At 47.7% G+C, this 113342-nt stretch overlaps 1 protein-coding gene and 1 non-coding gene across 2 annotated transcripts; one reads left to right on the forward strand and one right to left on the reverse strand.

Annotated features, from left to right (window-relative positions):
* The first annotated feature begins 42909 nt into the window (after positions 1-42909).
* Positions 42910-42981, forward strand: trnae-uuc (transfer RNA glutamic acid (anticodon UUC)). Its single transcript has one exon. It is a non-coding gene; the product is annotated as a tRNA-Glu (tRNA).
* A 2537-nt stretch (positions 42982-45518) lies between these two features.
* LOC140395978 (uncharacterized) lies at positions 45519-108900 on the reverse strand. The gene is made up of 11 exons (XM_072484005.1): positions 108838-108900; positions 89174-89290; positions 86175-86210; positions 84398-84682; positions 69484-69789; positions 64795-64896; positions 63182-63209; positions 62977-63029; positions 61918-61955; positions 53173-53298; positions 45519-46010 (listed from the first exon to the last, which is right to left on the reverse strand). The coding sequence occupies exons 2-11, from the start codon at positions 89208-89210 to the stop codon at positions 45906-45908; spliced, it is 1116 nt and encodes a 371-aa protein (XP_072340106.1). The 5' UTR covers positions 89211-89290; positions 108838-108900; the 3' UTR covers positions 45519-45905.
* Between the last annotated feature and the right edge of the window lie 4442 nt (positions 108901-113342).

Genomic DNA, 113342 nt, shown 5'->3' on the forward strand with positions numbered 1-113342 from the left:
ACTCAACATATGACCCACAGTCCAACCACGCACACCACGTCATGCTCGACGCAACAGACCACACCCCGCCCACAGCCAACGTATCCCTACCCTCCCCCAACACGCCCACCACATCCACGGACTCGCCCTCGACTCCACCCCGACCTCTAGACTCCGCCCCGGAACACCCACAGACAGCTGCAGCAGCGACAGCGACTGTGACTCTGACAATAGCCACAGCACGCCTCCCTACTATCCCCATGCAACAGGACCCACACCCAGCGAATCTGACCACAATTCGAGTGATCACTTCCTCATCACGTTTCTCAATGAACCCAACCGAAGACCACCGACCTACGATTGCGACCCCGACTCCATCCCCACAGACCTTGACACCACCTTTTGGCACCGCATCAACTCATACAGACTCGTCCGAAATGACGAGATGGACCCCAAATCGCACCATGCAGCCCTATCCGCCCTTATACATTCGAGAGTTTGGCATCTGGGAGAAGATGACGACTTTGAGTCTGACTCTCAAAGCGAGAACTCCTTTGCGACCCTGTTCGCAACCGATAACTGAGGTGTCCAGATGATGTTTTAAAAAGGAACCACTTGGGAGAAAACGGTGTCCTTTCTGATGGAACCTGCAGCATGTTTAATGTTGTTTGTAGTGTGTTGTTAAATGTTGTTTGTAAGATCGGAAATTTTTTCCACCGCCCCACGCCTTATTTTTCGGCCGAAACCTCTGAGAGTTTGCCAGCCCCCGTTCATAACTGCCCTTCTGGTTCGAAGGAGGAACCTCTACGGCAGCCCCTCACGATGACTACATTTTTGCCCGTTCTTGTCGGTTGCTCAGGCAGTGGAGAAACGGCATTGGGACCCGCACTGGCTGAGGACCCCGCTCTGGTCAGCTACGCTCGGGTAGAGCACACACGGCATTGGTCGCCATGCTACCCGGGGATTCCATCGAACTCGAACCAGTCACGGCCCATACGCACCTCATTTCGGTTCAAAAAGTTTTGTTTTGTTTCAGGCGACCCTTAGGTTGCCATCCCTGTGCTATTTACATCCTCAAACATTTGGATGGTAAATCGCACAGTCTGCGAGACGGCTCGCGCTGTTTCAGTATTTTTAAGTGTGTCTTGTCCGGAATATTCGGTTTAAAAAATGTTTTTTTTTAAATGGGGGTCACACATGGTGACAAATTGTAAAGGGAGAATTGGCACTGAAGGACAGACATACTAACAGACTAGATATTAAACCAAGATTGTAACAGACACGATGCTTGATCCCACAGAACTCCAGAAGCTCCAGCGAAGAGAAGAGAAAGAAGAACCATGAGGACATCCTCCGTGTTGCTCATCACCCTAATGAACATATGGTTGCGCGCGCACGCGAACCCCATGACCCCAATTCCCCCCCCCCCCTCCCCCAGCCGTTAATGATTCACTTCCCCATAGCACCCAGAGGCCAGTCACAAACGACACCACACCATCTTGGTGTGACAGGTTTATAACCTGGTACTCCCTGTCCTACTTAATAGAATCCCTATTAGCATTGGCGATACTCTGCCGCATTGTGCAGACTATTCACCTGAGGAAATGGCGAAGGAGAGCCTACCGCGCTCGCACCCCAGTATATAGGATAAGATCCCCTATTTTCGGTTATGACTAGATCCCTGACCCCCACGATCTATAATAAAGGACATTTGTTTGCGTTCGTTTTGTGAATAAAGAAATGTGTTTCATGAGCGATTGTACAAGCCTGAGCTATGACTGCCAAGCTAGGAAAAATGTGAATAATGCTGCCATGATTTTGTGTGTATTGTTTAGGAAGTTAGTATAATCGAATGTTTGAGTGAGTGTAGTTAAGTGAGGACAGTTAGAGGAACAGTTTTTTTATTTTGTAATGCATATCCCTGTTTTGACATAGCGCCACTTAGCATGTTAGTTTAAACATTTTATTGTTTTTTATGGTCAGTGTAGAGGCCATAGAAGAGTGCTCGCCGGGTCAGGGAATGAAGACAACGCAGTTATGTGATCCTTCACGCTTCGCGTTAGGATCACAAGGAGGGTGTGTAGCCACCTGAGTTGGCCACTTCCCGACTTAAAGTGGAGACCCGCAAAGGCTGAAGGGAAATTCAGCCAACACAGGCAAAGACTAGCAGAGACAGAAATCAAGTGCATTAGACTCTGCAGAAACCCAGACAGCATCGATACAAGTAGCCATCTGCATAGTAATGTAGCAGCCATCTACGTAGTAATGAGCGATCCCCGGAACAATCGAAACATTTTAAGGTAAACAAGGTCAAGCCAGACTCCTCGGCGACAGCAGGAGGCACCACAAAAGAGGTTAACGGACACTTAAAGACCGCCCGACGATCAGGGAACAGCTCCAGAATTGGAGAAATCGAACCAAGTTATTGAAACGAAATCGAATCACTTGAAACCAGGTACGGGGTCCGCCCCGAAGGGCGGGAAGCCCCTGGGGACTATAAAGTAAAGCCCCCAAGTTCAAATCGTCCTTCTTGAGGGTAACTCAGCAACGTGAAGCAACCGCTGAGAGTGACCTGTCTTGTTACCACCAAGCAAGTAAGTCTCAAGTCAACGCTCGCTACGAGATAGGCGCTCCTAGCTACCAGTCGATACCAGCATTTGAAACCTGCAGTTTCAGAACCCGAAGAAAGGCCATTTGTTCCCCTGACCTGGTGGGCCAGTCCGAAGCTAAGTATAGGCCTGTTAATTATAGAAATAGCCTAGAAAGTAGAGTTTATGCATGAGTAGCGACTTACTGTGTATAATAAATGTGTATTGATTTGAATGTTACTAATTGGTGTGTTGAGTTATTGATCATTACTTGAACTTGAACCTCGTGGCGGTATCATAAAGATACCTAGCGACTCCAGAGCAATGGTTATAAAACAGAGCCAATTGAACCAACCAAAAGTAAGCAACACCACACATGGAATACTGTGTCTTCTTCTGGTCTCCCTATTATAAGAGGGATATTGTTAAACTAGAACGAGTGCAGAAGGTATTTACGAGGATGCTACCAGGACTTGATGGCCTGAGTTATAAGGAGAGGCTGGATAGGCTGGGTATTTTTTCTCTGGAGCGGAAGAAGCTTCGGGGTGATCGCATAGCAGTCTATAAAATAAAGCGGAACATAGATAAGGTAGATAGTCGACATCTTTTACCAAACGCAGAGAAGCCGAGACCTAGAGCGCATCGGTTAAAGGTGAGGGGGGATACAAATGAGACCAGAGGGGACACATCTTCACACAGAGGATGGTGAGCATCTAGAACGGGCTGGAGGCGGGGACTATTTTGTCTTTTAGAAAGCAGTTAGACAGTTACATGGGCAGGTGGGTATAGAGGGGTATGGGCCAAATTCGGGCAAGTGGAACTAGCTTAGTGATCGAAACTGGATGGCATGGACAAGCTGGGCCGAAGGGCCTGTTTCTATGCTGTAAACATTTATGACTCTATGACTCTATGATTCTAGTTCTGGGATCCTGATTTAAGGAAGGATGTTGAAGCCCTGGAGAGAGAGCAGAGGGCATTTACTAGAATGAATCCAGGGCTGACACATTTTAGATACATGGAAAGATTAGAGAAATTGAACTTGTTCTCCTTGGAGCAGAGAAGATTAAGACGTGACCTTATTGAGGTGTTCAAAATTCTGAACAGTTTTGACAGGGTAACGAAGTGACTCGGGGTCACAATTTCAAGATGGTCAGCGAGAGAGCTCGAAGTGAGATGAGGAGAAAGTTATTTACTCAGAGAGTTGCTGGGGCTTGGAATGCGCTCCTGGGAGAGTAGTGGAGCGGATTCCACAGGAGGTTTCAAAAGAGAGCTGGAGAATGGGAGTAGCTAGGAGAGTCGGTGCAGACAGGTTTAGCCGAATGGCCTCCAAATGTGCTGCAAATAAAGAAATAAGAAGCGTTAGCTTCCTCTGGGCAATTGTGCTGGACTGGGAACCAGCCGCAGATATAAATCGTGAAATTCGTTTGGTTGTGTCAGCTCTACCGTTAGTAACTCTGAAAACGTTAGAAGGAAAATAATCAGTTCTTAATCCAGAGTTACTATTAATCTGAAACACAGGGTTATACCGCGTGTGACACCCAAGCTACATACACGGTATCCGAGGAGGCCCGGCACTCCACCCCACCCAAAACCGACCGGACTACCCTTCCAGGCCTTACCGCCTCAGCGACATGGCCGTCCGCCACCCTGCCACGATCCACAACCCTGCTCACCCCTGACGACCAATTCCCTGCACCGACCTGGCCAACAGCTCCCAATCCGAAACAACCCGGGTCCCACACGACCTCCCGGACGGCTCCACACCCTCCCGACATGACCCTCCTCCTTCCTGGAACGAAGCACAACCCCTCCCCCCCCCCCCCCCCACATGAACCGATTCCCTGGCCTGGCCTGACATCCCCCTGAGCTGAACCATCAGTGGCCCGTCATAACACGACTCCCATTCGCAAAGTAACATAATCCGATCCCGCCCCCCTCCCCTGCCGCCCCTCCTCCCCCGACCACCGCCTCAGCCCCTGTTACGAAACGGCCTGTACTAACTCCAGCTCGACCTGACCTCGTTTCCGTCACGACAATCCCCCACCATACCCGAATTACCACTGCGACCCCCACCCCCACCCCCCCCCCCCCCCCACCCCCGCTCCGGCTTGACCTGATATTCGCCTCCTGACTCAACACGCGGCCGGTCTGACACCCCCCCCCCCCCATCGACCGTGTACCCTTCAACCCCGGGCCCGACTGGACCACCGACCTGAATGTCCACTCCCGGGATCACCCCCTCCCCCTATGCTAATCTGACTTCAATTCCTCCTTCCATATTCTCGATCTTCCCAAATGAGGTAGGTCTGTTCACTCAATGCGAATTACCATATTACACACCCAGCCCCGGGTTCCATCCATCCAGCACAGAGTCAGCTCTGCCCGTGTGAGCACCGCCACCTGAAAGGGACTTTGGAGGATGAGTTAACATTAGCAAGAACTGTTACCTGGTTCTTTTCCCCACACGGACACTGCATCAGCCGTGGGATCATAACTTCCGCATCAAAATACTGTGTTCCAAATTTGAATTCCGGAGAGATGCGAATGCAGACCCTTGGGTCATAATTAAATGCCTGTCTGCACGGAAAAGGAGTGTGAGACGTTGAATTCTCCATATAGGTGTGTTAAATAGTCCACAAGGTGAAGATTTGAAACGGAATCTTGCTCAACAAATGTCTCATAACTAACATCTTACAGTCGGGTCAAACCGCCCCCTCCCTCGCGATGGTTTCATTTATGCAGATATTTAGCGTCTGATGACCGACCCATTGAGTATGAACTGGAACAGTGAGGTCATTTCAGGGTCAACCACATCGCTATGGGTCGGATCGAGTCTGGAGTCACATGTAGGCCAGACCAGGCCTGGTAATGACAGTAAATTTATTCGTGAACCAGATGCGTCTCCTTTACGCGCATCATCAGATTGCTGATCTAGGTTTATATTGGATTCAAATTTCACCATCTGCCGCGGTGGGTTTGTGTGTGTGTGTGTGTGGGGGGGGGGGGGGGGGGGGAGGAACTGAACATAGTTCCTCAGCGAATTTCTGTATTACAAAACTAGGGTCAGTACTACTACACCACCACTTACCAACTACAATGCACGGATTATTGGAAAGACGTAATAGCTTCTGAGGTCTTCGAAACACGCGATATGTGAGGTGAAGGAGCTTCAGCACTAAATATAACAACAAATTGTATATAATGTTGAATGAGCCAATTAGAGGAACGTGCACCGTTCCGTTTAGTTAGAGTGTATCGGACGTTCTGCTCCTGGCCGATTAGTAACTTACTGTTTATAATTGGGATACTGACAAGAGAAAAACATTTTGTATTGGACAGGCCATAAGAAACGCTGGTGGTGAAGAGAATTTGAGAAAGGGGAGGCGCACACGGTGGAGTATGGTGGACAGATTTGATGCACTTACTTGAGGAAGGATAGTACGAAGTCTTACAACACCAGGTTAAAGTCCAACAGATTTGTTTCGAATCACTAGCTTTCAGAGCGCTGCTCCTTCCTCAGGTGAATGAAGAGGTCTGTTCCAGAAACATATATATAGACAAATTCAAAGATGCCAGACAATGCTTGGAATGCGAGCATTAGCAGGTGATTAAATCTTTACAGATCCAGAGATGGGGCAACCCCAGGTTAAAGAGGTGTGAATTGTGTCAAGCCAGGACAGTTGGTAGGATTTCGCAGGCCAGATGGTGGGGGATGAATGTAATGTGACATGAATCCCAGGTCCCGGTTGAGGCCGCACTCATGTGTGCGGAACTTGGCTATAAGTTTCTGCTCGGCGATTCTGCGTTGTTGCGCGTCCTGAAGGCCGCCTTGGAGAACGCTTACCCAGAGATCAGAGACTGAATGCCCTTGGCTGCTGAAGTGTTCCCCGACTGGAAGGGAACATTCCTGCCTGGTGATTGTTACGCGATGTCCGTTCATTCGTTGTCGCAGCGTCTGCATGGTCTCGCCAATGTACCACGCTTCGGGACATCCTTTCCTGCAGCGTATGAGGTAGACAACGTTGGCCGAGTCGCACGAGTATGTACCGCGTACCTGGTGGGTGGTGTTCTCGCGTGTAATAATGGTATCCATGTCGAGGAAGGATGTCATTGCATTGGAGAGAATTCAGGGACGGTTCACCAGATTGATTCCAAGGATTAGGAGTGTGTCTTATTGGAAAGATCATCTTGTAAATCCTTGTCTGTCCCATTGTTTTTTTTAGTTTTTTTTTTACCTTCTAAACAGTTTGTACCTGGACAACTGCTGGAGTCTTTGCCTTTAAGGTGGACTTCACCTTTAATTTTAAAAATGGGAGACCCCCTACCCGGTACGATATGCTGTTTGATGACTCAATGATGACTCGTATTTATCGATTTGGCTGGCAACCAATCAGCTCCTTTATATTCCCGCGTCTTCACTGACACTCGATGCTGATCGGTGCTGATCGTTCCATAAGACAATAAGACATAGGAGCAGAATTAGACCACTCGGCCCATCGAGTCTGCTCCGACATTCAATCATGGCTGATATTTTCTCATCCCCATTCTCCTGCCTTCTCTCCATAACCCCTGATCCCTTTATTAATCAAGAACCTATCTATCTCTGTCTTAAAGACACTCAGTGATTTGGCCTCCACAGTCTTCTGTGGCGAAGAGTTCAACAGATTCACCACCCTCTGGCTGAAGAAATTCCTCCTCATCTCTGTGTTAATAGATCGCCCCTTTAGTCTGAGATTGTGTCCTCTGGTTCTCGTTTTTCCTACAAGAGGAAACATCCTCTCCACGTCCACTCTATCCAGGCCTCGCAGTATCCTGTAAGTTTCAATAAGATACCCCCTCATCCTTCTAAACTCCGAGTACAGACCCAGAGTCCTCAACCGTTCCTTCTACGACAAGCTATACATTCCAGGGATCATTCTTGTGAATCTCCTCTGGATCCTTTCCAAGGCCAGCACATCCTTCCTTAGATACGGGGCCCAAAACTGCTCAGAATACTCCAAATGGGGTCTGACCAGAACCTTATACAGCCTCAGAAGTACATCCCTGGTCTTGTGTTCTAGCCCTCTCGAATGTCTCTTACGTTGTTGGACTATTTGATTCCAGTTTTGGTTTGATCATGAAGCCAGAGGCCACAGCTCTGATCTCTCCGCCTCTTATTTGATCAATTGTGACTGAAGATCTGAAGAAAATACATTTCTTTCTGCAGAGCATGGGAAATGCTACGTATCCACGAACTTGTTTAATACAATTTATGTATGCTCCACGCATTTATTAATCGGAAACAATTTAAAGCGATAAAACAAGCACCTATAAACTCCTTTACAATGTTGGAAGTTTTCTGAAGAAATCTATCTTATATTGATGCATTTCTCCGTGGAGATAGCAGTTCAATCTGTCATGTTTAAGGCGATCTCAGGGATGTAGTCATCAATCTTTTTAATCCAATTGCACTTGGAGGGATTGGTGTGCAATTCTTGTGGGGAAAATGAGATTTGTACAGAGTGAAACAGATCAATCAGTGATACAACAGACATTCTCTGTGGAATATATTTCCGATGCAAGGTCAGCTAATCTTGAGTAAAGATAAGAAAAAGAGGGCGTTGTATATGACCTTTAACAGATTGTCATTGCTTTTCAGTTTAAAATGGACAATGAATGCTCACATGTGTGGAAATGGCGCGGAGAAAGGTCCCTGCAAATTAGCAGAGCTCGGAGGGGAAGGGAATCGAGGGTAACGGGGTTTCAAATGAAGGATCTCCAAAAATGAAAGAAAAAATATACGTCTTACGTACTCCCCAGGATAATAGTCTGTGGCTACAGGGGACGCACCCAGATAAACAGATGACGTTCAACGTATAAAGTCAACTGAGGCCGCACTAAGTCACGTTTTCAATGTATTCCGTGGTTACAGGATGGAATGTAGTGACGTTCCTGCTCATACAAATGCAGCTCAGATGAATTGCAGGTGTCTCGTCAGGTTACTGCCACGTGACAGGGTTATAGTGAAATCAGTGACGATCAGCGTATCAATATGCCGATTGATTGACCGAAAGTGGGGATATTTAACTTGCAATTATATTTTTCAATGTGTTTCATGGTTTTACAAATATTTTCAGTAACATTTGTCGTGGATAACACACAAGAATAAAAACAACGATGAAAGTCAAACGGTAATCTACAAAATGGGTATAGAAATGGAAATAATGAAGGACAGAGAAGCCTTTCTACATTCACGTAAATGGACCTATGGTCAAGGAATTGGTGGGGCTGCCCCACGGAGGGAGGGCTTCCCCGGGGAGGGGGGCTGCCCCCTGGTACCGGAACGTACGGCGGGAGATGGGTGGGCGGGGGTTATATTTGGCATCGGCCGTTCGTGCTTCAGTTCGCTGCTGTGACCGCTCTGGCTCCCCCATGTGGCCATCGCCCATTGTGCCTGTCGTTTCCCATGGCCTGTTGCCCTCTGACCGCCTTGGCCTCTGCCTCCACCACCCCTGCTCCCTATCCTTCCCTCCTCTCATCTCTCCCTCCCGTGTCTGGTTCGGTCTTCCTTCCCACTCCTCCCCTTTCTTATTGACTGCTGGTCACAAACAGGCTGATGGATAGCCTCCACGTGCTGTGGAACCCTTCCTCTGATTCCTGGATGGCGCAATCATTTTTTTCTAGTTTGAGAAACTCCGTCAGGTCCGATAGCCAGGCTGCGGCCCTGGGTGACGCTGCTACTCTCCAGCCCAGCAGGAGTCTTCAGTGGCGGTAAGAGAGGCAAAGGCCATGGCGTCCGCCCCTCTCCCCATAAAGAACTCGATTTGCTCCAAAACCGTGAAGGAGCCACTAGTGAGCATGGCTCCACCACTCCCCCGAAACCTTGGACATTACCTCGAAGAAGGCTATCCAGTGCCCGACGTGTCTGTGGCAAGACCAGAATATGTGGGTGCAGTTGGTCGGGTTTCTCCTCCACCTCCGGGAGGAACTCACTCCTCGTTGGTGTTCTGGTTAACTGCGCCCTGTCCACCTCAGGTGTACAGCTCCCGGTAGTCGGTCACAAAGGCTCATTGATGACGTGTGGCACTGTGACATAATTTGCCTCGCCTGTGCTTTATCTGAGCGTGTTCCCCCGTGGAAACCTTCTTTCCCAGCTGCGTAACGCTCAGGCGTGCGCGTGAGGAGGTGGAACTCGCCCTGTGCAGAGCTTTGATGCAGAGCGCTGCCCTATCTCTATGCCGAACTCTTCTCCCCACTTATCTTACGTCTCATCCAGTGGTGACCGTACCTGCTCCAGTTGCCATCTGTACTCGCCTGTGCAGGTCCCGTCCCATGGCTCGCCCCTAGTCGCCACATTCCGGCGCCTATCCAGTAGCGAGCGGCCCGGTTGCTGAGCAAAAGTTCCTGTTTCCTTTTGGAGGAGGTTCCTGAATTGTCTGAATTTTAGCTCATTGCCTTTCATAGCTGGAGCTTATCCGTGAGCTCCTAGGGTCACTACTCGACCGTATACCTACTGTCAGCACCGCTTTGTCCTGTCTCCATCTTTTAAAGGAGGCGACACAGTAGCGCTGAGGGGGGAGGGGAGATTATGGTTCTTGCAGATGGAGTCCATGATGGACATTGCGATCAGACCTAAGTGGTGTCTCAGTTGATTTCATGTTCTCAGTGTGGTCACTACCTCTGGGCTTCTTGAGCATCTGGCTGGGGGAGAGAGTGGGGCCGTGGCCAGTGATCAGAGGAATGCCTCCGTTCAAGAGCCCTCTTCTATTTCGACCCATTCCGCCCCCAGCTCCCCGTACTCTTTCTGCTGTGGCTGCCAAGTGGAGTAGTAGGTTCGGGAGAGTCAGGCCTCCCACGTGCCTCCTTCCTGCAGCACATTATTCGTGATCCTTAGGTTCTTCCCTCCCCACCCCCTCCCCCACTCGCAAACACACAGCCTATCACCATGCTTAGTTTGTCTACCTTAGTGAAGAAGGCAATAGGGATCTCGATCGGGAGGGCTCTGAACAGGAAGAGAAAGGGAGGCAGTGCGCTCTTTTTGATCATCTGCTCTACCCCTTCGGGAGTGAATCCCACATCCGGGCATCTCTCTTAACCTCCTGCACCAGACTCCGCAGGATCCACTTGTGGATTTGTGTCTCGTCGTGGACTATTTCAATCCCCGGGTATCGGAAATTGGCTTGTTCCAGCTTGAACAGCAACTTCCCCGACTCTGATCCTCCCTCCGGGTGGTTGCCGTGGAGGATTTCGCTGTTGCTCATGTTAAGCTTGAAACATCAGAGGGCTCCGAACCCCCTTTGGAGTTCCATTCTTCCTTCCAGGTTGGTTAGGGGGTCCGATACATAGAGCAGCAGGTCATAACAGGGAGTGAGACCCTGTGCTCCCTGCTTCTCCTTTGGTTGCCTCTCCACCTCTTGGCTGATCTGAGCGCGATCGCGAGTCTCTCAATCGCCAAGGCAAGGGGCAGTGGGGATATAAGGCAGCCCTGCCTCTCTGTGCAGCTGGTAGCGTTTGTCCGTAATACTCACTATGGGAACGCTGTGCAATAATTACACCCACGACCTGAACCCTGGCCCAAGCCTAAACCGTTCCAGCGTCTCTATGAGGTACCTCCATGTGACTCTGCAGAAGGCCTTATCTGCGTCCAGGAAGATGATCCCTTCCAGTGTCTAATCCCCAGGCGGGGTCATGATCACGTTCTGCAGGAGCCCAATGTCGCCATGAGTTGTTTGCACTTGACAAAGCACCTCTGCTCCTCCGTGACTATCTCTGGCACCCAATCCTCCGGTCACCTTGCCAAGGTTACCTCCAGACATTTGGCATCTGTGTTTCGAAGTGAGTTAGGTATGTATGAGCCGCACTCCGTCGAGTCTTTGTCACTTTTAGTGATCTATCAGAACGAGCCCTGCGCCAGCGTATGCAGCAGTCCCCTCTGGAGAGGGTTTTTTGACATGTCCCACAGGGATGGGGCCAGGACTGTCACGACGTTTTTATAGAAATCCACTGGGAATCCTTCTGGCTCCCGCTGCCTTCCCGGACTGCATGGAGTTGATACTCTCCATGACTTCCCCCAGATCTTGGTTCTGCTTCTCCTCCACAACTTCCATGTCCAGCCCATCGAGTAACTTCCATCTCCGAGCCCCCCTCTGTGGGCTTGCAGGTGTACAGCTCCCGGTAGTCGGTCACAAAGGCTCAGTGATGACGTGTGGCACTGTGACGAAATTTGCCTCTCCTGTGCTTTATCTGAGCTTGTTCCCCCGTGGAAACCTTCTTTCTCAGCTGGTGTGCCTGTAGGCGACCAGCCTTACCCTCATGCTCGGAAATGGTGCCCCGTCTGGCCGAGCTGGTGCACTGCTTCCCCATTTGTAATTCTTTTCCACTTCGCCAGTAGTTCCGCGGTCGGGATCGTGGTGGAGTTTCGCCATTCCGCCTTCAATATGGAATTAACCTGCTACTTCCCAGACACGCTCTCCTTCCAGTCCCTGATTTCACTGTACAGTTACTTTCCCCTTCATCACCACCTTCCCAGAATGTGGCGGGTGTACATGACTGGTCGCGCGTTCAATCTCTACGACAGCACTACTCTCCCAGTGTACCTTTCGGCAGCATCACTCTCCCAGTGTACCTTTCGGCAGCATCACTCTCCCAGTGTACCTTTCGGCAGAATCACTCTCCCAGTGTACCTTTCGGCAGCATCACTCTCCCAGTGTACCTTTCGGCAGCATCACTCTCCCAGTGTACCTTTCGGCAGCATCACTCTCCCAGTGTACCTTTCGGTAGAATCGCTCTCCCAGTGTACCTTTCGGCAGCATCACTCTCCCAGTGTACCTTTCGGTAGAATCGCTCTCCCAGTGTACCTTTCGGCAGCATCACTCTCCCAGTGTACCTTTCGGCAGCATCACTCTCCCAGTGTCCGTTCCGGCAGAATCGCTCTCCCAGTGCACCTCTCGGCAGCATCACTCTCCCAGTGTACCTTTCGGCAGCATCACTCTCCCAGTGTACCTTTCGGCAGCATCACTCTCCCAGTGTACCTTTCGGTAGAATCGCTCTCCCAGTGTACCTTTCGGCAACATCACTCTCCCAGTGTACCTTTCGGCAGCATCACTCTCCCAGTGTACCTTTCGGCAGCATCACTCTCCCAGTGCACCTTTCGACAGCATCATTCCCCCAGTGTACCTTTCGGCAGCATCACTCTCCCAGTGCACCTTTCGACAGCATCATTCCCCCAGTGTACCTTCCGGCAGAATCACTCCCCCAGTGTACCTTTCGGCAGCATCACTCTCCCAGTGTACCTTTCGGCAGAATCGCCCTCCCAGTGTACCGTTCGACAGCATCACTCTCCCAGTGTACCTTTCGGCAGCATCACTCTCCCAGTGTACCTTTCGGCAGAACCGCCCTCCCAGTGTACCTTTCGGCAGCATCACTCTCCCAGTGTACCTTTCGGCAGCATCACACTCCCAGTGTACATTTCGGCAGAATCGCTCTCCCAGTGCACCGTTCGGCAGCATCGCTCTCCCAGTGTGCCTTTCGGTAGCATCACTCTCCCAGTGTCCCTTTCGACGTAATCACTCTCCCAGTGTACCTTTCGGCAGCATCACTCTCCCAGTGTCCCTTCTGACAGATTCACTCCCCCAGTGTCCGTTCCGGCAGAATCACTCTCCCAGTGGACCTTTCGGCAGAATCGCCCTCCCAGTGTACCTTTCGGCAGCATCACTCTCCCAGTGTACCTTTCGGCAGCATCACTCTCCCAGTGCACCTTTCGACAGCATCACTCTCCCAGTGTACCTTTCGGCAGAATCGCCCTCCCAGTGTACCTTTCGGCAGCATCACACTCCCAGTGTACCTTTCGGCAGCATCACTCTCCCAGTGCACCGTTCGGCAGCATCGCTCTCCCAGTGTGCCTTTCGGTAGCATCACTCTCCCAGTGTCCCTTCTGACAGTTTCACTCCCCCAGTGTCCGTTCCGGCAGAATCGCTCTCCCAGTGTACCTTTCGGTAGAATCGCTCTCCCAGTGTACCTTTCGGCAGCATCACTCTCCCAGTGTACCTTTCGGCAGAATCGCTCTCCCAGTGTACCTTTCGGCAGCATCACTCTCCCAGTGTCCCTTCTGATAGATTCACTCCCCCAGTGTCCGTTCCGGCAGAATCGCTCTCCCAGTGTACCTTTCGGTAGAATCGCTCTCCCAGTGTACCTTTCGGCAGCATCACTCTCCCAGTGTACCTTTCGGCAGCATCACTCTCCCAGTGTACCTTTCGACAGCATCACTCTCCCAGTGTACCTTTCGGCAGCATCACTCTCCCAGTGCACCTTTCGACAGCATCATTCCCCCATTGTACCTTTCGGCAGCATCACTCTCCCAGTGCACCTTTCGACAGCATCACTCTCCCAGTGTACCTTTCGGCAGCATCACTCTCCCAGTGTACCTTTCGGCAGCATCACCCTCCCAGTGTACCTTTCGGTAGAATCGCTCTCCCAGTGTACCTTTCGGCAGCATCACTCTCCCAGTGTACCTTTCGGTAGAATCGCTCTCCCAATGTACCTTTCGGCAGCATCACTCTCCCAGTGTACCTTTCGGCAGCATCACTCTCCCAGTGTCCGTTCCGGCAGAATCGCTCTCCCAGTGCACCTTTCGGCAGCATCACTCTCCCAGTGTACCTTTCGGTAGCATCAATCTCCCAGTGTACCTTTCGGCAGCATCACTCTCCCAGTGTACCTTTCGGTAGAATCGCTCTCCCAGTATACCTTTCGGCAGCATCACTCTCCCAGTGTACCTTTCGGCAGCATCACTCTCCCAGTGTACCTTTCGGCAGCATCACTCTCCCAGTGCACCTTTCGACAGCATCATTCCCCCAGTGTACCTTTCGGCAGCATCACTCTCCCAGTGCACCTTTCGACAGCATCATTCCCCCAGTGTACCTTTCGGCAGCATCACTCTACCAGTGCACCTTTCGACAGCATCACTCCCCCAGTGTACCTTCCGGCAGAATCACTCCCCCAGTGTACCTTTCGGCTGAATCGCTCTCCCAGTGTACCTTTCGGTAGCATCACTCTCCCAGTGTTCATTTCGGCAGAATCACTCTCCCAGTGTACATTTCGGCAGAATCACTCTCCCAGTGTACCTTTCGGCAGAATCGCCCTCCCAGTGTACCGTTCGGCAGCATCACTCTCCCAGTGTACCTTTCGGCAGCATCACTCTCCCAGTGTACATTTCGGCAGAATCGCCCTCCCAGTGTACCTTTCGGCAGCATCACTCTCCCAGTGTACCTTTCGGCAGCATCACACTCCCAGTGTACATTTCGGCAGAATCGCTCTCCCAGTGCACCGTTCGGCAGCATCGCTCTCCCAGTGTGCCTTTCGGCAGCATCACTCTCCCAGTGTACCTTTCGGCAGCATCACTCTCCCAGTGTACATTTCGGCAGAATCGCTCTCCCAGTGTACCTTTCGGCAGCATCACTCTCCCAGTGTCCCTTCTGACAGATTCACTCCCCCAGTGTCCGTTCCGGCAGAATCGCTCTCCCAGTGTACCTTTCGGTAGAATCGCTCTCCCAGTGTACCTTTCGGCAGCATCACTCTCCCAGTGTACCTTTCGGCAGTATCACTCTCCCAGTGCACCTTTCGGCAGCATCACTCTCCCAGTGTACCTTCCGGCAGAATCACTCCCCCAGTGTACCTTTCGGCAGAATCGCTCTCCCAGTGTACATTTCGGCAGAATCACTCTCCCAGTGTACATTTCGGCAGCAACACTCTCCCAGTGCACCTTTCGACAGCATCATTCCCCCAGTGTACCTTTCCGCAGCATCACTCTCCCAGTGTACATTCCGGCAGCATCACTTTCCCAGTGTACCTTTCGGCAGCATCACACTCCCAGTGTACATTTCGGCAGCATCGCTCTCCCAGTGTGCCTTTCGGCAGCATCACTCTCCCAGTGTACCTTTCGGCAGCATCACTCTCCCAGTGTACATTTCGGCGGAATCGCTCTCCCAGTGTACATTTCGGCAGAATCACTCTCCCAGTGTACCTTTCGGCAGAATCACTCTCCCAGTATACCTTTCGGCAGCATCACTCTCCCAGTGTACCTTTCGGCAGCATCACTCTCCCAGTGTACCTTTCGGCAGCATCACTCTCCCAGTGTACATTCCGGCAGAATCACTCTCCCAGTGTACCTTCCGGCAGCAACACTCTCCCAGTGTACCTTTCGACAGCATCACTCTCCCAGTGTACCTTTCGGCAGAATCACTCTCCCAGTGTATCTTTCGTCAGCATCACTCTCCCAGTGTACCTTTCGACAGCATCACTCTCCCAGTGTACCTTTCGGCAGAATCAATCCCCCAGTGTACCTTTCGGCAGCATCACTCTCCCAGTGTACATTCCGGCAGAATCACTCTCCCAGTGTACCTTCCGGCAGCAACACTCTCCCAGTGTACCTTTCGACAGCATCACTCTCCCAGTGTACCTTTCGGCAGCATCACTCTCCCAGTGTACCTTTCGGCAGAATCACTCTCCCAGTGTATCTTTCGGCAGCATCACTCTCCCAGTGTACCTTCCGGCAGCATCACTCTCCCAGTGTACCTTTCGGTAGAATCACTCTCCCAGTGTACCTTTCGGCAGAATCGCTCTCCCAGTGTACCTTTCGGCAGAATCGCTCTCCCAGTGCACCTTCCGTCAGCATCACTCTCCCAGTGCACCTTTCGGCAGAATCGCTCTCCCAGTGTACCTTTCGACAGCATCATTCCCCCAGTGTACCTTTCGGCAGAATCACTCCCCCAGTGTCCGTTCCGGCAGAATCACTCTCCCAGTGTACCTTTCGGCAGCATCACTCTCCCAGTGCACCTTTCGACAGCATCATTCCCCCAGTGTACCTTTCGGCAGAATCACACTCCCAGTGTACCTTTCGGCAGCATCACTCTCCCAGTGTACCTTTCGGCAGCATCACTCTCCCAGTGTACCTTGCGGCAGAATCCCTCTCCCAGTGTACCTTCCGGCAGAATCACTCTCCCAGTGTACCTTTCGGCAGCATCACTCTCCCAGTGTACCTTTCGGCAGCATCACTCTCCCAGTGTACCTTTCGGCAGCATCACTCTCCCAGTGTACCTTTCGGCAGCATCACTCTCCCAGTGTACCTTTCGGCAGCATCACTCTCCCAGTGTACCTTCCGGCAGAATCACTCTCCCAGTGTACATTTCGACAGCATCACTCTCCCAGTGTACCTTTCGGCAGCATCACTCTCCCAGTGTACATTTCGGCAGAATCGCTCTCCCAGTGTACATTTCGGCAGAATCACTCTCCCAGTGTACCTTTCGGCAGAATCACTCTCCCAGTGTACCTTTCGGCAGCATCACTCTCCCAGTGTACCTTTCGACAGCATCACTCTCCCAGTGTACCTTTCGGCAGCATCACTCTCCCAGTGTACATTTCGGCAGCAACACTCTCCCAGTGTACCTTTCGACAGCATCACTCTCCCAGTGTACCTTTCGGCAGCATCACTCTCCCAGTGTACATTTCGGCAGAATCACTCTCCCAGTGTACCTTTCGGTAGAATCACTCTCCCAGTGTACCTTTCGGCAGAATCGCTCTCCCAGTGTACCTTCCGTCAGCATCACTCTCCCAGTGCACCTTTCGGCAGAATCGCTCTCCCAGTGTACCTTTCGACAGCATCATTTCCCCAGTGTAGCTTCCGGCAGAATCACTCTCCCAGTGTACCTTTCGGCAGAATCACTCCCCCAGTGTCCGTTCCGGCAGAATCACTCTCCCAGTGTACCTTTCGGCAGCATCACTCTCCCAGTGTACCTTTCGGCAGCATCACTCTCCCAGTGTACATTTCGGCAGCATCACTCTCCCAGTGCACCTTTCGACAGCATCATTCCCCCAGTGTACCTTTCGGCAGCATCACTCTACCAGTGCACCTTTCGACAGCATCATTCCCCCAGTGTACCTTCCGGCAGAATCACTCCCCCAGTGTACCTTTCGGCAGAATCACTCCCCCAGTGTCCGTTCCGGCAGAATCACTCTCCCAGTGTACCTTTCGGCAGCATCACTCTCCCAGTGTACCTTTCGGCAGCATCACTCACCCAGTGTACATTTCGGCAGCATCACTCTCCCAGTGCACCTTTCGACAGCATCATTCCCCCAGTGTACCTTTCGGCAGCATCACTCTCCCAGTGCACCTTTCGACAGCATCACACTCCCAGTGTACCTTTCGGCTGAATCGCTCTCCCAGTGTACCTTTCGGTAGCATCACTCTCCCAGTGTTCATTTCGGCAGAATCACTCTCCCAGTGTACATTTCGGCAGCATCACTCTCCCAGTGCACCTTTCGACAGCATCACTCTACCAGTGCACCTTTCGACAGCATCATTCCCCCAGTGTACCTTTCGGCTGAATCGCTCTCCCAGTGTACCTTTCGGTAGCATCACTCTCCCAGTGTTCATTTCGGCAGAATCACTCTCCCAGTGTACATTTCGGCAGAATCACTCTCCCAGTGTACCTTTCGGCAGAATCGCCCTCCCAGTGTACCGTTCGGCAGCATCACTCTCCCAGTGTACCTTTCGGCAGCATCACTCTCCCAGTGTACATTTCGGCAGAATCGCCCTCCCAGTGTACCTTTCGGCAGCATCACTCTCCCAGTGTACCTTTCGGCAGCATCACACTCCCAGTGTACATTTCGGCAGAATCGCTCTCCCAGTGCACCGTTCGGCAGCATCGCTCTCCCAGTGTGCCTTTCGGCAGCATCACTCTCCCAGTGTCCCTTTCGACGTAATCACTCTCCCAGTGTACCTTTCGGCAGCATCACTCTCCCAGTGTCCCTTCTGACAGATTCACTCCCCCAGTGTCCGTTCCGGCAGAATCGCTCTCCCAGTGTACCTTTCGGTAGAATCGCTCTCCCAGTGTACCTTTCGGCAGCATCACTCTCCCAGTGTACCTTTCGGCAGTATCACTCTCCCAGTGCACCTTTCGGCAGAATCACTCTCCCAGTGTACCTTCCGGCAGAATCACTCCCCCAGTGTACCTTTCGGCAGAATCGCTCTCCCAGTGTACATTTCGGCAGAATCACTCTCCCAGTGTACATTTCGGCAGCAACACTCTCCCAGTGCACCTTTCGACAGCATCATTCCCCCAGTGAACCTTTCCGCAGCATCACTCTCCCAGTGTACATTCCGGCAGCATCACTTTCCCAGTGTACCTTTCGGCAGCATCACACTCCCAGTGTACATTTCGGCAGCATCGCTCTCCCAGTGTGCCTTTCGGCAGCATCACTCTCCCAGTGTACCTTTCGGCAGCATCACTCTCCCAGTGTACATTTCGGCGGAATCGCTCTCCCAGTGTACATTTCGGCAGAATCACTCTCCCAGTGTACCTTTCGGCAGAATCACTCTCCCAGTATACCTTTCGGCAGCATCACTCTCCCAGTGTACCTTTCGGCAGCATCACTCTCCCAGTGTACCTTTCGGCAGCATCACTCTCCCAGTGTACATTCCGGCAGAATCACTCTCCCAGTGTACCTTCCGGCAGCAACACTCTCCCAGTGTACCTTTCGACAGCATCACTCTCCCAGTGTACCTTTCGGCAGCATCACTCTCCCAGTGTACCTTTCGGCAGAATCACTCTCCCAGTGTATCTTTCGTCAGCATCACTCTCCCAGTGTACCTTTCGACAGCATCACTCTCCCAGTGTACCTTTCGGCAGAATCACTCCCCCAGTGTACCTTTCGGCAGCATCACTCACCCAGTGTACATTCCGAGCAGAATCACTCTCCCAGTGTACCTTCCGGCAGCAACACTCTCCCAGTGTACCTTTCGACAGCATCACTCTCCCAGTGTACCTTTCGGCAGCATCACTCTCCCAGTGTACCTTTCGGCAGAATCACTCTCCCAGTGTATCTTTCGGCAGCATCACTCTCCCAGTGTACCTTTCGGCAGCATCACTCTCCCAGTGTACCTTTCGGTAGAATCACTCTCCCAGTGTACCTTTCGGCAGAATCGCTCTCCCAGTGTACCTTTCGGCAGAATCGCTCTCCCAGTGCACCTTCCGTCAGCATCACTCTCCCAGTGCACCTTTCGGCAGAATCGCTCTCCCAGTGTACCTTTCGGCAGCATCACACTCCCAGTGTACCTTTCGACAGCATCATTCCCCCAGTGTACCTTTCGGCAGAATCACTCCCCCAGTGTCCGTTCCGGCAGAATCACTCTCCCAGTGTACCTTTCGGCAGCATCACTCTCCCAGTGCACCTTTCGACAGCATCATTCCCCCAGTGTACCTTTCGGCAGAATCACACTCCCAGTGTACCTTTCGGCAGCATCACTCTCCCAGTGTACCTTTCGGCAGCATCACTCTCCCAGTGTACCTTGCGGCAGAATCCCTCTCCCAGTGTACCTTCCGGCAGAATCACTCTCCCAGTGTACCTTTCGGCAGCATCACTCTCCCAGTGTACCTTTCGGCAGCATCACTCTCCCAGTGTACCTTTCGGCAGCATCACTCTCCCAGTGTACCTTTCGGCAGCATCACTCTCCCAGTGTATCTTTCGGCAGCATCACTCTCCCAGTGTACCTTCCGGCAGAATCACTCTCCCAGTGTACCTTTCGGCAGCATCACTCTCCCAGTGTACCTTCCGGCAGAATCACTCCCCCAGTGTACCTTTCGGCAGCATCACTCTCCCAGTGTACCTTCCGGCAGCATCACACTCCCAGTGTACATTTCGGCAGAATCGCTCTCCCAGTGCACCGTTCGGCAGCATCGCTCTCCCAGTGTGCCTTTCGGTAGCATCACTCTCCCAGTGTGCCTTTCGGCAGCATCACTCTCCCAGTGTACCTTTCGGCAGCATCACTCTCCCAGTGTACCTTTCGGCAGCATCACTCTCCCAGTGCACCTTTCGACAGCATCATTCCCCCAGTGTACCTTTCGGCAGCATCACTCTCCCAGTGTACCTTTCGGCAGCATCACTCTCCCAGTGTACCTTTCGGCAGCATCACTCTCCCAGTGTACCTTTCGGCAGCATCACTCTCCCAGTGTACCTTTCGGCAGCATCCCTCTCCCAGTGTACCTTTCGGCAGAATCGCTCTCCCAGTGTACCTTTCGGCAGCATCGCTCTCCCAGTGTACATTTCGGCAGAATCACTCTCCCAGTGTACATTTCGGCAGCAACACTCTCCCAGTGCACCTTTCGACAGCATCATTCCCCCAGTGTACCTTTCGGCAGCATAACTCTCCCAGTGTACCTTTCGGCAGCATCACACTCCCAGTGTACATTTCGGCAGAATCGCTCTCCCAGTGCACCGTTCGGCAGCATCGCTCTCCCAGTGTGCCTTTCGGCAGCATCACTCTCCCAGTGTACCGTTCGGCAGCATCACTCTCCCAGTGTACCTTTCGGCAGCATCACTCTCCCAGTGTACATTTCGGCAGAATCGCCCTCCCAGTGTACCTTTCGGCAACATCACTCTCCCAGTGTACCTTTCGGTAGCATCACACTCCCAGTGTACATTTCGGCAGAATCGCTCTCCCAGTGCACCGTTCGGCAGCATCGCTCTCCCAGTGTGCCTTTCGGCAGCATCACTCTCCCAGTGTCCCTTTCGACGTAATCACTCTCCCAGTGTACCTTTCGGCAGCATCACTCTCCCAGTGTCCCTTCTGACAGATTCACTCCCCCAGTGTCCGTTCCGGCAGAATCGCTCTCCCAGTGCACCTTTCGGTAGAATCGCTCTCCCAGTGTACCTTTCGGCAGCATCACTCTCCCAGTGTACCTTTCGGCAGTATCACTCTCCCAGTGCACCTTTCGGCAGCATCACTCTCCCAGTGTACCTTCCGGCAGAATCACTCCCCCAGTGTACCTTTCGGCAGAATCGCTCTCCCAGTGTACATTTCGGCAGAATCACTCTCCCAGTGTACATTTCGACAGCATCACTCTCCCAGTGTACCTTTCCGCAGCATCACTCTCCCAGTGTACATTCCGGCAGCATCACTTTCCCAGTGTACCTTTCGGCAGCATCACACTCCCAGTGTACATTTCGGCAGCATCGCTCTCCCAGTGTGCCTTTCGGCAGCATCACTCTCCCAGTGTACCTTTCGGCAGCATCACTCTCCCAGTGTACATTTCGGCGGAATCGCTCTCCCAGTGTACATTTCGGCAGAATCACTCTCCCAGTGTACCTTTCGGCAGAATCACTCTCCCAGTATACCTTTCGGCAGCATCACTCTCCCAGTGTACCTTTCGGCAGCATCACTCTCCCAGTGTACCTTTCGGCAGCATCACTCTCCCAGTGTACATTCCGGCAGAATCACTCTCCCAGTGTACCTTCCGGCAGCAACACACTCCCAGTGTACCTTTCGACAGCATCACTCTCCCAGTGTACCTTTCGGCAGCATCACTCTCCCAGTGTACCTTTCGGCAGAATCACTCTCCCAGTGTATCTTTCGTCAGCATCACTCTCCCAGTGTACCTTTCGACAGCATCACTCTCCCAGTGTACCTTTCGGCAGAATCACTCCCCCAGTGTACCTTTCGGCAGCATCACTCTCCCAGTGTACATTCCGGCAGAATCACTCTCCCAGTGTACCTTCCGGCAGCAACACTCTCCCAGTGTACCTTTCGACAGCATCACTCTCCCCGTGTACCTTTCGGCAGCATCACTCTCCCAGTGTACCTTTCGGCAGAATCACTCTCCCAGTGTATCTTTCGGCAGCATCACTCTCCCAGTGTACCTTTCGGCAGCATCACTCTCCCAGTGTACCTTTCGGTAGAATCACTCTCCCAGTGTACTTTTCGGCAGAATCGCTCTCCCAGTGTACCTTTCGGCAGAATCGCTCTCCCAGTGCACCTTCCGTCAGCATCACTCTCCCAGTGCACCTTTCGGCAGAATCGCTCTCCCAGTGTACCTTTCGGCAGCATCACACTCCCAGTGTACCTTTCGACAGCATCATTCCCCCAGTGTACCTTTCGGCAGAATCACTCCCCCAGTGTCCGTTCCGGCAGAATCACTCTCCCAGTGTACCTTTCGGCAGCATCACTCTCCCAGTGCACCTTTCGACAGCATCATTCCCCCAGTGTACCTTTCGGCAGAATCACACTCCCAGTGTACCTTTCGGCAGCATCACTCTCCCAGTGTACCTTTCGGCAGCATCACTCTCCCAGTGTACCTTGCGGCAGAATCCCTCTCCCAGTGTACCTTCCGGCAGAATCACTCTCCCAGTGTACCTTTCGGCAGCATCACTCTCCCAGTGTACCTTTCGGCAGCATCACTCTCCCAGTGTACCTTTCGGCAGCATCACTCTCCCAGTGTACCTTTCGGCAGCATCACTCTCCCAGTGTACCTTTCGGCAGCATCACTCTCCCAGTGTACCTTCCGGCAGAATCACTCTCCCAGTGTACCTTTCGGCAGCATCACTCTCCCAGTGTACCTTCCGGCAGAATCACTCCCCCAGTGTACCTTTCGGCAGCATCACTCTCCCAGTGTACCTTTCGGCAGCATCACACTCCCAGTGTACATTTCGGCAGAATCGCTCTCCCAGTGCACCGTTCGGCAGCATCGCTCTCCCAGTGTGCCTTTCGGTAGCATCACTCTCCCAGTGTGCCTTTCGGCAGCATCACTCTCCCAGTGTACCTTTCGGCAGCATCACTCTCCCAGTGTACCTTTCGGCAGCATCACTCTCCCAGTGCACCTTTCGACAGCATCATTCCCCCAGTGTACCTTTCGGCAGCATCACTCTCCCAGTGTACCTTTCGGCAGCATCACTCTCCCAGTGTACCTTTCGGCAGCATCACTCTCCCAGTGTACCTTTCGGCAGCATCACTCTCCCAGTGTACCTTTCGGCAGCATCCCTCTCCCAGTGTACCTTCCGGCAGAATCACTCCCCCAGTGTACCTTCCGTCAGCATCATTCCCCCAGTGTACCTTTCGGCAGAATCGCTCTCCCAGTGTACATTTCGGCAGAATCACTCTCCCAGTGTACATTTCGGCAGCAACACTCTCCCAGTGCACCTTTCGACAGCATCATTCCCCCAGTGTACCTTTCGGCAGCATAACTCTCCCAGTGTACCTTTCGGCAGCATCACACTCCCAGTGTACATTTCGGCAGAATCGCTCTCCCAGTGCACCGTTCGGCAGCATCGCTCTCCCAGTGTGCCTTTCGGCAGCATCACTCTCCCAGTGTACCTTTCGGCAGCATCACTCTCCCAGTGTACATTTCGGCAGAATCGCTCTCCCAGTGTACATTTCGGCAGAATCACTCTCCCAGTGTACCTTTCGGCAGAATCACTCTCCCAGTGTACCTTTCGGCAGCATCACTCTCCCAGTGTACCTTTCGGCAGCATCACTCTCCCAGTGTACCTTTCGGTAGAATCACTCTCCCAGTGTACCTTTCGGCAGAATCGCTCTCCCAGTGTACCTTCCGTCAGCATCACTCTCCCAGTGCACCTTTCGGCAGAATCGCTCTCCCAGTGCACCTTTCGACAGCATCACTATCCCAGTGTACCTTTCGACAGCATCATTCCCCAAGTGTAGCTTCCGGCAGAATCACTCTCCCAGTGTACCTTTCGGCAGCATCACTCTCCCAGTGTACCTTTCGGCAGAATCACTCTCCCAGTGTACATTTCGGCAGAATCGCTCTCTCAGTGTACCTTCCGGCAGCAACACTCTCCCAGTGTACCTTTCGGCAGCATCACTCTCCCAGTGTACATTTCGGCAGAATCGCTCTCCCAGTGTACATTTCGGCAGAATCGCTCTCCCAGTGTACCCTCCGGCAGCAACACTCTCCCAGTGTACCTTTCGGCAGCATCACTCTCCCAGTGTACATTTCGGCAGAATCATTCTCCCAGTGTACCTTTCGGCAGAATCGCTCTCCCAGTGCACCTTTCGACAGCATCACTCTCCCAGTGTACCTTTCGGCAGCATCACTCTCCCAGTGTACCTTTCGGCATCATCACTCTCCCAGTGTACCTTTCGGCAGCATCACTCTCCCAGTGTACCTTCCGGCAGAATCACTCTCCCAGTGTACCTTTCGGCAGCATCACTCTCCCAGTGTACCTTTCGGCAGAATCGCTCTCCCAGTGTACCTTTAGGCAGAATCGCTCTCCCAGTGTACCTTTCGGCAGAATCGCTCTCCCAGTGTACCTTTCGGCAGAATCGCTCTCCCAGTGTACCTTTCGGCAGCATCACTCTCCCAGTGTCCCTTCTGACAGAATCACTCCCCCAGTGTCCGTTCCGGCAGAATCGCTCTCCCAGTGTACCTTTCGGCAGAATCGCTCTCCCAGTGTACCTTTCGGCAGCATCGCTCTCCCAGTGTACCTTTCGGCAGAATCGCTCTCCCAGTGTACCTTTAGGCAGAATCGCTCTCCCAGTGTACCTTTCGGCAGAATCGCTCTCCCAGTGTACCTTTCGGCAGAATCGCTCTCCCAGTGTACCTTTCGGCAGCATCACTCTCCCAGTGTCCCTTCTGACAGAATCACTCCCCCAGTGTCCGTTCCGGCAGAATCGCTCTCCCAGTGTACCTTTCGGCAGAATCGCTCTCCCAGTGTACCTTTCGGCAGAATCGCTCTCCCAGTGTACCTTTCGGCAGAATCGCTCTCCCAGTGTACCTTTCGGCAGAATCGCTCTCCCAGTGTACCTTTCGGCAGAATCGCTCTCCCAGTGTACCTTTCGGCAGAATCGCTCTCCCAGTGTACCTTTCGGCAGAATCGCTCTCCCAGTGTACCTTTCGGCAGAATCACTCTCCCAGTGTACCTTTCGGCTCACTAAATCTCCGTAAGGCTGCACATCCTGCAAATCCATTGGCTGGATAAGTGCACCAAGGTCAGTGTTCTTGTTCAGGCCGGTATTCCCAGCAGTGAAGCATTGACCACGCTAAATCCACTCCGCATCGTCCGCATGCCTGACAGAAAGTTCTGGAAACACCAGTCTGTTCGGAGCTTCGACACGACAAGCGAACCCCAGGGGGCCAAAGAAAAGCCTTCAAGAGTGCGGTCCCCTTAAAGGAAACTCAAAATCCCCATGGTCACACTGGAATCCGTAGAATCATAGAATCCCTACAGTACAGTACATTCGGCCCATCGACCCGGCACCGACCCTCTGAAAAAACACCCCACGTCGGCCCAGGTCTCCATCCTATCTCCGTAACACAACCTAACCGTTCGGATAGTAGGAAACCCCCGTGCACACGGGGAGAAAGTGCAAACTCCACACAGACAGTCACACAAGATCGGAATTGAACATGGTCCTTGGCGCTGTGAGACAGCAGTGCTAACCACTTTTCCACCGTGCGGATCCGGGTCCCTGACGCTGTGAGACAGCAGTGCTAACCAATGCGTCACCATGCCGATCCGGGTCTATGGCGCAGTGAGGCAGCAGTGCTAACCACTGTCCCGCCATGCCATAAGAGAGCACGAAAAGGAACGGCTGGAAAGGAACTGAACACCTGTATATTCATCGCCAAGAAAAAGCTGAAGCCCAGGGTCGACAGCAATAGGAACGCGTGGCAGCACGGACAACCCAACCAATCTCAACTAGGGAACCCCACTCACTCGCTCCTCCAACTACCACTTGGCCCACCTGAGATAGAGATAGCCGATCGCGTATTGGACTCCTCCGTCACCTGTGAAAGCATTTTTTGTGTGGCGGTAAGTTATCCTCATCGAAGAGCGACTGCCTAAGTAGGAAAATTGGGCTGGATTAAATGGCCACCTCGTGAGAATCTATGTTGCAATGAACAATGGAACATCAGTTATTCCAGTTGACTGCTTCAGGGGCCCTGGTAATGGGGAATATTGAACACATCCATTGAAAACAGTTGTTCTGTGACTTCTTATTAATAAATACATAATTTATCTATTTCTCTTTACTGCAGTCATTCACATCATCAGCATTATGCCAACGCTGGTGTTTTACTATCACTGATCCGGTTTCAGCCTCACGTCTTCCTGACCAAATCTCTCAAAGAATATGCAGATAGTTATTGGACAGATCCAATGCTACCTGTAGTGCTCTGGCGAAGCAATTCATTGTCCATTTGTTCTATACAACCCCGCCTCCTTTATTATTTAACCAGTTCCTTTGTAATTCCTGCTCTATGCGAGCCTTTTTTTAATCACAGAATTTACAGTGCAGAAGGAGGCCATTCGGCCCATCGAGTCTGCGCCGGCTCTTTGAAAGAGCACCCTACCCAAGGTCAACACCTCCACCCTATCCCCATAAACCAGTTACCCCACCCAACACTGAGGGAAATTTTGGACACTAAGGGCAATTTATCACGGCCAATCCAGCCTATGTAAAATTTTATTTTACATTAATCTATATCGGATTGTTCTGCTTTTCATTTCGACTTTTCTCCTCCAAATCCGATCTCTGGTTCTCCTGGAAGGTATCATTTTGTGGTGTTCTGTACATGATCTCTTTGTTTTGTGGTTTGAACCTGCAGCCTGCGTGACTTGATGAGGCATCAACCTGGAGCTTCTATCGTGGTCCAGAGCTGCATCCTCTCGCTATGTTTGAGGCTCAACAAAAGACTGCGCTCCAAGACTTGTGCAAGTGAATCTCTCACGTGGCGTTTTGTAGATTTTTACATAAATAACCAACCATTGCTAAACTGAATTTCAGGACATTTATTTAGATTTTACAACTTTCTCTTGAGATGCAATGTTCATCTCAATGGGCAGCACGGAAGCACAGTGGTTAGCACAGTTGTTTCACAGCTCCTGGGACCCAGGTTCGATTCCCGGCTTGGGTCACTGTCTGTGCGGAGTCTGCACGTTCTCCCCGTGTATGCGTGGGTTTCCTCCGGGTGCTCCGGTTTCCTCCCACAGTCCAAAGACGTGCAGGTTAGGTGGACTGGCCATGCTAAATTGACGTTAGTGTCCAAAACGGTTAGGTGGCGTTACTGGGTTACGGGGATAGGGTGTAGGTGTGGGCTCGGGTAGGGTCCTCTTTCCAAGAGCAGGGGCAGACTCGATTGTTTGGATGCCCTCCTTCTACACTGTAAATTCCATGATACATCCTTTCCAGGATTGCAGTAATTAGAATCAATTAGTCACAATTTAATGTGGTGCCGGGGTTGTAGTTTCTACAATGTTCAAAATGGTGTGTCTATTATTTCATGGGACGTGTGCGTCACAGGCTCTGCCATTATTTTTATTGGCCACGCAGAAATGCCTTTGAGAAGGAGCTGGCGACACAGCATCTCGAAACTCTGCAGTTTCTGTGGTGTAGTCATTCCCACAGTGATGTTAGGGAGAGTGTTCCATTATTTCGACCGAGCAACACTGGAGAAACGGAGCTTTGCGACGGTGTTGTATGTAGTGGATGGTTTGCCAATCAAATAGATTACTTTGTCCTCATGGGCGTTGAGCTTCTTGAGTCCTGTTCAATTTCATTCATCCAAGCAATTGGAGAGTATATGATTAAACTCCTGATTTGTGCCTTATTGATGTTCGTCAGGCTTTAGGGATCTAAAAGTTGAGGTGTTGTCCGCGTCATTCAGAGCACCTGAGCGGCTGTTGTAGCCAGAGTCTGTATACGACCGGCTGTTCTGTTTCTCGCCAATGATACCTGCCAGGATGTTGACAGTTGACAATTCGATGAATGTAGTGCCATTGAATGTAAATGGGAGATGTTTTGATTCACTCTTGTTGGAGGTGGTTACTTGCCTCGAAGGTTCTGTGCCAGTAAAGAGCATCGGTAAACCAGCTGGGATTTTACCACTATCGATTAAAGTTGTCATGGTTACTTCTTTCTCGTGGAATGCGAATTGTTAACTGGAGTACGCCGTTTTAACCTGAATCTTGAGTGAAATTAGTTTTTTTTACAAAAGAGGTATTGCCATCTGAAATTCGCTCCTTTAAAGATCTGTCTAATCAGATTCAATTTAAGATCAAAGTAGGTGATTGGTTCCACCAAGGAACCGCCAAAGGCATGCTGGGAAAGAAGACCTGTTGTGTTGTATAATTTGAACAAACCTGAAGAAGACATCAGCACTTTGTCGGAAAACAGCAGGAACCATTAAATGCAAAAAGTGCCGGGAGTTACATTTTGGCTCGAATAATGTGGACGAAGTAAGAACGGAATGGTAGAAAGAGAAGCAAAAACGGTGAGACTTAACGGGTTTATCTGCATGTACTTCAAGGTGGCAAGACAGATTACAAAGGCAGTTAATATACCTCATGGCATCTATGAGCTATATGTCTGGAGATTATGTTAAACCTTTGGAAAGATTAGATCAGCAACGGATCGAGCCTTTCTCCGCAGTCCTGGACACTAAACTTCATGGAGGGGTGACGGTTTTGAGAGATGCAGGAAGGTAAATTGAAATAGTTCCATTGATGAGCAGTTTCCATCGTGTTGAGGATCTAGAAATGCTAATAGTGCTCTGCTTAGAAGAAAGAAATGTATGTGGATATTTACAGGCGACGTTAGCATGATGACAGTGTTCGGTTGACTAAATAGAGAGAAACTATTCATCGTAACGGGATTAGTAGAAGATGAGCATTTGGGCTGATCTGGTGGTAAATCAGGGACAACTTGAGGGGAATGCATTTAAATATCAAGAGATTAGGATTAAGCATGCAGAGTGTAACGATCATAGAAACAAAGTTAATATTTGCCTTAAATCTGAATTTGGATCATTACTTATTGTAGTTCATAGCATAAAGAGTGGGGAACGCAAAGAATCGATTTATCATGGAAGTAAACTCGAAGGTCAGGAGAGAAAAATATAATCAAATAAAAGAAAATATGTAATCTACTTATCAATTTTTCATACTTCATATCAAATAACATCAGAAATGAAATGTAATCTTTAGAATTACAGCCCTTGCTTTCATACAGCTGAAGACATAGATGTGCTTCTCCACTGGAAACATGGAAAAGAGATTGTGTTTGTCCTGAAACAGGTCGCTATCGCGAGGCTCTAGCTCCAGCGCTATCATTGCGCCTCGAGGATGTCCGAACAGGAGACGTCCCCACTCTTACCACATGCGTGTTGGGCAGACTTTCAGGCTACTCAACACTGAATTTTTGGGACGCGATGGAGTATCCTTGCTGTGAACTACAGCTGAGGTGGCCGAGTCCTGTTTAATGATTCAATGAGAGGTACATTACCCACCGCAACACAACACCTCCCTATTCAGATAAAGACAGCACGAGTTTCAGCTTGCGCCGACCTGGTTATCCACGTTGATTATGTTTGCAGGGGGGTTAGTAAAGGGGCAAACTAAGTTAGGAAGAAGTTTCCAGCTGTGTTTTCAGCAGCGCCCTATTATCCTTTGTGACCACCTGGACAAATAACGCGGTCCTGTCTGAAATGTGCATTAAAACACACCAGTGTTCATCGTTATGCGATGGATTCTCAACTCCAATGATCAAAGTCAGACATATTTATTCTGCTTCCAGGGAATGTGGGCGTCGCCAGCTAAACCAGCATTTATTCCCCAGACCTCATTGCCGTTGAGAAGCTGATGGAGATCCTCCTTCTCGAAGCGCCGCAGTCCATGTGATGTCTGTTCACTGACAGTATCTTTGGAAGGGAGGTGGAATTTGATGAATTGTGACTAGGTTTGGAATTATATTTTCAGCGGTTGTTCTCTCGTACATGTTGATGTTTTCGTTTCCGACCACGAGGCCTCACCAAGCCCAAATATAATGAAGTGCCCGATTGTCCCAATAGCCTAATCTAGGTTATTCCGTGCTTTACCAGGATCTGCATGCCCAACGCTGTCTGATGACCGGAGTTGGTTCTGCTATCCAATTGGAAGATTACTGTGCATTTATTTAAAATGATTTAATATTTCCACTTGATCTCTTGATCAATCGAGCCATTCTCACTATTTATTTACACAGAGTTGCACCTTGTATGTGACACTGGTTCGAATTAACCACGAGAGCTTTGAAATGACTGTCCTCGGGCCTACCCGACGCAAGTGCAACATTTAGCAGTTCTGCTTCTTTTTGAGAAAGCTGCGGTCACGATGCCTTAACATGATTTAAATTGGCCAAACAATCCCATCGTGCTCAATGGTGGAAATATTACACGGGACAATAACTTGAATTAAAATAAAATCTTAGTACGTTTTTCTGCCGCTGTGAGGTACAATATGAGAAATGAATCTGAGAAACGGCGTTAAAAGACACTTACTGGAAGACCATATACCAAATAAATAGAGAGAGCGAGGCCTCAACAATGAAGCAAATCTTGTTCAATAGAAACGGAGGTTGAAGATGTGCTTGGGGTGGGTCGCGATTTGTTCCGTGCAAACTGTTCCAGTGTTGGTGAACAGAACTCCAATCTGTTACTGGCCAATCGTTACAGTCAACGTGAAGTTGTGCTATTTATCTGGTTGTGTTTGTACATTTTCCGTCGGCAGGGGGAGCACATCCTGTGGAAGGGACGTGAGATAGTTACTCCATCATTCGTAGAGGGAGACTGTCCCTCCTAAAAGATGTGCATTGGATAATTCTATTGGCATTTTAAATAACCACAAGCTAAAACTATGGTGAGGTTTGCAGGGTGACGGGTATGGTAATGTAGATATTAATGAGGGAAGGGAGTAAACGCAAAGATGCCACTGTTCTATACATGATGTGGAGACTTCGTACTTTTCTATACGGATGCATTCGTCCCTCAAGGAAAAATGCAAGAAGAAGTTGGAAACAAAGAAGGTAAACCCATGTGTCAACTTACGCCCTTTGGATTGGGATGCCATACGTAATCTATTAACCCCAGATGTGTTAACAATGGAAATGATTACAGTGACAGACCAATAGCTGCCTGCTTCGTTTCTCACTAATTACGTAAATTGTTGGTGCTACATTTTCGGTCTCCCAATTGGCTTGAATTCTATCAGAATTTCCGGAGGTTAGGGTGGGAAAACACAACTGAATACAATCTGTACCCTCGAAACCATCTCTTTTCCAGACACTAGGATGCAGGCCACCATATCCCGTGAAATTGAATAAATCTCTCCCTCCCCGCCCTCTCTGGATATCTTCCCACCCCTGACTTCCTGAATTCGCCAATTCTTCACGCAGACCCTCGTTTTTCGAATGGAACATATCTTCTTCGACAATTAGGAAATGTTTTTTAATATTGAAATGAATTCACACCTGGAATACTGCGAATAGTGTCGGCCCCTCATCTAAGGGAAGCTATATTCGCATTGGTGGCAGTCCGGACAGGATTCATTAGGTTGATCCCAACTGTGGAGGGGTTTTCGAATGAGGAGAGGTTGAGTGGGTTGGGCCTGCAGTCCTTGGAGTTTAAAATAATGAAAGGCGTTCTTTTTTAGACATTCCGCAGGCCGGGGGGGGGGGGGGGGTGCTGGGTAAATGCTGAGAGGTTGTTTCTTCTTGTGAGAAAGTCTAGTACTAGAGGGCACAATCTCAGAGTAAGCGTCACAAAGACAAGAAGGAATTTCGTCTAACAGATGATGTGCATCTATTGGATTATTTACCGCACAGACGTACAGAGGCTGGGGTATTCACAATGTTCAAAACTCTGATATACAGACTCTTAATCAGTAAGCTAATTGAGAGCTTTCGGGATAACGCGCGGAAATGGAGCTGAGGATTATCAGATCAGTCATGATGTCAGTGAATGGCAGAGCAAGTCGCTGGGATTTAGGGTCTCCTTCTGCTCCTACATCGCATCTCTTTAAGGTCTTATGGTTGTGTCCCAAACGTATTTGTCACCTGACATACCAATCTATGCCCCGTGTGCTGTTTAGCCAATGTTATCCAAATACATTTGTAATTGTGTTTACTACTTATGAATAAATCACGGTTTTCAGACTCAATTTTCTCACCCTCAAAATAAATGTAGAATTTTGTCAATTATAATAAAAAGAACAAACAACAAAGAAAGAATTCTCGAAGAGTCTAATCTCAGGATCAAAAAGATGAATCTGTTCAGTGACAGTAAATATTTATATAGGACCTGATGATTAGGGACCTGAATCGATGCGGTGGAAGTGCAATTTTAACCCAGGAATCATGTCGAAATGTGTTAAAAAGTGTTGTTTTCTTTTGCTGAAAAATCCTAGAACTGTATATTTTTTAAATCAGTCGTCACAGTTTGAAATGTTTAGTCTTTTGTGTTTTTTTTTAAAACAGCGCAGTTCGCTGTAAAGGAGCGGATGGCATAATGTAGCGAACTCACCACGTAGAAATTTGCAGATTAGTCCAGCAATCTCTATCGAACAGCATTAAAGCCGCAATGTTTCCGATTAGGAGTTGAAATGGGACTGCACCTGAGCTCGGGGGTCTATGCAAACTTTGGCATGGTACTATTGTAAAAAAAAAGAGCAGGGAGATGTTCCAGTTTTCCTGGTCAATATTTCTCAACCTGCACTCCCCAGTTGACAAACCATCCAAAGCTACATTTAATGGGATTGAAAGCCCCTTAGCACGATCGTCTAAAAAACAGAGTAATTAAGGAGTGACACTTTTTTCTTTTTAGAAAATACAGCACAGAACAGGCCCTTCGGCCCACGATGTTGTGCCGAACCTTTGTCCTAGATTAATCATAGATTATCATTGAATTTACAGTGCAGAAGGAGGCCATTCGGCCCTTTGAGTCTGCACCAGCTCTTGGAAAGAGCACCCTACCCAAACTCAACACCTCCACCCAACACCAAGGGCAATTTGGACATTAAGGGCAATTTATCATTGGCCAATTCACCTAACCCGCACATCTTTAAATAGTGGATGCATTGGTGGTCATATTCCAAGATTCTATAGACTCTAGAACGGTTTTACAGATTGGAGGGTAGGTAATGTAGACACTATTTTAAAAGGTCGGTCGAGAGATAACAGGGAATTATAGACTGTTCGCCTGACGTTGTAGTGGGGGAAATGTTAGAGTTCGTTCTAAAAGTTATAATGACAGTGCACTTGGAAAACAGTGGCAGGATCAGTCACAGTCAGCACAGATTTACGAACTGGAAATCATGCTTAACACATCTACTTCAATTCTTCGAGGATATAACAGGGAGGGTTGACGAGGGATAAGCAGGAGTTTTATTTGAAATTTAGAAAGGTTTTCGACAATCCACGCAAAATAGATTATCGTGTAAAATCAAAGTGCATGGGTTGGGGTACGATATTGAAATGGGTAGATAGGAAACAAAGAGTTAGAATACGTGGGTCTTATTCTAAGTGACGGGGAGTGACTATTGGGGTACCGCAGCGATCAGTGCTTGACCAGCTCCTGACAATGCACATTAGTGATTTGGACGAGGGATCTAAATGTGCAGATGAGACAAACCTGCTTGTGAGGCTGAGCTGTGATGGTGCAGAGATGCTCCAATGTGATTTTGACAAGTTGAGTAAGTGGACAAAATGCTTGGCAGATGCAGTACAATGTGAAGAATTGTGAGGTGATCCACCTTCCAAAGTGACCTGGGTGTGTTTGTGTACAAGTCGCTGAAAGTAAGCCTGTAGGTGCAGCAGGCGACGAAGAAGGCAAATAATATTCTGGCCTTAAAGCGAGATGATTTGAGAACAGGAGCAGGGCTATCTTGCTTAAATTATATAGGACCTTGGTGAGATCTCATCTGGAATATTTTGGCATTTTTAGTCGCCCTACCCCTCGGAGGATGTTCTTGCTATGGGCGCAGTTTACCAGACAGATTCCTCGGAGGTGGGACTGACGTATGAGGAGAGATTAAACCGGGTGACTTCAATGATGTGAGATGTCAGAGAAACCTTTAGCATTCTAACAGGCCCAGGCAGGTACATTTGGGAAGGATCTCCCTTATGGCGGGGAGTTGAGAATTAGGGGTCACAGTCGAAGGATAAGGGGTAGATTTACGACTCAGATGAGGAGACATGTTTTCAATCGGGGAGTGGTGAGCATGTGGAATTCTATACCACAGAAAGCAGTTCATAGAAATGACAGTGCAGAAGGAGGCCACTCAGCCCATCCAGTGTACCCCGGCCCCTCAAAGTTTTGGACGTAATCCAGGATTTTGACTCTGCCACCGTTAATAAACGGCAATATATACCCAGCTTATCCGCCGTCCAGGCGGATTTACAGCAAGTCCTGTTCCATTGGTGTTTCTTCCCTTGCAGATGTCAGTTTGTGTGCTTCATTCGGTGTTTTGCTGAGTTCCAGCGGTGCAACGTTTTCTGATCGTGCACAGCGTTGCCCCTTTTTGTCGGCCATGGAAGGAGCGACTATTTGTGCAATTGGTGCCAATCAAGTGTGCAGCTTTAATCGAGATATTGTCAATCTTCCTGTGTGTCATTGGAGCTGCACTCATCTGGACAAGGAGGGAGTTGTTATTTGCGGGAGCTTATTGTGTGAAATGATTTGTGTTGTTTCCTACATGACAACATTGGGTGTACTCAGGCCCAGAAGTGCATGATATAAATGCAGGTCTTCATTACATCACATTGCAGCTTGTGGGAGCATGCCATTTGTACATTTCCTGGGTTGGTTGCTTTTTGTCAGTACGATTCTTTCACACGGCCATCGCGTGACTCGACGACACAGCGCAGGGAAAAACACAGGCAATAGTGGAAACATTTGTCGAAGGTGTCGAAGGGAGTTCCTCTGTGACAGTTATAAACAGCTATGATTTGTTGACTTTACAAGACAGGGAAGGCGCCGGGAAATAATCCGGGTGTTCAAACTATTTTAATAAGTTTCAAAACTTCAACAAATCATTTCCACATTAATTGTTGAACAAACACTATTTGAGAGGAGCGTCATCCTAAATTCTGTTCCAATTCTCTAATTTGCAGTGACAACGTTAACTTCCCCTCCCTGAAACTGTCACATGGGGAAGTTCTGTGTGATATGACAGCTGGATATCAGTATTTTCATCCGGTTTCAACATCTTGGAGGACAAAGGGGACATTATAATTCACTGCCGACCAGCTGTATGTTTTGGAGGATCTGGGACGTCCTTCCCTTTACCTCCTTCCACTTTTGTTTCCTCCTTTCTGAAAGTGCGAATCATGAAATGTTAGTTTTGTTCTTTGCCAACTTCAGTGCTTGTGAGATCGCCAGCTTGTTTTCCCATCCCCCAAACAAAGAAAAAGCCTTCCAATCTCAATATTGAATGCACATCCACTGAGAACTCCCAGCAATCGCAATATAAAATTGCAAAGAGTCGGCCCCAATGTGCCTCATGCCAGTCTTAGTGAAAAGATTCCATTATCACGTAACATTTACCGATAGTCCTTGCAACACCAGTCAGTCGAAACCTAACAATGTTGTTGCAATTCAAGGCAAAGATTCTTCCAATGAAATTTGAGTTATTGAGATAATCATTCATTTATTTATAATGCAAGAAATTGTAGGCCCATTTCGCACACTACTTCATTCACAGTACAACTTTTTCACCCCTGAGGTATCGCAGTGAAGCTTCATTGGAGCTCTTTCAGTCAGCTTCAAAGAATAAAGAGCAAAGAACAATACAGCACAGGAACAGCCCCTTCGGCCCTCCAGGTCTGCGTCGACCATGGTACCTGCCTAAACTAAACCCGTCTGCACTTCCGGAGTCCGTATCCTTCCATTCCCACCCTATTCATATATGTGTCTACATGTCCCTTAAATGCCGCTATCGCTCCAGCAGAGGGCAGTAGAGCGGAGCTGGTGATTGGTGTTGCAAGGGAAATTTGCAGACCTCCGTCGCGGTCACCCTAAATTGCAGGTGTACCTGAGCTGAAGACCCTAACTGTTCGAGTGAAGACAAGCATCCAGCAGAGGTCAGTAGAGCGGAGCTGCTGATTGGTGTTACAAGGGAAATTTGCATACCTCCGTCGTGGTCACCCTAATTTGAAGGTAGTTTGTGGAGGAGCTGTTGTCAAGTGACACTTAAACCCGAAACACTTCTTCCCTACCCTCTCCTGTAACCAAAAAAAAACAACCACTGTGAAGATCAAGAGGAAGGCTCGAGGTCAGTGACTGGTAAGTAGTGTTTCTGTTTTCTTTTCATTGGTATATTGATATATTTTTTTCTTCGTTATTTATTTATTTATTTAATTTTGGGGGGTAAATTGTAATTGTTGAAGTTAACCAAAGGTTTAAGACGTGGCAGGAGATCTCAGACCCGTGTCATGCTCCTCGTGTGCGATGTGGGAGCTCAGGGACGCGTCCACTGTCCCTGGCTCCTTCACGTGCAAGAAGTGTGTCCAGTTGCAGCTCCTGTTAGACCGCTTGACGGCTCTGGAGCTGTGGATGGACTCACTTTGGAGCATCCGCGATGCTGAGGACGTCGTGGATAGCACGTTTAGCGAGTTGGTCACACCGCAGGTGAAAGGTACTGAGGGAGATAGAAAATGGGTGACCAAAAGACAGAACAAGAGTAGGAAGGCAGTGCAGGTGTCCTCTGCGGTCATCTCCCTGCAAAACAGATATACCGCTTTGGAGACTGTTGAGGGAGATGGCTCACCAGGGGAAGGCAGCAGCAGCCAGGTTCATGGCACCGTGGCTGGCTCTGCTGCACAGCTGGGCAGGAAGAAGAATGGCAGGGCTATAGTGATAGGGGACGCAATTGTAAGGGGAATGGACAGGCGGTTCTGCGGACGCAATCGAGACTCCAGGATGGTATGTTGCCTCCCTGGTGCAAGGGTCAAGGATGTCTCGGAGCGGCTGCAGGACATTCTGGGGGGGGGGGGGGGGTTGGGCGGGGGGGGGGGGGGTGAACAGCCAGTTGTCGTGATGCACATAGGCACCTACGATATAGGTTAAAAAACGGGACGAGGTCCTACAAGCTGAATTTAGGGAGTTAGGAGTTAAACTAAAAAGTAGGACCTCAAAGGTAGTAATCTCAGGATTGCTACCAGTGCCACGAGCTAGTCAGAGTAGGAATGTCAGGATAGATAGGATGAATGCGTGGCTCGAGAGATGGTGCAAGAGGAAGGGATTCAAATTCCTGGGACATTGGAACCGGTTCTGGGGGAGCTGGGACCAGTACAAACCGGACGTTCTGCACCTGGGCAGGACTGGAACCGATGTCCTAGGGTGGGGGGGGGGGGTATTTGCTAGAGCTGTTGGGGAGAGTTTAAACTAATGTGGCAGGGGGGTGGGAACCGATGCAGGAAGTTGGAAGGTAGTAAAACAGGGACAGAAACAAAAGGCAGTAAGGGGGAAATTGTAAGGCAGAGAAGCCATCGTCAAAAATCAAAAAGGGCAACAGTTCAAGGTACAGTGACTGAGGGGAGCTCAGTGAATAGGACCAGGAATACTAAAAGGAATAAAACGGGAAGTGAAAACATTAATGGTAAGCGACGCGGCAGGTTGTTACATGAAGATATGGGTTCAACGACAAGGAAAATTAGGAGAAAAGTTAAGAGGAAATATAACTTAGGAGAGGTTACTGATCGAGGCGTTAAGATTCAGAACAGAGGTAAAAAAAAAGCCAACATAAGTGTACTTTACCTGAATGCTCGTAGTATTCGGAATAAGGTAAATGAGTTGATGGCACAAATCATCGTGAATGACTATGATGTAGTGGCTATTACTGAAACATGGTTAAAGGATGGTCACGACTGGGAGTTAAATATCCGATGGTATCAAACTATTCGGAAGGACAGAGTGGATGGTAAGGGAGGTGGTGTAGCTCTGTTATTTAAGGATGACATCCGGGCAACAGTAAGGGATGACATTGGTGCTATGGAGGATAAGGTTGAATCCATTTGGGTGGAAATCAGGAATAGTAAGGCGAAAAAGTCACTGATAGGAGTAGTCTATAGGCCACCAAATAGCAACATTATGGTGGGGCGGGCAATAAACAAAGAAATAACTGATGCATGTAGAAATGGTACAGCAGTTATCATGGGGGATTTTAATCTACATGTCGATTGGTTTAACCAGGTTGGTCAAGGCAGCCTTGAGGAGGAGTTGATAGAATGTATCCGCGATAGTTTCCTAGAACAGTATGTAATGGAACCTACGAGGGAACAAGCGGTCCTAGATCTGGTCCTGTGTAATGAGACAGGATTGATTCAGGATCTCATAGTTAGGGATCCTCTCGGAAGGAGCGATCACAATACGGTGGAATTTAAAATACAGATGGAGGGTGAGAAGGTAAAATCAAGCACTAGTGTTTTGTGCTTAAACAAAGGAGATTACAATGGGATGAGAGAAGAACTAGCTAAGGTAGACTGGGAGCAAAGACTTTATGGTGAAACAGTTGAGGAACAGTGGAGAACCTTCCAAGTGATTTTTCACAGTGCTCAGCAAAGGTTTATACCTACAAAAAGGAAGGACGGTAAAAAGAGGGAAAATCGACCGTGGATATCTAAGGAAATAAGGGAGAGTGTCAAATTGAAGGAAAAAACATACAAAGTAGCAAAGATCAGTGGGAGACTAGAGGACTGGGAAATCTTTAGGGTGCAACAGAAAGCTACTAAAAAAGCTATAAAGAAGAGTAAGATAGATTATGAGAGTAAACTTGCTCAGAATATAAAAACGGATAGTAAACGTTTCTACAAATATATAAAACAAAAAAGAGTGGCTAAGGTAAATATTGGTCCTTTAGAGGGTGAGAAGGGAGATTTAATAATGGGAGATGAGGAAATGGTTGAGGAACTGAACAGGTTTTTTGGGTCGGTCGTCACAGTGGAAGACACAAATAACATGCCAGTGACTGATGGAAATGAGGCTATGACAGGTGAGGACCTTGAGAGGATTGTTATCACCAAGGAGGTAGTGATGGGCAAGCTAATGGGGCTAAAGGTAGACCAGTCTCCTGGAACTGATGGAATGCATCCCAGAGTGCTAAAAGAGATGGCTAGGGAAATTGCAAATGCACTGGTGATAATTTACCAAAATTCACTAGACTCTGGGGTGGTCCCGGCGGATTGGAAATTAGCAAACGTGACACCACTGTTTAAAAAAGGAGGTAGGCAGAAAGCGGGTAATTATAGGCCAGTGAGCTTAACTTCGGTAGTAGGGAAGATGCTGGAATCTATCATCAAGGAAGAAATAGCGAGGCATCTGGACGGAAATTGTCCCATTGGGCAGACGCAGCATGGGTTCATAAAGGGCAGATCGTGCCTAACTAATTTAGTGGAATTTTTTGAGGACATTATCAGTGCGGTAGATAACGGGGAGCCAATGGATGTGGTATATCTGTATTTCCATAAAGCCTTTGACAAGGTGCCACACAAAAGGTTACTGCATAAGATAAAGATGCATGGCATGAAGGGGAAAGTAGTAGCATGGATAGAGGATTGGTTAATTAATAGAAAGCAAAGAGTGGGGATTAATGGGTGTTTCTCTGGTTGGCAATCAGTAGCTAGTGGTGTCCCTCAGGGATCAGTGTTGGGCCCACAACTGTTCACAATTTACATAGATGATTTGGAGTTGGGGACCAAGGGCAATGTGTCCAAGTTTGCAGACGACACTAAGATAAGTGGTAAAGCAAAAAGTGCAGAGGATACCGGAAGTCTGCAGAGGGATTTGGATAGGCTAAGTGAATGGGCTCGGGTCTGGCAGATGGAATACAGTGTTGACATATGTGAGATTATCCATTTTGGTAGGAATAACAGCAAAAGGGATTATTATTTAAATGATAAAATATTAAAACATGCTGCTGTGCAGAGAGACCTGGGTGTGCTAGTGCATGAGTCGCAAAAAGTTGGTTTACAGGTGCAACAAGTGATTAAGAAGGCAAATGGAATGTTGTCCTTCATTGCTAGAGGGATGGAGTTTAAGGCTAGGGAGGTTATGCTGCAATTGTATAAGGTGTTAGTGAGGCCACACCTGGAGTATTGTGTTCAGTTTTGGTCTCCTTACTTGAGAAAGGACGTACGGGCACTGGAGGGTGTGCAGAGGAGATTCACTAGGTTAATCCCAGAGCTGAAGGGGTATGGATTTACTGGGACTGTACTCGTTGGAATTTAGAAGGATGAGGGGGGATCTTATAGAAACATATAAGATTATGAAGGGAATAGATAGGATAGATGCGGGCAGGTTGTTTCCACTGGCGGGTGAAAGCAGAACTAGGGGCAAAGCCTCAAAATAAGGGGAAGTAGATTTAGGACTGAGTTTAGGAGGAACTTCTTCACCCAAAGGGTTGTGAATCTCTGGAATTCCTTGTCTAGTGAAGCAGTAGAGGCTCCTTCATTAAATGTTTTTAAGATAAAGATAGATAGTTTTTTGAAGAATAAAGGGATTAAGGGTTATGGTGTTCGGGCCGGAAAGTGGAGCTGAGTCCACAAAAGATCAGCAATGATCTCATTGAATGGTGGAGCAGGCTCGAGGGGCCAGGTGGCCTACTCCTGCTCCTAGGTCTCATGTTCTTATGTATCTGCTGACACCACCTCCCCAGGCAGCGTGTTCCATATATTTCCCACCCCCTGTGTAAAACAAACTGCCTCGCGCACATCTGTTCTAACCTTTTCCCCACGCATTTTAAACCCATGTCCCCGAACACTCGACTCTGCCGCCCTGGGAAAGAGCATCTGACTATCCATTTTGTCCATGCCACTCATAATATTCCTACTCAAGGAGAGAAAACGCTGAGCATTGCTAACTGCATGGTTTTAAATACAATTCCATTAGTCAACATAAATGTGATTTACTCTTTTTGAGGGTGCGGCCTTACACTTCGTGCTGATTTCCTTGTTCTTATGCACTCGTTAGCAGAACAGCGCACCCTTTTGTGGAAAATCACCAGCCTCATAAACCATTTGAAGATATTCCTGAGCATATCCATGCTGTAATCAGCAATACATTGATTCCCATGTGGTATCTTTGGCTCTGGGCAGGTCAAATCTATATTGCCCATCCCTAAATACCCTTGGGAAGGTGCAAGTGAGCTGCCACTGAAAACAGAGTGGCTTGCTCGGCCAAGTGAGAATGTAAGAGTCAGCAACATTGCTGTAGTCACGTGTAGGCCAGTGGAGGATGGTACATTTACTTTCGTAAATCAAATGAGTTAACCAGATTTTTGTTTTATGACAATCGGCAATGGCTTGAGAATTCATTCCAAATTGGAAACAAATACTGCCTCCTACCGTGAACTCGGGCCCTCAGACATTGCCCTAGATTTCCGTACAACTAATCCAGTGACAATATCAAAACGCTGTCGCTTACCCAATAATCATCGTGCAGCTCCAAGTACTTTCAATTTTCGCATATACTGACGTGCATTGGTGACAAAAACGCTGAAACAATTTATTCGTATTGAAGACAGATCTAAACTGCCGCTGTACAAGGATAACCTGGACCTACAGAATACTCAAATCATACCGATATTTGCGGAGCACGGCGAATCCTGCGAGAGATGTATGTTTTGGAGAAAAAAAGTTGGGCAAATGGTGCAACATCGCACTGACACTAATATTGTCAACTAGGTTATGGTAATTTGTCTGACAGGAGCATCCAAGGTCTTCCCACGCCACACAAAGACAGACCAGCACTCAAGAGGATCCTCAATGTGAAAATGAAATGAAATGAAAATCGCTTATTGTCACAAGTAGGCTTCAAAGAAGTTACTCTGAAAAGCCCCTAGTCGCCACATGCCTGCGCCTGTTCGGGAAGTATGGTAGGGGAATTGAACCGTGCTGCTGGCCTGCCTTCAAAGCCAGCGATTTAGCCCTGTGCTAAACCAGCCCCCTCTGGGCTAAACCAGCCCCCACAACGGAAGGTGTCATTGTTTTAAAATGTTTATTAAACAGACAACAAAAGTTCATTGGGGGGGGCATTGAGTATAAGAATTGGCAAGTCATGTTGCAGCTGTATAGAACCTTAGTTAGGCCACACTTGGAGTATAGTGTTCAATTCTGGTCGCCACACTACCAGAAGGATGTGGAGGCTTTAGAGAGGGTGCAGAAGAGATTTACCAGAATGTTGCCTGGTATGGAGGGCATAAGCTATGAGGAGCGATTGAATAAACTCGGTTTGTTCTCACTGGAACGAAGGAGGTTGAGGGGCGACCTGATAGAGGTATACAAAATTATGAGGGGCATAGACAGAGTGGATAGTCAGAGGCTTTTCCCCAGGGTAGAGGGGTCAATTACTAGGGGGCATAGGTTTAAGGTGAGAGGGGCAAAGTTTAGAGTAGATGTACGAGGCAAGTTTTTTACGCAGAGGGTAGTGGGTGCCTGGAACTCACTACCGGAGGAGGTAGTGGAGGCAGGGACGATAGGGACATTTAAGGGGCATCTTGACAAATATATGAATAGGATGGGAATAGAAGGATACGGACCCAGGAAGTGTAGAAGATTGTAGTTTAGTCGGGCAGTATGGTCGGCACGGGCTTGGAGGGCCGAAGGGCCTGTTCCTGTGCTGTACATTTCTTTGTTCTTTGTTCTTTGTTGTTCAATTGCCATTGGTTTTGGTTTGCGCCTGAAGTGTCAGAGGTTACTGTTTGATTCTTGGTGACGAGCCCAACGAGGTATTAAAGAAACATAGTTTGGAGAGAAGGTAGAAGGTCAGTTTCCCTGGTGGTCTAGTGGTTAGGATTCGGCGCTTTCACCGCCGCGGCCCGGGTTCGATTCCCGGTCAGGGAATGATGAATTATTGGGCAGCACTGTAGCATTGTGGATAGCACAATTGCTTCACAGCTCCAGGATCCCAGGTTCGATTCCGGCTTGGGTCGCTGTCTGTGCGGAGTCTGCACGTTCTCCCCGTGTGTGCGTGGGTTTCCTCCGGGTGCTCCGGATTCCTCCCACAGTCCAAAGATGTGCAGGTTAGGTGGATTGGCCATGATAAATTGCCCTTAGTGTCCAAAATTGCCCTTAGTGTTGGGTGGGGTTACTGGGTTATGGGGATAGGGTGGAGGTGTTGACCTTGGGTCGGGTGCTCTTTCCAGGAGCCTGTGCAGACTCGATGGGCCGAATGGCCTCGTTCTGCACTGTAAATTCTATGATCTATGATCGATGAATACAATAAATATATATTAATACATCAAGGTATTAATAATGAAGATAAAAACATCACTGAAATAGAAAGCCTTAATATGTAATGGGAAACGGTTCGATGAACTTACATGATGGGCGAGATGCAAATATTTTTACCATAAAAATGCATTGCATAAAGATTTCTGGTCGATTACACACAATTTATTTTGGCTTTGTGAGCTCAAGCTTCTTAAAAGAGGAAGCAAAACTCTGAATAAATATAGCCTTTAACATTCACATGACTGGATAACCTGCACATTCACAGCAACAAAATAAATTCCATTCGCACAGGAGCTTATTTTAAACATCCAGTCAGGGTGATATTCCTCCAGAATCTCAGGTTCCTTGAAAGTGCTGATCATTCTATGAACTGCATATTTGGATTGTGCGTGTGATCTACTTATCTTCCTATATTTCAGAAGGCATTGGAATAAAGTGCTTTGGCACTCACCACATCTGTTGGCTGTGGAACCTTACATCAAGAACACTCACACAGTGATCGAACTTAAATCTAATTTGTTTACAATCAATTTTTTGAAACTGATATGAAAGAAAAAGCTAGATGCAAATAAAATACACAAGTTTCCTCAACTGGAAAAAAGAAAGCTACGTTCTCACCTGTATCACCCGCTCCAGCATGCCTCTTACTCTATTCTCGCAGACGACACAAAAATTGGTCGAGTTGCGGATAATAAAATGGATTGTCAGAGGATCCAACAGAATATAAACTGGTCTTGGGCGGAGAAATGGCAGATGGAGTTTAATCCGGACAAGTGTGAGGTAATGCATTTTGGAAGATCCAATGCATGTAGGAATTACACAATAAATGGTAGAACTCTTGCGAGTGCTGACAGACAGAGAGATCTGAGCGTGCATGTCCACCGATCACTGAAAGTGGCAATGCATGTGGATAAGGTGGTCAAGAAAGCAGAAGGCATGCTGGCCTTCATCGGGCGGGGCATTGAATATAAAAATTGGCGAGTCATGTTGCAGCTGTACAGAACCTTAGTTAGGCCACATTTGGAATATTGTGTACAATTCTGGTCACCACACTACCTGAAGGATGTGGATGCTTTGGACGGGGTACAGAAGCGGTTTAATTTCATAGAGTTTACTACGATGTTGACAGGTATGGAGGGCATTAGCTATGAGGAAAGGTTAGAGAAACTCGGTCTGTTCTCACTGGAACGACGGAGGTTGAGATGCGACCTGATAGAGGTCTACAAGATTATGAGTGGCATGGACAGAGTGGATACCCAGATGCTCTTTTCTCGGGTAGGAGAATTTAGTACTAGGGGACATAGGTATAAAGTGCGTGGAGAAAACTTTAGAACAGATGTGCGAGGCAAGTTCTTTACACAGACGGTGGTAAATATATAGAACGCGTTACATGGGGAGGTGGTGAGAAAAGGTACAATAGTACCATTTAAGGGGCATCTAGACAAATATATGAATAGGGTGAGAATGACAGGGTACGGACTCCGTAAGTGCAGACGGTTTTAGACTAGGTAGGTACCATGGTCGCCGCAGACTAGGGGGACCGAAGGGCCTGAACCTCTGCTGTATTGTTCTTTGTTATTTTTTCTTTGTTCTATTACTTCACTCTTGTCGGTTGCCATCCTGACTGCCGTCTTTCCCTTTCCGCTGTCTATATAACATTCCTCCAATTATAGATAGCATTCCTAGCATCTCTTCCATTCCTCTCCGCTCCCTTACTTTTCCCCACTCTCTTCTTCCCTGGTCAACACAACTCCAGATCTTTTTCCCATATTCTGGAATTAAAACCCACACACCAGTAATTACAGAGTAACTGAATAGATATCCCGCAGGATCAATGGCAAACAGAGAATGTTTTGCCACCCATTGTGGTCCTACGTTATATATTGGATTTCCACTCCAAATGCTTCTTTCCCTGAGTCTATTTAGGGAAAGAAACAGGCTATCAAAACATTCCTTCTTGCAATCATCGAGATTGCAATTCCTCCACCCATTGGAGTCCTCGTGTCAACCAATCATCGCTCTCATCTCATGCAGTATAAATTGCTCCCCCCCGCCCCCCCCCCCCCCCGCCCCCGTCGCTGTTGCGAATTCTTCCAGAACTATCCTGATGAATTTAAGGCATAAAGAAACCTTAACAGGACGCCTCGTTTTCGAGCAAGACTCATTTGTTTTACAATTGTTTATTACAAGAACTTAATGCCGCCTTCATGATTTCTTTTTTGCTCTTCTGAGTGTATCCGACAGACTTTTTTTCTCTCACAAGTTATAGTTATTAATCCAGCTTTCGACCCATCGACATTCAAACTTGCATTGATTACTTTTAAACCAAATGGAACTGCCTGATTGCTGCCAAATATAGCAAAGCTCCTTGGAAGGTTCTTATGAATAAAGTTAAAAAGCGCAAAATGCATAGCAAAACAGGTGTAATTTTGAACACTCTCAATTAACTGGAACTGCAACAGCTAATAAGAATCCTGCAAGAGTCGGTAGTTGTATTCAGCACAGGTATTTTGCGGGTCTCCAGGATGACTTGTTTAAGGAATACGCTTGCCATATAATCTTTTCATTATGGTTTGGTAACTCAAAGATGCATAAGTGACATCATCATTCTCTTTCTTTGCAACTTCCACACGGGTTTTCTGGGAAAGAAATAACAAAACGGCAAAAGTGGATTACATTGTCCATCCTTCGAGTCATCTATTTGTTTGCATCTCTCCTGCTCACCTCCATCTACCTGTCCACTATTGAACCTACTATTCCTCACTCTACATGCCTCTCTCCCTGTCTCAGAGTCTTTATTTTCCATGTTCTTTTTTTCATCTATCCCCATGCATTCTATTTGTGGTTCTTGCTCTCTTACAGTGTCTTCCTTTCTCTCCCAAATGTTCTCTCTCCCATTCTTTCTCTTACACGTCCTCCATCCCTGCCGCAGGATTTCGCACGCTCTATCCCTCTTTTTCACTCACTGCCCCATATTCTCTATCCACATTTCGCTATCACTCTGCCTCTCTCCCCCACGCTCGCTGCCTCACCTCTCTCTATCACATGCTCGTTCTCTTTCTCTAACGTTACTCTTTTTGTCCCACCCATGTGCTCTCAGTCTCCTTCTCCCGTGCGCGCTTCCTGTGTGTGTCTCCCCAGTGTTTTCTCACTCTCTTCTCTGTCGCTCCCATGTTAACACAGTTGTCCCCTCTCGTGCTCTCCCTCTCTCTTTCTCTCTGTCTCCAGCTCTCGCTATCTTTCATTTACTGTTCTCTCTCACCCATATTGTTTCTCTCTTCACCCACGCTCTCCCCCTTCCCCCCCCCCCCCCCCCCCCGCACCCCCATATTTCCCCGTTTTCGCTTCCTCTTGTTCCCCTTGCCTGGCTCTCTCATTCTCCCTTAATCTCTCCAACCCCGGGGTCTCTCATACAGTGTTTGATTCTCTCCAATATCTATACCATGTTCTCTCACTCTTTCTATATCTTGCACACGGTCTCTCTCTCTGCCATATCTGGTCTCCCCTTCTCCCATATTCTGCCCCTTCCCCATGCACCCTCTCTGCCCCATGTTGGGCCTATCGCTCACCCTACACTACTTTCTCACATTCCCCCAAGTTGTCCTTTTCTCTCTCCCTTGTTGATTCTCTCCTCGCTCGACATAATATTCACACCTTGTCCCTCGCCACATGTTACAGAAACAGAGAACATAGGTGCAAGAGTAGGCCATTCGGCCCTATTAGCCTGCAGCATCGTTCAATACGACCATGGCTGATCATTCAAATTCAGTATCCCACTCATGATTTCTCGGCATGCTTCTTGCTCCTTTTAGACGTAAGGGCCACATCCATGTACCTCCTGAATATATCAAACGAACTGTCTCCAATAGCTTCATGTGGGAGAGGATAACCTCATATTTACTCCTATCATATTGCATTGCGAAGCATTTTCCCACTCACCTAGCCTGTCCAATCGCCCTGAAGCCTCTTTGCTTCCTTCTCACAGCACAGATTGTCATCCAGCTTAAGTATCATCTGCAATGGGACTTTGTCAAGAGCCTTCGGAAAGTCCATGTGCACAACATCTACTGGTTCACCCTTGTCCAATCTACTGCTCACATTCTCAAAGATTCCAGAAGATATGTCAAGCTTGATTTCCCTTTAGTGAATCCATGCTGACTTGGACGGATCCTGGCCCCCGTTTCCTCAATGCTCTGTTATTTCATCCTCAATAACTGACTCCAGCATTCTCTCCACCACCGGCGTCAGTCGAACCGGTCTAAAGTTCCCGTTTTCTCTCTCCTTCCTTTTTTAAAAAGTGGGCTGACATTCGCTACCCTCCAATCCATTGCAAATCTCCCAGAGTCTATAGAATGCTGGAAAATGATCACCAATGCGTCCACTATTTCTAGGGCCACTTCCTTAAGTACTCTGGGACGCAGAGCATCAGGCCCTGGGGACTTATCGGGTTTTATGCCATCAATTTCCCCAATACAATTTCCTGACTAACAAGGATTTCCTTCAGTTCCTCCTTCATGCTGGACCCTCTGCCCCCTATTATTTCCGGAAGATAATTTGTGTCCTCCTTAGTGAAGACAGATCCAAAGTATTTGTTCAACCATCTGCCATCCCTTTGTTGCCCATTATTAATGCATCTATTTCTAACTGTCAGGGACCTACATTTGTCTTCACCAATCTTTTTCTCTTCACATATCTATAGAAGCTTTTGCAGTCAGTTTTTGTTTTCTGCAAGCTTACTCTCCTATTCGTACTCGTGGGCAGCACCGGAGCACAGTGGTTGGCACAGGTGCTTCACAGCTCCAGGGTCCCAGGTTTGATTCCCGGCTTAGGTCACTGAATGTGTGGAGTCTGCACGTTCTTGCTGTGTGTGCGTGGGCTTCCTCCGGGTGCTCCGGTGTCCTCCCACAGTCCAAAGATGTGCGGTTAGGTGGATTGCCCATAGTAAATTGCCCTTAGTGTCCACAAAAAAGGTTCATTGGGGTTGCTGGGTTAAGGGGATGGGGTGGAGGAGGGCTGTGCTTCAGTGGGGTGCTCTTTCCAAGGCCCCGGTGCAGACTCGATGGGCCGAATGGCCTCCTTCTGCAATGTAACTTCTATGATATTCTATTTTCCCCTTCCGAATTGAACTCTTTGCCCTCCTCTGCTGAATTTTAAACATCTCAGTGTCCTCAGGCTTGCTGCTTTTTCTGACCAAAGCCTCCTAGCTGGAAGAAGACAAAGGGTGGTGGTTGATGGGAAGTGATTAGACTGGAGTCCAGTTACTAGTGGTGTACCACAAGGACCTGTTTTGGGGCCACTGCTGTTTGTCATTTTTATAAATGACCTGGAGGAGGGCGTAGAAGGATGGGTGAGTAAATTTGCAGATGACACTAAAGTCGGTGGAGTTGTGGATAGTGCAGAAGGATGTTACAGGTTACAGAGCGACATAGATAAGCTGCAGCGCTGGGCTGAGAGGTGGCAAATGGAGTTTAATGCAGAAAAGTGTGAGCTGATTCATTTTGGAAGGAATAACAGGAAGACAGAGTACTGGGCTAATGGTAAGATTCTTGGCAGTGTGGATCAACAGAGAGATTTCGGTGTCCATGTACATAGATCCCTGAAAGTTGCCACCAGGTTCAGAGGGTTGTTAAGAAGGCGTACGGTGTGTTAGCTTTTATTGGTGGAGGGATTGAGTTTCGGAGCCATGAGGTCATGTTGCAGCTGTACAAAACTCTGGTGCGGCCGCATTTAGAGTATTGCGTGCAATTCTGGTCACCACATAATAGGAAGGATGTGGAAGCATTTGAAAGGGTGCAGAGGAGATTTACCAGAATGTTGCCTGATATGGAGGGAAGATCTTATGAGGAAAGGCTGAGGAACGTGAGGCTGTTTTCGTTAGAGAGAAGAAGGTTAAGAGGTGACTTAATAGAGGCATACAAGATGATCTGAGGATTGGATAGGGTGGACAGTGAGAGCCTTTTTCCTCGGATGGTGATGTCTAGCACGAGGGGACATAGCTTTAAATTGAGGGGAGATAGATATAGGACAGACGTCAGAGGTAGGTTCTTTACTCAGAGAATAGTAAGGGTGTGGAATGCCCTGCCTGCAACAGTAGTGGACTCGCCAACACTAAGGATATTCAAATGGTCATTGGATAGACATATGGACGATAAGGGAATAGTGCAGATGGGCTTTAGAGTGGTTTCACAGGTCGGCGCAACATCGAGAGCCGAAGGGCCTGTACTGCGCTGTAATGTTCTATGTTCTATGTTCTTTGGCTATAACACTATCCCTGATTTCCCCTGTTAGGGTTAGCCACCTTCCCCGTCTTACTCTCATGCCAGACCGGGATGTTCAATTGTTGGACTTCATGCATGTTTTCTTTAAATGCCTGCCATTGCCTATCAACCGGCAGCCCTTACGTATCCTTTGCCAGCTTATCTTAGCCAATGCGCGTCTCATACCATCAAAGTTAGTTTTTTTTAAGTTCAGGACCCTAGTTTCAGACCTAACTGTGTCACTCTCCATCTTAATTATCCGATATTATGATCACTCTCCCCCAAAGGATCTTGCACCACAACTTTGCTAATTAATCCCCTCTCATGGCACAGTAGCCAGGCTAGGATCACCTGCTCTTTAGTTGGTTCCTCGACAAATTGGTCGAGAAAACCATCCCTTATACATTCCGCCAAATCAACCTCACAACTCCTGTTTGGTTGTCAGTACACAACTCCCACTTAGCGGTGTGCCCTTGGTGTTCTGCAGCTTCACCCATACACATTCCACATCGTCCAGGCTAAAGTCCTTCCTTACTATTGCGTTAATCTCATCTTTAACCAGCAACGTTACCCCACCTCCCTTTCCTTTCCTTCTATCTTTCCCGAATATTGAAAACCCAGGATGTTGAGTTCCCATCCTTAGTCACCCTGGATCCATGTCTCTGTGATCGCAATTACATCATATCCGTTAATGATTACCAGCACAGTTATTTCATCAACCTTATTACAAATGCGCCTCACATTGAGACACAGAGCCTTGAGGTTTGCTTCTTTGACATTTGTTGCCCTTTTCGAATTATGATATAATCTGTCGTTGGTTTCTCTGCTGCCACTTTTCCATTTACTGCCTTGTGTTTCTGTCCCCATCTTACATCCCCCCGACTTCCTTCATTGGTTCCCATCCCTGGAATGTTAGTTTCAGCCCTCCCCCACAGCATTAGCAAACACTCTACCTCTCGCTCTACCCACCATGTTGTCTCTTCCCCTCACCCAAATTTCTCTCTGTCTCCTATGTTCGCTCTCTCTCTTCCTCCCGCTCTCTTGCACTCCTGTGTCCCATCTCGTTTTAGTTCTCTTTCCCATGTTTTCTCTCCCCATACGTTCGCACTCTCTTTCCCATGCACCCTAGCTCTCTCTCCCATTCTCGCCCTCTTCCCTCTTCAAACGACGACATCATTCTCACTGTCCCAAGCTCGCAGTCTCATTTTATGGCCATCTCTCCCTCTCCATTACCCCCGTCTTCCAATATTTACTTCCTCTCTCCCCCCATATTCTTTGCTTCACCCACAATGCTCTCTCTCTCACACACCAAACACACAAACTCGCTTTACTCGTACCATCTTTCTCTCTGTGTCCCCCCCCCCCGATATTATCAACCCGATGATGTCTCTCCACTCCTACCAATGTTGCCTCTGGATTAGTACATATTGTCTCCACCTCCTTTCTCTACTGCATGTTCTCACCTATTCTCTTGCGAATGTTCTATCACTCTCCATCTCCATCTTTCTCTCCCTTCCACCTTATATGCTCCCCTTCACCTACATTCTTTCTCTCCCATTCTCTTTCTCTCTCTCCCATGCTGCCTAACTTTCCACCATGTACTGTTTCGCTCGCATTCGATTTTATATCTTTTTTTCTCGCACATTTTCATCTGTCCCTCTCTCCTTTATCTCTATTTACTCTCTCTCTCTCCTACGTTTTAACTCTTTCTGTTCCTCCTCATGAGACTCTCTCGCTCCCCAATTGTACCTCTCCCACGTGTTGCCCCTCTCACTCCCTCCCAAGGTGCCTCCTCTCTTTCTCTCTATTGTTGTTTTTCCCTCTCTGCTCTGTCGTCTCTCATCCTTTTTCCCGCCAAAATGTTGTTTATTCCCCGTTCTCACTCTCGCTCTCCTAACTTGAAGACTCTCTCCCATGTTTTTCTTCTTTGTCTCTCTCGACCTCCCTCCATCTCCTTCATTCAATCACTCAATAAATCACTCACTACTGAATTTCCTTCCGCCCACTCCATGTCGTGTCTCTCTCCCTCGTGTTGTTTTCTCTGTCTCACCCCTGTTATCTTTCCCATATCACTCCCATCATCGCTCTCCGGCTCGCCTTCTCTCTCAGTCTCTCAATTCCATGCTCTCTCTCTCTCCTCTCACTATCGACTCTTCTCTCCGTCTCTCCCAAGTTCCTTCTCTCTTGTTACTTCTCGCCCATGTTCCCTACCTCACATCTTCCTGTCGATTGTTCCCATTGTTTCCCTCCCGTGCTTGTTTTGTTTTATTAGCGCCCATAGTTTTCGCTGTCTTCCCTCTCTATGGTTCGCCATGAATTTCTTTCTCTATATATATTTATCTCTCACATGTGTATCCGAGTTCTCCCATAATCTCCCTCTCTCTCTCGCTCTCATCCCTGTGTTGTGTCTCTCATCTCCATGTCCCACCTTCCCCAACATTTCGTTCTCTCTCTCCCATATTTTGTTATTTCTCCCGCCATCGTCTTCTTCCTCGTGCTCTATTCCCCATGGTCACCCTGCTTCTAATGCGCTCCCTCCCTCCATCCATCGATTCATCTCTCTCTCTTTCGCTCCCTCTGTAACTCTCTCCCCCACTCCTTCATGGTGTCTCCCCTATTCTATCTCATGTTGTCTCTCTCTCTCTCTTTATCGCTCACGTTATCTCTATACCTTTCCAACCCCCTTTCAACCCATGTTCCCTGTCTGTAAGCCCATGTTCTTTTTCTCTCTGCCTCATCTATATTTCCCATGCCCTGTCCCCTGTTTCCTTTTTTCTCCTCCATTCCCTGTTTCTACTCTCTCTCGTGCTCTCTTTCCCTCTCCCCCTCCCGTTCTCTCTCTCTACCAACTCTCTCTCTCCCAACATTGCCGCCCTGCGCTCCATCTTCCACCTTCTCTCTCTTCCCCATGTTGTCTCGCTCTCTCCATCTTCCTCACCTTGCCTCTCGGTCTGCCACGTTGCCTTTCTCCATCCTCTCGATATTCGATGTTCTCATTCTCTCCCTCGCATGTTCTCGCTCCGTAACCTTCTCCCTCATTCATTTTCCCACTTTCCCTCTATTACATATCCCTCATTCGCTCTAATTCTCCCACGTATCCCATATTCCTTCCTCGATGTTATCTCTCTCTTTGACATGTACTACCGCGCTCTCTATCGCCCCTGGTGTCTGTTTCTCGCTTTACCATATTTTCTCTCAATTATGTTTTCTCTTTTTCTCCTTTCCAAGTTCTGTCTCTCCCATTTTTCTCTATCTCTATCCAATATTCTATCTCACAAGTTCTTATTTTCCATTAAATAAACCTGTCCCATCTCTCGCTTTTTTATATATTTAGTCCTCTCAGATATGTGCTTCTGGTCGCGTATCAACCCTTCCTTCTACGTTTCGTTATTGCAGTCAGTCAGATAAGTTTTAACTTCCAGGTCCTATCGATGGAAATTGTGCTTTCCTCCAGCCATTCGGCCCAGTTGCGCTGCCGTGTCGGTGCACATTAGTTAATAACAACTTTCAACCACGGAATAATCAGAAATGTCGCTTCCCCTACTTTCGCTGGCAGTTTTGTGCCGGGAGAAGTGGCGGGAGCTGTTTCGTTCCGACGGAGGACTTCCAGGTTCAAAGATGCGTAGGTTATTTCCTGATTATTGTCCTCTGGTACTTCCACCTGGAGACCCTGCAACGAACAACACACACAGGAAAACTAAGCAACGGCTAATTATCAGAAACAAGTTAAACTGAAAATCTCGAAAGCTAGATTTCTATTAAAGGTGCCAGAACAATCTATCCTGTTGCCTAAACGAGATATAAATTCAGATGGTGTATTCAAAAAAAAATGAATGATGTATAAAATCAAAGGTGTAATTCAGGAACATTATAATTTCACTCTTTAGGGTTTGAAAACAATAATGTTGGCACCACATTTCAGGAAGAATGATTGTGGCTTCGAAAATGGGACAAATCTCTATAACTGGTGCACTACTGGCACCTTGGTCATCTTGGGGAAGTTGGGATCTAATGGTTTTGTATTGCAGACAGAGGGCGGGTTGTGGCATATTATTATTGTTACTGACCAATAGGCAGATGATCAAAGGTCAAGCTCTCGGCACACGGGTTAAAATTCTACCACAGCTGGTGCTGGAATTTATATTTAATAAAAATCCGGGTATATCTGTGGTTTCACTAATCTGGTTCACAAATGCAACTTTAATGAAGCAAATGCTCGTTTGTTGCCAGGCATACTCCAGAATTAGACCCATGATGATGTGCTGTAAACATAAATGTCGCCTGAATTGGATTAGCAAGCCACTCAGCTCAAGCTGGGAGATACTTTTTTTCAGAATACGCTACCGCATATCTTTGTCAAAAAACCGAGAAAGAAGAAGGAAATCGAAAAGAAGGAAGTGTCCAGAAATATAGAAACAAGAAGTAAGACAGGTGGAGAGAGAGTAATATTAAAAAAACTAGATTATGGGGAAGGGTCATGAATTTACCTCGTAACGACAGTAAAACAGATTTGACAAAAAATAATGGGGTGCTACCTGCCCCAACAACAGGAAGGAATCTGCCTGGAGACATAAGTAGCCAAGATTCAAATAGCTGGATGTGATATGTCTCTCCCAATAACCATATAAGATGGCAGTTCAGATGCAAATATGTTGTTTATAGATTCTGAGTTGAACCAACTTGCAGAGACGATTGGGAAGACCCATGGGGTATAGATATATTAATACCGAGAGTGAAGGAAGTTAATTGCGGCAGCCATTACCAAAGCAGGGCAAGGGTATAATTGGACCCTCAGATAAATGGCAGGCCAGTTAACACCCAGCAGCTCTCGGAAGCAGTCACGCTAATTTCTCAACTAACACCCTCAAAGTGTTTGAGCCAAGGCAATGCAAAAAATCTTTCTAAAGTCAGCTTCCTGGAGCAGGAAAAGACGTTTCGCGGACTCGATTATCCCCTGTATTTCTGGTAAATATAAGCTGTTGTAACTTATCGACTTATTCGAGTTTGATGTTGTTTGGGAGATGGGTTAGTCCGAAGGCGTTCAAGAATCGTAGATACATTTAACATCAACTGTAAGTCTCTGGACAGTAAGTGATATAGCTCAGAATAGAGTAGAAAAGTCCAATGGGTGTGTATTTGTTGTATTTTACTTTAATCAACAGGTTTTAATAATTGTGACAGGACGACTCGGCTGTTTATTCTCACGGGGATTCCACTTGCCTTCACACAACAAAATAAAATAAAATTATAGAACTCAACAACCCGGGGGGAAAGTTGGGGTAGCCTCGCGGGTAACATAAGCCTGCCTCGTTACAGAAAGGCTGAGAAAGATAGAGTAACATACAAAGGAACATTTGACAGAAGAAATGAGACATGATATCGATGTCGAAACAGAGATTCGTTAAAATGGAGTGCCAAATATGAAATAATACTGTGCATCGCCAGGCACGAGCTGCCTCACTTACACCTTGATAAACGTAAATAAAACTGTATGACAAGTGAACTCCGACCCGAAAGAGCCAGATCTCTGGGGTGCTTTTGTGAGGATTTAGTGGGAATGGGTTCATGAATGGAGCGTTAAAGCTCAGTGTCATTGTTAAGTAATACTGTCCCTATAACGTTGGCAAAGGAAGGTAAAATAAATCAACCCTATTCTTGATATTAAATATTATTATTAATCCAATGACTTGACTCTCGATAACTAGCACAAGGAAGTATGAAAAGGGATGTCAGTTTCACAGAAAAATGGAGGTCCCCTGGAGAGCGCACAGGCCAGTTGCAAAGTCAGCTTACTTCTTTAAAGGGCACATATGTAACACCCAGAGATCATGCATCATTAATGACAAAGGAATGAAAACTTAAAATAAGACAGTATAAGTTAGACGCAACATGCAGTTAATAACCACAATGCAGGACTTCCGGGTGCGGCGATGACCAGCTAAGTCGCACGTTTCGGCAGCTCCCGGTGAAACGGACTTTTGGGCTCTTGATAGGAGCCCCAACGGCAATTTTGACAGCTAAAAACACTGTGCGGTAAACCAGAAGGGAATTCCCCCTGGACACGGATGGAAAAAGGAGAAAGTGGCCGGATTGCAGTGGATCCTTTATAACAGCGGCAAGGAAGGCAAGCTGGTGGTGAAGACGGAGACGCATGAGGCACATCAGAAACGATGTGTGGAAAGGTTGGAGGCACTGGAGAACAACGCAAGGAGGAACAACCTGAGGATTCTTGGTCTTCCTGAAGGTGCGGAGGGAGCGGACGTCGGGGCATATGTGAGCACGATGCTGCACTCGTTAATGGGAGCGGAGGCCCCGGTGGGTCCGTTGGAGGTGGAGGGAGCATACCGAGTGATGGCGCGAGGACCGAGAGCAGGAGAAATTCCCAGAGCCATAGTGGTGAGATTCCTCCGTTTTAAGGATAGACAAATGGTCCTTAGATGGGCAAAGAAAACTCGGAGCAGTAAATGGGAGAACGCGGTGATCCGCGTTTATCAAGACTGGAGTGCGGAGGTGGCGAGAAGGAGGGCGAGCTTTAATCGGGCCAAGGCGGTGCTTCATAAAAAGAAGATAAAATTTGGAATGCTGCAACCGGCAAGACTGTGGGTCACATATCGAGGGAGGCACCACTACTTTGAGACGGCGGATGAAGCGTGGACTTTTATTGTGGAAGAAAAACTGGAATGAGCGGGTTATTAAAAAGAACGTTTGAACAAAGTGGTGGGGCGAATGTGGGGGGCGAAGAGGGGGGTTAAAAAGGGGGGAAAGAGGAGTTTTATGTACTAATCCTGCGATGTGGTAACTTTTCTCTCTTCCACAGGTGGTGATGGGGGGAGGAGGGGAGGTGGAGGAGATGGGGCGTTGGCCATTGGGGGCGGGGCCAAGGGAGAAGCGTGGGCTTGGTTCCCGCGCTATGATAATCATGGCGGGAATAGAGAAGCAGGAAGGAGGGGGCGTCGCACGGTGCGAGCCGAGGTCACGGGGGGAAGCCGAGGTCGGCCAGAGTTTGCTGACTTCTGGGAGCAACATGGGGGGAGTAATTACGCTAGCGGGGGATCTAGCGGGGGGGGGGGTGGAATTACTGGATTACTGCTGCTGGGGAGAGGGGGGAGCTGGTATGGGAGGGGATGGGCGGGGGGGGGGGCTGCCTGGGGGAGATACAGCTGCGTGGGAACCGGGTGAGGAGCTGGAAAAAGGGGATGGCTAATCGACAAGGGGTGGGGGGGGGGGGGGTAGGAAGCCCCCCAACCCGGCTGATCACGTGGAACGTGAGAGGGCTGAACGGGCCGATAAAGAGGGCACGGGTACTCGCACACCTTAAGAAACTTAAGGCAGATGTGGTTATGTTACAGGAAACGCACCTGAAACTGATAGACCAGGTGAGACTACGCAAAGGATGGGTGGGGCAGGTGTTCCATTCGGGGCTAGATGCGAAAAACAGGGGGGAAGCGGGTAATGTTCGAGGCAAAGACTATAGTGGCGGATAACGGGGGCAGATACGTGATGGTGAGTGGCAAACTACAGGGGGAGACGGTGGTTTTGGTAAACGTATATGCCCCGAACTGGGATGATGCCAATTTTATGAGGCGGATGCTAGGACGCATTCCGGACCTAGAGATGGGAAAGCTGATAATGGGGGGAGATTTTAATACGGTGTTGGAACCAGGGCTGGACAGGTCGAAGTCCAGGACTGGAAGGAGGCCGGCAGCAGCCAAGGTACTTAAAGATTTTATGGAGCAGATGGGAGGTGTAGACCCGTGGAGATTTAGCAGACCTAGGAGTAAGGAGTTCGTTTTTCTCCTATGTCCATAAAGTCTACTCGCGAATAGACTTTGTTGTGCTGGGAAGGGCGTTGATCCCGAAGGTGAGGGGAACGGAGTATACGGCTATAGCCATTTCGGATCACGCTCCACACTGGGTAGACTTGGAGATAGGGGAGGAAACAGGAGGGCGCCCACCTTGGAGAATGGACATGGGACTAATGGCAGATGAGGAGGTGTGTCTAAGGGTGAGGGGGTGCATTGAAAAGTACTTGGAACTCAATGATAATGGGGAGGTCCAGGTGGGTGTGGTCTGGGAGGCGTTGAAGGCGGTGGTTAGAGGGGAGCTGATATCAATAAGGGCACATAAAGGGAAGCAGGAGAGTAAGGAACGGGAGCGGTTGCTGCAAGAACTTTTGAGGGTGGACAGACAATACGCGTAAGCAACGGAGGAGGGACTGTACAGGGAAAGGCAAAGGCTACATGTAGAATTTGACTTGCTGACTACGGGCACTGCAGAGGCACAATGGAGGAAGGCACAGGGTGTACAGTACGAATATGGGGAGAAGGCGAGCAGGTTGCTGGCACACCAATTGAGGAAAAGGGGAGCAGCGAGGGAAATAGGGGGAGTGAGGGATGAGGAAGGAGAGACGGAGCGGGGAGCGGAGAGAGTGAATGGAGTGTTCAAGACATTTTATAAAAAATTATATGAAGCTCAACCCCGGATGGGAGGGAGAGAATGATGGGCTTCTTGGATCGGCTGGAATTTCCCAAGGTGGAAGAGCAGGAAAGGGTGGGACTGGGAGCACAGAGGTAGAAGAAGTGGTGAAAGGAATTAGGAGCATGCAGGCGGGAAAGGCCCCGGGACCGGATGGATTCCCAGTCGAATTCTATAGAAAATATGTGGACTTGCTCGCCCCGGTATTGACGAGGACCTTTAATGAGGCAAAGGAAAGGGGACAACTGCCCCCGACTATGTCTGAAGCAACGATATCGCTTCTCTTAAAGAAGGAAAAGGACCCGCATTGTTCCCTCCTAAATGTAGATGCCAAGATACTGGCCAAGGTAATGGCAATGAGAATAGAGGAATGTGTCCCGGGGGTGGTCCACGAGGACCAAACTGGGTTTGTGAAGGGGAGACAGCCGAACACGAATATACGGAGGCTGTTAGGGGTAATGATGATGGCCCCACCAGAGGGGGAAACGGAGATAGTAGTGGCGATGGATGCCGAGAAAGCATTTGATAGAGTGGAGTGGGATTATTTGTGGGAGGTGTTGAGGAGATTTGGTTTTGGAGAGGGGTATGTTAGATGGGTGCAGCTGTTGTATAGGGCCCCGATGGCGAGCGTCGTCACGAATGGACGGGGATCTGCATATTTTCGGCTCCATAGAGGGACAAGGCAGGGATGCCCTCTGTCCCCATTATTGTTTGCACTGGCGATTGAGCCCCTGGCGATAGCGTTGAGGGGTTCCAAGAAGTGGAGGGGAGTACTTAGAGGAGGAGAAGAACACCGGGTATCTTTGTATGCGGACGATTTGCTACTATACGTGGCAGACCCGGCGGAGGGGATGCCAGAAATAATGCGGATACTTGGGGAGTTTGGGGATTTTTCAGGGTATAAATTGAACATGGGGAAAAGTGAGTTGTTTGTGGTGCATCCAGGGGAGCAGAGTAGAGAAATAGAGGACCTACCGTTGAGGAAGGTAACAAGGGACTTTCGTTACCTGGGGATCCAGATAGCCAAGAATTGGGGCACATTGTATCGGTTAAATTTAACGCGGTTGGTGGAACAAATGGAGGAGGATTTCAAGATATGGGATATGGTATCCCTGTCACTGACAGGGAGGGTGCAGGCTGTTAAGATGGTTGTGCTCCCGAGATTTCTCTGTGTTTCAGTGCCTCCTGGTGGTGATCACGAAGGCTTTTTTTAAAAGGATTGAAAAGAGCATCATGGGTTTTGTGTGGGCCGGGAAGACCCCGAGAATGAGGAAGGGATTCTTACAGCGTAGCAGGGATAGGGGGGGCTGGCACTACCGAGCCTAAGTGAGTATTATTGGGCCGCTAATATTTCAATGGTGAGTAAGTGGATGGGAGAGGAGGAGGGAGCGGCGTGGAAGAGATTAGAGAGGGCGTCCTGTAGGGGGACTAGCCTACAGGCTATGGTGACAGCCCCATTGCCGTTCTCACCGAGGAACTACACCACAAGCCCGGTGGTGGTGGCTACACTGAAGATTTGGGAACAGTGGAGACGGCATAGGGGAAAGACTGGAGCCTTGGGGGGGTCCCCGATAAGAAACAACCATAGGTTTGCCCCGGGGGGAATGGATGGGGGATATGGAATGTGGCAAAGAGCAGGAATAACGCAACTGAAAGATCTGTTTGTGGATGGGAAGTTCGCGAGTCTGGGAGCGCTGACCGAGAAATATGGGTTGCCCCAAGGGAATGCATTCAGGTATATGCAACTGAGGGCTTTTGCGAGGCAACAGGTGAGGGAATTCCCGCAGCTCCCGACACAAGAGGTGCAGGACAGAGTGATCTCAAAGACATGGGTGGGGGATGGTAAGGTGTCGGATATATATAGGGAAATGAGGGACGAAGGGGAGACTATGGTAGATGAACTAAAAGGGAAATGGGAAGAAGGGCTGGGGGAGGAGATCGAGGAGGGGCTGTGGGCAGATGCCCTAAGCAGGGTAAACTCATCGTCCTCGTGTGCCAGGCTAAGCCTGATTCAGTTTAAGGTATTACACAGGACGCATATGACTGGAGCATGGCTCAGTAAATTTTTTGGGGTGGAGGATAGGTGTGCGAGGTGCTCGAGAAACCCAGCGAATCATACCCATATGTTTTTGTCATGCCCGGCACTACAGGGGTTTTGGATGGGGGTGACAAAGGTGCTTTCAAAAGTAGTGGGGTCCGGGTCGAACCAAGCTGGGGGTTGGCTATATTTGGGGTTGCACAAGAGCCGGGAGTGCAGGAGGCGAGAGAGGCCGATGTTTTGGCCTTTGCGTCCCTAGTAGCCCGGCGCAGGATATTGTTAATGTGGAAAGAAGCCAAGCCCCCGGGGGTGGAGACCTGGATAAATGACATGGCAGGGTTTATAAAGCTAGAGCGGATTAAGTTCGTTCGAAGGGGGTCGGCTCAAGGGTTCACCAGGCGGTGGCAACCGTTCGTCGAATACCTCGCAGAAAGATAGACGGAATGGAAAAAAGAAGGCAGCAGCAGCAGCCCAGGATCGGGGGGGGGGGGGGAGGGAGGGGGGAGGGGGGAGGGGGGGGTAGGAGGAACCAGAAGGACTCTCAGGGTTGTTAATATATACTGTATAATATGTATAGGTCGTTGCGACAGATAATTATATATTGGACTGTTAAATTATATTTTTGGAGCGTGTTACTTGTGATAAGGCAGTTGCCAATTAGGGTTAGTTTTCATTTTTGTTATTTATTATTTATTCATTTATTTATTTTTGTTTATAAAATAGGTCATTGTTATTTGTGTTGTTATAATATTGTGTAAAGGATGCACAATGTACTGTGTTGGTTGGCCAAACATTTTCAATAAAATATTTATTTTTAAAAAATAACCGCAATGCACAATGTTTGTGGAAAATAAAATAAGCCACTGAATTTGCAATGCTAATATTACAAGCAGAATTCAAAGGTAATATGAAATTGAACACGAAAACATGTTATAAACATATGAAGTGGCAGAACTGTACATTGATAATCTCCATGTTTCGGTGCGCCGTAAGATTCAATGCGGTGCTATGTGCACATAACTCTGACATGCTCTTCGGGTGGGTATCAGAAGTATAACAGCGACTGGTCAATGTCACCATTTTGGAGCCCGCCATTGCAGCCAATGCCCTGACTTATATCTAAGACGATGAACACTCATTCAGCAGCTGGAAGCTCCCCGCTCCCACCCCCGCAGCAACACACAGGCGCGTACACGCGGGTGCACGTGCGTGTGCGTGCACGCGCACGCGCACGCACCACCAGCGCAGTTCAAAAGTTTTGCGAAATTGGACCTGATCATATTGTTCTTTCATCTGGTCAGGGATAAATAACTTTTTTTTCTTTAATTAATTTCGAGTACCCAATTCTTTAACTTTAAAAAAATATGAAGCAGACATGGTTTGAGATCCAAGGTCCCTGCGTGGAGAATGAAAGCATAAGATTATATAGGTTTTGACCCAAAATTAACTTGACTATCCAATGTCAGGTAGATTTTTTAAAAACTTACAATCCAACCTTATACTTCTAAATTCTGATTAACTATGAGGTACATATAAATTAACAGGTAGTTCAACAGAAATCCGACCAAAGCAGGTTCTATCGATTTATCAGCAACCCGGTCAAATGTTATTAACCCGATTTGTCTATCAATCGCATTCTCGTTTTCTGACTCTCTCTCCCTAACTCACTCACTCTCTCACTCTCTTTCTCTCTGTCACCCGCTCAGAACGTTTGCTGCTCGGCCTATTTCCCCAAAGTTGGCTTGAAATAATAACAATATTTGATTGCATGCTTACGTTTGCCTCTGGGTTTAATGGTCCACTCTGGCTATTATCTGAAAAGCAGAAACAGATGTTTTTGTTCCAATTTAAGCATGTCATCAGGGAGATTAAATTACCTTTACCCACTGGAATAAGCGTCCTGAGAGACTGGTGGTTAGTTCTGGAAATGTTAATTCTAATTCGAACACTTGCAGTCCAGTCAGCCAAGACAGCTGCAAACGTGGAAACTGTTTAGAAGCGGCACAATAGCCCCCCCTCCCCCCCCCCCCCCTTCACACTCCCACAAACACACACGCCGGTCGGACATGGGAAACGGTACAGCGATCATTCCTATTTTCCTCTACAGTAACGCATTAGCATAATTTTACTGCACAATAAATACATATCCCAGAAAGAAACACTAACACCTGATTAAGATTTGCCAAATCAACTAACACAAAGCAGAATTCAGCTGGACTTTATAACTGGGATGCTTTTCAATTGGGGGATTTAGTCATGTACGCCCCTTGTCCACGTGACACCGAGGCAGCCGTGCGAAAGGTGAGCCCAATGTTAATTATTGCAATTCCTTGGGGAGTACCATTGCACAACGCTGGCGGACAAAGCAGGAATTATAATAGTGCTATCAAGAAAAAAGTGCTGGACAATAATGAAGCCGGTTTGGTAGCATCTGTGGAGGGAGAGGGAGTTATGGTTTCGAGTTCAATCTGTCTTTTCTTGGATGTCCGGAATTGCGTTCCAAAGACGAGTCATTGCGACTCCAAATGTGAATTCTGTCTCCCCACAAGGGCTGGAAGACATGCTGAGGTTGTGTTTCCGAGCACTTGTTATTTTTGTAAAGGTCAGATCTGTAGCATTTGCAGTATTTTAGTTTAACCTTGTCATTGGGAAGATTTTCCAGGCCAAAATGACCATTGCATATAAATATATTCTAAATTAGGTCTACCAAATAATTGATAATTAAGTTTCGCATAATACAAACATTAGAACTAATCATTAAAACCATCACGGCCGCCAGACGAACCATGTTAAACTGTTAACACATGAAGTGAGTGTCAATAATATTGTACTTACGCACGAGATCTGCAGTTCCCTGATTGGACATTCCACTTTCAGATACTATGCATCTTTATTGATATAAAATTATAATTTGTATAAGAAAATATATCATGACTTTCACGACTAGAAGAACACATTGAACTTTGGTCAAATGGGTAACATTTTGTGGTTACTTTTCTTACATATCCGAATAATCTCGAACAACATGCAATCTCAATACCTGGCCATATTATGTCGTTTTGATTTCCCTGAAAGAAAACAAAATAATGGGAAAAATGACACATTCTAGAAAGTGGCCCAAATTATCATTATTTTTCACTTTTCAATTTAATAGGAATGAAATACATTGAGATGTCTAATGCATCGTCATGAATTGCCTGCAGAAACAAATAGAAGCCGTGACAATGCTCGCACTATGGTGCCAAACATAGTCAGGTCAAATTATAATAAAATTGAAATCATTTGTTGCCACTAACAAATTTTGTGCCTGTACAAAATTTCCGAAACTGCTGCCAAAACAGCTCTCTACATGCATATGTAGCTGCATTGAGGAATTTCATTCTGGTGTTTTTAATCCATATTTTACTCCTGATACTCCCAAAATGTATCCCGGTTCCCTTTCCCCAGTATTACTCTATCAGCTTTCTCGCGATTACGCATCACGCCTGCCTTCATTGAATGGTCTATCCCTTTTTACTACAAGGGAAATGTAGGCGTAATATTCGAAATCTCAGCACTCCCCATCTAAGGGTGGCGATAGAAGGAGTGTGTAAAGAGGTAGATTGTGAGGAGAGGTTTAAAACGTGGGAAGAATCTGGTTACATGGTTATGGCGACTTTCTCTGAGTGTTATTCAGCAGTGATGAACGTGTGTAATAGGTGTGGATGCACAGACCGCACAAGGACCACGTGTGGTTGTTACTGGGATTCTGCTATTCTTGGGGTTGTTGAGAATGCAATGTTGAAATAAAAATCGATTTGATGAATAGTTTGAAAAACAAACACGGAAGAGGAAGAAAGTAAAGAATAAATAACCGCAGGAGTGCACGAAATGTATACTTCTCTCTCTCTCTCTCAAAATGTTAATGTTTGTGTTACATAAAACCAAAACAAATGCTGAGTCGGAAAATGAAGAAACAAATAATGATCTTGTTGCCGTGTGAATGGCTGGAGAACGGCAGGAAAACTGCCAGTGAAATCTCTCTGTCGATAAACTAAATTAGAAGTCCGACGTTAAGTCAACAGTTCCGAATTACAAGTGCAAGCACATTTTCTCGGCCAGAGGGATTCAGGCTGAGGGAAAAGACTGTAACTGGGTAACGGTGTCTGCCAAGTTAAGGTTGCTGGTGTTGGCTGGTGTTTAACTCCTTGCTTTGGAGAAGAAGGACCTTGCTAAGAAATAGAATACATTCTCAAGGGCGTGTCGAGGACGAAATTAATTGAGGTGGGTTTGCAACACATTGTATCTGAAGACTGTTCTCAATACAGATCGTTCAAATTCAGAGAGAGGATGCCTGATCGTGCCTTAGACACATAGGGAGTGTTGACATTGGAAGAAAAGATGGAATGAGGCGGAACAGAGGAGAATTATGATGCAGGTAACTGAGGGAAGAATGCCCGTGAGTGATTCAACTGTTGCTGCAGTCCCTCTATGCAGGCCTCAAGGGACAATGTTGACTTGCAAATTACCCAAGACAAACATTTTCCTTGTTTGCTTAACTATAACTGTCGACAATAGTAATGCTGCATTTGAATTGATGGTTGTTAACAGGTTCACATCAATCTTTGACATATTTAAATGCATCGCTCTAGCGCTTATTTGAAGGATACTTACTTCTATTTGCGAGCAAGAAACACACAATGGCGGCAAACAGTACAAAGATGATAGCGGCTGCAATTCCCAGCGCTGCCTGCAGGGGAAAGGCAGTTTTGTACCCTGTATGGTGATTTAAAATAGAACATCTGTGAGACTCTATACCAAATGAAATTTCTGAATTGTAATTCGATGCATCAGTGGCTTTAGAAGCTTTTCCACGTCAATCGTGTGCTGAACACCAGATAAACAACATAATATCCTACACCCTAACAGCAGGACTATTTCTCCAAACAGCTAAACAAAAGTAGGTAAACAATAAAGATCTTGAATTAGAACCATTAAAAACTGTGTGTGTGTGTGGGGGGGATTCAGTTAAATTCCCTGTTGAACGGAGTCAACGGTTTTAATGAAGTTTGTTGCCAGCCATGATGGTCCCTGTTGTAGATCTAAGTATCTGAAACTACACAAAATGGCTGCTGACTAAACGATCAAAACCCACCAACATTGTGGAGCAATGTGTGATGAATTGCCCTGGCAGAGATCTTACGAGAGGAGTGCCAGGGGCCTATCGGGCAGGCACCACAGGACAGGTGTGTGTGTTAAAAACAAACAGCATATACGACCTACAAGGAAAGCATTGAAGCCAATTGGCGTAAGATGCGTGCAGAGGCTTCACTGAGATCTAAGCGAACTTGATGTGGGCAAATTATCAAACACCTAAACAAAGCAAAGATTCTAATAGACACAGTAAAGCAGAATATAGTCCGGTTGGGGCAAATCTTGAACATCCCTGCCATGAGGAAAACGAAAGAATGCTTCCATGTTTGATGATGTTTAAAGACGATTTTCTATAATATGCGTAGTTCCCTGGAGACCGCCAGTTCAAAATAGTCTTCAAATTTTAATAGAAACTGCCAACCAGTGTTAGCTTGTCTCCTGTTTTCGGGCCAATGAGTGCCTGATGCACTCTGCATAAAGTGAATGTGAGGTGACATTGTGAGTGATCTGGCTGAAATGAAGATCGCTTATTGTCACAAGTAGGCTTCAATTAAGTTACTGTGAAAAGCCCCTAGTCGCCACATTCCAGCGCCTGTTCGGGGAGGCTGGTACGGGAATCGAACCGTGCTGCTGGCCTGCTTGGTCTGCTTTAAAAGCCAGCGATTTAGCCCAGTGTGCTAAACCAGCCCCGCTATCCAATGCGCATGATGCAAGTAAGTTTAATAACAATTTCTCTGTTACTGCAGCCGACGCCAAAATAAGTGGAACAGTAAGTTGCAATGAGGATTTTAGTTTAGACGGGCAGCATGGTCGCCACGGGCTTGGAGGGCCGAAATGCCTGTTCCTGTGCTGTACACTTCTTTGTTCTTTGAAGAAAGAAAAACCCTTACAAATGGATAGAGATATGTTAGGAAATGGGTCAAGATGTGGCAGATGGAGTTTAACGTTCATAAGTGTAAGGTCATGCATTTTAGACCGTAAGACCATAACACACAGGAACAGAATTAGGCCACTCGGCCCATCGAGACTACTCCGCCATTCAATCATAGAACATAGAACAAAGAAAAGTACAGCACAGAACAGGCACTTCGGCCCACGATGTTGTGCCCAACCTTTGTCCTAGATTAATCATAGATTATCATAGAATTTACCCTGCAGAAGGAGGCCACCCGGCCCATCGAGTCTGCACCGGCTCCTGGAAAGAGCACCCTACCCAAAGTCAACACCTCCACCCTATCCCCACAACCCAGCAACCCCACCCAATACTAAGGGCACTTTTGGACACTAAGGGCAATTTTCCACGGCCAATCCACCTAACCTGCACATCTTTGGACTGATATTTTTCTCATCCCCATTCTCCTGTTTCTCCCCATAACCTCTGATCACCTTATTAATCAAGAACCGATCTATATCTGTCTGAAAGACACTCAGTGAATTGGCCTCCACAGCCTTCTGCGGCAAAGAGTTCCATAGATTCCCCACGCTCTGTCTGAAGAAATTCCTCCTCATCTCTGTTTTAAAGGATCGTCCCTTTAGTCTGAGATTATGTCCTCTGCTTCTAGTTTTTCCTACAAGTAGAAACATCCTCTCCACGTCCACTCTACCCAGGCCTCGCAATATCCAGTACGTTGAATAAGATCCCTCCTCATCCTTCTAAACTCCAACGAGTACAGACCCAGAGTCCTCAACCGTTCCTCATACGACAAGTTCTTCATTCCAGGGATCATTCTTGTGACCCTCCTCTGGACCCTCGTCTAGGCCAGCACAATCTTCCTCAGATACGGGGCCTAAAACTGCTCACAATTGTTCAAATGGGGTCTGACCAGAGCCTTATACAGCCTTCGAAGTACATCCCTGGTCTTGTATTCTAGCCCTCTCGATATGAATGCGCACATTGCTTTGCCTTCCTAACTGCCGACTGAACCATGCGCTAACCTTAAAAGAACCTTGAAAAGGGACTCCCAAGTCTCTTTGTGCTTCTGATTTCCGAAGCATTTCCCCATTTAGAAACTAGCCTATGCCTCAATTCCCCCTTCCAAAGTGCATAACCTCACACTTTTCCACATTTGTCATCTGCCACTTCATTGCCCACTCTCCTTGCTTCCTCAATACTACCTGTCCCTCTACAGATCTTTGTATCACCTGCAAACTTAGCAACAGTGCCTTGAGTTCCTTCTTCCAGATCATTAATGTATATTGTGTTTGCAGATGACACTAATATTGGTGGAGTAGCAGATAGCGAAGGGGACTATCAGAGAATACAGCAGAATATAGATAGCTTGGCGCGTTGGGCAGAGAAATGACAGATGGAGTTTAATCCGAGCAAATGCGAGGTGATGTATTTTAGAAGATCTAATTCAAGAGCGGACTATACGGTCAATGGAAGAGTCCTGGGGAAAATTGATGTACAGAGAGATCTGGGAGTTCAGGTCCATTGTACCCTGAAGGTGGCAACGCAGCTCGATAGAGTGGTCAAGAAGGCATACGGCATGCTTGCCTTAATCGGACGGGGTATTGAGTACAAGAGTTGGCAGGTCATGTTACAGTTGTATAAGACTTTGGTTAGGCCACATTTGGAATACTGAGTGCAGTTCTGGTCACCACATTACCAAAATGATGTGGATGCTTTGGAGAAGGTGCAGAGGAGGTTCGCCAGGATGTTGCCTGGTATGGAGGGCGCTAGCTATGAAGAGAGGTTAAATAGATTAGGATTATTTTCATTAGAAAGACGGAGGTTGAGGGGGGGACTTCATTGAGGTCTACAAAATCATGAGAGGTATAGACAGGGTGGATAGCAAGAAGCTTTTTCCCAGAGTGGGGCACTCAATTACTAGGGGTCATGAGTTCAAGATGAGAGGGGAAAAGTTTAAGGGACAGATGCGTGGAACGTCCTTTATGCGGAGGGTGGTGGGTGCCTGGAACGCATTGCCGGCGGAGGTGGTAGAGGCGGGCACGATAGCATCATTTAAGATGTATCTAGACAGATACATGAATGGGCAGGGAGCAGAGGGATACAGACCCTTAGAAAAAAGGGACAGTTTTAGATAGAGGATCTGGATCGGCGCAGGCTTGGAGGGCCGAAGGGCCTGTTCCTGTGCTGTAATTTTTCTTTGTGCTTTGTTATTTGTGAGAAGTTGTGGTCCCAGCACAAACACCTGAGGCACACCACAAGTCACCGGCTGCCATCCTGAAAAAGACCCCTTTATCCGCACTCTTTGCCTTCTGCCAGTCAGCCAATCCTCTACCGTGGTCTAAAAAATGGGAAGACAACTTATTATATAAATGTGGAGAGATTTTGCGGTTCTCCGTTGCAGAGAAATCTGTGTGTCCTCATTCATGATTCACAGAAAACTGGCATGCAGGTACCAAGGATAATAAAGAATGCAAATGGAATGTTGGCATTTATAGCTAAAGGAATAAAGTATAAGGGTAAGGAAGGGTTGTTGCAATTATAACAGGCATTGCCGAGACCTCACAGTTCAAGTCCTCTTATTTGAACAAATATATAGTGGCAGTGCATGTTAACTCGGTTGATTCCAGAGATGATGGGTTTGTCGTGAGAAGGGAGATTGAACAGTTTAGTCTTAGACTGTTAAGAAGAATGGGGAAGATCAAATTGAGGTATACAAGATGATAAAAGGTAAGGATAAAGTCGACATGGAGCGGATTATTCCTTCTCTAGAATGAGAGGCCATAGTCTCAGCGCTGCTGACTCAAACTGCAATGACTGTTTCAGAACGGAAAGGAGCAAATGTTTATCTTTCTAATTATGCCCGACAATTACTGCAATGCCTGATGTCTTCTGTCCAGAATGTACATTGAGTCGCTCCTGCACACCGTCTCCAGTCTGTAACGCCAAATCGAACCCTCCTGGGGCCTAACAATGTAATGTAATCTCCCTCCTTAATACCAAATATTCTTCATCAGGTTCCCACTTGCCCTTTGCGCACCGATCATACCACCCATCCGCAAACTCAGCAGAATAATTCTGAGGGTTATTCTGTTCTGAAACTAGTTGAACATTTAGTTGTCTCCAGTGATACAAACGGTTCGTACATTAGATTAACCGCCCTGTGACTGGTGAACCTTGCACAGGAATTCTTACAAAGCAATTGTAATTTAAGTATATAGTTTTATATATCAATTGAAGGAGTCACTTCATTCAGCAATTAGCAGCTTATATCTCTTGCTGAGATTCTGTCTCCTTACCTTTCACAGTAATCGTTGCTGCTTTGCTGAATTTTGAGATTCGCGTTCGTCCTAGAATCTTAGTTTTATACTGACACGTATAACTGTCATTAGCTTGGTCCTTTTCAGTTGCGATAATAAAGGTGACACTTTGTGTAGAACCAGGAACAGTGCGGGACTGTACAGCTTCAACTTCATGATTCCTGTATAAATCAAACTTCCCGCCCAGGGAGCGAATCTCGCCGTGGCAATTTATATTAACCTTCTTCCCCATTGGAACGGTACCAGAAGATGGAGACTTGGAGATAGTCGGTGTCAGGGGTTTATCTGCGACAGTATATGGTGGAAACATAAAAGAAGAAAAAGTCTATGGGCCAATGTGAAATTGTACGTGAAAAATCAACAGTATGAATCATTGTGCATACAATATATGTTCATGTTTTTGCACAATTACCTGCTGGGAAAAAAGTGCAAACATACCTATACTTGGGAAGATCAATTCCAACCGCTAATGATTACATGCTGTGAGAGAATACTTTCGGGAAGTTTGTTACTGCATCAGGCCTTCCCGCTGGGACAATCCCCAAACGCCTGGGACTCAATTGTTTAATTTTGCCTCTTGTTCCTGCACATTGATTCCCTGCGGCGTGGACATCACTGGCCCAGACTTGATTGCGCATCGCCAGAAACCTTCAATTGAGCGACTCGCTAGGTTCATTCTGGAGGGGTTAAGAGTCGCCCGTATGCTGTGTTTCTGGAGTTACATGGTTAATGAATTCAAATTTGACCAACTGCCTTGGTGGGGTGCGAAAATGGATCCCCAAGGTGTTTTGGGTGAGAGAGTGCGCATGCCTGTGGGTTTACGTGTGCGTCAACTTTTTGTTCGAGCTTTCCGTTTACGCCAGGCAAACCTAATGAACGGACGATTTAATTCCACAGTTGTGTCGATCCTGACAGGAGTTATAAATAAGTTAGACTATTTTAGCTTACATACATGTAATCAAAATTTACACGTGTTGAAAAAAGAACTAAAACTACCAAAGTAAAAACAGAGTCAAGAACGGGGGTCGATGTATATTGTAGAAACCCGTGTGGTGACGTTATATTCACCTTCCCTCGCTGTGGGCGCTCCCTCCTCTCCCCCTTAACCTCCCCCTCATCTCTCTTCTTGCTTTTCTGACTGCCATCACCCCCGCCCCTCCCTTCTTCTACCTCCCCTTACTTGCTGGTCACAAACAGGTCTTTGAAGATGCTGGTGAATTGTTTCCATGTCTGGTGCAATCCTCTGAATGTTACTGTTTCCAGGTTTAGGAACTCCGCTCGGTCGGATAGCCAGTCTGAGGCCCGGGGCAGAGCTTCAATCCAGATTACTCCCCCTATTTCCATGCACAATTCGCCCTCCCATCTTTTTTGTGTCACGTTCAGTCGGGCCCTTATCTCTTCTAGCAGTCATCCATATATGTCGACATAGTTACCGTCCCCTATTTCATCCTGAGATAGTAGTTTGTTCAGTGGGGTCTGTCTGGGTATTTTTGGCACGTGGTGCTCCCCTTGCTCAGGAGGTCTGGTATCTGCAGCTAACGCAGTTCGCTCGCTTTCTGGAGCTGATGCATCTCCGATAGATATCCCAGTGTTGCCATTGTCCCGTCCACGTACCGGTCCCTTATTGTCAGTTCCTCCTCTGTATCCACTTCACCTGCGGCTTTCCCAGCCAATCCTGCACTCTGTCTGCATTCAATGCCGAATGGTAGAATAGGAGATTCGGCAATGCGCCACCCTCTTGGTGGAATGATTTTATGGATCATAGGGTTTATTTCAGCTCAGCCGAACTTTATCCATGCTGCCGAAGAACGATTTGGGAATGACAATTGTGAGCGATCTGCATCAGAAGAGGATGGCAGTACCTTCATTTTTATTTTCTACTCTTCCTGCCAGGGAGAATGGGAGCGAGTCCCATCTCCAGCGGTCCCTCTTCACCTCCTCCGCCAGGGAGGAGGGGTCCCACTTGTGGATCTATGTCCAAGCGGGGGCTATCTGAACCCCCAGATACCTGGACTTGGCCAGTTTAAACAGCAGCCTCCCCAGCTCTGCTCTTCCTCCCCAGGACCACTGGGAAGAATTGGCTCCTGCTCAGGTTTAATTTGTATCGCAAGAAGGTTCAGAACACCCCCAGCAGTTCCGTTGTCTTTCTCATCCTGGCTAGGGGGGTCCAAGAGTTTGAGGAGCAGGTTATCATTGAGGGAGACTCCGTGTTCCCTGACTCCTCTCTGAATGCCTCTCCGCCCCTTCTCTGATCAAAGAGCGATGGCCAGTGGCTCAATTACCAGGACGAGGAGCAGCGGGGTGGAGGGCCACCCTGCCCCATTCCTCTGTGCAGCCCGAAATTTTCAGAGCTGATGGCGTTCGTCTGGACACTCACGATGGGAACGCTGCACAGCAGTTCCACCCACGAGGTGACCACTGGCCTAAACCCAAACTGTTTAAGCACCTCCATCAGCTTCCTCCAATCTATTCGATAAAGGACCTTCTCCGTATCGTAGGAGATGATCACTTCTGGTGTCTCCGCGCCGGGTGGGGTTGTGGACATATTCAGAAGGCCTCTGAAGTTCTCTGTTCGCTGACATGCCCCTTGACAAACCTGGTCTGATCTTCCGTCATTACATCTGGAAAATGGCTCCCCGTCGCCTCCCCAGAACCTCCGCTCGGGCTTTGCCGTCAGTGACCAGGGCCCAGGTGGGTCTGTGTGACCAGCACTCAATTGGGTCATTGTCCTTTTTAGGGATCAATGATATCGAGGCCTGTGCCAGATTGGACGGCAGGGCCGCTCTCGGCAGCGAGTCATTAAACATTGCCCGCAGGCGCTAATTTTTTGTAGATATCCATGGGGAGCGCACTCGGCACTCCCCCCGGCGTTGTGTCAAAGCAGGCCTGGTGGTTCTGTCCAACCCAGATTTTCCTTCCCCTCAATTTAGTCCTTTTCCATAAGTGTGTGGCCTATAGAAAGATGATGTCAACCCTCAGGTTTTTGAGATGGGTGAAGACTCTGCAGCTCCTCGCCAGTCCGTAGAATCCCCAGGTGACTATTCTCATGAGGGGGGGCTGTACCCCCATACTGTTGGGTCAGCCATACGTACTGGATGTGCCCCTGAACGCCCGGGTTCCCCTTTATTCATGGGCCATCCAAGATGTCCGCCATCATCTATAGTTTTCAGTTCTCCCCACGTTCGACCTGTTGCAACCAGCTTTCTATCCTCCCGCCTCCTCCTGTCCTACCTCCAGACCTCAAACTTGTGGAGTTTCCCAATTGTTGCCCGCGGTGGTTGCCCTGATTGTTTTTCTGTCGGAGTGACCTGTGGGCCGAGTCCACTCCTAAATACCGGGAGAACCCTCCATCCCGATCAGTACACGAGCATCCTCGAGATTAATTCAGTCTGGTTCCTGCCCTCTGTGCTCTCCGCTACTCTGACTCTCCGCAGGTTCTGTCAGCGGGACTGGTTTTCTTGGCCATCCCCAACCTGCCCCCTCGGGGCGATCCGGCCGCCCTAGTCAATTGTTGCCTTTTCCAGGCCCCGCACTGTCAGCTCCTGAGTCTCCAGTCTCCGCTCCGCTCGGCCCATTGCTCCTTTATGGGAGCAGCGAGGTCCCTCTGTCTGACCTCATTATCTGTACCAGGTCCCCTTTCTCCGCTTCTCTGCGTTATATTAAATCCGCGACCTCCATCAGCTGCTCTGTGGACGTTTGGGTTGGAGTTGACGATCCTGTTGGTTCTGTCAGTCCCACTTCTGGGTCGCCACGTGGACCCCACCCCCGTTCTGGGATCGGGGTTTTCCTCTTTACTTTTGCCAGCCTTGCTCGCCGGGGTCGCGATGGGTTGATTGGTAGTTGGAGGTTAAGTGGATGAGTAGGGCGACCTTTTGTTAATTTTGGTGCCCTCTTGACGAGTTAATAAAGTCTAACAGTAGGTTTCTGAGGGAGAGCCTCCTTTAGTGCCACCTATGGGGAGTGAGAGTGAGTGAGGGAGAGTGGTGTGTGAGAGTGATTCCGATAGAATCTCTGTGGGAGTGAGAGTGAGTGAGGGAGTGTGGTGTGTGAGTGACTCGGATAGTGTCTCTGTGGGAGTGAGAGTGAGTGAGAGAGTGTGGTGTGCGAGAGTGACTCCGATAGTGTCTCTGTGGGAGTGAGAGTGAGTGAGGGACTGTGGTGTGTGAGAGTGACTCCGATAGTGTCTCTGAGATAGTGAGAGTGTGTGAGGGAGTGTGGTGTGTGAGAGTGACTCCGATAGTGTCTCTGTGATAGTGAGAGTGAGTGAGGAAGTGTGGTGTGTGAGAGTGACTCCGATAGTGTCTCTGTGGGCGAGTGAGTGAGGGAGTGTGGTGTGTGAGAGTGACTCCGATAGTGTCTCTGTGGGAGTGAGAGTCAGTGAGGGAGTGTGGTGTGTGAGAGTGACTCCGATAGTGTCACTGTGGGCGAGTGAGTGAGGGAGTGTGGTGTGTGAGAGTGACTCCGATAGTGTCACTGTGGGCGAGTGAGTGAGGGAGTGTGGTGTGTGAGAGTGACTCGGATAGTGTCTCTGTGGGAGTGAGAGTGAGTGAGGAAGTGTGGTGTGTGAGTGACTCGGATAGTGTCTCTGTGGGAGTGAGAGTGAGTGAGAGAGTGTGGTGTGTGAGAGTGACTCCGATAGTGTCTCTGTGGGAGTGAGAGTGAGTGAGGGAGTGTGGTATGTGAGAGTGACTCGGATAGTGTCTCTGTGGGAGTGAGAGTGAGTGAGGGAGTGTGGTGTGTGAGAGTAACTCCGATAGTGTCTCTGTGGGAGTGAGAGTGAGTGAGGAAGTGTGGTGTGTGAGTGACTCCGATAGTATCTCTGTGGGAGTGAGAGTGAGTGAGGGAGTGTGGTGTGTGAGTGACTCGGATAGTGTCTCTGTGGGAGTGAGAGTGAGTGAGGGAGTGTGGTGTGTGAGAGTAACTCCGATAGTGTCTCTGTGGGAGTGAGAGTGAGTGAGGGACTGTGGTGTGTGAGAGTGACTCCGATAGTGTCTCTGTGGGAGTGAGAGTGAGTGAGGGAGTGTGGTGTGTGAGAGTGATTCCGATAGAATCTCTGTGGGAGTGAGAGTGAGTGAGGGAGTGTGGTGTGTGAGAGTGACTCGGATAGTGTCTCTGTGGCAGTGAGAGTAAGTCAGGGAGAGTGGTGTGTGAGAGTGACTCCGATAGTGTCTCTGTGGGAGTGAGAGTGAGTGAGGGAGTGTGGTGTGTGAGAGTGACTCCGATAGTGTCTCTGTGGGAGTGAGAGTGAGTGAGGGAGTGTGGTGTGTGAGTGACTCGGATAGTGTCTCTGTGGGAGTGAGAGTGAGTGAGAGAGTGTGGTGTGCGAGAGTGACTCCGATAGTGTCTCTGTGGGAGTGAGAGTGAGTGAGGGACTGTGGTGTGTGAGAGTGACTCCGATAGTGTCTCTGAGATAGTGAGAGTGTGTGAGGGAGTGTGGTGTGTGAGAGTGACTCCGATAGTGTCTCTGTGATAGTGAGAGTGAGTGAAGGAGTGTGGTGTGTGAGTGACTCTGATAGTATCTCTGTGGGAGTGAGAGTGAGTGAGGGAGTGTGGTGTGTGAGTGACTCGGATAGTGTCTCTGTGGGAGTGAGAGTGAGTGAGGAAGTGTGGTGTGTGAGAGTGACTCCGATAGTGTCTCTGTGGGAGTGAGAGTGAGTGAGGGAGTGTGGTGTGTGAGAGTGACTCCGATAGTGTCTCTGTGGGAGTGAGAGTGAGTGAGGGAGTGTGGTGTGTGAGAGTGACTCCGATAGTGTCTCTGTGGGAGTGAGAGTGAGTGAGGGAGTGTGGTGTGTGAGAGTGACTCCGATAGTGTCACTGTGGGCGAGTGAGTGAGGGAGTGTGGTGTGTGAGAGTGACTCCGATAGTGTCACTGTGGGCGAGTGAGTGAGGGAGTGTGGTGTGTGAGAGTGACTCCGATAGTGTCTCTGTGGGAGTGAGAGTGAGTGAGGGAGTGTGGTGTGTGAGTGACTCGGATAGTGTCTCTGTGGGAGTGAGAGTGAGTGAGAGAGTGTGGTGTGCGAGAGTGACTCCGATAGTGTCTCTGTGGGAGTGAGAGTGAGTGAGGGACTGTGGTGTGTGAGAATGACTCCGATAGTGTCTCTGAGATAGTGAGAGTGTGTGAGGGAGTGTGGTGTGTGAGAGTGACTCCGATAGTGTCTCTGTGATAGTGAGAGTGAGTGAGGGAGTGTGGTGTGTGAGTGACTCTGATAGTATCTCTGTGGGAGTGAGAGTGAGTGAGGGAGTGTGGTGTGTGAGTGACTCGGATAGTGTCTCTGTGGGAGTGAGAGTGAGTGAGGGAGTGTGGTGTGTGAGAGTAACTCCGATAGTGTCTCTGTGGGAGTGAGAGTGAGTGAGGGACTGTGGTGTGTGAGAGTGACTCCGATAGTGTCTCTGTGGGAGTGAGAGTGAGTGAGGGAGTGTGGTGTGTGAGAGTGACTGTTACTGGCAGTGTCTCTGAGTGTGAGAGTAACGTCAATCCCATTGGCTGCAGTAGAACTGAGTATTAGCTTCGACTGATAAAGGTTTTGGTTTTAATATTGTGAGTTTGGTGGCGGCCCATTTTTGTTTTTCTGAAACTTAGTATCTATCTATAGATATCTATATGTATTTCCAAATTTACTCAACCGCATGGAACAGCGGAAAAAGAAAAGAAAATGGCCTATTACATTTCAAATAAATAAGGGCAGCACGGTGGCTCACTGGTGAGCACTGCTGCATCACGGCGCCAAGGACCCAGGTTCGATCCCGGCCCTGGGCCACTGTCCGTGTGGAGTTTGCACATTCTCCTCGTGTCCGTGTGCGTCTCAACCCCACAACCTAAAGATGTGCAGGGTAGGTGTATTGAGCTCGCACAGTGATTGATAAAACAAACGGGTACCTTAAATTTCTCAAAAAAACAATTGAAATAGATACATTGAGTTCAGAATACTGTTCTCGCTTAACCATCATTTTAAAAAAGTACATGAGAGTCTTCAGCTTCTAAGGAAATTTGGGTTAATTGAATTTACCATGAGTGGACTTCCGGGTGCGGCGATGACCAGCTAAGTCGCACGTTTCGGCAGCTCCCTGTGAAACGGACTTTTGGGCCCTTGATAGGAGCCCCAACGGCAATTTTGACGGCTAAAAACACTGTGCGGTAAACCAGAAGGGAATCCCCCCTGGATACGGATGGAAAAAGGAGGAGAGAGTGGCCAGATTGCAGTGGATCCTTTAGAACAGCGGCAAGGAAGGCAAGCAAAAACCAAGATGGCGTCGGAAGGTGGCAGTTTAACATGGGGCCCTTAACAACAAGAGTTCTTGAAATGCTGTGTGGAAGAGATCAAAAAGGAAATGAAGAAAGAGCTGTTGGCCCCGATACTACAGGCGATCGAAGGGCTAAAGGAGGAACAAAAGACCCAGGAGCGGGAGCTTCGGGTCGTGAAGGCAAAGGCAGCCGAGAATGAGGACGATATACAGGGCCTGGTGGTGAAGACGGAGACGCAGGAGGCACATCAGAAACGATGTGTGGAAAGGTTGGAGGCACTGGAAAACAACACAAGGAGGAACAACCTGAGGATTCTTGGTCTTCCTGAAGGTGTGGAGGGAGCGGACGTCGGGGCATATGTGAGCACGATGCTGCACTCGTTAATGGGAGCGGAGGCCCCGGCGGGTCCGTTGGAGGTGGAGGGAGCATACCGAGTGATGGCGCGAGGACCGAGAGCAGGAGAAATTCCCAGAGCCATAGTGGTGAGATTCCTCCGTTTTAAGGATAGAGAAATGGTCCTTAGATGGGCGAAGAAAACTCGGAGCAGTAAATGGGAGAACGCGGTGATCCGCGTTTATCAAGACTGGAGTGCGGAGGTGGCGAGAAGGAGGGCGAGCTTTAATCGGGCCAAGGCGGTGCTTCATAAAAAGAAGATAAAATTTGGAATGCTGCAACCGGCAAGACTGTGGGTCACATATCGAGGGAGGCACCACTACTTTGAGACGGCGGATGAAGCGTGGACTTTTATTGTGGAAGAAAAACTGGAATGAGCGGGTTATTAAAAAGAACGTTCGAACAAAGTGGTGGGGCGAATGTGGGGGGCAAAGAGAGGTTTTATGTACTAATCCTGTGATATGGTAACTTTTCTCTCTCCCACAGGTGGTGATGGAGGGAGGAGGGGAGGTGGAGGAGATGGGGCGTTGGCCATTGGGGGCGGGGCCAAGGGAGAAGCGCGGGCTTGGTTCCCGCGCTATGATAATCATGGCGGGAATAGAGAAGCAGGAAGGAGGGGGCGTCGCACGGTGCGAGCCGAGGTCACGGGGGGAAGCCGAGGTCAGCCAGAGTTTGCTGACTTCTGGGAGCAACATGGGGGGAGTAATTATGCTAGCGGGGGATCTAGCGGGGGGGGGGGGGTGGGAGGGGGGAATTACTGGGTTGCTGCTGCTGGGGAGAGGGGGGAGCTGGTATGGGAGAGGATGGGCGGGGGGGGCACCGCCTGGGGGAGATACAGCTGCGTGAGAACCGGGTGAGGCGCTGGAAAAAGGTGATGGCTAATCGAAAAGGGGGGGGGGGGGGGGGGTAGGAAGCCCCCCAACTCGGCTGATCACGTGGAACGTGAGAGGGCTGAACGGGCCGATAAAGAGGGCACGGGTACTCGCACACCTTAAGAAACTTAAGGCAGATGTGGTTATGTTACAGGAAACGCACCTGAAACTGTTAGACCAGGTTAGGCTACGCAAAGGATGGGTGGGGCAGGTGTTCCATTCGGGGCTAGATGCGAAAAACAGGGGGGTAGCTATATTAGTGGGGAAGCGGGTAATGTTCGAGGCAAAGACTATAGTGGCGGATAACGGGGGCAGATACGTGATGGTGAGTGGCAAACTACAGGGGGAGACGGTGGTTTTGGTAAACGTATATGCCCCGAACTGGGATGATGCCAATTTTATGAGGCGGATGCTAGGACGCATTCCGGACCTAGAGATGGGAAAGCTGATAATGGGGGGAGATTTTAATATGGTGTTGGAACCAGGGCTGGATAGGTCGAAGTCCAGGACTGGAAGGAGGCCGGCAGCAGCCAAGGTACTTAAAGATTTTATGGAGCAGATGGGAGGTGTAGACCCGTGGAGATTTAGCAGACCTAGGAGTAAGGAGTTCTCGTTTTTCTCCTATGTCCATAAAGTCTACTCGCGAATAGACTTTTTTGTGCTGGGTAGGGCATTGATCCCGAAGGTGAGGGGAACGGAGTATACGGCTATAGCCATTTCGGATCACGCTCCACACTGGGTGGACTTGGAGATAGGGGAGGAAACAGGAGGGCGCCCACCCTGGAGAACGGACATGGGACTAATGGCAGATGAGGGGGGGTGTCGAAGGGTGAGGGGGTGCATTGAAAAGTACTTGGAACTCAATGATAATGGGGAGGTCCAGGTGGGAGTGGTCTGGGAGGCGTTGAAGGCGGTGGTTAGAGGGGAGCTGATATCAATAAGGGCACATAAAGGGAAGCAGGAGAGTAAGGAACGGGAGCGGTTGCTGCAAGAACTTTTGAGGGTGGACAGACAATATGCGGAAGCACCGGAGGAGGGACTGTACAGGGAAAGGCAAAGGCTACATGTAGAATTTGACTTGCTGACTACAGGCACTGCAGAGGCACAATGGAGGAAGGCACAGGGTGTACAGTACGAATATGGGGAGAAGGCGAGCAGGTTGCTGGCACACCAATTGAGGAAAAGGGGAGCAGCGAGGGAAATAGGGGGAGTGAGGGATGAGGAAGGAGAGATGGAGCGGGGAGCGGAGAGAGTGAATGGAGTGTTCAAGACATTTTATAAAAAATTATATGAAGCTCAACCCCCGGATGGGAGGGAGAGAATGATGGGCTTCTTGGATCGGCTGGAATTTCCCAAGGTGGAAGAGCAGGAAAGGGTGGGACTGGGAGCACAGATCGAGGTAGAAGAAGTGGTGAAAGGAATTAGGAGCATGCAGGCGGGAAAGGCCCCGGGACCAGATGGATTGCCAGTCGAATTCTATAGAAAATATGTGGACTTGCTCGCCCCGGTACTGACGAGGACCTTTAATGAGGCAAAGGAAAGGGGACAACTGCCCCCGACTATGTCTGAAGCAACGATATCGCTTCTCTTAAAGAAGGAAAAGGACCCGCTACAATGCGGGTCCTATAGACCTATTTCCCTCCTAAATGTAGATGCCAAGGTCCTGGCCAAGGTAATGGCAATGAGAATAGAGGAATGTGTCCCGGGGGTGGTCCACGAGGACCAAACTGGGTTTGTGAAGGGGAGACAGCTGAACACGAATATACGGAGGTTGTTCGGGGTAATGATGATGGCCCCACCAGAGGGAGAAACGGAGATAGTAGTGGCGATGGATGCCGAGAAAGCATTTGATAGAGTGGAGTGGGATTATCTGTGGGAGGTGTTGAGGAGATTTGGTTTTGGAGAGGGGTATGTTAGATGGGTGCAGCTGTTGTATAGGGCCCCAGTGGCGAGCGTGGTCACGAATGGACGGGGATCTGCATATTTTCGGCTCCAGAGAGGGACAAGGCAGGGATGCCCTCTGTCCCCATTATTGTTTGCACTGGCGATTGAGCCCCTGGCGATAGCGTTGAGGGGTTCCAAGAAGTGGAGGGTAGTACTTAGGGGAGGAGAAGAGCACCGGGTATCTTTGTATGCGGATGATTTGCTACTATACGTGGCGGACCCGGCGGAGGGGATGCCAGAAATAATGCGGATACTTGGGGAGTTTGGGGATTTTTCAGGGTATAAATTGAACATGGGGAAGAGTGAGTTGTTTGTGGTGCATCCAGGGGAGCAGAGTAGAGAAATAGAGGACCTACCGTTGAGGAAGGTAACAAGGGACTTTCGTTACCTGGGGATCCAGATAGCTAAGAATTGGGGCACATTGCATAGGTTAAATTTAACGTGGTTGGTGGAACAGATGGAGGAGGATTTCAAGATATGGGATATGGTATCCCTGTCAATGGCAGGGAGGGTGCAGGCGGTTAAGATGGTGGTCCTCCCGAGATTCCTCTTTGTGTTTCAGTGCCTCCCGGTGGTGATCACGAAGGCTTTTTTTAAAAGGATTGAAAAGAGCATCATGGGGTTTGTGTGGGCCGGGAAGACCCCGAGAGTGAGGAAGGGATTCTTACAGCGTAGCAGGGATAGGGGGGGGGGCTGGCACTACCGAGCCTAAGTGAGTATTATTGGGCCGCTAATATTTCAATGGTGAGTAAGTGGATGGGAGAGGAGGAGGGAGCGGCGTGGAAGAGATTAGAGAGGGCGTCCTGTAGGTGGACTAGCCTACAGGCTATGGTGACAGCCCCATTGCCGTTCTCACCGAGGAACTACACCACAAGCCCGGTGGTGGTGGCTACACTGAAGATTTGGGGACAGTGGAGACGGCATAGGGGAAAGACTGGAGCCTTGGGGGGGGGGGTCCCCGATAAGAAACAACCATAGGTTTGCCCCGGGGGGAATGGATGGGGGATATGGAATGTGGCAAAGAGCAGGAATAACGCAACTGAAAGATCTGCTTGTGGATGGTAAGTTCGCGAGTCTGGGAGCGCTGGCCGAGAAATATGGGTTGCCCCAAGGGAATGCATTCAGGTATATGCAACTGAGGGCTTTTACGAGGCAACAGGTGAGGGAATTCCCGCAGCTCCCGACACAAGAGGTGCAGGACAGAGTCATCTCAAAGACATGGGTGGGGGATGGTAAGGTGTCAGATATATATAGGGAAATGAGGGACGAAGGGGAGACTATGGTAGATGAACTAAAAGGGAAATGGGAAGAAGAGCTGGGGGAGGAGATCGAGGAGGGGCTGTGGGCAGATGCCCTAAGCAGGGTAAACTCGTCGTCCTCGTGTGCCAGGCTAAGCCTGATTCAGTTTAAGGTATTACACAGGGCACATATGACTGGAGCACGGCTCAGTAAATTTTTTGGGGTGGAGGATAGGTGTGCGAGGTGCTCGAGAAGCCCAGCGAATCATACCCATATGTTTTGGTCATGCCCGGCACTGCAGGGGTTTTGGATGGGGGTGACAAAGGTGCTTTCAAAAGTAGTAGGAGTCCGGGTCGAACCAAGCTGGGGGTTGGCTATATTTGGGGTTGCACAAGAGCCGGGAGTGCAGGAGGCGAGAGAGGCCGATGTTTTGGCCTTTGCGTCCCGAGTAGCCCGGCGCAGGATATTGCTAATGTGGAAAGAAGCCAAGCCCCCGGGGGTGGAGACCTGGATAAATGACATGGCGGGGTTTATAAAGCTAGAGCGGATTAAGTTCGTCCTAAGGGGGTCGGCTCAAGGGTTCACCAGGCGGTGGCAACCGTTCGTCGAATACCTCGCAGAAAGATAGACGGAATGGGAAAAAGAAGGCAGCAGCAGCAGCCCAGGATCGGGGGTGGGGGGGGGGGGGGGGGTGGGTGGAAGGAGGAGGAACCAGAAGGACTCTCAGGGTTGTTAATATAAACTGTATAGTATGCATAGGTCGTTGCTCCAGATAATTATATATTGGACTGTTAAATTATATTTTTGGAGAGTGTTACTTGTGACAAGGCAGTTGCCAATTAGGGCTAGTTTTCATTTTTGTTATTTATTATTTATTCATTTTTTGTTTATAAAATAGGTCATTGTTATTTGTGTTGTTATAATATTGTGTAAAGGATGCACAATGTACTGTGTTGGTTGACCAAAAATTTTCAATAAAATATTTAATTAAAAAAAAGAATTTACCATGAGCGGAGTTTTTTCTACAATTTCCATTGAAGTTTATAATTCCCTCCATCACATTTTCCTTCCCCAAGACTCCTCCAACAATGATGTGAGGTATTGACTTTCTGCCTCTCTCTGCTTTCCCAAGCCTGGTTCCAGGATCCCTGGCTCAATGGTACAGGAAAATAGAGTTCGGAGCGTTTCGGCTAAGTTTGGAATGATACTGAAGGATTATATTGGCCGCGAGATAAATATAATCCGGCAAGACTGTTATTAAAAAGTAATGTTCACTGCCAGATTGAAAAGGTGCGATAATAGAATCATTACTGTTCTTAATGAGGCCATTAGGGCCATCGGGTTAGCACCGACCCACTGAAAGAGCACCTGAACAGGCTCCCGACATCTCACTGTAATCCTACCTAACCCGCACGCCCTGTACACTAAGGGCAATTTATCATGGCCAATCACCTAACCTGCACGTCTTTGGACTGTGGGAGGAAACCGGAGCACCCGGAGGAAACCCACACACACACGGGGAGAACGTGCAGACTCCGCAGTCACGCAAAGCTGGAATTGAACCCGGGACCCTGGAACTGTCATGGAGGACGGCGGGGCGGAGATGCAAAGACATCTTCCCATGTCGAGTAAACCACGTGCCGATAACTGTTGAAACTATTCCCTCTGAAAACGCTGTAAATTAGGCTGCTAATTCGGGAGTGTAGTGTGTGAGAGTAACTCTGATGGCGTCTCTGTGAGGGAGCCAAGTTAGATACAGATCCCAACTGATCTACATCCTGACTTACGCCGACAACTTCAAGTCTGTGTATCGCGGGATGCATTTTATAAACCGTGGAAGGTCTCGTACAAATTGAAAGCTAACGGCCTCGGGATTTACATTAAGGCCTAGTGGCGATCAGGCTCTCCGCAAGGATATACCTTGCAATTGAAATTCCAGATAGCTGAGTCAGCACAATCGATCCAGACCATCCCAATTCCTGATAGCTGAGTCAGCACAATGGATCCAGACCATCCGAGTTCCTGATAGCTGAGTCAGCACAATCGATCCAGACCATCCGAATTCCTGATAGCTGAGTCAGCACAATGGATCCAGACCATCCCAATTCCGGATAGCTGAGTCAGCACAATCGATCCAGACCATCCCAATTCCTGATAGCTGAGTCAGCACAATCGATCCAGACCATCCGAGTTCCTGATAGCTGAGTCAGCACAATCGATCCAGACCATCCGAGTTCCTGATAGCTGAGTCAGCACAATCGATCCAGACCATCCGAGTTCCTGATAGCTGAGTCAGCACAATCGATCCAGACCATCCGAGTTCCTGATAGCTGAGTCAGCACAATCGATCCAGACCATCCGAATTCCTGATAGCTGAGTCAGCACAATCGATCCAGACCATCCGAATTCCCGATAGCTGAGTCAGCACAATCGATCCAGACCATCCGAGTTCCTGATAGCTGAGTCAGCACAATCGATCCAGACCATCCGAATTCCTGATAGCTGAGTCAGCACAATCGATCCAGACCATCCGAGTTCCTGATAGCTGAGTCAGCACAATCGATCCAGACCATCCGAGTTCCTGATAGCTGAGTCAGCACAATCGATCCAGACCATCCGAGTTCCTGATAGCTGAGTCAGCACAATCGATCCAGACCATCCGAGTTCCTGATAGCTGAGTCAGCACAATCGATCCAGACCATCCGAATTCCTGATAGCTGAGTCAGCACAATGGACCCAGACTACCCCACCCCCCCCCCCCCGACATTTTCTTTTACTCCATATCACCAATCCGTTACTGAACTGGGTCGCTCTTTTTTAAGCTATTTCCATTTTCCATAAGTCAGGATTTCAAATCAAATGGCGTTTGTTAACACATTGCATCGAGGATTAAATAATTTGCCTATTGGAGCTAGTAATGAGCTGTTTGAACCATATTCCACCCTCCAAAACGTTGTAAAGCAGACTGCAATGAAAGTGCAGATTAAACTGACCTATACTCTGAATTCCACCAGGGATTTCAAATCAAAACACCGCGGGATGAGTTTAACACAAACAACGAAACTGTAAAATCAATACAAGTGACTTTCCTCTTGCTATACCCACCAGTGACTCATTCCCCCATGTTTGTCCTTGCAATTCCGAAACGGGATAGCTGAGCCGACGTTAAATCCAATAATTGACACTCGTTATCGTTACTTACCTCCAATGCGAATCTCAACGGAGTCACTCATTTCGGAACGGCCCCAATTACTTAACACATTGTCTAAACATTGGCATGTGTAATTAGCCTCATGTTCTGCTGGGAACGTGAAAGAAATCTCACGCCTTCCATTGTTTGGGTCTAGATGGCGAATCTGATCCTGGTTTCTGGACAGATGGATTCTAGTGACAGGAACCTGGCAGCGACAAGTCAGATTTACTGACTCTCCAGTGAGGAAAAGTTTAAAGGGTGGATTCAAAGATAAGGATGGCTTCGGTAAATCAGCTGCAGAATAAACAAAGAAAATAGTTTATTGAAACATTATTTACCTTTATGTTCATTAGTTTTATGACAACTGTTTTAAAATTATTATCTGACGTTAATTGAAAAAAGCAGGCACCATTTGTATCGAGTCCGCATTTAGTGGGCACCGGGTTTAAAGATATAACAAAATACCGAATAACAAACTTTTCAAAAAGTAAACGAACGGAATTAAGGAGAACATATTAGGCGCTGCTAAGTTCATAACACTAATAGTTCGTATATCGCAACAAATGTCAATCAAACTTGAGCTGCGACACTACAAACAATTATTTAGGACGTGTGGCGAATTCGAAAAGACAGGTTTCTGTCCAATGGCCGATACGGAATTTTACAAATTGTATGTGGAAAATAAAAACAAACTGCTGTTGCTGGGAAGTTAAGAAAATGATTTTGGGGCAGCACGGTGGCACAGTGTTTAGCACTGCTGCCTCACGGCGCTGAGGTCCCAGGTTCGATCCCGGCTCTGGGTCACTGTCTGTGTGGAGTTTGCAAATTCTCCCCGTGTCTGCGTGGGTTTCGCCCCCACAACCCAAAGATGTGCAGGGTGGGTGGATTGGCTGCACTCAATTGCCCCTTAATTGGAAAAATGAATGGGGTACTCTAAATTTATTTTTAAAAAGGAAAATGATTTGAGAGTGATCGTAACTAAAATACAATATTGCACATTCGAAAAGATTTTAGACTGTACGCTAATCAGCCTTGGTGCTTTGCAGCTGGTCGTTTTCCCATTCCCTCAGATATGCTATCATAAGACTATAAGACATAGGAGCAGAATTAGGCCACTCGGCCCATCGAGTCTGCTCCGACATTCAATCATGGCTGAGATTTTCTCATCCCCATTCTCCTGCCTTCTCCCAATAAACCCCTGATCCCTTTATTAATCAAGAACCTATCTAACTCTGACTTAAAGACACTCAGTGAATTGGCCTCCACAGCCTTCTGCGGCAAAGAGTTCCACAGATTCACCACCCTCTGACTGAATAAATTCCTCCTCATCTCTGTTTTAAAGGATTGTCCCTTCACTCTGAGATTGTGTCCTCTGGTTCTAGTTTTTCCTACAAGTGGAAACATCCTCTCCACGTCCACTCTATCCAGGCCTCGCAGTATCCTGTAAGTTTCAATAAGATCCCCCCTCATCCTTCTAAACTCCAATGAGTACAGACCCAGAGTCCTGAAACATTCCTCATACGACAAGCTCTTCATTCCAGGGATCATTCTTGTGAACCTCCTCTGGACCCTTTCCAAGGCCAGCACATCCTTCCTTAGATACGGGGCCCAAAACTGCTCACAATACTCCAAATGGGGTCTGACCAGAGCCTTATACAGCCTCAGAAGGACATCCCTGGTCTGGTATTCTAGCCCTCTTGACATGAATGTTAACATTGTATTTGCCTTCACAACTGCCGACTGATTGGGCAATTTGATCATTTGTGTCATTACATCAAAAACTCACCATGTATTTGTTGGACGATGAACATATGGAGATTAGCTGGAAAGAAAATGAACGAAGTGAACAGATGAGCAATATTTCAATAATATCCAGTCTAATCCTCGAGCACGGAATTAGTCAAGTCAAAAAGTGTGATTGGCATCGGAATATTATTGAACGACTGTTAAGGGCCAGGGATCAGAGAACACCAAAGTGTATCACGGGGTTCACCTGACCCACGACTTGTAATAGATTGTAGTTGTGGGGAGTACACGGGCCTACTTTACAGGTGTGATGCAACAGAGATCGAAAGTACTTTGAAAACAAAATTATACTTATTTATGAATCCAGTTAACACGTTCTAAGCCCACTGTAAACATCGTAACAACTATCAACAGCCACAACAATAATCCCCACAGACACAATATTCTATAAGTAACCCTTCATAACTTTCCTAACAACATCCATAAGACCAAAATACCCTTTTTACCGAAAGACAGCAGGTTTAAATTCGCTACAGAAACAGGTATTACTTTGCAATCCTCAAATGATCTGGAGACAGTCTTTAGATTGCAGAGAGGGGTCAACATATAGCTGCTTGCTTTGCCTGCAGCAATCCAGCTCTGAAAACGAAACTAAAACACACTGTAGCTGTCTGCTCAAAAACGAAAGTGAAAGACTGACAGCCCAGCGCCACCCACGCTCTGACATCGCTGCAGCTATTTGATAAACACCCATTTCTTAAAGGTACATCCACTACAGATATTTCATAAACACCCATTTCATAAAGGTACTCTCACATGACAGGTCGAAGACACTACTCGAGCCATATTATCTGTTGCTTGGCTTAATTACATCGTCACTCACTTGCTTGCCAATTCAATGTCCTCAAATTTGCTTTAAATCCTTCATTATTTTAACCAATTATCCATCCAAATTTGAAAACTTCTGATCATTTATTGCACCCTAATAATTTGGTGGGAGCGAATTAGCTATTCCAATTTCATTGAGGATGTGATTCATGAATTCGCTGTTATAGCTTTCAAACTCAATGCATGAGTTTCTGCCATAATGTTCTGCTTGCCCATGGGATAAATGGGATGTTGTCTATCAATGCAATAAATTATTTTATATGCACTATAAAAAGTGTTATGAACAATATTCTGCTGATTCGTAGCTGGAAATACTGGACAGTATTAACAATTACGTTGGAATAATTAGAAAACTGATTTTAATTCTCAGTTTTAAATAACAAAAATTGATCGGGACCTTCGTCTCTCTAACTTGTTCCATCATCCAAGCAACTTATTGTTCAATTTTTCATTCAAATTCATCTACTTTCTCAGCCACTTTCTCAGTCCATAAGAAGATTTGTACACGAGGACAGCCGGTAGATGGTAATCTATTTGCCTATTCAAGCATGGCCCTTCGATCAATTCTGAAAGTGGCTACCTTGTTTGTGGCCTCAATGTCAAGTGTCACCCATTCACCACAACAATTATCTCCCATGCCTATATCAACAATGAACGTTCATTCCGAGACTTAAATCGTCACTCAAAATGAATAATAGAATAAAAACAATCTTACGTGGGAACAAGTTGCTCCTTAACTGCGTCAAAAATAGACATTAGCTACAATATGATTAGAATTAATTGATCAACATTTTCTCATACGGCCACACTTTAATCCGGAACTTCTCTGGACGAATCATTTGTACAACTTGTCTTAATATGTGGACAGAAACAACACACTGTAATCGAGCTGCCATCATGTGAAAGACAACAGTAGGTATAACGCGATTGCCCTATATTCTAACTCAAAGGCCGTTGCAATGAATGCTCAAATTTATTTTGTCTACCTTATTACTTGCTGTGCATCGATGTTTTTTGTTGCGATGCCTGTTCGAGGACATTCAGTTTCCTCTTGGCTGCAGCCCCCATTTTTCTTTTTCTGCTCAACACCTCTTCTCTTCTCCTTCTCAAATCATCCTCAAACCTGTTCTCATGCATTTTTATATTGCTGGGATACTTGGCGATAACAGACAGGGTCGCTAAATCCCAGTCATTAACATGAGTTCCAAATATTTGAGACCTCGCGAATTATCGGTCTGCAACACAGCCAGTTACAGTTTACCAATCTGAAAATAATCTATTGATCAATACTCAGTGTTGCTCATTCAATTGCCTCGTCTTTTCTCCATGTGACTATCTTTCTCTCAAAACACCATGACCATATCACCCCATGACTCCTTGAAAGCGTCTCTGATCAAATACATTTTAGAAATTCAAATATCAAGCACCCAATGTTTCTCCTTCAGTCGGTCTACTCAATTCTCAAAGAACCATGAATGCATTTTATATTCAAACACGAGTACCTATCAAATTAAAAACTGACTCTGATTTCATTTGATTTATATTACATATGTCATCCCACTACTTCCTTAGTACTGGCCTTTTCCCAATGGAAGGCGTTACACGAAAAAGCCAAGTGTTTCCTACTATTTGGCGCCATCTTTATTTTATAACAGTTCCCCATGAAAATCAATCGGTAGAAGATTAACATAACTTATTGATGTCGCTCCTCCACATTTCTATTGTCTACGTTTCTAAATTTGAATGTTCTGACTGCGGACTTTATATTGTGGTCCCAAATCAAAATCTCCCCAGCGAACATCTTGCACATTTTTACACCGACAACACAGGGCAGAATCAGCAAAATCCCACTCAAATGTAACTATAATCATCTATTACTGCAGCATTGATTTTGGCTAAACATCCCAATAATTTAACTGTTTAAGGGTCGCAACATCCACCAACTCGACAATCCGGTTGTGCGCTAAAACGCTCCATTTATGAATAATGGAAATTCAATAAACAAGCGGAATTTTCACAGTGAAAACAACTCGCGAACAACCCGCATTTCTTCATGTCCGTCAGTTGAGACGTTTTCTAAAAGTGTCTTTTGAAACAAGAGTCTCTCACTATCTGGGATTCAAATGTAAACGACAAGAGATCCATCCTCACCCATTCCAAGAAGCAGTGAGGGATAAATCATGGTCATTAGCGTTTCAGACACTCCGGATTTTTCTGTTCTGTTGTATTCTCCTGGATGACCCGTGCGCTGTTGGTGGTTCCGAAGTGCTGAGGACAAAGAACAAATGGCAAGAGTGCCGTCATCACCAAACAAATCACTTTGTTAAAAGTGTTCAAGATGTCACCGAGGAACAGATAACAGAACCACAGAGTTATTTCTCATGTTCTCTGGGAATGGGCAACAACTTCAGGCCGAATCAGCGACGCCCACATCCCCTAAATGAATAAATACAGTTAAATAAAGGTCTATCAGTGCACGGCTCATGACTCCTGCTCCTAATTCTCATATTCGCTATTCTCTTACTGGAGTGGATTATTTTAACACTCTTATGTATATGTGTGTATGTGTGCATATGTGTATGTGTATATGTGTGCATACGTGTATGTGTGTGTGTGTATGTGTATGTGTGTATGTGTGTATGTGTGTATGTGTGTATGTGTGCATGCGTGTATGTGTGTGTGTGTGTGTGTATGTGTGTATGTGTGTATGTGTGTATGTGTGTATGAGTGTATGTGTGTATGAGTGTATGAGTGTATGTCTGTATGAGTGTATGCGTGTATGTGTGTATGCATGTATGTGTGTATGCATGTATGTGTGTATGCGTATATGTGTGTATGTGTGTATGCGTATGTGTGTACGTGTGTACGTGTGTACGTATGTGTATATATGTGTATGTGTGTATGCGTGTATATGTGTATGAGTGTATATGTGTATGAGTGTATATGTGTATGAGTGTATATGTGTATGAGTGTATGAGTGTATGAGTGTATGAGTGTATGAGTGTATGAGTGTATGCGTGTATGCGTGTATGTGTGTATGTGTGTACGTGTGTACGTGTGTACGTGTATGTGTATATGTTTGTATGTGTGTATGTGCGTATGCGTGTATATGTGTATGTGTATGTATGTGTGTATATGTGTATGTGTGTATATGTGTATGTGTGTATGAGTGCATGTGTGCATGTGTATGTGTGTATGTGTGTATGCGTATGCATGTATGTGTGTATGTGTATGTATGTGTGTATATGTGTATGTGTATATGTGTATGTGTGTATGAGTGCATGTGTGCATGTGTATGTGTGTATGCGTATGCATGTATGTGTGTATGCATGTATGTGTGTATGTGTATATGTGTATGTGTGGATGTGTGTACGTGTGTACGTGTGTACGTGTGTACGTGTGCACGTGTGCACGTGTGTACGTGTGTACGTGTGTACGTGTGCACGTGTGTACGTGTGTACGTGTGTACGTGTGTACGTGTGTACATGTGTACGTGTGTACGTGTGTACGTGTGTACGTGTATGTGTGTATGTGTATGTGTGTATGTGTATGTGTGTATGTGTATGTGTGTATGTTTGTATGTGTGTATGTTTGTATGTGTGTATGCATGTATGTGCGTATGTGTGTACGTGTGTACGTGTGTACGTGTGTACGTGTGTATGTGTGTATGTGTGTATAGAACATAGAACATAGAACATAGAACAATACAGCGCAGTACAGGCCCTTCGGCCCACGATGTTGCACTGAAACAAAAGCTATCTAACCTACACTATGCCATTATCATCCATATGTTTATCCAATAAACTTTTAAATGCCCTCAATGTTGGCGAGTTCACTACTGTTGCAGGTAGGGCATTCCACGGTTCACTACTCTTTGCGTAAAGAACCTACCTCTGACCTCTGTCCTATATCTATTACCCCTCAGTTTAAAGCTATGTCCCCTCGTGCCAACCATTTCCATCCGCGGGAGAAGGCTCTCACTGTCCACCGTAGCCAACCCCCTGATCATTTTGTATGCCTCTATTAAGTCTCCTCTTAACCTTCTTCTCTCCAACGAAAACAACCTCAAGTCCATCAGCCTTTCCTCATAAGATTTTCCCTCCATACCAGGCAACATCCTGGTAAATCTCCTCTGCACCCGCTCCAAAGCCTCCACGTCCTTCCTATAATGCGGTGACCAGAACTGTACGCAATACTCCAAATGCGGCCGTACCAGAGTTCTGTACAGCTGCAACATGACCTCCTGACCCCGGAACTCAATCCCTCTACCAATAAAGGCCAACACTCCATAGGCCTTCGTCACAACCCTATCAACCTGGGTGGCAACTTTCAGAGATCTATGTACATAGACACCTAGATCCCTCAGCTCATCCACACTTTCAAGAACTTTACCATTAGCCAAATATTCCGCATTCCTGTTATTCCTTCCAAAGTGAATCACCTCACACTTCTCTACATTAAACTCCATTTGCCACCTCTCAGCCCAGCTCTGCAGCTTATCTATAATCCCTCTGTAACCTGCTACATCCTTCCACACTATCGACAACACCACCGACTTTAGTATCGTCTGCAAATTTAGTCACCCACCCTTCTGCGCCTTCCTCTAGGTCATTGATAAAAATGACAAACAGCAACGGCCCCAGAACAGATCCTTGTGGTACTCCACTTGTGACTGAACTCCATTCTGAACATTTCCCATCAACCACCACCCTCTGTCTTCTTTCAGCTAGCCATTTTCTGATCCACATCTCTAAATCACCCTCAATCCCCAGCCTCCGTATTTTTTGCAATAGCCTACCGTGGGGAACCTTATCAAACGCTTTGCTGAAATCCATATACACCACATCAACTGCTCTACCCTCGTCTACCTGTTCAGTCACCTTCTCAAAGAACTCGATAAGGTTTGTGAGGCATGACCTACCCTTCACAAAGCCATGCTGACTATCCCTGATCATATTATTCCTATCTAGATTATTATAAATCTTGTCTCTTATAATCCCCTCCAAGACTTTACCCACTACAGACATGAGGCTCACCGGTCTATAGTTGCCGGGGTTGTCTCTGCTCCCCTCTTTGAACAAAGGGACCACATTTGCTATCCTCCAGTTCTCTGGCACTATTCCTGTAGCCAATGATGACATAAAAATCAAAGCCAAAGGTCTAGCAATCTCTTCCCTGGCCTCCCAGAGAATCCTAGGATAAATCCCATCAGGTCCCGGGGACTTATCTATTTTCAGCCTGTCCAGAATTGCCAACACCTCTTCCCTACGTACCTCAATGCCATCTAATCTATTAGCCTGGGGCTCAGCATTCTCCTCCACAACATTATCTTTTTCCTGAGTGAATACTGACGAAAAATATTCATTTAGTATCTCGCCTATCTCTTCAGACTCCACACACAACTTCCCATCCCTGTCCTTGACTGGTCCTACTCTTTCCCTAGTCATTCGCTTATTCCTGACATACCTATAGAAAGCTTTTGGGTTTTCCTTGATCCTTCCTGCCAAATACGTCTCATGTCCCCTCCTTGCTTGTCTTAGCTCTCTCTTTAGATCCTTCCTCGCTACCTTGTAACTATCCATCGCCCCAACTGAAACTTCACATCTCATCTTCACATAGGCCTCCTTCTTCCTCTTAACAAGAGATTCCACTTCTTTGGTAAACCACGGTTCCCTTGCTCGGCACCTTCCTCCCTGCCTGACCGGTACATACTTATCAAGAACACGCAGTAGCTGATCCTTGAACAAGCTCCACTTATCCAGTGTGCCCAACACTTGCAGCCTACTTCTCCACCTTATCCCCCCAAGACACGTCTAATGGCATCATAATTGCCCTTCCCCCAGCTATAACTCTTGCCCTGCGGTGTATACTTATCCCTTTCCATCATTAACGTAAACGTCACCGAATTGTGGTCACTGTCCCCAAAATGCTCTCCTACCTCCAAATCCAACACCTGGCCTGGTTCATTACCCAAAACCAAATCCAACGTGGCCTCGCCTCTTGTTGGCCTGTCAACAAACTGTGTCAGGAAACCCTCCTGTACTCACTGTACAAAAAACGACCCATACTCGAACTATATATTTTCCAGTCAATATTTGGAAAGTTAAAGTCTCCCATAATAACTACCCTGTTACTTTCGCTCTTATCCAGGATCATCCTCGCCATCCTTTCCTCTACATCCCTAGAACTATTTGGAGGCCTATAGAAGACTCCCAACAGTGTGACCTCTCCTTTCATGTTTCTAACCTCAGCCCATACTACTTCGGAAGATGAGTCCCCATCTAGCATCCTCTCCGCCACCGTAATACTGTTCTTGACTAGCAGCGCCACACCTCCCCCTCTTTTGCCTCCTTCTCTGAGCTTACTAAAACACCTAAACCCCGGAACCTGCAACATCCATTCCTGTCCCTGCTCTATCCATGTCTCCGAAATGGCCACAGGTACCAACCCATGCTGCCAGTTCCCCTACCTTATTTCGTATACTCCTGGCATTGAAGTAGACACACTTCAAACCACCTACCTGAACACTGGCCCCCTCCTGCGACGTCAAATCTGAGCTCCTGACCTCTATACTCTCATTCTCCCTTACCCTAAAACTACAATCCAGGTTCCTATGCCCCTGCTGCATTAGTTTAACCCCCCCCCCCACCAAAGAGCACTAACAAATCTCCCCCCCCAGGATATTTGTGCCCCTCAGGTTCAGATGTAGACCATCCTGTCTGTAGAGGTCCCACCTTCCCCAGAAAGAGCCCCGGTTATCCAGAAATCTGAATCCCTCCCGCCTGCACCATCCCTGTAGCCACGTGTTTAAATGCTCTCTCTCCCTATTCCTCATCTCACTATCACGTGGCACGGGCAACAACCCAGAGATAACAACTCTGTTTGTTCTAGTTCCGAGCTTCCATCCTAGCTCCCTGAAAGCCTGCCTGACATCCTTGTCCCCTTTCCTACCTATGTCATTAGTGCCAATGTGGACCACGACTTGGGTGTACATTGAGTGTATGTGTATATGTGTATGTGTGTATGTATGTATGTGTGTATGTTTGTATTTGTGTATGTTTGTATGTGAGTATGTATGTGTATGTGTATATGTTTGTATGTGTGTATGTTTGTATGTGTGTATGCTTGAATGTGTGTATTTGTATATGTATATGTGTGTTTGCGTGTATGTGTGTGAGCTTGTATGTGTGTATGTGTATATGTATATGTGTATATGCGTGTATGTGTGTATACTTGTATATGTGTGTATGTGTGTGCTTGTATGTGTGTATGCTTGAATGTGTGTATGTGTATATGTATATGTGTGTATGCGTGTATGTGTGTGTGCTTGTATATGTGTATGTGTATATGTGTACGTGTGTATACTTGTATATGTGTATGTGTATATGTGTATGTGTGTATGTTTGTATTTGTGTATGTTTGTATGTGAGTATGTATGTGTGTGTGTGCTTGTATATGTGTATGTGCTTGTATATGTGTATGTGTGTATACTTGTATATGTGCATGTGTATGCGTGTATGTGTGCGCTTGTATGTGCGTATGCTTGAATGTATGTATGTGTATATGTATATGTGTGTATGCGTGTATGCGTGTGTGCTTGTATATGTGTATGTGTATGTGTATATGTGTACGTGTGTATACGTGTATATGTGTATGTGTGTATGTATGTATGTGTGTATGTTTGTATTTGTGTATGTTTGTATGTGAGTATGTATGTGTGTGTATGTTTGTATGTGTGGGTATGTTTGCATGTCTGTTTGTATATGTGTTTGTTTGTATGTTTGTGTGTATGTTTTTATGTTTGTGTATGTTTGTATGTGTATATTTTTGTGTGTATATTTGTATGTTTGTATGTGTGTATGTTTGCATGTGTGTATGTTTGTATGCATGTGTATGTTTGTATGCATGTGTATGTTTGTGTATTTGTGTGTATGTTTGTATGTGTGTGCGCATGTTTGTCTGTTTGTGTATGTTTGTATGTGTGTATGTTTGTGTGTATATTTGTATGTGTGTATGTTTGTATGTGTGTATGTTTGTATCTATGTGTGTATATTTGTCTATGTGTATGTTTGTATGTGTGTATGTTTGCATGTCACTTCGAAGTGTGCTATGGAGGTCGCAAAATCCGTCCCATTTTTCCAACACCCACAAGAGAAAAGAAATAGCATTCACCACATCTGATAGCAATAATGTACTAACAAGCGAAATTTAAAGTTCCTCATGGTAATATGCATGTTAAATTCTCCTGCGGGAAATGACGCACTCAGGCACCTGAACCGAGCTAAACAGAGCATGACACATGAGGGTGAGGATGCTCATGAACTTACAAGGGACATAAATACTGTATGGGTTGCACATTAGTTGTAATGACTATTCCTCAGGGAAACACAGCATCTGCTGTGGGGGAGGCAATGTTATTGTCACTAGACTGATAAACCAGAGGAATGCCTTTGGGACCCGGAAGATGATAACATTTCAATTTCATAAACGGGCAATTAAAAATAATCTAAAGATTGACGGAAAATCCGTCTGGTTCAGCAAAGCGCTTTCGGGGAAGAAATTGACCATCAATACCTGGTTTGACCGGCACGTGACTCCAGATCCACAGCAATGTCCTGACATTGAAATACAGTAGTTACTTAAATCCTCACACTGCTCAAAAACGAATTATGCTCGTGGATCGTTGATCATTGTATACAAAAGAAACTTAGGGAAGGACTGACCGAGTGAGCATGAGCCAAGAAGGTGATTTCACTCTGTTCACAATTAACGTGTGTCATAAATTTGGATAAGTGGCCTCCTTCCAAATGTATTCATTTATTAGACAACAACATAGTGACCGTACTGGTTATGTGGACTTGCATAAATATGTGAGGCAAGATTTTACAATTCATTATCGCAAGCAACTATTTACGTTGTTCATTTCTCTGTTTCATCAACGCTACTCTAAAGTGCGCTATTTATACCTTTACCTGCACGGTGGCGCAGTGGTTAGCACTGCCATGGTTAGCACCGGCGCCGAGGTCCCAGGTTCGATCCCGGCTCTGGGTCACCGTCCGTGTGGAGTTTGCACATTCTCCCCGTGTCTGCGCGGGTCTCAGCCCCACAACCCAGAAAGATGTGGAGGGAAGGTGGGTTGGCCACGCTAAACTGCCCCTTAATTGACAAGCAATTTGAGTGCTCTACATTATTATTAAAAATTACCTTAAAATGAATCTTTCATGCGGTGTCTTTGAAAATGCGAGACAAGAGCAGTGTTATAGATCACAGAAGGAACCAAGGTAACTTTTCGTCAAATGAATGAAGCACATTCCAAACTAATCGGCGTTGACAGCAACTACAATAACTAATGCTTATCGGTGTGGCAGATCACATATCTTGTTCCACAGTCCTTTTTGTGATGAAATCAGTATTGCTTTGTGGCTCCGAGGCGGTGATCTACCAGCATGCTTCTGGGACGTGGGTGTGTGCAACGACCGACAGGCACTTCGCTTGCGCAGCACTATGATTTGGGGGAATGGGCCTCATAGCGGGCTAGTATTGTGGTGTAAAATCTGTGATAGCGGGCTAATATCGTGGTGTAAAATCTGTGATAGCGGGCTGGTATTGTGCATCTGGAATACAGGGCAATGGATACTCCAGATGGGAGATTGAAACAGAGTCAGGTGGGGTTGTCTTTGAGCCATTGAGAGTTGCAGAGGTATTTCAAGACGATTTCAAGACGACGTACTCAAAACGAAGATTTGACTCCTCCTGGCGAGAATCTGAGTTTTCAATAGATTTTCAAAAGTCTAGTTCTAGTTGCTGAAGCTTCAATGGGATCTGTCCTAGGTTTAGATGCTAAAGCTTCAATGGGATCTGTCCGAGGTTTAGGTGCTGAAGCTTCAATGGGATGTGTCCTGGCTGAAATTTCACTTAATTCGCACTGTGGCGGGTCAATCAGAATTTCCCTATTAATTCACGTCTACATTCTAATTAATCCGGGATATTGTACATCAATACAATTACACTGAATGGCTCCTCTTCCAAAGCTTGTATGGTAAAGATTACGATAGCTACAGTGTGCATTCATAACCAGTGCAATCCTAAAGCTTTATTCTCATCTCAGTGTTTTAGCAAACATTGTCTACTTTCAACAAAAGAGTCCTGATCAGGAAGCAGAAAACATCTGCTCGCAAAGAAATATTAAATATTGGGGCAGCTGCAACATGATACTTTATGGAAGACGAAGCCCCAAACGAATTATTTGAATCAGCAAAATTCGGTGCCATCCAGTTCCTTGTGTTATGGTGTTTGCTTCTATAGTTGGAAAATGACAGATAGATCTGTAAGTCGAAAGCTAGTTAGTTTGGCAGGCAGATAGTGAGGCAGAGGGGGTAGTAGGTAGCTAGCAACGTAAGAAGGAAGATATGTATGGAGGGAAGAAGGAAGATAGGTAGTGAGGTAGATTGAGAGGCTGGTAGGGAGGCAGGCAGGTTGGCAGATAGGCAGACAGGTAAATAGGTTGGAAGGCAGGTAGATAGATATATAGCTCGGTAGGCAGCTAGATAATCAGGCGGGTAAGAAATTAGGAGCATTTGACTGCTAATCCTGAAATATCAGGCATGGACAGAGTTTCCAATGGCGAGAGTAGAGTGGGGATTTAAACGACAGCTGCCAGGGACTGGAAATTGCAACGGTAAGAAAAATCAGTTTGATCCGCACCTGGGAATGCTGGAAGGTGCAAGCCATTGTTGGAAAATTAGAGACTTTTTCCCCCCCTGTATTGGGCGGAACAGACAGGATGGACTATTAATGCAACGTAGCAGGTCTATAGTTCTATGGTACGGTAAACAAAATCCACTAAGTGCGGCCTTGGGCAGAATGTGCAAGGTTGATGAGAAGAGGAAATCTTTAAACCTCTTCGTAAATAGCTAGTCTTTTTTCATTTTTGGTTAACATTTAACTGTAAGCCTTTTTTACCGTTACAATCCCATCCAGGGGTCCAAGTCGAGGGATAAAAGCGATGAACTGGCAACAGCTGAGAGAGTTTCATTAAGGAAACTGGCTTGAAGTGGTCCCTAAGCACAGCTCGTCCCTTTATTCAGGGTAAAGTTAGACACGGCATGTGCGACCAACACGGAGTGTGGATTCGGGCTGATTGTGGATTGAGTGTAAGAGGGAGTTCGTTGGTGACGAGAGGGAAGTCTTCCTTTGCTTTGCTAACTTTTCTACCCGATCGAAATTGGTTTCTACTGTTCTACAAGAGCAGGGATTGAGCTGTTGGTGAGTAGCTGGTGAATAACTGATAACTCACTCAGATTATTGTTCGAAGGTTTCAAATAGTATTAAAGTTTGTGATAAGACTAATAAACATCTAAAACAAAATAAATAATTCAATAAAATAAATAAATAATGAGGAAAAGCTCCCATGTATGGCAGTGCAGGTGATGTGTCGAGGCTGCGGTATGTGGGAGCCCATGGATGTTAGTGTTCTCCAAGGCCAACATATCTACACCACATCTGTACTAAGTGGCTACGGCTTGAAGAACTTCGATGGTCCACAACTGGACACTGGTGGGACAGATATTCTTGCAATCGGCATAACTAGGGAAATAGAGTGATTTATAAACTAAACTAGGTGTGGGGCGTCAGAAAGGTGGTATGTTAGCAGGCATAGTAATAGAAAGGGCTGCATTAAAAGGCAACTATTTTAGTAATGATGCGCAGAGAGTGACAGGAAGGGACGGATGAACAACCTTGAAAAACAACATCAACAAAGAGGGTCAAAGGGGCATACATTTTGAAATTAATGAAGAATTACTGAAATGGACCATTATTCAGCCCAAATTAATTGAATGTATGGCACACGTTGAGGTTAATATGTATAATCTGCTACCCTTACAGAGACCAGGGTGTAAGGAGATCAAAGCCGGTATCTAAATATCCTAAGATATGTTAAGTTCCATAAGGTCGACTTCCGGTTGCGGCTATGCGGAGCTAAGTCGCACATTCGGCAGCTCCCGCAAAAAACGGACTTTTGGGCTCTTTTCAGGGCCCCAACGGCATTTTTCCGACGTTTCCCGCTGTGGGAAGGAGTACAATAGTTCCCCGACAGTGTATGGCTTTTACCAGGAGCGGGGCGACTAAAAAGGTGGTGGTGGACCCGAAGAAGGTACGAGGGAATAAGAACAAAATGGCGGCGGGCGGAGACCAGGCAGCGTGGAGGCAGTGGGCGGAGGAGCAGCAGGAGGGTATCCAGCGCTGCTTCAGAGAGATTAAAACGGACCTGCTAGAGCCGATGAAGGCTTCTATTGATAAGCTGCTGGAGACACAGACGGCCAAGAGGTGGTGATCCGCGAGGCTCGACAAAAGATCTCCGACAACGAGGACGAGATCTTAGGCCTAGCGGTAAAGGTGGAGGCGCACGAGGTGCTCCACAAGAAATGGCAGGAGCGGTTCGAGGAGATGGAGAATCGGTCGAGGCGGAAGAACTTCCGGATTCTGGGCCTCCCGGAAGGGCTGGAGGGGCCGGACATGGGGGACTATGTGGTCAGCATGTTGAACTCGCTGATGGGAGCGGGGTCCTTCCAGGGGCCCCTGGAGCTGGAAGGGGCCCATAGAGTATTGGCGAGGATGCCCAAGACTAACGAGCCGCCGCGGGCGGTGCTGGTGAGATTCCATCGGTTCGCTGATCGGGAGTGCGTGCTCAGGTGGGCCAAGAAGGAGAGGAGCAGCAGGTGGGAGAACACGGAGGTTCGGATATACCAGGACTGGAGTGCGGAGGTGGCGAAGAGGAGGGCCGGGTACAATCGAGCGAAGGCGGTGCTGCACAGGAAGGGGGTGAAGTTTGGCATGCTGCAGCCGGCGCGACTGTGGGTCACCTACAAGGACCGGCACCATTATTTTGAGTCTCCGGAGGAGGCGTGGGCCTTTGTTCAGGCCGAGAAGCTGGACACAGATTGAGGGTTGGGATGGGCGTTTGGGGATTGCGGTTGATATGTTACTTTTTGAAGGGGGTCCTTTGCTCTTGTTTTTTTCTTTCTGGTTTGGTGAGGGTGGTTAGGGCGGGTTGGGCACTGTTTTGGTTGGGTTGGTCGGGGGGGGGGGGGGGGCTCTTGGAGGGGGGTAAGCAAATGGAACAGCGATGGATGGCCGGCAGTGTGATGGGGCCCCGCGTAGGAGGGGGAGGCCCGAGTCAGGGGTGAGGGGACCGGGCCTGTAAAAGGAGCTGCATCAGAGGTAGCAGGGCCGGGTAGGTGGTAAGCGCGGGCTTTTTCCCGTGCTGAAGACCGGAGAGGGCGGGGCCAGGGTGGGGAAGCGAGGGTTGTTACCCGCGCTTGGGATGGGAGGTGGAGAGCCTGCAGATGGGGAATGGAAGAGGAGGGTGTGTCACACAATGGGAGGAGTCGAAGGAGAGGCAGGAGTGGCCGGGGACAGCAGGAGTCAGCTGACTTGCAGAAGTGCAATGGGGGGAGTAAACCAGCTAGGAGGGGTTCTATCCGGGGGGTGGGGATTGGGGGGGGGGGTGGGGCGGGGGGAGGTGGGGGGGGGGGGAATCGAGTTGCTGCTGCTATAGTCAAGGGGGAGCTGGAGCGAGTGGGGGGGGATCGAGACGGGGGTCTGCCGCCATGGGGATTGGGCCGTGCGTGAGGTGCGGGTGCGTGGCTGGCCGAGGGGTCATGGCTAGTCAGTGGGGGAGGGGGCGGGTAGCCCCCTGATCCGGCTGATAACCTGGAATGTAAGGGGACTGAACGGGCCGGTTAAGCGGGCCCGCGTGTTCGCGTGTTCGTGCACCTGAAGGGGCTGAAGGCAGATGTGGTCATGCTCCAGGAGACACACCTGAAGGTGGCAGACCAGGTAAGACTGAGGAAAGGGTGGGTAGGTCAGGTGTTTCATTCGGGGCTGGATGCCAAAAATCGAGGGGTGGCGATCTTGGTGGGAAAGAAGGTGTTATTCGAGGCGTCGAGCATTGTGGCAGACAATGGCGGTAGGTACGTCATGGTTAGTGGTAAGTTGCAGGGAGAGAGGGTGGTCCTGGTCAATGTGTATACCCCGAACTGGGACGATGCGGGTTTTATGCTGCGCATGTTGGGTTGGAGCCCAGATATGGAAGTGGGGTGCCTGATATTGGAGGGGGACTTTAACACGGTGTTGGATCCGCCACTGGATCGCTCCAGGTCTAGGATGGGTAGGAAGTCGGCGGCGGCTAAGGTGCTGAGGGGGTTTATGGACCAGATGGGAGGGGTGGACCCTTGGAGATTTGCAAGGCCGGGGGCTAGGGAATTATCATTCTTCTCACATGTCCATCAGGCTTATTCCCGGATCCACTTTGTTATTTTGAGTAGGGCGCCGATAGCGAGAGTAGAGGATGCTGAGTACTCGGCAATAGCCATTTTGGATCACGCCCTGCATTGGGTGGACTTAGAGCTGGGGGAGGAGAAGGACCAGCGCCCGTTGTGGCGTTTGGAGGTGGGGCTGTTGGCGGACGAGGAGGTGAGTGAGCGGATCCAAGGAAGCATAGAGAGGTACCTGGAGGCCAACGATAACGGGGAGGTCCGAGTGGGGATGGTATGGGAGGCGCTAAGGCGGTGGTTAGGGGAGAGCTGATCTCCATTAGGGCCCACAAGGAGAGGAGGGAGCAGAGGGAGAGGCTGGTGGGGGAGATGGTGAGGGTAGACAGGAGGTACGCGGAGGTGCCGGAGGAGGGACTGTTGAGGAAGAGGCGCAGCCTCCAGGCCGAATTCGACCTGATGACCACCAGGAAGGCGGAGGTGCAGTAGAGGAAGGCCCAGGGGGCAATTTATGAGTATGGGGAAAAGGCAAGCCGGATGCTGGCGCATCAGCTTCGGAAGCGGGACGCAGCTAGGGAGATTGGGGGAGTTAAGGACAGGGGAGGGAGTGTGGTGCGGAGTGGGGTTGGCATCAATGGGGTCTTCAGGGACTTTTATGAGGAATTGTATCGGTCCAAGCCCCTACTGGAGGAGGGAGGGATGGGCCGCTTCCTGGGCCAATTGAGGTTTCCGAAGGTGGAGGAGGGACTGGTGGCGGGATTGGGGGCCCTGATTGGGCTGGAGGAGCTGATCAAAGGGATAGGAAGCATACAGGCGGGGAAGGCAACGGGGCCGGACGATTTCCCGGTCGAATTCTATATAAAATATATGGACCTGTTGGGCCCGCTGTTAGTTAGGACCTTTAATGAGGCAAGGGAGGGGGGTCTTTGCCGCCGCTGATGTCCCGGGCACTGATCTCCTTGATCCTGAAGCGGGACAAGGATCCCCTGCAGTGTGTGTCTTACAGGCCGATTTTGTTGCTAAACGTAGATGCCAAGGTGCTGGCGAAGGTCTTAATCACGAGGATTGAGGATTGTGTGCCGTAGGTCATCCACGAAGACCAGACGGGGTTCGTGAAAGAGAGGCAGTTGAACGCGAATGTGCGGAGGCTTTTGAACATTATCATGATGCCGGCGAGGGAGGGGGAGGAGGAGATAATGGTGGCGATGGACGCTGAGAAGGCCTTCCATAGGGTAGAGTGGGGGTACCTGTGGGAGGTGCTGAAGAGGTTTGGGTTTGGGGAGGGGTTTATCAGGTGGGTCAGGCTGTTGTATGAGCTCCCGATGGCGAGTGTGGCCACGAACAGGAGGAGGTCTGAGTACTTTCGGTTGCACCGAGGGATGAGACAGGGGTGTCCCCTGTCCCCCCTGCTCTTTGCACTGGCGATTGAACCCCGGGATATGGCACTGAGGGAGTCGAGGAACTGGAGGGGGTTGGTGCGGGGTGGGGAGGAGCATATGGTCTCGCTCTATGTGGATGACCTGCCGCTATATGTGGCGGACCCGGTGGGGGGAATGCCGGAGGTAATGAGGATCCTCAGGGAATTTGGGGACTTTTCAGGGTACAAGCTCAATAGGGGGAACAGCGAGCTGTTCGTGGTTCACCCAGGGGACCAGGAGAGGGGGATTGGCGAGCTCCCACTAAAAAGGGTGGAGAGGAGCTTCAGGTATTTGGGGGTCCAGGTGGCCAGGAGCTGGGGGGCCATGCATAGGCTGAATTTCACGAGGCTGGTGGAGCAAATGGAGGAGGAGTTCAAGAGGTGGGACGCGTTGCCGCTGTCCTTGGCGGGTAGGGTGTAGTCAGTCAAAATGACGGTGCTCCCAAGTTTTTGTTCCTGGTCCAGTGCCTCCCCGTGTTTATCCCGAAGGCCTTTTTCAGGCGGGTCAACAGGAGCATAATGGGGTTTGTGTGGGCGCGAGGGACTCCGAGGGTGAGAAGGGTATTCCTGGAGCGGAGTAGAGATAGGGGGGCTGGCGCTGCCCAACCTGTGTGGGTACTACTGGGCCGCCAATGAGACGATGATGCTCAAGTGGGTGATGGAGGGGGAGGGGGCTGCATGGAAGAAGCTGGAGACGGCGTCCTGTGTGGGTACGAGTCTGGGGGCGCTGGCAACGGCGCCGCTGCCGTTCCCTCCAAGGAGGTATACCACTAGCCCGGTAGTGGCTGCTGCCCTCAAAGTCTGGGGGCAGTGGAGGCGGCACAGGGGGGGAAGTTGGGGCCTTGGTGTGGTCCCCAATACGGCCTGGGTGAGTTGGAGGAGAAGTATGGGCTCCCCCCCCCCCCCCCCCCCGGGAGCACCTTCAGGTACTTACAGGTAAGGGCGTTTGCCAGGCGGCAGGTGGTGGAATTCCCACGGCTACTGCCACGCACAGTACAGGACAGGGTGCTCTCAGGGGGGTGGGTGGGAGTGGGGTAGATCTCGGAAACTTACCAGGTGATGCAGGAGGAGGAGGAGGCCTCGGTGGTGGAGGTGAAAGGTAAGTGGGAGGAGTTGGGAGAGGAGATCGAGGAAGGGATGTGGGCAGATGCCTGAGGGAGGGTGAACTCTTCATCTTCATGTGCGAGGCTCAGCCTCATACAGTTTAAGGTGCTGCACAGGGCACACATGACCGGGACAAGGATGACCCGGTTTTTTGGGTGTGAGGACAGGTGTGTTAGGTGATCAGGGAGCCCAGCAAACCACACCCATATGTTCTGGGCATGCCCAGCGCTGGAAGAATTTTGGAAGGGCGTAGCGAGGACAGTGTCGAGGGTGGTAGGATCCAGGGTCAAACCGGGCTGGGGGCTCGCAATATTTGGGGTGGGTGACAGAGGAGCCGGGAGTGCAGGAGGCCAAAGAGGCCGGAATTCTGGCCTTTGCGTCCCTGGTAGCCCGGCGGGGGATTCTTCTTCAGTAGAAGGACGCGAGGCCCCCAAGTGTGGAATCCAAGATCAATGATAGGGCGGGGTTTATTAAGTTGGAGAGGGTGAAATTCGCCTTGAGAGGGTCGGTACAAGGGTTCTTCAGGCAGTGGCAACCGTTCTTAGACTTGCTGGCAGAACGGTAGACATTGGTCAATGGCAGCAGCAACCGTGGGGGGCGGGGGGGTTACTTTATTTTTGTTTATTTACACTGGGGGATCTGAGGGGGTGTATATATTTGCTATGTTGGCTTTGTGTTAAGTCGGGGTGTTAATTTATTATTTTTGTACAGGGGAGAGGGGGGGGTTTAACTGTGTTTTGTATTTAACCCTGTTGGGTTCCTTTTTCATTTTGTTATTGATGTTCTGTGAAAACCTTAATAAAAATTATTTTATTTTAATTTTAAAAAAGTTCCATAAGGTCAGGCAAGAATGCAAGTGTCTTGGGATAGCTTAGCTAATACATAATGCAATGAGTAAGATAACAAGAAATGATCTTGAATCGAAAGATGCATAATCCATGTGGGTGGAGGTCAGCAATAACACGAAAACATGAAGAGATGTCTCAGCGTTATCTATAGAAACCCTCACAGAATCTATACTGTAGGATTGAGAGTACATCAGGAGAGAATGAAAGCGTGTAAAAAAGTACCACATTAATTATGGTGACGTTCATCTTCATGCAAATTGGGAAAACCGAAGGCCAGACGAAGCAATGAAGAATAATTCAGAAAGTGTATTCAGGTCAGTTAGCTGAAGAAAAATGTTGTCCATCCAACCAGGGGCTAGGCTATTTTCAATCTGGTAATGTTTAATGAACAATCTCAGAGTAAAAAACCCCAGAGGAAATAGTGACCATAACACGTAGAAATTCAGCACTAATTATGAGAGTGAGAAACGTGAGTCAGAAACAATTGTGCCAATATTAAATAAGGGCAATAACAAAGGAATAGGTGGAGAGTTGGTTGGAGTGGATTTGAAAAAGAGTTTAGCTGACATATATGGTTGATCAGTAATCACATCATTTGTGCAAATAGTTAATAACTCACAACATATCAACCATGCTGAACCAAGGAAGTTAAGGATAGTGTGCAATTTGAAAAAAAGGGTAAAATATGGCAAAGATCAGTGGTCAGCCGGAGCATTCGGAATTTCACAAAACAAACAAAAGATGGCAATAAACGAGTCGAGTGGAGAAGATAAACTATGCTGATCAATTAGCAAGTTATATAGAATGGACACTAAAACGAAGGCAGACACGGAAGTAAACATTGGCCCCGTGGAGAATGTGTCGGGAGAAATAGAAATGTGAAATCAGGAAATTGTACATGAGTTAAATAAAGATTTTAATATCAGTCGTCATGGGTGAAAGCAACAATGATGGCGCGGGGGGGGGAAGGGGGGAGGAGGACATACATTTAATAACGATCACTGGAGAAAAATACTTGGAAAATAATGGGTCTGAAGGCCGATAGACCCCTGGACCTGATGGGGTCCATCCTGGGAAATGAAACGAAGGAGCTACAGAGATAGTGGATGCACTGGAATTATAAAATTGTGGAAAATCCTTGATTGTAAAGCTGCCACTGTAACACTCTTGTCCAGAAATGGAGGGAGGTAGAAAAATACAGGTAACTATAGGATAGTTAGCTTACCACCTGTCATCAGGAAAATGTCGGAATACATTACACATGGCATAACAGTAGACAATTTCAAAATGTATAATGTAATCAAAGAGAGTCAGCAGAGTTTCATCGAGTGGAAGTCATGTCTGATCATTGTCATTACAATGACTTGATGTGGTAACGAGCAGGTTAGATAAAGGAGTTATTATACATTTGCATTTCAATAAAGTGTTTGATAAGGTTCCGCAGAACAGGCCACTTAATAAGTCGTCCATGGTAATGGGGTAGTATATTTGCATGGATAGACGAGTCACTAACTAAAAGAAATCAAAGATTTGATACCTGGGACATTTTCAGGATGGCAACTTATATTATATGGATGCTACAGGGATCAATGCTGGGGCCACAATTATTTACAATATATATCAGTGCCTTGGATGACGGAAGTGAAGGTTCTACCGCCAAATTTGCGGATGACTCAAAAATAGGTGAGAAGGCAAGTGTTGAGGATAGCAGAGAAATGTAGACAGATTAAGTGAGTCGAAAACGCTTGGCAAATGGAATATTACTTTTTTAATAAATTTCGAATACCCAATTCATTTTTTCTAATTAAGGGGCAATTTAGCGTGGCCAATCACATACCCTTCACATCTTTGGGTTGTGAGGGTGAAACCCACGCAAACACGGGAAGAATGTGCAAACTCCACACGGACAGTGACCCAGAGCCGGGGTCGAACTGGGACCTCGGCGACCTGAGGCTGCAGTGCTAACCCACTGCGCCACCGTGCTGCCTGGCAAATGGAATATTATGGAGGAAAAACGTAACTTGTGCACTTTGGTAGGAAAGATAAATTGATTATTATCTAAATGGAGAAAAGCTGCAGGAAACTGCAGAATCGAAGATCTCCTGCATTAACCGCAAACAAGATAGCATGCCAGCTCAGCAGGTTATAAAGACGGTAAATTACATTTCGGGGTGTATTTTAAAGGAAAAACCTATCGTTAGGTTTTACTAAATCTATAAAAAGCATAAGTGAGGCAACACCTGATGTTTTCTCAACAGGTTTGATCCCCTGGTGTAAGGACCGATGCACTTACATAGGAGGCAATCCACGGAGGTTTCAGCAGATTGATTCCGGTTAGAGACGGACTTTCTTATTGGGAGAGGTTGAATCGGATGGTCTGTACTCATTGGACTTTACAGGAATGAGAGACGAGCTTAGTGTGACATACATGATTCTCAGGGTGGATATTTAGAGGTTGTTTCCCATTGTGGGAGAGTGGAGGTACAGAGGGCGGATCTTCCAGCAAGATGAGGTGCATTTAAGACCGAGAGGATGACTTAATTCTAAGCGGGTAGTGAATTTGTGGAATTGTTGACCGCAAAGGAACATAGAGGTGAGTTGTTAAGTATGTTCAAGGCTGAGACAGACATATTTAAATCGGAAAGGGAATGAAGTGTTATGTGAATACGGTGGGTAATTAATGTTGAAGATTATTAGATCAGATCAGTCGTTGAACGGTGGAGCAGATTCAAAGAATAAAGATCAATACAGCACAGGAACAGGCCCTTCGGCCCTCCCAGCCTGTACCGGTCATGATATCAACCTTGACCAAACCCTCAGCACTTCCTTGTGCCGTGTCCCTCGATACCCGTCCTATCCATGTGTTTGTCGAGATGCCTTTTGAACACCGTTAATGTATCTGCTTCCACAACCTCCCCTGGCAACGCGTTCCAGGCACTCACCACCCTCTGTGTAAAAAACCTATGCCCCCTGGTGACTGACCCCTCCACCCTGGGAAAGAGTGTCTGCCCATCCACTCTATCCATGCCCCTCATAATCTTGTACACCTCCATCAGGTCACCCCTCAACCTCCGTTTTTCGAATATCCTACACCTGCTACGACGTCGTATGGTCTTAAACCAAATTCGGTTCTGTATCTTATTGGTTATTAGAGGAATCCCAGCACCCTCACCGTGTGTGCTGTAAAAACATCTGTTTATCTTGTTAATGACAGTCGACCTGCTGCTGAAGTTATTTTAATACGTGAGGCTCAAAATCAATTAAAATTTGACAGCTAATCGCTATTTGTACCCTTGCCACGTGAATTAGTGCAATCTGCATTCGGAATTTCATCTGAAGCAATATTTGTAGAATAGGAAGATAGGTATCAGGTGCAATTTTTGTTTGGAGCTGGAAAAACGTGAACACATCAGAAAAATTCGGTGCACTCCACACAATTTCACCCGAGGAAGTTAGAGTCAATGTTTGAGGTAAGGAATAATGAAATGGACTTTAATGTGTCAAGTAGCACAATTCTGAATATTTGTTATTCATAGAATCATAGAATTTAGAATCATAGAATTTACAGTGCACAAGGAGGACATTCGGCCCATCGAATCTGCATCGGCCCTTGGAAAGAGCACCCGACCCAAGCCCACGCCTCCACCCAATCCCCATCACCCAGTAACCCGACCCAACACTAAGGTCAAGTTTGGACACTAAGGGCAATTTAGCATGGCCAATCCACCTAACCCGCACATCTTTGGACTGTGGGAGGAAACCGGAGCACCCGGAGGAAACCCACGCACACACGGGGAGGACGTGCAGACTCCGCACAGACAGTGACCCAAGCCGGGAATGCTGAATCTAATGGTAGCGTTATTTGAGCATATTTCATAAATAACATAAACTGCTTGCAGCAACAATAAAAAAGGTAAAAAACTAAAATTCAAAACCTACCAAACTAATGACAACGCGGACAGGTTAAATTCACAATCCGATAACGGTGTGTCTCAATAGAAGGATAATGATGCAAGCAGATACTTCTGTCGCAGATCTTCCTGTCACTTCTAACATTAACTGCACTTTGTTTAAGCGGTCTTGGACGCTTGTTAAAGATATTATTTTTTAAGCAAGCAACTAACCATGCACTTTTTAAAGAATGAATCGCACGGTTCAATCTCGGATGCTTACCAATGATGAGAAGCGGGAAACAGGGAATCGCCAGGAACAGAGGATTGACAGATGTTCCAAAGCGAGCCAGCTTCTGCAACTGATTTGGAGAACTGAGAGATTGAAGCCACAGAGCTGGTGGCGCACATGCGCACTCGGTGTTTCCTATTTTACCGCTGCTGTGTTAACACCGAGTCACAGTTTGGCTACACACGGCGCAAGTTTAATAGATTTGCATTTGTAGATTAGCTAATTGCGTGAAGGCATGCCAAACATAATTGAAAAAAATGCATGCAATTTACCCGAATTGGTATTTGAGCGGACCATTCCTTTGTTGCCACTTTCCCTGTATCAGTGAAATTGAGGGAGCTCAGGCCACGAACAGGAAATAATCCCCAATAATCGAATGCGGCACCAGGGGGCGAAATTTTATCGAACAGCTGTTAAAAATCTTCTAGTTAGTAATGCCCCTGGCCTTCACTAATCCTGGTACAATCCGCATGAGCACAGAGGATGCGGGATAGCAGATGTGAAGCAGCAGTAACAAAGAATTCTTGGCGCTAATACTCGCCTGGCAAATTCGTTTTGCTTATTTTCTTTAATATTTCCTGGTTTTGAACATACGGCAAACCTCGGGGCTCAGTTTTCCTGAAACTTTTTTCAAACAATATCGTTCATTCTGCATCGCTTCAGTCCAAAAATCTTCCAGTTCAAACTTCCATGTGGAAAATTTGTCTTCAGTTTGATCTCCCGAATGTAAACCCTCAAAATAAATCAAAAGTATTGCTTCGAATAAATGGGCCTGAGGTCTTCCATACGTTTATTATTTTAACATTTTTGGATCAGATGGCGTGTTTACTTAAAGCCATGGCCTTTGCAAAAGCTAAATTGCAGAGCGGCGCAGGCGCAGTAATTTATGGGATGTGTCAGGCGCAACAATGTTGTTTCGGGTGAATGTTGTGAGTAACATGATTCTGATCGACACAATGACAGCTGAATGGATGGGTTAAACATACAGAGACACGTTAAAGTAGGAAACCTGGGAGCACAGTGAGATATGTACCGTGGTTAACTTATCTCTCACCACTTCCCTATAAAAACGTTAAGTCCGATCACAGTTTTGCTAAGCTTCCTGCTATCATGAAATTCTCTGAAAAGCGAAACAGCAGACTTGTCATGAATCATTCTCCCGATGAAATCCTGTGCTCAGTGCGACTCAACATACCTGGTGATTCACATAGTGTCAGCACCCGCTGGTATCACGGTCACAGTCTATTTTTGTTTGCATTACACACGTTTATATGCTTAACTCTCATATTAATGTTGTATTTGTCCCCCCATATCTGGATTGACACGAATACACCCCTCTACTGGACCTGAATTATTATCTGAACAATATTGGCCTGCAGTTTCCCCGCACATTATCCCTGGACAATTTGGAGTCACTTTACCAGGAGGCGTGCTAGTAGCTGGGGGATTCTAACTGAATTATTTATTTCATGAGGCAATACATTAAAAACAAGCAGGAATGTTTGTTTGTCTTCAGGCTGATGATGCAAAAAATAATTAACTTCCGGGAATAAACAATATCTAAGCGCCTGCCCTGCAAATCAAGATGGTCACCACTCATTTTCCCAAACTGGAATGAGTATTGGCCCGCACTGCTCAATTTCCCCCCATAGGTAAATCCCTCCAAACCCGGGAACAACTTGGTGAACATTCTTTCAACTGTCTCAAATGACAGTATGTCTTCCCTCAGGTAAGGGGACCGAAACTATTCACACTGTTCAAGGGTGCGGGGTATCTAGGGACTTCATTGGTCCAGAAACATTGCCCTATTTTTGTGCTCCATTCCTTTTGAAATTAAGGCCAACGTTTCATTATCCATCCTCATTACCTCCTGAGATTGCACGCTGCCGTTATGTAATGTATGCGCGAGCAGCTCGCTCTTTTCGTCACTGTTCTGCTTTATAGAACATAGAAAAATACAGCACAGAACAGGCCCTTCGGCCCACGATGTTGTGCCGAACCTTTGTCCTAGATTAATCATAGATTATCATTGAATTTACAGTGCAGAAGGAGGCCATTCGGCCCATTGATTCTGCACCGGCTCTTGGAAGGAGCACCCTACCCAAGGTCAACACCTCCACCCAACACTAAGGGCAATTTTGGACACTAAGGGCAATTTATCATGGCCAATCCGCCTAACCTGCACATCTTTGGATGTGGGAGGAAACCGGAGCACCCGGAGGAAACTCATGCACACACGGGGAGAACGTGCAGACTCCACACAAACAGTGACCCAAGCCGGAATCGAACCTGGGACCCTGGAGCTGTGTACCAACTGTGCTAACCACTGTGCAACCGTGCTGCCCAATATAGTCATCTTTATTGTCACAAGTAGGCTTACATTAACACTGCAGTGAAGATACTGTGAAAATCCCCCTAGTCACCACATTCCGGCACCTGTTCGGGTACACAGAGGGAGAATTCAGAATGTCCAATTCACCTCAAAGCACGTCTTTCGGGACTTGTGGGAGGAAACCGGAGCACCCGGAGGAAATCCACGCAGACACGGGGAAAACGTGCAGACTCCGCACAGACAGTGACCCAGCGGGGAATCGAACCTGGGACCCTGGAGATGTGAAACAACAGTGCTAGCCACTGTGCTACCGTGCTGCCATTAATTGCAGATTCACATCCTAACATTTTCCCTATTATACCAGCACTCTGTCTTCTGATCGTCAGCCAATTCTAATAATTATTATCTTTATTGTCACAAGTAGGTTTACATTAACACGGCAATGAAGTTACAGTTAAAAGACCCTAGTCACCATATTCCGGCGCCTGTTTCTTTATCCATTTTTATATAACTACTCCCAAAACCATGTGTGCTTATCTTATTCAGTAGCCATTTGATCAGAACCACATCGAACAATTTATGGAAATCCAACTATTCTAAATTTGTTGGTTCCCTTTTATCGACACTGCAAGTTACCACCTATAAGAATTCCAATATATTTTCAGTCACGATGAAGGTTATTCATCAGAGCATTTTGACTGTGCTGGGTTATATTATATATTTTAAATGCCGTGTTATTAGAGTCAGAGTCATAGAATCATAGAGTTCCACAGCACAGAAAGACCTAACTGACCATCCTGGCACCTACCCAAGTATTCTAATCCCATTTTCCAACAGTTCACCCGTAGCCTTGGCATCGCAAGTGCACATCTAAATAGTTTTCAATGTTCTGTCAGTCTCTGCGCCAACCAGCCTTTCAGACAGCGAGTTGCAGACTCCCACCACCCCCTGGGTGAAACAATTTTGTTTTCCTAACCTCCGCTCTCAAGCTCCTGCCCGTTAACTTATATCCATGGCCCCTGGTCACTGATCCTACCTCCACGGGGAAAGATATTCCGCTCTGCTCCATCACTGACCCTCATAATTTTTAACATCCCAATAATGTCTCCCCTCAGGCTCTCGTCTGCTCCAATGAAAACAACTCCAGTCTACCCAATGTCTCCTCACAGCTAAACCTCTCCAGCCCGGGCAGCATCCGGGTAAATCTCCTCTGCCCCCTTTCCAGTGGCTATCACATCCCTCTTGTAATGTGCATTCCAGAACTGCCCACAATGCTCTCGCTGTGGCCTAACCAACGTTTTATACAGTTCCAGCATAACCTCCCTGCTCTTAAACACGGCTAATAAAGGTGAATCAAGCTGCTTGCAGCTGTAACTTGTTAATTAGATAACTGCATTGAGCCAGTTTTCAAAGGCTTGAGGCAGACAGTATCTGGGCCATCTTACAGTGCTGACTTCGCTTGCAATGAGTGCTGACTTCGGGTTGCATTAGCGTGCTAAAGTGGGAGATTGGTGACTGAGACACTTCGGTACGAGGAAGCAAGGCTTCCTACATTTGCTCAAAGAGCGTGAGGGGAGCGAGGAGTTTGCAAACAGGGGCAGTTTAGCACAGGGCTAAATCGCTGGCTTTGAAAGCAGACCAAGGCAGGCCAGCAGCACGGTTCAATTCCCGTAACAGCCTCACCGAACAGGCGCCGGAATGTGGCGACTAGGGGCTTTTCACAGTAACTTCATTTGAAGCCTACTTGTGACAATAAGCGATTTTCATTTCATTTTCATGTCTCTCTCGCTCCCTCTCGCTCCCTCTCTCTCTCTCTCTCTCTCCCTCACTGAGAGCAGAGCCACAGGGCGGATTTCCATCCGGTAAGGAAACAGACCGCAGGTGAAAAAAACTGAAAAGTGACACCACAGGAAAGCTGTGGCCTGATTGTCTGATAGGGAAGCTGCAGTCAATTTGAAAATAAAACATTGTTCAACTAATGACACTAAATGAACCAATTATTTAATCTGAAGTAGAGGGTTATCAAAACCAGAGCAGGAGATTATTGTATTTACCATTTTACATTTTTAGTATAAATCTAGTGGGAGGAAGAATATCGCTATCTGTAACTTATTTTACTTTAATAAGTATTTGTTTATAAATTAATTTATTCATTAGTTCTGGA

This window comes from Scyliorhinus torazame, chromosome 19, assembly GCF_047496885.1.
Source record: "Scyliorhinus torazame isolate Kashiwa2021f chromosome 19, sScyTor2.1, whole genome shotgun sequence".
Lineage (NCBI taxonomy): Eukaryota > Metazoa > Chordata > Chondrichthyes > Carcharhiniformes > Scyliorhinidae > Scyliorhinus > Scyliorhinus torazame.

Bases quoted from the DNA above. Each gene is read 5' to 3' on its own strand.
- LOC140395978 (XM_072484005.1), bottom strand. From the start codon at position 89,210: ATGACCATGATTTATCCCTCACTGCTTCTTGGAATGG. The intron at 64,897-69,483 runs GTAAGGAGACAG...ATCACCATACAG, and splicing joins AGCAACGATTACTGTGAAAG to GGTACAAAACTGCCTTTCCC. The intron at 53,299-61,917 runs GTAAGCATGCAA...TGTTCGTTGCAG, and splicing joins CATTAAACCCAGAGGCAAAC to GGTCTCCAGGTGGAAGTACC.